The following is a 143,056-nucleotide window of genomic DNA, read 5'->3' as shown; positions in this document are numbered from 1 at the left end:
CCCATGCCCGTTAAGCCTTTTTATTCAAGTGCAAACATCCAGAAGCACAAAAAAAAAGTAAAAAAAAAAAGTTGTAAGGCTTGAAGACAGAGTACCAAGTCCTGAGATAGCAGGACATCTAAGGAAACTGTATTTTTATTGAGTGAGCTGAGAGAATAGGCCACTCAAGTAGCAAATGAGAACATTAAAGGAAATTTTGTTGGACTCACCCATTAGTTACAGCTCAGAAGTTTTATGACGCACACTTCTCAACAAAGCCCTCACCTATAAGTTGTCAGGAAGATGGCCCTGAGCGGCTCGGACCTGTGCCATGGCCTTGTCCTTCCCGGGCTGAGCCTCACACAGGGCGAGGTCCTGAGCCTGCACCACCACTGGAGCTGGGGCGCGAGCGCGGCTCTCTCATCCTTTGCAAATCGAAGGCCTCGAGTGCGATCTGAGCGCAGCTGTTTCACCACCCTCCTGCCTTTGCAGAGAAATCAGGAAGGTTTGGTTTTACCCCAGAAAGGAACAGAAACCTGATTTCTGTTCTTCAAGAAGGTGTCCCCCTCTGGGCACCGCTCCTCATTGAAAGGGAGATTGGTGTGGGCAAGCCAGCCCTGGGACCGCCCCGTCCCCACCTCCCTGGATAAAAGAGCCGATCCTTCTCAAACATTTAATGGTTTTCTAAAAATACAACTACAGGAGAGACCATGCTTTTTGTAAGGGAGGCCTGTGCACTTGGGCTGAGATTTCAGAGTGAAAGGTGCAGGAATGCTGCGTCCTAACCCAAGGTGGACCTTGCATGGGAATTTCAGCACGTTGCTTTCTCTCTTCGTGCAGTACTTGTGCAGGATGCCCAGGATCCTTGAAAGGTGCTAAAATCAGCTGTTTATGTTCAAGACCCATTTTTTTTTCCAAAGTTATCCCTTAGATTTTTATTGAGAAATTAATGACAAGTGGGCATGCATTTTTAATTTAGAGTGTCACGGAACAAAAGGAAAAATGACAAAGAAAGGGGGTTTGAGGGGAAGAGCAGGAAAATGAAGCTGTTCACCTATTACAGCAAAAGAAAATGGGCCTTCCCGTGAATCCAGAAAGCAGCACGGGCTGAATTTCAGCCATGAGCAGGTTATTGCCAACATGCCCCTGTGAGCACCTAGATGCTGTTGACAAAGGCCAGGTGACTCAGTGTGCAGGTAGGGCTGGGCTCGAAACCTTCATTACTAGGGAAATTTGTACCCTTCGCTCATTATTTCTGTTTTGTTTGCTTGGTTTTTGAGTTTACCTAGAGCAGATTGGAAAGCTCTTTAATTTAGTAATTAAAAATCAATCTTGAAATATCTTAAGCTGACTTGATGGGCCTTTTGTTTACCAATCTGCTCAAGCAAATTAAGCGAGGTCCTGTACGTCTCTTACCCCTTCCTCTGCAGTATATTGCCATGGTCAAAGGCAGGGGCTGGGCCAGATGAACCCGTGATCTGCTCTAGGCTAGAAATGCCTCTGCCTCTAGATAACAAAGCATGTATTCATTCTATATTACAGCAATTCTTTTTATTGTCAGACTTTGATTTTGCCAGGATAAATATTTCTTTCCTGGTAAACCCGCCAAGACCCGGAGGCACGCACGCTTTTATGTTTTTGCGTGTGTGCAATCTGCAGTGAAGTATGTCTGTATAATATATGTGGGTAATATCGTGCTACTGTGGTGAAAGTGGAAATGATAGGACGAGTAAGCCAGCCAAAATGCCACTTCTCACCCATTTTCAGTACAAGCCTTCCTCTCTCAGGTTGGTAGGACTTTATCTATTGTCATCAGGGTGAATGAGGCACAGAGAAACCATTCCCAAAATACCCCACTAATCACTTTGAGATAAAGCTGAGTAGAGTAACCAAGCTTTTCAACCAACATGAAAAGACCAGAAGCTAAATTTGAGACAAAAGCAAAAGTTTAACAAGTTACATTGATCAAAGTGTTTTCAAAGGAACATTCAATTATATCCTGCAACACCTAAATGGAGGAGTTGTTCTCTTATTTATTTATTCTGTGATAAAAAGGGTTATTAGGTCTTGTTATCTCTCTTCGCTTTAAGGCATTCTGCTGAAAGCCTCAGCAAAAAAAAAACCTGCTTTGTGAGCAGCAGTGACAAGTGAAAAAGAAAGATTAAAATTAGTAAAGGATAAAAAAAGAGTGTGTATTTTACAGTCAGAATCTCCTGGTGTAAGCATTGATGCATTCAAATGAAGAGAACAGATCTTGATTACGACGCAACTCTGCTGTGCTGCTCCAAGTGCCTGGCTGTGATCTTTCTACAGACAACTGAAAAGGTTTCAGAGCTTAGAATTTGGAAGCAAACCATGCAAAAAGAGCTTACTGCTCCAGGATTCATCACAGGCATCGGCTGAAAAATGAGAAGGCTGCGCATGCTGGAAGAAAATTGGCAGGGGGAAACCAGGAATCGTAGACTTGGGAAGCTGAGACTTTGCTTGCAGGGGAAGATGCTGTATCCAGATGCCAGGTTACGGTTTAAGGTTTCTGAGCATTTGTGGTGAGAAGGTTCTCAAGTTTTACAGCCCTTGCTCATAGTCCTTTTTCCTGCCTCCAACCATATCTTTTTTCCTTGGACTCATCTTATTAATCACTTTTTTTTTTTTTTAAACTCTTAGAGCCTGATGCAAAGCCCAGCAAAATCAATGGAAAATTTTGTGTTGACTTAGCTGATCTGTGGTTTAGGCCTCAGCAAGCTTTTAGTCTTTGAGCTAGACGATGCTGTTTATACTTGCATATTTTGCTAGCATAAATGTGAAAGAAACAGCTTCCTTAAATTGATGGGGGAATTTGAAATTTGTTCTGAAATTAGTCCCCTTTGAAAAGAAAAAAAATAATCCTATTATTCCAAACCAGATAGTTTGCATTGTGTTTTGCAGACCCAAGTCTTCTCACACACCAGAATTATATCAGTGCTCTGCAACACCAGCACGTGTAGCACCCGTGGTGTTTCCAGCCTGTGGTTTTCCCTCCTGCTGGCTGCAACCCAGCATGGCTGTGGGTGCTGCGCCCCTACCGCCACCAGCAGTGGTGCTCTGGGTTAGCAGAACCTCTCCTGCTGTGTCTTGTACTATCAAAGGTGAAACATCCCACGGGGTATGAACACTGGCTTGCTCTTATTTACGAAGATAGAAGAGGGTGGCAGATTCCTTGTGCCCAAGCGTTCCTCCAGAGCCCAAACTGCGTTTTATGGAGCAGGAGAGCATCCCCATGCTGCACCATCCTCTCCTGCGAGGATGCTGTGCCACGGAGGGGGACACGCAAGTGGGGCTGTACCTACATGGGCTGTTGTTCAGGCTGGGGTTTCAAACAGATGGCAACTCCTGGCCCAAGAGCAGCCCCATTCCTGTGACTTGCTCTGGGCTCATCTCTCCGCAGGATGTGGCCGGTGGAAGCGTCACCCTTCGGGCGGGCAGGGGTTCGGTGTCATCCACACCAGCTGGGGAGAAGGAAAGGGGCACAGTGGTTGTGTAACGGGGAAAAAGTGCTGCTCTCTGCAGTGATAGTTACACCTGATTTAGCTCCTGAAAGAAGAATGAGAGGCCACGAAGACATTAAACCTCTTATCATCCTGATGGAGAGAAATTGGAAAAAAAAAAAAAAAAAAAAACCACGGTTATTTGGCAGCAAATGGGTTTATTAACTTCTAAAATGGTGTGTGTTTGAATGCGATAGCGAAAGTAGCATTCGTCAGAGTGTTCGCTGCATCAAAAGACAAATTAATCCTTTGAAGAAACATAGCTTTTAAACATCTCCCATGTTCGACAGGAGTCAAGCTGAGCCGCACAGCTGGGAACTGCACCCTGCATCGCAGGAGGACCTGTGGGTGATGTGGGTTTGGGTATGGCTGCTCTCTTTCTGCTGGCTAAACCTTGCCCCTGATGCATGAGCTGCTTTTAGGCTGCTTTCCCTCCCAGCTCTACCTTAACTCTTCCTACACCACGGTGCCCGCAGGGCTCACGGGGCAGAGTCTCGCTGAGATGGCACGAGGGATTTTGGTGGCCTCCTCCCTCCGTCCCCATCACCCCCAGCGCCGTCCCATCGTGGCCCAAGCCCACCCGGCTTCACAAGTCTGCAGCCCTCTCCCATCCACCACAAATATCACTGTCGATACCTTGGCGATTTTGTAAATATTCTTGGAAAAACTTCAGCGAGCTGAGTGTTGCAAAAGGATCTCTGTTTCCTCTGCTAATAATGCTCCACGAGAGGAATATAATTTTCTGTCATGGAAACCGGTGCTCTGGTTTTCAGCGTTTTTAGCCAGGATGGCTCTGGTTTTTCAATCTGCCACTTCCTGAGAGATGTCGTCTCCCCTCCAGAGCTCTCCGCTGGAAGGAAGCCTCCGAGTCACGCCGGCATTACACCCTGCTCCGCGCTAACGATGAGATACGCGAGCGGCGTCTCTCCAGATGGGAAAGTAACATCCCGCACCGTGTTAACCAGGGATATGCAGAAACAGGAGAATTTGCTACCTCTTTCTCTTGCCTCCTGGATTGCACGTAGGTACTTAAGGCATCTTTCTATGCACCTATTGAACTCCTCAAATATCTCAACATCTGCACAGAACGATAACAGATAACGCTAAAATCTCAGCACCCCAAATTGCATCCTGGCAGGTAAGCCAGGCACAAAGGTGTGAGACACTGCGGTATTTCTACGGCATATTGGATTTGCTGTAATTCCTGATTGTTCCATTTCCCCCTTTTTTTTTGTGCCTGTTTTTCCTATTCTACAGTTCATATAGATGGGTTTTAAGACACTTGAGGCAAACTCTGACTGTGTTGTCTCGATCCATATAGATAGCTTTCTATATTGATTCTGTATTGGTGAAAATAAAGGTACCGAATATTTTGTTAGCTCTGAGCCTGAGTGTTCCAGCTTCTGGCTTTCCCTGGAAGCATGTGCTGCTCCTGTGTGTTGGTGCAACCTCTTGGACACTGGGACCTGGAGCATGGCAGGCATCCCTCAGTGCTCCTGTAACACAGATGAATACACCCAGTGGAAGCAAACGATCCTTGAGCATGTCGCTCTCCCTAATATTTCACCCGAGGAATCAGATATTAGCAATTCCGTGGTGGAACACCAAAAATCCATCCAAAGGAGCGCTGCTGTTCTTCTGAAGTTGCAGTTGGTGTGTGGCTGGTGAACGAGGGGGGGGAGGCACCTCCTGGTGACATCCCGAGCCCCTACACAGGGGTGGCCGTGCTGTGCAGAAGGGATGGAGGCGCTGCAGATGGGTGAGCACCAGCCCCAAGTGGGCACTTTGCTGCTGCAGGCAGGCAAGCCCCTACCCCCAGATGGAGCTAGGAAAATTCAGACAACCCCAGAGCTTGAAAGAGGAAATGCTTTCAGGCGATGGAGCAGGTGGAGTCAACAATTTCACGTTTGACAGCCCTTCTTCAGCACTATCTGATATGTGTCTGTAATTAACACCGGGGTTTCTGGTGCTGAATAAGCAGCTGTTTCTCTGAAGGGCCAGCAGTGAGGGTAGGGACGCTTCTGTTTTGCTTCTTTGGCCACAGCTCTAACTGCTTGGTGGGATGGGAATGCCCCTTGTCCCGCGGCTGGGTTGGGGGACAGGCAGTGGCTGCTATTCCCATTTCACAGACGTGCAGACAGGAGGCGCAGAACAGGGGGAGGCAGAATTACATCCCAGTCCCGTGAATCCCAGGCTTTAATCTGCAGCAGACAGCTTTGCATGGATAACAGGATAATACCACCTTTTTAGAATAACTTTATCAGTTCTCTTCAGATAAGATTGCCAACATGTTAAATCAGTTTTCCTCCTTCCTGGGGGGGGGGGGGGAGGGAGGCAGGGGGGCGATGACAACAAATGAGGGCAAACCCGAAGCATGTCCCCCTCCCCAGCATCCCAGCTACTCCGCGTGGGGATGTCACAGGCACAAAACCCTGGAGCTGGTGTCTGCAGTGGGGAAGCCTAGCAGGACAGGAGGATACCACGATGATGTTTCCCCCCTGGGGAACATGCAGGCACACACAGCATGCATTTCTGCAGGCACTGGCAGAAGTGCCTGGATTCTGGGGTTTGAAGTATTTCTTCCCCCGCTGCCTAGGGAAGGGAAGCAAAGAGCCTTTGAAGAGGCTCTGAAACCCCAGCAGGGATTGCTGGGGACATTGGCTTTCAGACACATTCCTGTTTAGTTTGCAGACCCCGATCCCCAGGCCCCGTCCCAGCAGGGAAGGGGCACTCAGAGCAGCGCTGGCTGCGGTAGTGACGCATGCAAAGGGCTCCCGGGGAAACACACGAGCGTTTTTTCATCTGAAGATATTTTAAAAGCACGAGAGAGATGGCCCGGGTGGGAAATACATCCTAACAGATGTGTAATATCATTAAAGCTGACTCTAATATAATCTAAGCCTCAGTTTGGTGTATTAATGCTTTGTTTATCTTTAAGCACAGATGGATATTTTTATTAGCATTACTTTGTTGATGCAGCTTCTAGAAAGGTTAGTCCGGAGGGCAGATGTCTGTGTTACGAGGGAGCGCTCATGCTGGGACGACTAATCAGAAAGGTGCAGCTTTTCCATGAAATTTCAATTAGGAAATTAAACCTTGTAAGCACAGGCAGCCAGGATCTGCTGTTTAGTCCACGTGGCCAATTCAGACGAGTTGGAAAATTTCTTGGTCCCCAAACCCATCCAGTGGCTGAGTGTCTCAGCTGTCCCTGCACCCTCCTGGGATTAATTCCATCCTGGCCATGTCCGTGGCCATGGTGAGAGGGGGCTGATGGTGAAACAGGATGCTACAGGTGCTGCTGAGCCAGGGATGCTGCTAGCAGGACGGGCATCACGTCTCATGGCCAACTTCCCTGTTAGGATCTCTGATTTTAAGGGTAAGTGTGGCTCCGTGGATGAGCATGGTGGGGTGGGACTGAGGCTGGGACAGCAAGGGGACCATGGGGCTTGGTTGAATATTTGCAGTGGAAAATGTGAGTTGAACTACTCTTAATGCAGGGCAAACTGTTTTTTGCATCCAGTTTTCTCTCCTTGTAGCAGACTTCAAAATAAAATGTGCTGAAGACATTCTTATTAAATCCAGACCCAGATTTCTGGCTTGTGAGAGAGTCCAGACCCATTACAGTCGATTGGAGGTTGCTCATTAAATTAGACCCTGGAGCAGGAGCCAGTACCAGTTTCCTCACATTTCACAGTTCCTGTCTGAGAGGATAACACCTGCTTGGGTCAGGGCACCTGCGGGATGCCCCGAGCCTGGGGACCCAGGGACCCGTGCGGGTGCCACCTGGTGCCTGGTGCAGGGGTGATGGAGGAGGACAGGGCTGAGCCCTGTGGCTCCCATCGCATCCTCCTCCTCTGAGACCCCAGCAGAGGGAAGAAACCTGAGCCCCCACTGCATCATTCCATCAGCTGGAAGGGAAAGACAGACGTCTCCCCATTGCCAAAAGGTTTCCCAGATTTTCCATTTTCTCTTTTGCTGAACCAGGGGGAAGAACAGCGCGGCCTCGAGGAAAGCTCCAAGGGGAGCTTCTGTTTTCTTTAACCTGCTGAAAGGGTCTTGGTATTTTCCCCATCTGAGGTGCTGCTTTAGCTCAAGAGGTATCGGAGCAGCCCCTGTAGAAGAGATGACTCCCCCAGTGTGGCTGCATCACAGACTACCCAGTTCTGCAGCCAGGACAGGCGCTCGCCTCTCCCCATTCCTGCCCCGAGTTCATGCCTTGGTTCCCACTCCAGGGAGCAGCTTGTTCCTAGGAGAACATAATAATCATGGGACTGCAGCTGTGAGGTCCATCATCCACAGATCTTAGGGGAGGAAGGGATAAAAGTGTCTGTTTTCCAGGGATTTCAACTTCTCCAGGCCTCCTTCCCCGCGGCTCGGCCTGTCGGTCACTGGACTCCTCTGCTCCTATTCCAAAGAGGCAAAATTTCAGGGGAAGCAGCTGCTCGGGCCCCAGGGCTGGTGAATTTCTGCCACAGTGCCGTGCTGGGCAGGGCAGGGGCAGAACAGAAGCGAGAGGCAAAGAAGTGCCCTGGCACCTGCAGGGCTGGAGGCCAGAGCAGAAAGCTCTGTCCATCTCTTGCAGCGATGCTGTCACGGCCCCGCGGACAGCCGGTGCCTCACTTTGGGGACTGCACCCTTCTGGTCTGCCAGAGGGCACCGCACATCTCCCACTGCCACACGGCATCGGCGACAGAGCTCAAAGGGAACAGGACTCTCCATTTAGTCACTTTGTTTCTGAGTTAAAGTTAATTGAAAATGCCTCTTGAAGATAAGGCTTGCTCGAGCAAGATTCTTGATTTGTGTCCTGCCAGAAGGTTATTGCCTGGCTAAAAAAAAAAAAAAAAGGGGGGGGGGAAATAAACAGCAGAAATCGGAGGTTTTGAAGAAGGCCTGGGGCCCTGCAGCACACCCTGTGCTGCTGCTCCGGCTGGTCCACGTGGACAGTCTGGATCCGGAGGAAGCATGACGAGGAGTTCTAGGTCTATCACTCTCCTGCAATCTTTTACTCCAACCTCTTGCATTTAAGCAGTCTATTAGGAGCACAGAGATTGCTTTTTGGGAATCACCCCCCAGAAGGCAGAAGCAGACTCATTTTTTTCAATATCTCATTATACTGGGCATGTTCCCTCATAATCTTTCCTATCTTTGTATGATCTTTACAAGTAGATTTATCACCTTTCTTTAATAGTATTTTTTTTCTTTTTCTTTCGTAGCTACCTCAAACCAGGCTGGCTTGGTGTCTAAAGTCCCAGATTTCTGCCCTTCCCAAAAGCCTCTGAAAAATCTGGTGGTTAAGTGGAGGCAGCTGTTTGGGTTATTTTCTTTCACCCGTGTGAATGTTCGCTGCATCATAATCCCCTTTACAGAAAAAAACAGAGCAATCACAAACACATACAGAAGCTACAAATCCCAGAGAAGTTTAGAAGCACATTTCTGCTCTCTTATTATAACTTTCACTCTCTTCACTGTTTGTGCCTAAATACGGCTGATTTTGAATGAATGGTCCAAAGTCAGTGGCAGAAGTCCCTGCTTGGAGTAACACGGAGAATCTGGCTCTCCCGTCCTGCCCTTCGGGGCTGGATGTGAACCACATTTAAGCAAAGCAGGGCGGCTCACCCAGCCCCGCAGGCAGCCCCGGTCTGCAGCTCCAGGGAGGGCTGAATGCCTCATTCATCTCAGTCCTAACTCTGAAGCCTATAGATGATGTTTTAAGGAAGAATTTTACAGGTAATCAGCCTCAGTTCAATACACAGCCAAGTGAAAATCAGGATTTGTTGACAGATGCAGGGGAACATCTCGGAGTGCTGAATGCACCAAGGACTCCACCTTTACATGGTAGCCCCAGAGCAAAACTGATTTTCCTGCCTGCACAGAGTATTGCTTCCATAAGAAGGTGCATCCTTCCATTTGGAGACAAAAAAACATTTATTTTGTACGTTCCTCTGCTTCTCCTTCCACTATTTTCATCCTGAGCATGGGCGACCTCCACCATGTCAGCAGGTGAGGCAGTTTCCGTGAAGGCACAGCAATACGTTTCCTCCCCCCCGCACCGCGCTCCTGCCATTAACAGGTGGTGAATGAAGCTGGCTTCACTCATATGTTTTGCATCAATTTGCATCATCTACTACAAAGCTATTACAAATGAATCTGTCAAGCCTAGCTGGCACCTCTCAGGATAAATGATGCGGATCGGGAGCCTGTGCCCACTGCGCCATCCACCAGCGCCTTCAGCCTGAGGAATGTCTCCTCAAACATCTGTTGGAGCTCGAGGAGAGATGGCAGAAGGGGGAAGGGAAAATCCCCACTAATGGATGTTCTTGGAGTTTTTGGGAGCTCGGTAGGAGAGAGGAAGTGGGGCAGGGGAAATCAATGAGAGAGAGAGGGAATATTTTGCCCGGCAGTCGCTCATCACTCGAGCCAGGTGATTATTAATTATCCCCACACATTGACACAATTTGCTAGTTTTCAGGGTAGGTGGATCCTGTGCTTAGTCATCCTGCCATTTTTAAAGACGAATGAAGAATTACCCGGGGTGTAGAGCCAGGAGTGAGAAAGATAAATAACACCGAGGAGCTGATCGCTGCCCGTCTGTCATAAAATTTCATTAGTTCTGACAGCTTGTACAACATAAGCAATGAATGAATGCTAACTACACTTCCTCTCCGTCTGCTTCCATATTTCACTCGTATTGCTTAGCTCGGAGAAAGAGCTGGCCAGAGAAACCCTGAGGATGGAGGGAGCTGCTGGACCATTCACGGGATCAGGATGCTCCTTGGAGCAGGACCACTGTGGGGCTTAGGTTTATTGGAGAGCCTTTGCCAAGAGCATTTTTCACTGGGCACAGCTGGGAAGGACAGACGTGGATCTGTGCGGGTGTCCAAGAGGATGGTGTTCCCTGCAGTGCTGCTGAGAGCAAGGGGGCTGAGACGACTTCATCTCTTCAAAGGCAGCTCTTTTGCTGGAGTAACACTTTCTTCAGTTGGAAAATAGCGGGAAAATAAAGTCAGAATCCCCACCGTACCAGGCTTCATGGTGGTGTGTTTCTGTCTCCTTGATCCATGCAAGAGCAGCTGTTGTGAAGCCCTGACCTGTGTCACCTATGTTTCAGCTGGAAACTCCCAACGTTGACCTCAAGACTTTGCTGAAATATCCGTCAGCCTCTGCTCTGGGCTATCAGAACTGTTCATTTTTGGGTGTGTAGGCAGCTGAGACAAGTTAGGGTTCTCCCACCTACAGCCATACCCTAGAGCCACTGCTGCCCTTTTCATCTTTAAGTCCTAGGTAATGAAAATAAATATCTCGAGGTCTATAATAATGACATGGAATGGGATGTTTTGATCATATTAATTGCTCAGGCTGTTGCAATACAGGATCACAAATCAATGTTTCCCCAGTGGCTGGCTCAGCCTCCCTGCGCACGTTTAAACAGATGTGACCTTGATGAGGAATGATACTGGGGGCTCGAGGCAGGCTTGCAAGACAGATGAATGTGCTCTGGCAGATTTAGGAGGAGTTATTCCTCGGTGTAGAAAAGTCCATCTTCTTTCACCTAAATGCTCCTCCAAAAGTGACTTTTCCTGTGTACAAAGCACGAGCAGTCTGCAAAGCTAGTGACAATGTCAGGAGGTCTTTGAGGAAAAATGTTTCCATGAGGCTAGAGCACAGGGGCAGCAAAGTGAGAACAGAGGTGTGATTCATTCAGAACAAGGTGTCCTCGTTCATTTATAGCTCTCCACGTAAAGGATATCCTGCTCAGACAATGTGGGCACTTTCTTTTAATCTGTCCTCGCATCACAAGAGATCTTGGGTTTCTTCCTGTGCAACTGAGACTCTTTCATTTAGTGTCACCTTCCGTCGTGCCAGGAAAACCCACAGCAGCCGGTGGGGTTGAAAGGGATGTCTGTAAACACGTGTTTACTGAAACTGCTGGTAAACCAGCCTCTGAGTCATCATCTCCTCAGGCTGTATGTTTCAGTTCTTCCTCGTCTCAGGCAATAACATCAGGCTCTCCCTAGTTCCTGATAAAATTAGGGATTAAATGCTCAAATACTGTGTGTATGCGTGAGGGAGGGCAAGATGGAGATAGGAGGTCTGCTTGGGGCATGGAAGAAAATGCTTTACCTCTTTAACCTTCTGAAAAGAAACAGCTGAAGTAAGTTAGTAAATACTAATAATAGGCCTAAGGATGATGAACTTGTTGGCTTATTTAAAACCTTTAATTAGCATTAATGCTGCTTGGGACCTATCTGGTCCCAAAGGTCTGGAGAGAGCCTTGTTGACTTAGGAAGGGCCAAGTGCTGAACAGGATGTGTTCTGCTGCATCCACCCTGCAGTCCCTGCCTCTGGGAGCCTGTTGCAGCTGCATCTTACGATGCCAGAGCCCATCTTCTGGATTCAAACCTGGGATGACTTTGGTGTATCCTCCTCAAGGTCAGTACTGATGTGGTCTCATAAACATTAAGGGTTCGTTATGATCGGCTGGTCTCATATTCCTAGCCTCTAGGACTTGCCTGGACTTATTCCTGTTTGAACCACAGCATGGAAGAGCATCCCATCCTGACCTCAAAACTTCTAGCAATGGAAAAATCTACCGTAATTTTTGCAACTACCAGAATTTTTGTAAGTTCTTCCAAAGATTAATTAGGGTCACTACTAGGAGGGGAGAAAAAGGAGAGGAGGAAAAAAAAAAAAGCACATCTACATTTGTTTAGCTTCAGCTTTCAGGCCACCTGGGGAGAGCAGCTATAAATGCCTTAGGGTGATTGTGGTTGAGTAGATTTTCCTCCATTACCAGGATGGAGAGGTTGAAATGGATCATATTGGTCAGGTAACCCTCACTTGAGAGGTCCGATTAACTTGATGGATGGGGTTATAAAAGGTGAAGCCTCTGCAGGAGGAGGTAGCCCTACTGGGGAGGGAAGTGAGGATTTCCTGGCTTGTGGGACTCGACACCTCCTTGGTTAGAGGGCGGCTGAAGTGCAACTGTCATGAAGGAAGGGGTGAGAATTATCTGTCCCAGTGAAGGGGTGTAGGAAGTCTTGTGCTGTGAGTTAGGAGGGAGAGAAGTGGAGGGGATGGGGATGGGATTCTACAAATGGGACAGACCTTCTCAGGGTGGTTGCATGGTGAATGTGCTTGAGTCCTGCCTGCCAAGGTGGAGTAACAGAGGCAAGAGCAGAAAGAGGACTTCTTGTGCTTCATCTTTAGTGCAAAATAGCCCCAGGTCCTATGAAAATGCAAGCTTGGGTTCTTCCTGAGATGGCTGCATCCAGGTTTTTCACAGCTGCAGGGAAGGTCTTCCTAACTACATCTGTAATTTGTTGATGTCTTGCCACTGTAAGAAGCTGCATCCCTCTAAATCCTTGTTTTCCTATCTTTACCGTATTTTCTCTGGCTGATGTTAATTTACCTTGACTTGAAATCTGGGCAGTCCGTTCCCTTGATCTTGCGGAAGACTTCTCCATGTGCTGATTCCACCGTGCCATCATTAGGTACGGCATGACTTCTGCAGCAAGTAGCTCAGCAAGAGTGAGATCAAGGTAGCGGATTAGGCAGGGTAATTTCATGAATTCACCATTTTTGTCTTTAAACTGAAAATATCCCCAATCAACAACTTTTCTGCTTGTGAAGGATACTTAGTCTCTAAAAGGCTGCAAGTTCATCAAGCAGGGGTGCTTGCTGCTAGTGGCACAGTCCTTCCTTACTATCACTGTGCCTTGGATTTGTGAAAGTTTAATTATCAAAGCAATCATTTGTCCAGTGTTGAAAAGCTGCGAGGAAGGAAAGAAAAGTCAATATGTTTGACCTCACTTCTGGGACAGAAACTCCTGGGAGCCATTACAAGTCAACTGTGGAAGAATCAACACACTGATTTTAATGGATGAGTCTGAAACAAATTCTTTCCAAGAGCCAACATTCTTCTGTTCTCCAGCTCGCACCCGAATGAGCAGAGAACTGAGGTTGTCTTCTACAGCAAAAGTCCTCTGCCTCCTCGTGTGTCTGAGGACGGAGCAAGAGGATAAGTGGAAAATAATTTATCTGACCTTAAGGGAAATGAAGTTTGTCAGGATTTCCTCACAGTTGCAAAACCAGCAGTGATATATTCAAACGTGGCCAGATGTGACACGCTCATTTTTCTCACTTAGGTCCTGGTTCTGGAAAACATCTTGGGAAAGCACTTCAGTATGTGCTGACGCTTAGACCTGGGTGTGAACCCCATGCAGGCCAGTGAAACTCAAGCACGTGCTTACAGATAAGCATGAATGCACTCAAGTGCTGTCCTGATTAGGGCATATGCTTAAGTGGCTCCTTGAGTTGGAGCCTCTGGCTTTGAACAGGCACTCCTATTCTTCACATGTTATGCAGAAGGAACTAACCAAATACTAGCTTGTTTTCTATAGCACTGACCAGAACCACCTCAAGCGCCAGGGCAGCAGACATAAGCAGGAAAATTGACTCTGATCATCCCTGGGGTCATTTAACTAAAACACACATTTCAGTCGAGCCAAGTGTTCGCCAGCGCTTTTCAACTCCCCTGGTGTCAAAACAATTAGCAGATCACAGCAGCAGCAATTTGCTGCTGCTCCAATAAAAGCATCTGGCCAGCACATGAATGGCCAGCAGAATCCCCAATATGAATTGATACCGTTCAAACTAGTACACGGTAAGAGGCACATAAACCTACTTTTAATAGGTTACCTCAGATTTAATCAACAAGTTTGCTTTTTTTGTTGTTTGTTTGTTCTCTCTCTAATAGCAAGAATACCTCCCATTAGGATATATAATAAATACCTCCCCCTTCCCACCTTGGCCACTCCAGTACACAGAATGCGATACTGCAGAAAACTTTTGTCTTCAGGCCACTGGATGAAATTGTAGCTGTCTGTTTGGGAATATGCAAGTGTATGATGACCAGCCTTTACAAGGTACAGGGAAACAGAGTCAGCCTGTGTGGATCAAAATTTGGGGACTCGTTTATGCATCTGACATTCTGATACAAAAAACAGAAAAACCAGCGGTTTGGTCATGTGTGTATCCCAGAGCAGCTGTGGCACTGCCCAGGCTGTTGCTGTCCTGCAAATATCATTCCTTCCTATCGGAAAGAAATAGGCTGCTTACATCTACTTACACCAGTGCAAAGTGCATTTCTTTTGATGCTCCAATAATTTACAAACAGGGACGGAGTGAGCCCCCACGCACACACCTTGTGTTAGCTGCTGGTGGCTTCAGTTTGTTGTTCCCATCTCCAAAGGGGACGGAGGCTGCAAATATCCTCCAGCATCTCCTGCCAAGCAGTCTGTGAGAGAGGCCAAGCAGACAGCAGATCTTCTGAAATATATTCTAAAAAGCTGAGCTGCAAATACTTACCCAGCAAGAATAGGACACAGATAGATTGTCAGATGATTATAAAGGTCCCATTCAGGCAGAAATGGATCTCATTAATCAAATGCATTTTTCACATAGCTTCGGACCTGGCTGGAAATATTCCTTCTCATTTTCTTATATGGCATTTATTAACACAGCTATTAGCTATGTTAATGCAACCTCAGTGGTATTTTCATTGACTCCTAACAGACACTTCTTGTGTATACCACACAGCAAATGTGACCAGAAGGAATCTGACGCAACCAACCCTTCCTTTGCAATAAACATGGGATCCAAAACAAACCTTTGGTGCTCCCAGCATTGCTGCCCAAGGAACCAGGCATCCTGCAAATAAATACTGAATTGCAAATCTGTGGTAAGTTGCGAATAAATCTGCCTCACCTGAAGTGGAAGAGAAAGCGGAGTTCAAGGCTGCTGCTGAATTGGTGGCCAAATGCCAACACCATTCACTTCAGGGCGGTATAAAACGGTTCAGCTGACAGGCTGACCCACTAGGCCAGCAAAATAAGGCCAATAACTTTCTCCTCTAAGCCCTGCAGCAGCCCTGGTCCCTGCTGAGTGGCATCAACGTGCCCCCACTGGCCAGGCACTCGTGCAGGACCCCAGCCCCGCTCCCAAAATGCTCTCACTTAGCGATGCTGATGGTCGGTGGTATTTCCACACCTCTTTTCTGCATAGCTCCTAGAGCTTACTCATTTGCAGTCTGTGGGCTTCCTTGCTTGCCTTTCCATTTACATATTTTGCTTCACTCAAATGCTTTTCAGTCTGCGTTGGTGTTTTTTTTGCTTTCTCTTCTTCCTGTGCGTGCAGCAGCACACCTTGCCTAGCCCCGCAGCAACAGCGTGCCCATTAGCTGCAGCTCGCAAACAGCAAATGAACTAGGTCATAAAACGTGCACAGGGAGGAAATTCATTACAACATCGCATGCCAAAACATTTCAGATCCAGTGTTGTGGGGCTTTTTTGTTTGTTTTCGCTTTGTTTTCAAAGCCACGCGTACAAGCACTGGAGTGCCATCTTAGCATGTAATTGCTTTTTTCCCCTCTGCTGTCCTTGTGGCAGAACATCTGTTGTCTCATCACTTGCTGTCCTCCCATTGCCTTGGTGCCTCTCAAGAGGTGCCTGCATGATGCTGGTGTAGTGGTTCTGCTCTCTGCCTTTCGATGTTCCCCAGGGTTTGTCGCCCTTTGTCACTGGGTTGCCTCTCTCTGTCCCATTTCAGCACCTCTAAGCTTCATCGCTTTGTTTGACCCTCCCATCTTATCAGTGCTTGAGAGATCAAGGGTCCTCTCTAGACCTCACACCTCCAAATGCAAGATGTTTGCCTTATTTCCTTTTCCAACTTGTCCGTTTAACCAAGCAGGGAAGGACTCGTGCCAGCACATATGGGAGGCACGACCTTTGGGAGGAGAATTCCTTTTCCTATGTCAGAGATCAGGAAAATTGAGGTGCAGAGAACTTATTTGCCCCACAGCAGCCACGAGATGCCTGTGGCGATCAGAAACAGGACCAGGATCCCCGGTTCTCATTTCCTCACCCCAAATCATCCTTCCATCCAGCAGTGCCGGTGTGAGCTCCAGCACTACGTTATCCTGGCAGCAGGATCTCGGTCTGGTTCTTCGTTGAGTTTTTCAATGGGTTTTCACTTTCCCCTTGGATATGGTTTGCATGAAGCCTGCTGCTGCCTTGCTCAGACAGTCAGCTCCTTCAGTGCCTCTCCCTCAAAATTCCCTAAAATGCTTCAGCACAAAGCAGAGGGGGCAGACGGGACCTAGCCTTGACATTTGGGGGAGCGGGTGGCCCCAGGTGAGGGAGAGTGGCACCGCAGCGCTCCCGCAGCTCTGTGGTGGCATGTCTATGCTGTCCCCAGCAAGGCAGGCACGAGGACAGCCGGGTGTCCCCATCGCCTGCTGGGCTGATTTTGTCACCTCTCGAATGCTCTCTGTGATTTGACACTCTCCCTCCCCACTGCTCCTGCTCTTAAAGCTGGAGGTTTTGGTGTTTGCTTTCTGCAGGCACTGGGTCAGATTTATCCCTAACAGGAGGTGACTGTTCCCGGGCTGTCCTCAGGGCTCCCTCTGTACCCTGCTTGTCCCCCGGGCTTCATGGTGCTGCCTTCCAAAAGTGCAAATTTTTCGTGCTGGGTCCGTCTGGGGTCTGTCTCGCCCATCCTGTCTGGCACTGGAGGCTTCAGAGCTGTAAGAACCCCCAAATCTGCATTTATAGGCTCGGTACCCCCTGTTGGTGGGTGCCAAGCGCACCTTTGGTGGCTGTATCCCACTACAGTGCCGTGTCTGCCCCGCAGGTCGCGCAGGAACCAGTGCAGTTTTAAATTCTAGTCCCTGGGTGCTGAGGATGCCGAGGTTCTCTTTGAAAAGATTTACTGCTAATCTCTCCGGTGTCTGTGACAAAGGAAAGTTCCTCAGCATTACCTCAAATGTTAAAATATTAATGAGGAGAGGGTTTGGTAGCTGGCAAAGGCTGCCTTCGCTAGCACTGGAGATGGACTTAATGATCTCTGTGCCTTTGCTACTGCGAAATGAACATCTTACACAGGAGAGATTAGACAGACCTGACACCTCTAATAAAATATGGCCTGTATTTCTACAGATGTATTTAAAGTCATTTAAACCCTTTAATGTTTTATGAAATAGCAAAGCTTGGTGTGAATCTATTTAGAATAGTCTTTAAGCGCTGCAGTAGGTTTTATTTCGCCCCAGCTCCCGTTTGTAAGGTGCTCGCTGTATCATGTTTATATATGTATAATTTTTTTTCCACTCAGATGACTTTCTGAAATGAATAAAATGCTCATAAAAGGTGCATGGTTGATGGCACTACAGACTATAGCCAAGAGTTTTGAAACAGGCTGCCTATGCAAATCTTAAATCACTTTAGGGGCTGAAAGGAGCCGCCTGACTTTCCCCTGGCCCAGCTCAGCAAGCGCTGCCTGCTCTCAGCATGAATCGGGACCACTGCTGGTGCCTCGGGGAGCCGGGGACCTTGGATGGACATCAGTGCTTTGGTTGGCCTCCCGTGGCTTGGGGTGAGGACACAGCTAGTGTTATTTAAACAGAAACCTACAAAAGCTGTGTGGCTTCAACTGTGTCCCCAGAGCTCAAACAGTTCTGCTTAGGGAAGGAAGGTCGGGAGCCCTGCCGTGGGGGATCTCCCGTTTCCCTCCAGCAAATTAGGAAGCAGCTGAGGAGGCTGTGGGTGACCAAATGCAGCTCCCACAGCTGCCAGGGCACTTTGGGGCCTCTCCTCCCACACAAGGGCTCCAACAAGACGACCATTAACGCATGCTCAGGCGAGCTCCATCCATCCCATCAGTGGGACCTGTTCCACCTATTACCAAATATGTTTCTAGTTGCGAGGCAAGGCCAAGAGGATGGGGCTGACCCCATAGCCTGCTAGGTAGGGAATATGTTACAGCATGGTGCAGACCTCTGGGGCTCACAATAGCTGAGCTGGGACTGCCCACGCCCCCAGCGAGCAGCCTGAACCCTTGGGATGTTGCAAAACCACCCTCTGTTTCCCACAGTCCTTTGAAGCTAGATTTGCATTTCATTTACTTTTGTTCCAGTGCCCCAAAAGAGCCATTTTTTTTTTCCTAGAAGGAGCTGGCCAGGGCATCTCACAGCCACGCATCCTTGGTGGATTGGCTCAGAAGAGAAGCTCTGAACTTGGGCTTTGGTTACATCCAGCCAAGAGCTGGGCTGAGAGCAGGAGCCATGCCTGCCTGCAGCCCCCCGGGCACGGGGAGCACCCGGCTCTGCTGCTAGAAAGAAGTGATGGCCCCCTGGGAAATGTGCATGCAAATGTCCCAAACTTTTGGTCCTTTCCCCAGAAAGCACACGTGGTGTCTGATCTGCAAATACCGGTGACTTTAATAAGAGCAGCAGCTCCTGCCATTAATGCCCCTCTTGTTTTTACATTTTGTTGCAACATCTTAGGATAAAAATACATATATTTGCAGCTGAGCTTACAGAAAGCTGCTTTATGTAGGCACAGCCCCTTTGCTGGCCGTGGTCTTTTGGCCAAGCAGGGTACAGTCAGTGTCTTGTAAGCGTCAGGGGAGCGGGTTAGCAGCTTTCCCCATAAAACCAGCTCAAAGCCTTTCCCTGTTGCTGCGCATTTAATTTCCCCATTCAGAAGCTGGTGAGAGCAAAGGCAACTTGCATATGGAAACTTTTAATTAAACTACTAATATAGAGTCGAGTCGTTTCTGGTGGAGGTTTAAGTAGTCTGTGGGAGAAGTGCTGAGTTGTGGGAGAGGAAGGCAGCGTTTGTCTCCAGCCCTGGAATTTGCCCATTCATCAAGCAGTCGTCCCAGGAGTTGAAGCTGATCCAATTGCGTGTCAACAACATTGGCCATGCCTCATTAGAAATCAGTTGTAAAAAGTTTTTTAAAAGAGCATTAATTCATCTAGCTTCTTTTCCCTCCCCCCACCCCCCCCCTTTGCTTTGGATTTTCATCACCCTTAGTGAGAATTTTAGGGGAAATTGTTTCTGAATGGCTGTTTTCCAGGGCAGACAATTTCTTTTTTCTCTGCCTCTGGTAGAAATGAAGGCCATTATTTTTAAAAATGAGTATCCAAAGTCAGGCTCCCAAACTCACAGCCTGATTTGCAAGCTGAGCAACAAAGGGACATCCAAAGAGCTCGGCCAGTCCGAGTGCATCGCTGTGAGCTCCACGTCCCCAATTGTTATAGCTCCAGCTCAGCCTTGACGATGCAATAAACCATCAAGAATTGGCTCCATCTAGATTTCCTGCACTTTTTTTCATGGCACTGACATTACTGCAGATAGAGTGTGTTGGGTTACCCTGCGGTAACCCTTGTCAGTGCTGAAACTCCGTCGACCTCAGCAAAAGGGTCTATGCTATGGAGATCAGACCCAGCCCCAATTCAGTGTTGGTTTCTACCCCATTTGGTTGCTCACGTTCACCCAGGGGAAATGAATGCTCCTGGTACATGAGGAGGGCAGGGAACTGCGCGCTCCCCTTGCCACGCCTGGAGATGCCAGCGAGCGACTTGCCTTTCCCAGCACTTTTTGAGGCTTCTTTATTTATATTTCTTCCCCGTTGGGATGAAGTGAAAGCTTTCCCAGCGCATTGTATGGAAGCAGCTTTGCGTTGCAACCCTGTGCTCAAAGCCAAGCTGGAGTGCCCGCTCCTTGTGGGGTCTCTGGGCTGGGATGTGGGGAAGCTGTCCTCCTCCCACCCTGCTCCAGCTGGGGAGAGTTGGGACCGGCCCTATTCCAGCAGCAACGTTTTCCAGCCCATTCCTCTCCCCACAAAAACACCACCGTAAAGAAACCTCTTTCACAAAGACATGTAAGAAGCCAAATGTCACCAACAACCTCCTGCCTCCCAGTCGTGGCTGGGGGGGCACGCGGGGGGACGTGCTGTGTAGGACCGCAAGTGCTGCCGAGGCACTTCCTGCAGCTGCAGGTACTGACCATTATGTACTGTTCTGTGTTCCTGTTTAGATTCAGAAACCCGATGGCATTATTTTCTGAAATGAATAGTTGCTGCGCCTTAAAGAAAATATTTAAGTTTCTATAGCAAGCGTGTGCTCCCAGCACACCCAGCCCACCTGGCCACACACCCACATGTTTGAACCCATTTTTACCCACTTAAGAAACAACCTCCTGTTCCGTCTGGAGCAGGTATTAATATTCTCTGGCTCTGGCCTACAGCTTATCTTGTACAGCAAAGAGGAATTCAGCCACTGTCCGTTTGCTGCTGGGATTTCTGTGTGAGCCGTGGGACACCTTGTCCTAACTGAAAGTCACTGAGCAGGGAGGCAGTTTGGTTCAGAAAGGACGAAATAATTCAGCAGGATGGGGAATGGATCCGAAAGAGAAATCTAAAAGTTAAGCAAACCGAAACCTTTCTTGCATTTGGGAAATCCTTGCCACGCTGGCACAGGCAGTCCCTCTCCCTGCGGGTGCTGGTGGGGAACATGCGAGCAGTGGGGGCCCTGCAGCTGGTGGCTGCTGCCCGGGACCAAGCTGAGGGCGCTGGGGCACCGATGGGATGAGAAATGATGCGGGTGCCCCGTGGCACCTGCACCTCCCCGCGCCACCCACCTGGGCAGGATTAACGGAGCTGGGCTCGGCGTGGGAGCTTAACCATTAGAGGTGATTGCGAACTCCCCCGCAAATCTCTGCACGCTTTACTTCCCCTGGTATAATGGGAGAAAGATATTTCCCTCCTGACTCATCTGCAGAGCGCAGGCTCTGGGGCAGGGGCTGCCTCCTGCTGTGCCTATGTGCCACCGCTGCCAGAACTGGGCCGTGATGGGGTCCTCGAGGACTGAGCTAAATTGCAGTAATGCTAATTAATACTAAATGAACGCAACTGTTACAACACTGTAATACAGGTGTAAAAGAAGCTTTTAGATCTCAAACCAAGGAGTCTGGTGAACACGGTGTGCTAGGAAGGGCGATTTTTCCAACTGGAGGAGCGAGTGGTGGGGCAGAGAAAGTAGGACAGAGCAGAGCTGATGCCAGGGAGCCTGACCCCACGGGAAGGGGCTGCACCGTTTGGTACCGGAGCGCTCCAGGCCTTGAATGTGTTTTTACATGGAAAGAGGAAAATGCAGCGCGTGAGGAGCAGCAAACAAAGCAGAAGGGAGGCGCTGGGATGGCCGGACACAGCCGGAGCTTTGTGGCAGGGAGGGGAGCGGGCACAGGACCACGCGTGTGGCTGGCGGGGAGCTGGGGAGGGCAGCGGGTGAGAGACTGCTCCCACGGGCACCGGCCGGCTTTTAGGAATATATCATGGGGACACAAAAGACAAGGGAGAAAGGAGCTCCATCGATAAAAAACGGGGAAGATTAAATTAATGGTGGCTCTGAGATGGCTGAGCTGCTGAGCTTCCTTTTTAAAAAACAGTTGTTAGCAAGAAAAAAAAGGGGCAGAGGCACGGTGCGGGCGATTCGTTAGGAGTTCCCCTTGCAGAGCCTGCGAGTGGTGGCACTGCACGATGTCCCCAGCTGTCCCAGGGAGCTCTCAGCAGAGCACTCACATTGTCTCTTTAATAGGAAAAAACCTCCAAGCCATTGAACAAACCCTGAGAGCTGAGCAGCCTCCAAACCAGAGACCCGTGTGGTTGGGTCACCAGGTTTTGTCCATGCTGTGTCCCCCTGGAGCCGCTGGTGGAGAGGTTGGGGCTGTCGCACACGGTCCCCGTGTGGCACGCAGCAGCCACGGCCAAGTCTGGGGGAGCCCAGGGGACAGGGCGATGGGTGCCAGGTCAGCAGCACAGTGTGCATGAAGGGAGCTTGTAACTGAGCGAGCTTACACCCATGGACTTTGCAGAGGAGAAAAATGTAAACAGAGGTGACCTTTGGCGCTACTGCATGGGGAAATAATCAGTTCCTATTACAGTTATTCAATATAGAACCAAACTCTGCATGCCTGGTTGACTAGTTTTATTCATAGTGTCTAGAATAGAGAAACAATTCCAAGTGTATGTAAAGGACGGGGGTGAAGAAATGAAAAGAAAGCTGAGTTTTAACTCCTTGGATTAAAAATCAGAGAGGTCTTTCTGCATCCCCCAGCTGACTCGGGGTCCTTTCCTGATGCCCTCGTGTGCATGCCTTGCACCAGGCTTGTGCAGCAGGGCGAAGCTGTGTCCGTGCTCTCCAGCAGAGAAACGGACTGGTTTGCTCTTGCAATTTGTTTCTCCTTGGAGACCGTTGGGGGCCCAAATCTCTCCTCTGTTCTCACAAAGCAGCTTCTGTTCCCTCATTTCAGAGGCGACGGGCTGCCCTGCTTCTAATTGGGATAAGCATCATGTCAGTTTCTCGGGGATACAGGTATCTCAGACTAGATGTCATCTAAGAATACCTGTAATTAACAGCTCTTCTCTCAACAAACCCCATCTCTCTGGGGCTCACGGGCATGTTAGTGCAAGCAGCACATCTTGCACCAGCCTCATGCTCCCTCTCCAGCCCAACGCCAGCCCACGTAGCTGGCACCGGTGCCTTAACGAGACAAACTGCTGGTTATTGCAGGTCCAGCACTGGCTCTCCACCGAGCCCAAAACCAGGGCAATTACCCACCTGGAGGGATCATGAGATGGAGGCAGCTTCCTTCCATCACCAGGGTCTTGTCCCATGTCCCCTCCTTCAGGCTCCAGATGCGTGCTCCCCTGGGAGCACCCACTGCCAGGAGGGACCTGCACCCGCACCCAGGCTCCTGCACCAGTGCTGGAGATAATTCTTGTGGGTACTCCTTCCTTCGTGCCCTTGCTCCCGGTGTGCACAGTGGTGACAGGAGCGCTTCCCTCCCTCCCTTGGCTTTATCTCCTCGATTTTAGTTACCTATAGACTGGGCCGTGCCTTATGCTGTATTTCTATAGCACCTAGTGCCAGCCGATCTTGATCTCTGCTGGCATACATATGGAGTTTAATTCAAATAATATGGAGTGAGAATAGAAAAAAAGAAAAGGAAAAAAAAAAGAAAAAGAAGCCCTGGCCAAATTCAGAACATCCCCCCTTGGTACAGCCCACATACGTGAAACTTTGATTTGCAGAGCACTTCATGAGTATTAAATTCTATTTTAAAACACTGTCATGAAATCGAGTGAAATAAGTTGAGAGTTTTTTATTTGGGGAGGGGAAAAGTTTGTGATAAAAAGCTGAATTTATACTGTAGTTCTGAGAAGAACATTTACGAGGATTTTTAAAACTCCGAAAGCTTCCTTAATGCTGTAGTAATGAAGGTCCCCTAAGGGATTTAAACTATGCAGTAGCCAAATTCAGGTCAGATAAAGTTGCTGTTAATGATGCAACCCCTTCAAGTTTCCCCATGTAAAAATATAAATATAAAAAAAATCAGGCTTAAACTCCACTCATTTTTGCAGCAATAAGAAAGAATCGGTTTGGGAATACCAAAGATGGACTGTTTGGACTGCCCGGAAAATTACAAAGGTCTCCTGAAGGTGAATATGTGACCAAAAGGACCCGGGCTACCACCACATATAAATAAGTCATGTTGGCTGTTTTGAAAACAAACGCTGCCTTGACAAACGAATGTAAGGCTGGTTAAGAAGTGAGACTGGCCGGGCCGATTTAACTCAGTCCCCACATTTGCTGTAGGCAAGTGAAAAGTACAGATCTTCCTCTGTGAAACCCTGCGGGGTTGCTCCAGCTGCCCCCTGGGTGACAGCACCCTCCGAGGGGGGTCCAGCCCCTCTCCAAGCTCTGTCGGGGCAGCCCTCTGATTCCTCTGATTCCTGATCTCTCTCTGATTCCTCGGCCCTAAGCCCAGGCACTTACATATGGGCAAATGGTCTAGTGGACAGGGCACGGAGGTTTCTTCATGGTGTTTTGGGTGTATCAGAGCAAGCCTGTCCCCTCTCTGTGCTTCATTCCCCTCCCTGCATGCCGGTGTTGATGCCACTGATCTTCCAAAGGCCGTGAAAGGCCTGGGCTGATTCAGAAGCTGCTCTTCCCATTACACAGTTGCCGATCTCTCCGTCCAGGGACAGCATCCTGTTGCGGTCATACCCAAACGTGGGGTTGGTTTCAGCAGGCTTGTCTCATTCCGGTTACACTTGACACTAAACCTGTTTGCATCCAAGCTGCATTTTCCCCAAATAATTTGGAAACCTGCCTAACAAACCTCTGAATCCTCTTTTGTTTCCTCCTTTTCTTAATCCCTTTTTGCTTTTACATGTATGCAGGGCATTTTTTACCTTCAGTAGCTCCATGCCCTGCTGCCCTCCTCATCCCAAACACCGTGTTTTGTGTTTGCTACAGCATAGCAAAGGACTGGGACAAGGACTGGATGCTCAGTGTGCCTTATCATGGCACAAAACGTGGCTCTTAACACCTAGAAGAATCTTTAATTTAGGGACTGGTGGAGCAGCCGGGGCCAAACGTCAGCCTCTATCAGTGAATCAAAGCATTCAGCTGCATTTGCTGTCTTACGTTTCTTTCCACTAGATCGGGCCAAGCAAAGCCACTGCTAATCGGCTGAGAGAACTGCAAATGTTTTGAAATACAGCGGATTAGGGAAAGTCCGTGATTTGGGCAGACATGAATTATTGTGTGTAGATATAAATAAATATTGTTCCCGGCTCAGCCTCTGGCTCTTGTCCAACATGCCACAAATTCATCAAAAAAAAAAAAAAGAATGGGTTAGTGTGTTAACAAGTGCCTGACAGACTACGAAAACTGCCCAGGGAGTGCGCGCGCTGTACTTGACCAGCTACCCTGGGTTGCCAAAATTAACCCTTGGAATATGTCAGCGCTGTGCAGAGCCAGCCTACGGAAAATAAGGCTGAGCGCGATGTGTGCTCAGGCTTGTCACTTGGCAGAGCACGGGAAATGGAAGGTGGGTGTGAGTTATGCATAGCTTTTTTCAATAGCTGTGTGATAGCTGCCAGAGTGAAATAAAGAGCCTTGGGTGGAGGAGAGTCCTCGCCCTGCTGGGAACAGCCCACCTTGTTATCTGCAGAGCAGCAGGGACAGGTCTGTGATAGCTAAAACTTGACTTCTTAAAACAGTGCTCTGAATTACTGGGGATCTCAGAATGGCTTATCTGTAGGCTGCCTCTTTCATCTCTTGCTATTTTTAATAGCCCATTATGAATCATTTTGATATGTTCATAAATGTTATCCCTTCTGTGAGTTCTTTGCTATGGTTGTCAACTGCTGAGGCTAATATGAGCATGGTTAGTTGGTCTGGGATGTGAGAGCTTCACAAAAAATGACTGCTTGGCTGCATGATTTATAACAACTCTGACTCTCTAAACGTCTCCTTCATAAATAAGGAGGCTGTAAATTCTGCTTTTCTGTAATCAAGACATCCTCTTGCTCTCATTTCCTTTGTTTCATCAAGTTCAGGAGGCTGCTCTGGCCCCTGGTCTTGTGGAGCCTGTGGAGTTTGCAGTCAACAGGACACCCACAGTATTTCTCTGCAAAAGAGTTTTGCTGTGTTTTAGATGCATTTTGTGATGTAAAGATTAACTGGAAACACGAGTGAGGTTATCATTTCTTTTGGCCACCTGGCATCCCAGGCTGCAAGATGCTGGGGGAGGCTGCAGGTCACTGCTGGGGGCAGCAGAGCCCAGGGGTCTCTCCCACACCTCCCTTCCCCAGTTCTTACTGGGGGCTCAGAAACTAAATTGATCCACACACTAATGAAGAAAAACGTGAACCATTGGTTTCTTCACAGTGAGGGAAGCACTGGAGGTTCTCACCCTCCTCCTAGGAGGGACTTGTCTGGCTTCTCACCCAGGAGAGGGAGGGAAGGCAGGTTGACCTCCTGCCTGCAAGGAATCGCTGCTGCCCTGGGGCTGTGGCTTGTCCAGCAGTGCTGGAAGAGAAGAGCCAACGAGGGCTATGGCTCGGTGATGTCCCACTCCTGGAGGGCAGCGCCGGCTGCCACGCCGTGCTCAGACTGTGCCGGGTCCACTGGTGCAGCCCTGACCCAAAGGGAGAAGCAGCAAAGCCTGAATCACCAGGGTGCTTCTTGCAGCACCACAGGTTATCCTGAGGGCTCGATCCACGCAATAACGAGGCTGAACTTCGCTTGACTGCTTCCGCTTCCATGTGAGAAGATGGCGTGACGAGCCTGGCTGCGTGCCACACAGGGCAGGGCAAGCATCAGCGACATGGAGGGGACCGAGCCCTCGCCTGCTGCACGCCCTCCGGCTGGCAGCTCCGTCTCACGCCCTTTTAAGAAATAAATGGCATCTGTAGCCAGGATTATGTTATTTCTACCAGGATCTGCTGTCACTGCACCCGCAATTCTTTGAGGCGAGGATGAGGTGGGCAGAAAAGCAGGCAGAAGCGCTGCCAGTCAGACATCCCATCTAACAGGAAGCTTTCGGCAAGAGCAAGGCTGCTCCTGGAGCCACCAGGTCATGAGACAAAGCAATGTCCTTTTGGCAAGGAAAGTGGGCATTAAAGCTCTCCCTAACCTGACTTTGGGTGTTCTCAGAAACTATAAAAAGAATAATTTATGAAATCCCCGGATCAATTATATAATAGCAGCGCCGTGCATAATTGCAGGGCTCCAGAGTGCTGTTACCCTTGCGAGTCAGTCATTTGCACTTACGTGTTTGGTGCTGCTATGACAGCAGAAGGCATTTCTGCTGAATCCAACAAACTCTGCTGTAGAACAACTGTCCAAACAAACTAGCGTTAGGTGGCTTGCGATGCCTCTTACATAAAGGCTTGAAATAGTGCAGGGCGGAGGGAAGTCACGCAGAACGGGAAATTTGCTGGAAAGCTGTGAAGGCTGTGAGACGAACGAGGCGAGCTGCTGAGCCGGCTGTGCTGCTGTTACGGGCGTTCGAGCTGTGGGTCCCACAGGACAGGACGTGTGCCACGCACCCACCGAAACCCCCTGTGGGTAGGGATGAGGTGTCCAGTGGGGCTTCATTCCCACCGAGGAGATCCCTGCTCACCCCAGCGGTGCGGCGACACTTCATTAGGGATGCGCGAGCGCTAGCACTGGGTCTGATTCAGCTCCTGTGTAAGTCAATGATGGCATGTATCGATTGATTTCAGTAACAGCCAGTTCGGGGCTTACGTTTCAAGACGAAGCATACAGACGCGCAGAAATACGAGCGGTTCAGAGTCCAGCTGAATTATTTAAAAGTCCAGAATCCACATCGACATATAATTATAAAACATAATTTGTAAATATCCTGGCATGGTTTTGCTGCCTTCTCCCGTACTGGGTCGGGCAGTAGTTCAGGCAGTGCAAATTGTCTGTCCCCGACCTGGGAACGGCAGATGCCTGAAGGACCTACACCAGTTGGTTCAGAGGACAAGGTGCCTGAGGACAATCACTGCTGGGTGAGGGGGAGCCGGCCACACAGGCTCCTGCACGTGTAGGGCCAGGGTTCACAGCCACTGGCATGCTGCAGAACGTTTCTCAGCGCTCGTCTCGTGGTGGCCATCTCCATGCCCGACCATCCAAGCACAAGCATCCCTGCCCACCTGGCTGGGGTGGCAACAAACACGGAGCAAAACTGCATCCATCACATAGGGTGTGCACTGAGATGTCAGACAAAATCCATTTGCTCCCTCTTCGTTTTATGCTGGAGAAAGAATAGGAAAAATAACCAGAAGAAGCTATGAAGATTTTAGTGAAGTAGCAGCCCATCAAGCTAGGCAAGGTGAGAGGTGAAGCAGAAGAAACCATAGGTAGAGACACTACATCGGTGGAAGCAGAAGAGAAAGAGACATGTCCTGCTTGGGTTCACCAACGGGTAAGCAGGGAGGTGCCTGGTTAATGGGGCTGGTGGAGCCAGCCAGTCCAAAATCTTCATTCGAGGATGCAAAAGCATCCAAATGAGGATAGTAGAGCATAAAAATTGCCTCCAGGAGCTGGAGCCCACATTGTTTGATCTGAGGACTGTTTAAGCACCTTTTGGAATGAGGAGGAAGCTGAAGCTCCATTTCCTGGAGCCTGGCTCATGGGGCATCACCACGCTCAGGTAGCCCCAGCAGAGGGACTGGAGGCAGGCGCTCACAGGTGGGTGCTGCTGTCGTGTCCCTGAAGGCGAGTGCTGCGGGGGGAGCGCTGCCTACCTGGGCAAAATGCTGCCGAGGGAGAAAAATGAGTCAGAAGAGGAGTCCTGCAAAGTGGAGGGGTTTAAGCCAAGCCGAAGCAGGACCTGGGTAGGGCAGTGGGCTGATGGGGTAGCAAAGCATGACCTGGGGTGAGAAGAAAAGAGCGATGGGCAGAGGGAGGAGAGGCAGGAATCCAAAAGGTCTCAGAGCCTGCACCAGTGAGCGACGGCATCGCCTGGGGTCCCGCGGCCGGGACCTCCTGCACGGGAGGCGGAATGGGTTAATTGTGGGTCAGCAAAACCCAGCTTTGCATCTGGTGCTGAGAAGCTGTGAGCATGCTCTGGTGGGCTTTGTGCGGCTAATGGCCATGTCTGCGGAGGAGACACACGCTGCAGCCTGCTGCACGCCTCGCCTGGCTGCCGGGCTGGAGAGGGCTTCCACAAAACGGTTAATGTGTGTGCACCAAGCACTTCCTGAGCATTTGCTGAGTATAAGAGATCAGTTATGCAAGCTGTTTCTTCAGTTTTAATCTGATTTCCTCCCTCTGCTCTTAATAAATCTTATTTTTATTAGATCTTTTGAGTCCTAGGCAGCTTGGGAATTTCACATAGATTTTCCAGGAAAAGAAAGACCTCTGAAAGGAGGTATGAAAAAAAAAAAAGCAGCAGGGTCTAGAGATATTCAGGCAGCAATTCTCAGCTGAAAGAGCACAGGACACAGGTTCTTTTCTTCAGAGGGTTATTTTCTGGGCAAAGGGTTGCTGGAAAAATCTATTGTTGATGCTGGCTGAGAACTTTAAGGGGCATTGCTGCCTGTCAGGAACAGCAATGTCTGGGTGAGTTAGGAGGGGCTGGCTGATGGAACGGGAGGTCGTGGGGGGCTGTGTAGCTCCTTTGTGAACGGTAGCTTGTTTCTGCTGCCGGACGGCAGGTAACCAGTGACAGAACATGAGGGAAAGGCACAAAGTTGTGCCAGGAGAGGTTCAGACTAAGCGTTAGGAAAAATTTATTTACTGCGAGGGTGGTCAGACACCGGAACAGGAATCAGGAAAGGCTGTTGATGCCCTGTGTCCATCAGTGTTCAGGAGACGTTTGGATACTGCCCTCGGTAATATGCTTTAACCTTTGGTTAGCCCTGAAGTGACCAGACAGTGGGACTTGATGATCTTTGAAGGTCCCTTCCAGCTGAACTATTTTATGTTCTCAGATCTCGCCATGCTTTAGGGATGATTCCCTCGGCACGGTTCATCCCCACGCAGCTTGCTGCTTACTTCCCATTGCCTACAGGTTTGCACCAGGCTTGACATCAACTCCGAACTGGATCAGAGCCGAGCTTACACCAGATGCCTGGCGAAGCTCTACCTAAGGAAAGGCTGGAAGTCCTTTAACTGAAGGAAGCAATTACAGCTCAGAGTCCGTTGCAGGTGGTGAGCAAGCCATACAGGCTTGCCAAAAACGGCATACCACAGGGTCAGCACGAGGCCACCTTTGACAGCTGGGAAGAGGCAGCAGTTTTGAGCTTCTGCTGATTTCCTACGGCATGTTTGAACTCTGCTTTGGGAAAGAAACCAGTCTGGCACACCCCTTCGGAAAGGCTACTGAGCCCTGATCTACCAGGACTACTCTTTCATTTGCTCTTGGAAGCTTCGGCTACTCCAGAGCACTGGGACTGGGGTGGAGGGAGGGGTTAGGGTTTTTGATTTATTATATTTTTTAACCCGCTACACACCACTTAGAGTTACTTGCTGAGCACGAGGCTTTAATAGCAAGGAATAGGTATGTTTCAGGCTCTCGGCTGAAACCAGTACGTTTTGCTTCTGGTGGAGAGGTTTCTTCATTCAGGCCCAAAACACATCTATGCATCAATGTAAAGCTTGTGCACCACAAATGCTTATTTATGGAAAATCACAAATCTATCCCATTATGGGTGACACAATGAACTACTTAAATGGCCATCAGCGTCACGGGGAGTCTCTCAGCCAGTGAGTTTGGGACCAGCTCTGACTAAAGGAGATCTCAGCAGGGAGAATATAGTTATATAATCTTGTGCCCTTCGCTTTGGACACCATTCCTTCTGCTACATACCACAGCTGGGCCACAACAAAGCAAATACAGTGGGGCTTAAGCTAAAGGGGGTAGAACTGCACAAAGCTACAGCTTCCCACATGTTGTATTACTGAACTCCACAACAGTCATAGCTCTGAAATGATCTGTAAAGGTTACCACAATAACAGCAGGATGCCATCTTATTTATTTTACACTTGGCTTTTAAAGTTCCCTATCTGAAAGTACATCGAGTCTCTGTGGAGCTCTAACATCAATGCTGCATTCTATGAAGCAAGGAAAATATAATATTTTTACAGTCGGTCTTTAAATCATTTTCTGACAACAAATCAATCTTACAAGAAGCCTTGTTGGTGTTATGAGTAAGAGAAGGAGAGATTTTGAGATTAAAGTATAATAATAGTATGCTGTCTCCATGAATTTGCCCTTTCGTGTATCAGACTATTGCATTATGCTGCTGAGATCTAATTAAGCCCCACCAATCAGATTTATGATAGTGCTAATAGGAAAAAGGATCGTATAATGCTGTTAATATGTGCTCTGTAATTAACATTAATGGGAGTCGCGTGGTTAAACACCCCTTGCATCACCCTGAAAACGGACCTCTAGGTGTGGTGTTTATTTTATAACCGCGGAGAAGTAGCAATAGATACGGAGCAATTGCCCATCTTAGCAATTCGCAGAGATAACTCAGGAATCACTGCGCCCGAGCAGTGCTTGGCCTTGGAGACTAGAGACAGGCAGGGTGCTGCTCCTGCAGCCTGCAGGTAGTCCTGCCACACTGCTGCCCGGGGGCGAGACGGCGGGACCCGAGCGAGCAAGGTGCTGAGTGCTCCCTGGAAGTGCCACGTGTGCTTTTTAATGATTTGTTACGGTGCTTGGTGCTTGCTGGAGCGTTCAGTACTTCGTGGAGGCAGATTCTGCAGAATCAGCACTCTGCAGACCCAAAGCCTTGCTAACAAGACCCAAAGCCTGTGCAGCCATTTTAGGCTGAAATGTAACTCCGACATTTGGATACTTGTGTTCACTAAAAATCCCTTTTTCTTTTTTCTTTTCTTTTCTTTTCTTTTCTTTTCTTTTCTTTTCTTTTCTTTTCTTTTCTTTTCTTTTCTTTTTTCTTTTCTTTGCTTTTCTTTTTTCTTTTCTTTTCTTTTCAAGGAGTAGCTTTAGTGGTTAAACCCAAATGGGTATGTGACATTCCGTGTTCCTTAAATCATCATTATTGTTTCATAAGGAGGCATTTCTCTGCCTTGAGGCCCATGGATAACATTCTCCTTAATTAGAAAAGTAGTGTTTTACCCCCTCTCTACAGGGGTGCAATTTATTGCCCAAGTGAAAGGCAATGAAAATCACCAAACCTTAAATCTCAGCCCTGACATGGAACCTTTGGCTACCTCAACCTTTTTCTCTGTGACCCGAAGTGCCCTAAAACCAACCAGCCATTCCAGCCCTCTATGTAGCCATTGTGTGTTTGCTACGTGATGTTTATTTTGTTTTTGCAGGTGTAAATTTAACTTGAGATCGAATCTGTGGTAGTTACAAAAACTGGAGATGCAAACAGGAACTGCAAAGTGATATATGCTGAGTGATGAGAACTCAGAGTAAAACAGGTTATTAATTGTAAGAAATGTGAAGTCCTAATTTCTCCCCAGCTCCCCAAGTAGAAGCAGAGTGGAAATAAATGCTTCAAAGTAGGATATTCTTGGTGAATTAAAGTGAGTGTTTTCATTTTATCTTCCTAATAATGATTTAAGATGACTTTTGCATGAATTTAAGCACTATAAAGAAATGAAAGCCCGGGAGGAAGATGGGTCTGAGGCAGATTTCCATGTTAAAATATTGAGAATGATTTTCTAAAGCATTTAAGTGACTTATAGCCTACATCTCCTGAACTTAAACTCTTAAGAGAAAACATTTTAAAGGTGCCTGGGGGTGCAATTACGCTTTACAGCTTGAGCAGTCCTAACCATTCCCCTGCCTTTCTGGTCGGAGCACAGCAGAGGCCCCCTCCTCCGTGCCTCGTACCAGCTTTCAGCCTATCCGACCCTGCACCGGATGGGTTCAAACAGTTAACCCAGCAAAATAAGTACATTTTCCCTTCAGGTTATCAAGTTGAATCTGCTTGGAGATGGATCCAGCGAGCACCAGCACTGGTGCAAGGGAGGATGAGCCTTCAGTGAGGACCTCTCTGGGCAGCATCCATCTTCTAAATCCGACCTCCTGCAGCGTGTAACTGAAACCAAGTGGTTTAGAAAACTAATTCCAATGTGAAATTAGAATTTAGAAAACTAATTCCAAAAGTGACTTTGGCAGGTGAACACAAGTGTTTTTGTTGTTTGTTTTTAACCAAGCCTTGAGATCTGTAATACTCAGGTAGTTTGGGGAATGAGACTCCCTGTCCTCACCGACCTGGCTGCCTCATTTACCTTTTTTCTTATCCCTCACTCGGCTGTTTCACAAGCATTTTGTGACCCCACCCCCCGCGAACTCCACGGCACCCTCCTCCTGTAACAGCCACTGCGCTAAGCCCGCGATTTTTAATAAAAACGCTGCGATCCAGAAAAAAAAGAAAATTTTAATAACCAGCGCCAGAAACAAGAGTATTGGGTACCCCTGCAAGGGTCTGAGCTGCTTCTCGGCAGCCGCGCGGTAGAAACCTGCAGTCCCCGCGTCCCCTCTGTCCCCTCCCGTCCCCGGGGCCGGGCTCCCCTCAGCCGCCGGCGGAAGCGCCGACCCGGATGGCGTCCCGAGGTCGGGCCGCGCAAGATGGCGGCGCCCAGGCGCTGAGGGGAGAGGGCGGCGGGAGCAGAGCAGCGCCATGAGCGCCGCCCGCCGCTGCAGCCCGCCCCGGGCGCTGGCAGGTACCGCGGGCCGGGCCGGGCCGGGCCGTCGCTGGAACAGCCCTGGGGGCAGCGGGGCCCGTCGGTTTTGTCGGGGCGCTGGGTGGGGAGCGCACGCCGGGTGTACCCGGGCATGGCCGGCTCCTGTGAGGGGTGTCCCCGCGGGGCGTGCTGGGGCTGAGGGTGCCCTTCAGGGTCGTGTAGTGTTGTGGGGTCGTTGGTTTGTAGCGGTGTTTTCTTCTTAAAATAAAATAAAGGAGCATAGATGTCATATCAGGCACGGGTGGCCTTGGTGTGATCTTGCAGCCCTGTGGCAGCTGCTTCCTTTAAGCGCTGCTTATGCTGTGTGGCCGAGATGCTCTTACTTGATAAAGCTGTGGGCTCGTGGAGGAGGAAGACAAGCTTAAAAAAGCATGTTTGTAGGGAGCTGGGAAATTAGGAGGAAAAACTCCAAACCATTAGAGCAACCTGCACTTTCGGTTTATTCAATAGGACTCCACAAATGTGTCTCCCCCCGTCCAGGTTCCCATTTGTGGTGGTGTCATGTCCCAGCAGACAACAGACGTTGTAGGCTGAATTACAGGTGAATCCGGGGGCAGAGCTGGAACCTAATGTTCTCCTTTTTTCTTTAAATAGGTTTATTTATTTGGCACTTGAAGAAAACAGGAATACGGCAAGTACCATGCCAGTTTGTGCATCTGTGCCGAGTAGCCAATGACAGATTGATCACGTTTCAGTACTTTAACTTTCTCAAACGAATGGTAAGTCAAGGAATGCGGTTATCCCATGTTTCTCATTCCTTAATTAACTTTGCCTCGTGGCGAGTCAAATTGGAGATTGGTTGAAAAAACAAAATTTCCTATCCGGCAAGCTCAGGCAAGTCCAAGCATCTCCTTTTGTGCGTTGCATCAGAGTTAAGCACATGGGATCTGAAACAGTTGAGGTTGGAGGAAGGCCGCTGCAGCACAGATAATGCCTTGTGCCGCGGCGTGTCCTCTTCCAGACAGAGCTTTCCGTGCCTTTGAAGTGGAGTGCTCATCTCCTGCTGGGAAACATGAAACTAAATTACTTTTGCATTTATTATTCATTAAAGTGCTAGTACGAAAATCACTCATATCTTATAAAGATGCAAAAAGTTGAGTTTCTGTTTTTAGAGATTGGAGTTGTTATGGACCTATGCGTACCTGTTTGTTTATGGTTGAATTAATCACTTATAAATTAAGTGATATTGCCTGGTAGTTTTGAAGATGAATTAAGTAAAGTTTGCTGTCAAAACTACAAGGGAAGTTATATTTTGTTCAGAAACAGTTCTTCAAGGTTAAGTAAATGCCATTGAGGCAATTGCGAAATGGAAAACTGGCTTCGTTGTATGTTGTCCAACTTCAGAAACTTTGTGCATGAAATAAGTGTTTGAAAGAAGACTAACTCAGTCGTGTCGCTATAGGAAGTAAACCTGATAAGAAGAATAATGCAGCAATAATTTTGGCATTAATAACAACGTAAAATGGATGAAAACATCTTAGCTAATCATCTTAAAATTTGTCATTCTATTTAGTATGTAACACAGTACAACAAAGACCTCAGCCAACGAGCAAAACCTAAGTCAGATTCAGTTGCATCTCCTTTTCGTGAGAGTCAACAATTGGATCAAGAAAAGAAAGTTATACACAAGATTATACCAATTTCACCTGTTCATCAACCTTTGTCTAAGACATCAAACAGAAATGAGCTGGGAGAAATGAAGTTAGCTGCAGAAATTGGAGGCTCAGCCACACCGCTTAGAGCAGAATCCAAAGAAGAAAGACAATGGAAAGAAATGAAGCTACGGCTGGATGATTTGCCAGGAATTTTGGCACGTTTGTCCAAAATTAAGCTTACAGGTATTACTGGTTGTTTTTTCACTTCTGTGTATTCTGTTTGATATTAGAGTTCTCTAACATGCTAATGGTACAGATAGGCTTTTGTGTGATAATTCCCACTTCAGTGACACAAAGTACCAGGGTCAATTCCATCAAACGTGTGCTGGAAAAAAATAGTTTTATAAAAGTTATTTCTTCGCCTATTAAATTTGTTTAGAATCATCATTGCTTGCACCATATTGTCAGTTAGCTTTTGGGGATCATAAGCAAGAGTTTGTACAAAAAAAATACTTTGAGGTAAAACTGGAATAGGAAGAGATTTTATAAACCTTGTATTAAGTTAAAACCTTTTTGCTTAAGTTTACCAACGTTCTATCTCATTTACCTTTCATTTTAATACTACTTCTTTTCAAATTCATATTAAGAGCACCAACAAAAGATAATCAGAATAATTTCAAAATTTATGAAGGAGAAGTTTTAGGTATGACCAATTAAAGTTTCTGAAATGAGGTATAGTTTCCTTTTGTAGTTGTTAACAGAGTTAACATAACAACTAGAAATTGCTTCTTTGCCAAGCAGTAGGGTTAAGTATGCTTTATGTCTAAGGAAGCTGTAATGATCTGACCGAAGACTTAGATTTTGTCGGTATCAGGGCCAAGAACAGAAGTACAATTATTTGAAGTCCCTACTGTGGTGCTCTCTCCAGTGGGTGAATTTTTCTGGTTTAAAAAAAAAATCAGTAATAAAACTGTTATTCTATGCTATAACAACTTGTTATAATAAAAATCCCGAATTCAGTTTGTTTTCTGAAACTTTTGTCTTGCAGTATATATGTTTTCCCTCTTTGTTTTCCATGGAAAAATTGTACTGGCCACATGCAATGTACAATGGTCATTTAATTTTTTCTTAAATAAACAGGCCTTCTAGTTCTCAGTGTTGGTGAGACATCTCATGTTTTGGACTTGCAAAACCGATCTTGTCTGTATGTCCAAATGTTCCTCCTTGTTATTTAAAAAAACCTCAAGATGTATTTATTTTGTGCTGGTCAAGAGTTGAGTTAGTAGACTTGATGGATGAAAAATCATGTGTTTTTGATACTTTAGTGATTCCCTTTTATTTGTTAGCCCTGATAATTTCAAATTTAGGCATATAAAACTCTTACTGGCACCTTTATCAGTTATCAGAATTATTGCACTCCCAGGTTTGCAACAGCTTTGTGACACATACAACCTAAATTATTGCCTCTTCTCTTTGTGTGGAGCTGATCTGGTTTTCCTCCTCATGCTGTTAAGTTTTTAGCAGTATTTTGTTTCTCTAGTGCTCACTACAGGTAATGTTTAAGTGCTATATGAACAATTAACTCTTTTGGCATATTTTCAACTAGGTGATTTTATTTAAGTGGCTCTTTAATGTGAGCTTGAAGCCTATGCTGGTTATTGAAATAGAATTAAATTAAAAAAACTCAATAGATCCAGAAATAAAAAGTTAAAGTTCTGTGATTAAGTGATCAGTTTAAATGGGGTGAGGGGGAAGAGAAAGGTGGAGAAAGGGAGAGAATCAGCTCTTGTTTTAAACACTTTAAATGTGTTAAATTTGCTGATAGTCCTTAAGGGTAAGCTCAGTACCGCATCTGACCATTATTGTTGCTTCTCAAAACAGGAGTTTGAAGAACTTCACCAAGACGGAAGAGTATCTCTTTCGGGGGAAAATAATTTTGTGTGTTATTTTCTTCGTGTGGCCTCACTGTTGGTGCCAAAATTCTGAACGGCTTCTAGTAGCTCTTGTTGAAATGGAAAAAACAACATTGCAGGCAAGAAAGTACCACTCTGTTTTTAAAGCATAATGTTACCTGAAAGCTGTAGAAGGCAAAGGTTACGGAATTTCATTTGGTTCAAGACTGGCTGTTTTGTACAAGTGTGCGTTTTCAGATGTGCTGTTCTTGAGACAAGGTGATAAACTTTGCATCTGTTGAGAAGGCGTAGAGATATAGAAAAAAGTGAATCCCTCTTCTTGGTGCAGTCTTTGTGTATTTGGCAGGGAGATTGTATTGAAATGAGAAAATATAAAAGCACGAGTTGGATTTTGGATGAAGAGAGGTTTGCAGGAGGGAGCTCTGTTGCTGGTCTTTTTGGTCAAAGGACAGTGTAGGAGGCGAGCAGGAAAAGTACTCGGTGCGGCATGCAGAGCAAGGAAGTAGATTGAGCTCTTTTTCCAAGCTGTGCGATCATGTGGAAAAATACAAATTCTGTAAAGAGTATGGTGGTGTAGTTCTTTGATTTATTTATTTATTTTACTAAAGAAAAAATAGATTCTCTGAGGTCACTTTTACTCTACAAATGACACGCAACTCAATTCCTTCCACCCATGAAGTTCTGATAGATCTCATATCCTATGTGTTTATTTTGGCAGGCTCTTTATTTATACTTTTTAGGGTATAAAATAACAAAAAAACAAACTGTGCATTATGCTGAAATGAGACTTCCTTATGCCCTCTTCTCTTCCCGCTGCTGAAGTAAAGAGATGTTTGTTTGTGTTCTGAACTGCAATTCACCTTTGAAAGGAAATGAGTTTAGCTATTACCATACCCTCCTGCTTCATGTAAACTATAGCTCTTAGGAGTCTGCCATGAGAAACTCTGCCTTTCCAACAGAAGAGGAAAAAAAGAACTGTTTATATTCTTTTGCCATAAAAAGTGATTAGGGAATTTTTAATTACTTGTTGCATAATCCACCTTTTCGGGTTCGATTTCCGTCCTTTCCTTTCTCTGTTGGCTGCTGCCTGAACAGCTGCATCGTACCATCCTGGCACTTGGAAAGCTAATGCATCTGCCTGAAAAGTCTTCAGAATTATAAATGTCATTGTCTTCAACTTTATCCCAAAGTTCATGTGTAGTTGAAAATAGGAAAAGGAATTGTGAGGTATGGTGATAGGAGGAAATCCTAGTAATTTATAATGCATACACATCGTTAAGAATATCAGGCGGTCTCATCTTCTTAAACTTCATGCTTTTGCCAGTGATCACAGATGAAAACTAAGATGAGCTGTGTGGAAAAACACAGGAAAGAAATGCCAGGTTTTGGTTTGGGGGAAGCGCAGCGAAGGCACAGTGTGCAAAGTGCTGGGTGTTCTCCTTAGCGACTTTGCTACGGTTTGTGAACATAAAGTCATTGCTGCTCCTGCACTAAAGGATGCCTTGTGCATACCTTGTGGTGACAGTGACCAGCCAGAGGCACAGCACGTTACGTAGCACACGTCTGGCAAGTGGATGTGTAAACATGAGTAAGGTGTAAACTTAATTGCTAATTTCTGAACTGCTGTAGTTTTCCTAATCTAAATTGCAAGCTCACTGAGGAAGGGACGGTGTCTTTAGCTTTTCTCTCTCTGCTGTGCCTGTAAGAGTTGAATCCCGACTCTTGTTTCTCCTTCTGGCTACTGTAATACAAACCTTCAGTTTCTTGAAGAAAGGCACATTAATGTCCACATGTTGTGGGCATTTCCCTGTCTTTCCTTTGCCCTGTATTTTAGTATACTACAGTGAACATTTTCAGTTGTCTTCATAAACACATTAATTTGCATCTAATGATTCTTGTTTATACACGGTTGTTCATTTGATTGCTGTTTACCCAGAGATCCTGTGCCAAGTTGCAGTCTTTCACCCAAAATCTTTATATTCTTTCACATCATCTCATTGCAAAGCACTTGTAACTTCCAAATCTTTGAAGCCGCTTTAGCTTTGGTAGTATTTTTCCAAAATACAGGTCAACAGTTAATCTGCTAAAGCATGATGAATATTCTTTTCTGTTCTGATTACTGAAGCCCTGTTTCAGATCTCATTGGAGAGACTTCTCTGCTGGGTGACTTGCTTTGGTTCCGTGTGTGCAGCATCCACAGAATCGCAGGGACCTCAAGGTGACGCTTCAGAAGGTCATCTAATCTGTTTTTCCCCCAGGCAGGACCAACCTTAGGTATATCATCCCTGACTTCATGGTGCTCTGTTTGTTCTAAAAACCATCCAAGGGCAGAGAATATACAGCTTCCCTGTGCAGCCTGCTGCAGTGTGTTACTGTCCTCTCTGCTGAAAAGCTTCATGGTGGATATAACAAAAAACCCCGTTGCTTCGATTTGAGTGTATTGCTGTTTCTCTAAGCACTACGAAATCTGGAAACTTTCTCCAAAGTTTGTTTTTCTGTGTATCTCTCATTTGGATGTGAGACATTGTTTGGTTATATCTAGCTCTCAGAGAGTTCAGCCCAGAATCCTGTTAATGTTATGTTAAGAATAGTCGGGAGTAAATTCTCTCTGCTCTTGTTGTGATCAGCCTTCGGAGAGAGCTAAAATAGGCCAGCCTGGGGTGTTTATACCTCAGTAAAGCTGGAGTCATTTGTCATCTTTAATAGAGTCATTCCAGGATTTACCATGGTCAGATCAGAATCAAACCTATTTTTTTTTAATGCTTTTTCCTCGCCAAAGTGTTGTGCAGGTTACAGGCTGAATCCCAGGACTGGTGGAATCAGTTCTCTGAGGAGGCCCATGCATTTATTTGACGTTTGTTTTTAAGGTAAAGATTCGTGTGTCGTTCTGCTGCTATCTGATCATTAGTAGCTTCTTCCACAGGAAGAAAGATTTTGACATTCTCCAGTCAGATGCCAAAATTCTTTTAAAAAGAGGATTGGAAGAAAAGAGGATTGTCCTCTTTTTTTTTTTAAATATGCTGTGAATCTTGGCGTAGAGAAAAATGTTTCATAAATTGTGTCAGGGGAGGTTCTGACTTGACCTAAGGGAAAAGCGGTTTTGCAATGAGGACAGTCAAACTTCGGAGCAGGTTGTACAGAGATGATGTGAAATTTCTGTCCCTGGAGATGTAAAAGCCCCAAGGGACCCGGCCTGAATTCAGCACTGACCTTCGTTTCAGCAAGGGGTTGGACTAGGCGATCGCCTGAAATCCTTTCCAAGTCGGAACTGCTCTCTGATGTGGCTAGACAATGTCAGACAGCATCCTAGGAGCAGAGACTGCATGCTGCAAAAATACGTATAGCTTCTACATCACGGATGTACTGAGCTACATTTAAATTTTGAAAAATGGACAAATAATATTTATGAGCATTTTCAGGTTTGGAGACTAAAAATAGGGCATTTTTTCTTATGCACACTTTTAAGAAAATAATCCCATTTTCTTTACTAGAAAAAAACAACCCAAGTTCATCAGATGTATTGCTTACGTCTGAATTTGTCTGTGCGCTGGTGATCATCTAGCGCAGACGTATTGAAGTGGAAATGAGAAGCGTGAGACATTTGCTACTGGCTTGCAGTGTGATCGTTAACACCCTGCCTCATCCCTGCATCCATTGCGAAATGAAGATGATGGTTATCCAGCTTTGCATAATGACTCTGAGTGTTGCTGAACTGCTAAGTAATGTGGCATCAATCACTAAATAAGGTGCTTGTGTGTGCATGGGCAAAAATCTGCTAACAGCTGCTCTAGTGAAAAAAAAAATCCATTTGCTTGGAGTTCCAGTACATTTCCACTTCAACTGAGAGCAGAATTTATTCTTTTAAATTGTGGCTTTAATATAGCCAGAAACTTTGACGAAGATTTATCAGTGTTCCTTGTATAGATTGTTACTAGTCTACACGCATTCTCCAGTCCTAAATATATTTTATAGGTCTGTCAAAGTAGTTCTCATTTTGTGGTTATTAAATCAGTAACTATTATCCTATCAAAGAGACAAAGCTTCATAGTGATAGTTTGCTAGCAATTTGTTTTCCATGCTACAAAGAAAACTAATGAAAGAAAAACAAACTATTATTACAGTTTATTTTTTGCAAAGCATTTTAAAATTCTTCAACAGTAGAAGAGATTATTGCTGTTTGCTCTGTTTGTGTTACTGCACTTGAATTTTATATGAGATTATATGAAGACTTGCTTCAAATTACTGTCCCAAATTTAAATTTGCTTCAGGAGTTTGGCCGTATTCAGTATGCAGGTTAGAATCTACAACAAAACCGAGATGCACCTACCCCAGAAAAATCTAAGTTTACGAAGAAAACCTTTGTCAGACCCACAGCACCAATGTTGAGGCTGTATTTGTCTTTCCAGAAAGCAAAGAGTGAAAACTCAGGAAGAGAAGTTCCATCAGCTCTTGGAAAACCAGTTTCCTTTAAAGGAGTACAAAAACACTTGTAATAAAACGGTAAAATAGCTTCTTAAATTAAAATAGGAATACAATTGCTTTTGTTCTTCCATATGTACTGATACATAATCAGTACGGGAACAGAAAGGAAATCTAAAGCTGAAGTGGTTTGCTTTGGGTTTCTTCCCCTCGACTTTGGCTTGGCTACTTTCTAATAGGAGCTAAACAAAATATAGTGTGGTGATTCGCACGGTACAAATACAAAGATTTATAAAGGCAGATTACAATGAAGCCAAACAGGAATGCAAAGCATACTATGCACTGTAGTCCTTTCGAACGTGTTCTTGTGCTGGAAATAACATTATTCACTTTTTTTTTCCCCCCACCAGTGCATTAGCGTTTTATTTTTCATTGATGTTGAAATTGTAGACAAATGTCCCTTCTTAATTTCTGTTAAAGCTAAAGATGTTTAAAAGACAAAATTAGGTTTAGGTTGAGATCATAAGTTTAAATCCTGGCTTCTTTTTGAAGATAATGCCGGCTCTCATCAACAAATCTTGAAAGGATCAGTTCCATTTTTCTATAAGGTGAAGTGAATTTGACCCCAAAAGCACTAAACTAACAGGGATTAAAAAACAAACAATCTGTGACCTCATTCCCTTGATGTGATTTCAATTATATATACTTTTCCTCCATGAAAAAAAGTAGAAGAGTAAATTATTGCTTCCCCAGGAAAAGCAAATAAACTTCCCAATCCAAAGGGAACGTTTTCCTATTTACTCTTAACATGTCGCATTTGAATTGCAGGGTGATGAGACAAGCAGGGAAAACCTTGTGTTGAGAGCTCTGCCAAGCAACCCAAAATACCTGTTTCAATTGGATAAGTAAGAGGATGTACTATGGCCTTTTTTTAACGAGATCCTGCTAAGTCACTCTGAAATGACGGGCTGAAATTAATCCAGAGAAATCAATGGGGACTTTAATTAGTGCTGTAGCTATGCTGTATTAGGATTTCTTTGAGGTCAGTGTGATGGTAAGGTTACATAGACTGTTTGCCAATCTGCTCCACCTTTCTTCTTCAGTTAATGAGTTGGTGTTTTCCCATAATAAATTGGCGTAAAGTGCTCTCTAAGATAAGTTTTAATTAAACTCTTGTCTAGAAGTGGAAGGGTGATTTATTATGCCAAAAGATGAATGTAATAATTCTTAGAAATGCAAACACCACTGCTTCACCACCTTTTGGGTGTATTTTTAACTCTATCAGCTGTAAACCAGGGAATTTCATATTTTCTTGAAATTATAATCTTGACATTATTTCTTGATTATTCTCTATGAAGAAGGATCCAAGTTTGAAACCAGGATGCTCTGTCCCTGAGTTCTGAATAGCTGGGGTCCAGTCTTTTCGCAGTGATCAGTACTTGCATGTCTGCAGGTAAGGGTAAGGCTCCGTGCAGGTTCGAGGTGTTCTGGAAGCAGCTGAAGGAGCCAGGTGCTGTCATGAGAGGTGAAGCTGTGGGCTTAGCGTGGTACAAACCTTGTGCTCTCGGAGACTTGAGTCCCAGCCATCCGTGCAGCACCCCGTGAATCCACAACGAGGCTAAATAAGTTACGTTTATGACAATGTGAAATACGTTATTATAATAATATTCATCAGCCAACAGATTTAATACTTAGCGGAAAGTTTCGCTGAGCAGCATGTCATCTTCACTGTCTTTTTATGATTAAATCCTAAGGTCCTTATGTAGGCACAGCTCTTGAAACGAGTGCTTTGCATGTACGTCCTTGCTGACAGGTCTCTGCCGTGACATTTACTTCTTCCATCTCCAGTAACACTACCCAGCAGATAATCCAGATATATCAGCAAAGGTCATTTATTTGTCACTTAACTTTAGACTCATAGGAGGCTTTGTAGGAATCAGGAAGATGAGAACATTTTGATTCTTTGATGCATACTTTTAATTTGAGATCTGGAACATGTAATTACGCACAAGACATTTTTAAATTATTTAATAACTATTAATTTTCAATTGTCAGTTTCAAGGTCATGAGCAAGAAACTCAGTAAGTCCCGACTTTTATAGTATAAGAAATTTTTATTTTATAGTATTTCTTGCCAAATGCGAGTTTCATGTAACCTATTATTTGGGTAATTGCAGTATTAGGATTGAGACTAGGGTAACTTTCTTTTTAAGCATGTGATTAGCAGTACTATACTAAAGTTATAATTTTGGATGACAAAACTGAAATGGATTTTTGTTAAAGACTTCCAAATTTGATTGGATTAAGTGTTGCGAGGTCCATGTCGTGATGTGATTGTACCTTCTGCCTGAAGTGGGCATGTCAAATGGAAACAGTGCAAGCAGATGCTTTTACAGTGAAGTTACTGGCTTCACCAGGTGTAGTCTGCGTAGCCTTGTTTTTTTCATTTTTTTTATTTTTGTTTGTTTTGTTTTTTTGCCCTGCTGAAGTTTCTGCTATATTTTGATAGAATTTCTCTCTCTCGGTTCAGGATTTTTCCCAACTGTTTTTCTTCCATGGTAGACTTTGCAGTGGCGTGTGGGTTACAGGGGGGAAAAAAAGTATCTCAGGCACCTGTTGTATGAGGCAGCTTGATCCTGTAGCAATCCATAGAATAGAGAATGCAGTGCCATAAGTTTTATTCTCACCTCTTCTGCCTAAGTTCTGTTGCTTCTGGGTGTCTCATCCCTGGCAGTTGTCCTTTCCATCTTTGCCTTCGTTATGCAGTTAGCGTTGCTTGTACTCTGTTCTTGGGGCTACTTTGATCCAAAAACCAGTAAAAAGTTAATCTGTGCTGTAGTTCTTACAGGGTTTTAAAACCTTAACTCTAGCGATACGTATGAAGGAGATGGTTTCTTGCTGGTTCCTTGACCTGTGCTCTTGTGTTGCAGCTCTGGTTGTGTGCACGGCGTCCGCTGGGTTTGCCATGGCCCCGGTCCCTTTTGACCTGACTTGTTTCCTGCTCGCCTCGCTGGGAACGGGACTGGCTTCCTGCGCTGCCAACTCCATCAATCAGGTCAGTGCCACGGCTCTGCTGCGAGCTGCTGATGTCCTGCCGTCGGAAACGCTGCCAGGAGCGAGCGAGCGGCAGGGCGTGCGGTGCCTGCAGCCTCAGCGCGAGCTCTGGGCCGCTAAAACCGACGCCATGGAAGGACCGTGTCTGTGAATTAGAGTCTCTGGGCACAGTGTGTTTGTTCAGAATTGAGCTGATGAGGTTTTAAGCCTCCCAATAATAATGTTTGTCTTGATAATACCGAGCATGGATCACTGAAAATGACACAGGAAGAACTGTGTAATTGGAGTACCAGAAGAGCCAGCAGGGCTCCAGCCTTACGGGCCTGGCTCTTCGGGCGCTTTATTGCCTGACCTTGTCGGGTCTGTCTGAGGAGACGCTCGGAGCAGTTTTCTAAATGAGTGGGGCGTCGGGGGGGTTAGTGCGTCTGGAATCAGGATATCTCCCGTGCATTTGTTAAACACACTGGAAATCTCAGCCGTGGGGTAGCTGTGTCTCATGCTCCAAAAGTTGTAGGTGGCTGAACTTGAGCTTCCCTGCATGTGTGAGAGTTTCTGCAGGGCTTGATGCTGATCTCTCAGCTCTCCTGCAATCAATCCAGCTGTGAAGCAAAGTTGCTCTTAGGCTCTTCTTAAGTCCCAAAGGAGAGACAAACTAGTGAGCAGGTAACATGCAGGGTGGAATGGACTTACAAAGCGTGGTAGCCACAGTCACTTTAAGCTGTAAATACGAGCTGAAACAAGTGGCAGTGCCTTTGATAGCACTTTGTGGTTTCAGCAGTCATCTGGGCAGTGGGGGCCTGAGTCCTAGGACACTGCTGATGGAGCAGGTCATGGAGCTTTGCTGTGATCTGCATCCTGGAGACACCTTGACTGGGTCAGGCTCTCTGTGCTTAAGCCTCTTAACAGCTCAGTTGCCAGCACCTGATGTGTTCTTTGGGATTGCACCCATAAGCACACCTTGTTCAGGCTCATGTGAGCGCAGGTGGTGCTGCTTGTTTTCACTGAGCTTGGACTTGGGCTCAGCAGCTAACTTGGTGTCTGTTTTCTTTGTAAAATAGAAGGAATGCTGCATTTTTGTGAATTCCATGGAAATATTTAGGTGAAAACACTTAGCCTTGAAAAAAAAAGTATACATTTGCACGTATTTTTCTACAAAAGAAGGTCTGGATAAAGAAGCTGTTGTAACTGGAGGAGGAGCTTTGTAACTGGAGGAGCACCAAAAGGTGGAGCTTTCTTGGCTTTGATATAATTTCAGAGAGATGCTTTTTCCTCTCTATCTACTGTTTTTTTTAATATTTAAGAATTTGTTTCATGACCTGTCAATGCTTTTAAGTATTTACTGTCATATTTGCCTTCCCTTTTGACATGGGTACTACTAGACTCAAAAGAGAATTAATTATTCAGAGAGAGTTATTATTTTTTATTTTATTTATTATTTTTATTTTTTATTTTTTATTATTTTTTATTAATTATTCAGAGATTCAGAGAGTTCAGAGACTCTTGTGTAACGTGTCTGTTTTGAGATTCTGATATACCTTCCTGGAGGTGATATTCATGCACAAATAACTGGTTTTCTTTGTCTTCAGCTTCTATGCGTTGCGTGATGTTGTGTTTTGTCTCAAAAGCACGTGCCTTTTCAACTCCTGGGAGCTGCTTTTTAAAGTGGTGTTTTTTAAACTCTTGAGACACTCGGTAGTACCAGGAATCCTGCACCATAATTTGGAGTTTGGTGCTTTTGAGGCTTGCTGAGAAGGGAAAGGAAAGTTAAGAGTGCAGTAACCTTGTGTTTGGGTTCATAGTGCACGATTGATTTATTCGCTGCTATCTCACCATAGGAACAGCTGTTACTGTGCCCTTAAAGAGAGGCTTACTGCAGCGTCTTGAAGTGTAAAACTCTTTTGCACAAGCAGGGCTGAGTGCTTTAAATTTGCACTCTCATTCTTCGTTAGTTTGTTACTCGCCTGTATAGGCAGACCTTCAAGGCAACTATTCTTATTAAGGAAAATAAAGCAGAGTTGGTAACAAAGCAGAAGAAAACAGCTGTGGTTTATGACCTTGTTTATCAATAGACCCTTTCAGTCGATGATTATCCGTTTTCCGATGTTGCTATTGGTGCTGTTTGTGTCTGAATTGGCTGGGAATTTAATTTTCAATAAATACTGTAAGCTCGGTATCTGTCTTGACCTTTGGGAAGGAGCACATTTGACTTGGAACTTCCTTTTATTGCTACTTTGCTCTGTCCATTGCTCCCAGCGCACATCCTCTTCCCTGGCAGCTCATGACTCATGTTTCCCTTGGTTCTCCTTGCTGGCCCTCAAGGACCTTTTTATATGATAACCGTCTTTCCGCTTCCCATATTGCTATAAATCTGTGCATCTTTAAGGGCAACTCGTCTTTCCCACCCCTCATTTCCCTGACAAATCTGCGTTCGCAATTTACAGCCCTCAAATATACCGTGGGAAGGTAAGGCGTTGATCGTGTCAGATTCCTCCCCGTGATTTAGGACAGGATGTGAAGAACTTGATCCTGTGAAAATGTAATAGAGATTCTGTAATATTCCAGAAGTGTGGTTACAAACTTCTAAACGTTCAAATTCTGTGGCTTCTTTTGTTTTTTCCATCTCTCGACCACATCACAACGATCCGGAGGGAGCTGGGGCCGGGTCAGCGCTGTCAACATGGGGTGAAGTCGGCTGGCTTGCTCCAAACTGCTGCACGGAGTAAGGCAGAGGGACCACGAAGCCATACTTTGCCGCTTTAGGAAATTGGTCTAAAATTGGTCTAAAATTGGTCTAAAATAATCTTTTAGTTATCACTTGCCCTGTTCTGGACAGATTGGAGAGCTGGGCGATCACCAACCACATGAAGTTTAACAAAAGCAAGTAAGTGCCGGGTCCTGCACCTGGGACGGGGCAACCCTGGCTGTACGTACAGACTGGGCGACGAGACGCTGGGGGGCAGCCCCGCAGAGAGGGATCTGGGGGTTGTGGTCGACAGCAAGTTGAATATGAGCCAGCAGTGTGCCCTGGCAGCCAGGAGGGCCAACTGTATCCTGGGGTGCATCGAGCACGGCATCGCTAGTCGGTCGAGGGGAGTGATTGTCCCGCTCTACTCTGCGCTGGTGCGGCCTCACCTCGAGTACTGCGTGCAGTTCTGGGCACCGCAGTACAAGAAGGACATTAAACTGTTGGAGAGCGTCCAGAGGATGGCGACGAAGATGGTGAAGGGCCTAGAGGGTAAGACGTATGAGGAGCGGCTGAGGTCACTTGGCCTGTTCAGCCTGGAGAAGAGGAGGCTGAGGGGGGACCTCATCGCAGTCTACAACTTCCTCGCGAGAGGGAGTCGAGAGGCAGGGGACCTATTCTCTGTTATCACCAGTGACAGGACCCGTGGGAACGGTGTGAAGCTGAGGCGGGGGAAGTTTAGGCTGGACATCAGGAAGAGGTTCTTCAGCGAGAGGGTGGTCACGCACTGGAACAGGCTCCCCAGTGAAGCAGTCACTGCACCAAGCCTGTCTGAATTTAAGAAGCAATTGGACTGCGCTCTTAGTCACGTGGTCTAAACTTTTGGGCAGACCTGTGTGGTGTCAGGAGTTGGACTTGATGATCCTTATGGGTCCCTTCCAACTCGGGATATTCTATGATTCTATGATTCTTTTGATTTCAGATTGCTGTGATACTTGAAACTTCTCTTTTTTCCTAACCACAAGAGCTAGCGTGTTACAACAATTTACCAGAGTGGAGCTTCTCACTCCACCTTCACTGTCCTTAAGCAATAATAAAAAAGGATGGGAGTTAGCAGCACTGTGTTTTTCCATTGTTTATAGAAATGCAGTTTGGATATTTATCAACCAAAAGCATGTATTTACAAACATGTCCCCTTCACAACCATAAATTCTAGCTGTGCTTTTTGGTGGTAAGTAGAAATAATATATTTTTATGACAATTCTCTGAAACTGGGTAATGATTTTTAAGAGACTATTTTATTTATATATATATTTTTGACAAATGACAGTGAAAAAGTTGTTTGAAAATATCCTGAAAAATACAGATAAAGATTACCTGACTTGGGCTTGCATTAGCAGGTAATGTGCAGTAAAGTCATTCCAGAAATGTTTGTGTCCAAATTGCAAGAGTAATTGCAGTAATTCATGTTAGACAGCATTTTGGTAGAAATAGGCCTGTAGAAAAATGTATGAATTCTGGTGATCCATATAAATATTGAAGGATCCTTGGGTGTTTCTATAGAATCAGTGTCGAGTGTTGAGAATCAAGCGTCGTGCTGTGGCCTGTGCGAGAGTTAATTCCTGCTGGAAGGTGCCAGGAGAAGATCGTGTTTTGTTTCTCTTGTCCTCTACCAGCAGTTTTGTCTCTGCCTCACTCCTTTGTATCACAATACTTCAGAGTTGTACTTCTCACCTCATCTAGCATTTTAGTGGCGTGCTAATCCAGTGGTCCCTCGTTCTCTTCCACATCATGCAACACCGCGTTACATCCTTCAGCCCTTCAGTATTGTACTACAACATGTCACCACTTTTCAGTCCCACCTGCTAAAACCGCTTTCCTTTTTTTCTTCTTTTTTCTTTTTCCAGCATTGAAGTAACTTAAAATTATTTTGGACAGGTGTTTTCGATTGGCGTTCTTTCTTTTCAAAAGAATAAGTATTTTACAATGGTTTTAATTTTAAAAAATAAAATAAAATACTAATGTATTTACCAAGGAATAGATTGAGGCACATTTTCACTGTAACACTGCTAAGTCAGCCAAATGCACCAGAAAATCTCATTATAAGAGATCAGTCTTACTAATTGCAGCTACGGTAAGGAAAATGGAAATCTGTTTTGGGGTTTAATCTAGTAAATGCTGCATGTTAATTGTGAATTAACCAAATAATTATTCCTAGCATATCACTTATTTTTCAAATGTCTACTTTCCTGACTCTTCCAGCATCGTTCACTGGTCTGGGTACAAAGGAAGGTATTTCACTTTAGCGGTGCTCCAGCGAAGTGACAACAAAGAATAATCAAAACATTGGTTTTCTGATAGCCTGGTGAAGACCTATCTCCTAACATATTTGTTTGCATGTTATGATCAAGCTGTCGTGCTAATGGAGTGGGAAAAAAATAATTTTAACTTAGCTGATAATCTTCTGCTGTTTGCTAGTTCTGTTTTTTGATGATTTTTGAAAGCTGACTCAAGTTTCAAGGAGTAGAGCCTTACATTTATATTATGGAGAAAACATGTCATTTTTGAGACTTCTAAGATACTAGCCTCTGATTTATGGGAAAGGAGATAAAACATGAAGAGATGTTTACAACACAATACATGGCATTAAAATGTTAAAAGAATCATGTGCACGTTTTATATGTCAAGTACATTCTTCTGTAACTGCAGCACGGTTAAAAAGTGGGAGAGAGCTATAAAGATGAAAGCAGGATGTTTAAAATGGTTTGAATTTAGTAACTGAGAGCAAAAACGATGTGGTTGGATTTGACTGATAGCACCTTGAAAAGGAAGCAGACTGGACTGAGTATCTTAGCAAAGGTTGGAGAGCCAGAAATGAGAACCGTAGTAAGTGTGTTAATCAGAATGAGGGAACAAATCTGAGGACAGCTCACATCCCTGTCCCTTCGGGGTCTGATCTGATGGCTGCGTTCACGTTTTAACAACAGCCTCTCTTGGCAGCAGGGATCCCTTAGAAGTGCGGCTTTAATGGGCAGGAAGGATGGGCTCGGTGCTAAAATAATGGAGTGAAATGCAGGATCTGAGTTCAGTTGCCAGCTTGTGGACCCTGCGTGTGATCTTTTGTATTAACACAAACCGTGATGGTCGTTTGGATACTACAGTGATGGATCCCAGACCAAAATCAGAATAGAGCTGCCTTTCCTCCCATTTGTAATCCGCTCCCACCTCTGCGTTGTCAGAGGGATAGTTGTGGTTTTCACCTTTGATGTTATTTTGCTATTCTGTAACGACTTGATTGACCGGTATTCAAAAAGCAGCCTAACAAATGCTAAAAAATTAATTAGCCTACTCAGATAAGTGACTATTGCACTGTCTTCCAGAGAAAGTCGACTGCAGTGAGCAGATACAGTATTTTTTATTACAGATGCTTATTGTACTGGTTAAGGCTTCCACTGGCACTGGAAATACTCTTGTTTTATCTTGCTTCATAGACTTTTTGCAAATTTCTTTAAGTTTCGTGAGGGAATATGAGCAGGAGGTCCTGCTAGCCTTCTGGAGTACCAATGATTAAGGTGTTCAGGCACCTACAGCGCGGTCGCTCTGGGAGGCTCGCAAGTCCAGCAGTGGTTTGAAGTCTTGCTCATGTCTCCGTTGCCTGCAGATGATGCCGTGGTTTGCTGGAGTGATGGTCTGAAGTCAACATTCTTATGATTGTTTTTGTAAAAATGGGCTATTGAACGGTACTTGGAGTTCAGGAAAGAAAACGGGCAAAAACAGGTGAACAGTTCGTACCAGGATGGCCAGACAACAACATAATCAGCAGGAGCTGCACTAATGGACTTGCAGTCCAGGGCTCAGACAGAGACTTGATGCCTGTTGTCTGTTTGTAGTTTTCTGCTTAACATCTCATAATTGGATGAAAGGAGTAGGAAAAAGTAAGTTTGAGGGTGGCTTTTTTTTTTTTTTTTAATTTTGAAGAAAATGTTATGAAGGAATGCATGGAGTCCAACACCTTGTTCCTCTCTCAAGATCTATGGGCTGTAACTGTTTTAGCTTGCTTGGCCAGTTAAAAGTGTAATTCATTTTTAAAGGCAAGAAAAAAGCCCATGAGGAATCAGTTATCCCAAACATGTGCACCCTGGGGAGGAGGAAGGCGGTGGGAGATGTGCTGCCAGCTTCCAGGACGGAGAGGAGTCTTCTGCTTATCAACTTCACATTTTGTTTCAGGGCTGTCAAGCGGTAACAGTCATAACTTTATGTGAATTAGACTCAGTGTCTGATTTTTTTTTTTCTAAGTATTAACTCAGCCCTTCTTTCCCTGGCCCCATGAAACAGCTTTTGTGAGTGAGCAGGCACCTGGGAGGTTTGTATGTGGCAGGCTCTTGCTGGCACTGGGCTTTTTCACTTGCATCTTCATTTGTTTATGAAAGCTTTGTAAATACTCTAGGTATACTGTGATGAGATGCTCTGCAAAACTTCTTGCTTCAAAGTTTTCCCATCTGAGAGATGTTTATGGCAAGATTTTTGACCGTTGAAGTTAAAATGTTTCACTTTAGACTAGACATTGAGTAAACTATTTGCTTTCAGTGCCTGGAAGAAATGATTTCAAGTGATGTGACGTTAGTTGTTGTATTCCTTTCAGAGCTGTTGTGGTTTCTGAACAGCTCTACAGAGAAATCTCTTAAAAGGATTGAAGCGATGGAAAAAAATAGAGCAAGGGTTAAAGTAATGCACAGAAAACGATGGTTAGTGATAGATGCTTGGATTACTGAAGCAAAGAGAAATTGCAGAAGTCTCGCAGTCCCCCAGACCTCTTTCTCTTTATTTCCCCACAAAGAAATCGAACGCTAAAGAGAGAGCAGCAGTCGTTCTTTTTATAGTCCCAAACCAAGGCTGTTTTTTTGGCGTTGTCTCCTCATGCCTAAACTTTTCTTACCAAATACGTGTCTGAGGGCATGTAGTGAGAACTTTGATTTATAATGCCACCAGCATTATTCACATGCTCTCATTCAGACCCAACTTAGTGGAGATGACCTCTACTAGATCATTCAGCCCACCTCCGCTCCATGCAGGAGATTTTTCCCAAGTCATCTCTCCAATGTTCTGTCTTGTCCACTTTTTTAAGTGCTCTGAATACTTATATTTTGCTTCTTCCTCTAGCAGATTATTACACTGTCATTTTTTGAATAAGAGAACTTGTTCTCAATGAAAAAAAAAAAAAAAAAGAAAAAAAGAAAAAAAAGGATTTGTTCCACACAGCGCATTTGAAACATCAGATAGTCAAGTGACCAGTTTAAAGTAATTTAGAAGGACCCTAAGATGACTTTCTGAGGCTTTGAGTTCTCAAATCAAAGCGTTTCACGCCCAGGTATTAGCACCTCTCCTTTCCTGCGCGCATCCTGACTGAGCCCGCTTGCAGGCGCTCCCCGTTCCCGGCTCGGAGTGGGGAGCGAGTCAATCAGCCCGCACCCCTTGCTCGGTGGAGATTAACACCTGATGCATCTCTGTCTCTCTCTGAAGTTTCCTTTGTTTTGACTGAGCAGATTGCCTGCAGCAGGCGGCCTTGCCTTTCATCTGCCCCCCCCAGCGATCAAAAGATTGTCAGGAGTGGTTTATTAAAACCTGGTGTCTGACTGCAGCGCGGGACGGTCCGTGTTGGAGGCAGCCTGCGATGTAATTTACAGTGTACAATAAATACAAGAGAAGTGCAACACTGGAAGTCTATCTTGCGCTCCAAAGCGTGCTGATATATGCTGCTTTGATATTTTAACTGCTGGGCAGCCTTCATTAGTGGTCATCGAGGATCGTAACTTACGGCTCCGTCAGATGATCGGTAATTGCAACAGTTAGATCAAGTTAGCGCGCAGGAATCCTTGATATCGAGTGGGAATGGCTCGGCTCGTGAAGATGTATTTCATGAGCAGGGAAAATGATGAGCGCTAATGAGAACCAACCTCTGAAGGAACGATAAATTTTAAATGCAGAGATTATCTTTCCGAAGCATAAATTATTTGACCTACAACTGAAACTTGATAAAGGATCTTGGAAAAATGTTATAAATTAATGCATACCATTGTTGGAAGAAATTCTCTCTCCTCGTATGCATATTGCGTGACTATTGCGCATGAAGAGGCTTTGAAAGAAACTGGATGGCTTCCCATGGCCCTGGCGAGAGGGGACACTTAGACCCCTGTAGCAAAGCATAATCTTCAACAAAGGCAATGAAAATAAATAAAACAACATCGTTTTTTACTACTTTGCCTCCCACTGTGGCATTCATGCATTAGCATAAAGCTTCGGATTTTAGCAAAGTTTAGATGAAAATGTTTTATTTGGGTTCTTTTCCTTGTGTTACATTTCATATATTAAAAAAAAAGAAAAGAAAAAAACAAACAAAGCATAAGGAGTGGGTATGAAGCTGTTTTTAATGCCATGTCCCTTTTTTTCCAGATTGCTGTGCTTCCGGATTTGATAAAGAGAGCGCAGAATAAGTAGGAACGCAAAATAAGTTCGTCCCACTGCTAGTTATTTAGTTAACATGTAAGTGCTGGGTGCTCACCTTTTCTCCCTGTTCACATTCACCGGTGAGCAGCTCATGCCCGAGACAAGCATGGGGCAGTGGGCAGGTGAATGAATTAAGAAGATGTGGTTGAGGGGACGTTGGGCTCTTCCACGCCACCAGGACACACGTGGGGAAGCTACCCTGCCCTTTTTGTTTTCCTTCTCTCCATCTGAAGCAGCTCTTCCGTACGGATACTTTTTGGTGATGTGTGCAGTCTGAGAGTGGCTCTAAAGACAAATCCTGTCCTTAGTCTGAAACACCAGCCTGACAGACGGGAACGTCTGGGTGGTTTCTGCAGGCACCGCTTAACTTCGGCGCATGAATGAACCCTCGAGGTAGCCCGCATCTTGGTGCTTCGGGAGGCTTTGTCTCGTTAGCGCCATACAGAAATGTTCCCTGATAATCCTGGAGGCAAGTGAGGTAGGGGGAAAGAAATAATTTACTAAATGATTAATTGTCAGGAGTACTTCAGTGGTGTGGGGTTCCCTTTAGATCCAGTGCCAGATTTCCCCTGGAAACCCTGATCACAGGCAGAACAAAGGAATTTCAAAGGACCAAAATGATGGAATGTGGAGAGAGAAGTAGACAAAAGGGGAAATGTAGTACTTAATAAGATTTATCTGGCTTTTTGATCCATAGCGGTATTATTGCCTTTCTAAGCTTAAAAAAGGAAAAGTGGAAATAATTAGTCAATATTATTTGTCCGTATTTAAAGAGGTTTTGACATTTTCCAAATCGATAAGAGTTTCTTTAGTAATGCAAATATTAAATTCTAACCCGATCAGATAATTACTGAAGTGTCGTCATCTTTTTGTGACGTAAACTGTGTTCTTTTCTTTTTGCCTTGAGTCAGGCTGCTGACAACGGTGGCAATCCAGTACGGTGTGTGCTGCGCTCCACAAAAAACTCCGAGCACACCGTGAAGTTTGACTCGCAAGGGTTAAGGAAAAGTGTTTCCTGGTTCCCTGATGCAGCCTCCCAGTACTGTTTCTTTAGGGAATAGCTCATTGAAACACAAACCCAGAGCATTCTAACGGTCCCTTTCCTATTGAATGATCCTTGGGTTTTCCCTTTCAGTTTCTGTTGTTGAGAAATATTATGTAAATGCCAGGAATTCAGATTCTTCTGTGTCTTCATAGCGTTGGATTTGATTTATGTGCAGTAAAACACTAAAAGTCCCCTCTCTTTAATTCTGCATGACTGCTGCTGCTGTTTGTACCAAGGCTTACTCTGCTTTGTCCACGTTACACCAGGCGTTTTGCAAAGGCCACTAGCAGAACGCTGCCTGGTAGCATTGGCAAAGGCACATAGGGCTGGAGCAAGCACTTGTAACATTCTTGTTTAGATGGGTTGCAAGATGTTAAGTTACATTATCTTAACATTGCTCTTGACTCATTTTTTTCCCAAAGCTGCGAGATTTTGCAGTAAAGCCTTTCCAAAGCTCGGTAGTGGTTTGGGGGCAGGTGGGTGTCCCAGGGAATCTTCTTTTCATGGGGATATGGGGAAGCTCAGAGTAACCGTTTCTGTTTCAGTAGGGGTCTGGTGTAAACACACACAGGTGTAGTGCATGCTTGGGTGAATATCTCTGTAACCAATGCGATAACTAGTATTAGAAAGACTGGTGATAAAGTTGCATGAAGTGCTTAATTATTTCCCCTCTTCTTTCCTTGGTCACGTTGATCCTTTTTTTTTGTTGCATTTATAGGGAATTTAACTGTCCTGGTAGTTTGGCACAGGTACCGCAGTGACATAATTCTTTTGATTTTTCCTTCACGCTCCGTCAGTACTTTGTCGGAAAAGCACTTCTGGGATTGGCAGGGTAGCAGGTCGCTGAGAACATGATCATGGTCTCTCTGACATAAGTGAGGCACCGATAGATGGATTTGGTTCCATTTTTGAAAACTCCCCGTCATGTGTAATAGCAGTCATCTGCTGGGGTGTCACTACTTCGGCACTTACAGTTTTGAAGGCACCGAAGCAGAGTCTGCGGGTCAGGGTGGATGCGACTTACAGAGGATCCCTTCATTCATATCTTTACTTCTCAATTTCTTGGTGTTAGCACAGAATTGTATTTATTTATTTTATTGCAACGGTGTCTTGAGAGTTAAGTGGTGTTGGAGGTTAAGATAAGGCTGTGTGTCCCGCAGAGTTCGCAGTCTGGGAAGCTACAGAGCAGGAAAGTTTGTGTGTGTGCCTTTACGAAACCAAACCCATTTCTCTGAGTCACCTCCTTCAGCTTTTCAGGGGAGCACGGAGGGAAGGCTGAAAGGAGGTCTGTAGGAATCAAGGAAGGTAGCTGTCGTCATAGGAGTTGTAATCTTGAATGAAAACAAGCCGAATTCAGCGTGTCAAACTCAGGGTCTATCCATCTTCTTTCTGCACGTGACTTCGCTGGACCTTGGAAGGGGTGAAGGAAGTACTGAGATTTGTCAAAGCTCATGTTTGTCGAGCAGGCTGTTCACTAGTGTCAACCCAGAGTTTACCAAAACCCAAGGCATGTCGCATCCTAAAAGAAACAGGAGAGTTGTTGAGAGTTGATTTATGCTGATTAAAATTCTTACTCCTGAAATGCTTTCTAGTTTTTCCCAATATTTCTACTCACAGGTTGGATTGGATATCGCTCTAGGCACTCGCAAGGTACGTTGCCTGGTTCTTGGAAGCGTGCCTGCTCTGTTCAGGAGGTTTCCAGTCTGTCATCCGCCTGATTTATGGTGGGATGAGCAAACGTGGCATGTGCCATAGCGATGCTGCCAGCTCCTGGGGCGTTCGTCAGTTATCCTGAAAGATCTTTTCCGCCCACAATTGCTGATAGTTGGATTTTTGTTTCTCTTGAAATTTGTTGTGCTTTAAGTAGGTGGGTGTCTGACATGCTTCTTGGGAAGGTGCCGGATCCGGATTGCTCCCTGGTGCCCGCAACTCCACGGGGAAATGGGCAGCCCCACTGCACCACAAACGCCAGCAGTACCCCCAGTGGGATTATAACGTTGGTATGAATAGAAAGCTGTAGTAAATTCTTTAAAACATTTTTATTTGTAGTGTCGAATAGCCATTTACCACTAAGTGACTTTTTAAGAGGATTCTAAGCGTAAGCTGTTTAATGAAGGAGTAAACCACAGCCCTGGGCAGTAATCCATTTCTTCTGGGTTTTATGACATCTGTATGGAAACCAAAGGAGAGGTTAGTTTTCAATACCAAAATCATTAGGTGCATCATTCAGATTAAAAAGCACGAGGCATGTTGAAAGTATCATTAAACTTGGACAAGAAATAAAATGGGACATGTGCATGGAAATATAAAAGTTGTAGCAGCTTAATAGTACAAGCTTTGACTTTAAACCAAACACGTTTGCAAATCTCTGAGCTTTGGTATTCTCAGGTCACTGTAAAGGCTAACTCTGTCAGGATCTGTATAGATTATGTAAATTTTTGAAGTAAAACAGACTTCTAGAAGATGAAAATCTGTCCCTGTAATCCTCCTTTTAAGACTTGTTTCTTATTACGGTCGAGATTTATGTTGATGCTCGTAACGGAGACATGACAGTCCGTTTTAACTTCAGAGAGCATCATAAAGGTGATGGCATTTGAAAGCAAGCTGAGTAGATGCAGCTTCAAACTCATTTTTATGTTCTGAAATTAGATGCTTTTAAAAATAATAATCTTTTACAGGATGCGTTAAGACTTAGCATGTCTTGTGTTTATTAAAGAGCAGTAAAACCAAAATATTATCTTTGAAGGGCATCCTTTATAAAAATGTTTGTCTGAAATGGTCTTAGACAGAGAGGCAACCGAACTGGTAACAGGAAATAAAGCTGGGATGAAGTTAAGGTCTCTGCCCTGGTTAACTTGCTGCTTGTGCCACTTACAGCTCGATTCCTGATGCGTTTCTGTCATCGTCTTCGGAAGCTTCCCGGCGTCGGAAGCACGCGGGGCAGAGGACAGCCTGCCTAATCCTGCCTGTCTCAGCTCAGGGTCGGTGGAGTTTTTCTCACTCCGAGGAATGTTCCTGCTAGCTTGTGGATAAGTAGCGGAGTGGTGTCTGGAAGGAACAAATGCAGAATATCGTCTGGCGGAGCTTCAGCCAGAATGGGGGAATTTTAAACTCAGCCTGTGCGTTGGGCTCGCATTCTTTGTCCTTGATTAAAGTCTGCAGAGCGAGGACCACTCCTGGTGGAAATCATTCGTGCCTCCTCTGGAAGACGATGGTTGTCTTTAACTCCCTCCTGATTCAGGTGTTTCTAAAGTTTCTTTTGAAGTGGGGCCAAGAGGTGATGCAGATGCTTATAAGCAGGGCAGCTTTTGTACGAAGAGTTTAAATATTTTATTAGAAGTACTGCTGGAGTTAGAGAAAAGGATAACCTATAAAACACAAACTTTCTTCAAGTCATCCTGCAGCTGTAGTTCTGTAGCTCTGGTGCTAACTAGAAACTACTCAGCCTGGACTCTGAGAGCTGTCTTTGTGCCAGCATTGTGTAAGAATAAATCAATGGTATTAATACGATGCCATAATTGATTTCTGAATAGGATCAAGTAGGCGGCAGTGAGGCAGAGAGTGGTGAAGGTGTGTAAAAGCACAAGTGGCAGGGAGGAGGAGATTAGGAAACACTTATTTACTGCCTCTTGAAAGAATGTCATCTTTTAGCAAAAAGCTGGTTAAAAAGAACAAAAGGAGCCTGTTCTTCACCCAGCGTGCAGTTGAACTGCAGGACTCCTTGCTGCAGGAGGTTTGGATGGTAAAGGCTTTGGTGCTGGTGCTCATTTCTTTCGCATCTTTGGGATTTGCTGCGTTTATTTTCTAGCTTCATTTTCATTACAAATTGAGCAATATTGAGACATACAGCTGGGCATGAGGTTTTAAACAAAGCTTCCACTGAAACTTAAAGAAGTTGCACAGTAAATTGCTTTCTTACCCCAAACCCCACTCTTTGGTTTCAGTTGACCTCGAAAAGCTGCTTTGCTTCTGCTGCTGTTATTGCTAACCTTTTGTGCTTGGAGATGTAATCTTTTGTTTTAAGTCTGGATTTCATTGCGAGTGCTTGGGTGGTTTTTTGCCTCTTGTGGTACAGGTTGTACGTCTGCCGCTTTTGTGGTTAAAAAGCAAAGGTAAGGTTGATTTTAAGTATTTGTCCCAAAGAGAGGATAAAGGAAACAGCAGTGTTCTTAACTGCTTTGGAATGAAACGTATTTATCACAAATAGCTCTTTGCACTGCTAGGGAACGTGAAGAAGTAGTGCTTGGGGATGCTCCTGCAAGATCTGCCCTGTTTCACTGGGATCTGGAGCAGAACTAAGAGTAGAAATGGTTGGATACATCTCAAAGTAGGGTTTCTCCCTCTTCTCTGTTTAATTTTCTGATACTGATGAGACTATCAGATTTAAACCCTGCTTCAGGCAGTCACAGCAGAAGTTTCCCCCTTGCTGTCTCACCCCTGTTTCCAAGAAGGCTCCCCCATAGGGGCCACAATTGCAGAATATTTCCGAGCCATTCTCTGCACGGATCGGTGTCTGCTTGTCCTGGTGCTTCGCTGGAGCCACCTGTGATTGTCACCGCCTGTAACTTCCAAAGAAACCCTCAAATCAGTTACCCACGACCTAGCCACTGTATACTTCTGCTGGCTTCAGATTTGCATCTCCAAAGCAGAAGATACATTTTCTTCTGTGTTTCCTGAGCGGCTTCATCTTTATAAATGCCCGCTAGTTGTGTGTGACTGTACTTCTGTGTGCGACAGTCGTCGTATTTCAGAGAGTGCCATTAATTGTGATAATGTAGCGTACAGCTCGTCTTTGTGAAATTCAAGTCTTTTTAACATCACCACCTTCAAAGACAATAAAAATTCCAGACTGCATTTATCTATTCCCATGTGAGGAGTTACTGCAGTGTATATTGTATCATTCCATGTGAAATTCTTCTGCTTAATAGTCTCATTTATACACAGTTGTCTGAGGTCAGTTTTCCATTTTGCAGTTGTCAAACAGCTGTCAAATTAAGAGACCAGATCCCAAAGTTCATTTACATTTTATGCCATTCTTTGGGTGTCTGTTTCATATCTTAATATAACTAATGATTTATCTACATATCTTAGTTTTCTTTCTGCACTTGTTTTTCACAGATGTTCACATCCTCCTGCTCTTCAAGAGCCATCCTTAAAATAAAACTTCTGTAACTTGTTGGGTTTTTTTGTTTGAGCTTTTCATTATACAGCTACAGGAAGACAGTAGTGTATCTCCAGTGCAGGCAATGTAAATGCAAACCGTTTGAATTCTGCCTCGTATCCTTATTTGAATACTGAACTGAAAAACAAACCAGCAAAAAACATGTTGCTAGAAATTACAAAAGAGAAAATCTCAATTTCATTCATTTATCGTTGGTTGGGTTTAATAATTGGCCTAGCTATTGATTTCACCCTTAAACTTTTTTTTTTCTTTTTGTTCTTCAGTGGAAAACTGAAATTAGAAAGCGCTTTGTTCAGAAAGCATCTTTGTAGTAAAATGTATTCATTTTTCATCCTGCAGAATATCAAAGGCTATCATATTAGCAAGAACACAGAGAATAAACTGAATGCTATTTGTGGTTTTGTAGCATGATGATGCTTACGTAGCTGAGTTCCAAGTGTAAATTTATATGGTGAGGAGTTAGGGGTTGTTTTTTTTATTTTTTTCCCCAGTGGTATAATGATCAAAGGAATATCTCTGTACATGCCATTGATGTCTTACTACAAAGTACTTAAATAGCCCGAGGTAACCATCTACTTTATAAAGATTCCTTAAAGACAGGTAAGACCCTTGGGTGTTAAATGTATACTTTTGAGTTAGGTGAATTTTCAGGGAAGGAAGGCGAGAGAGATACTGTTACAGGCCTCGCAGTTCTCTGTAATGCTGAGCTTTAAAAGGCCCTTTAAAAAGTAGCCTTAAATTATGGTCACTGGGGGAAGTTTGTCTAGGGTAGGCTGTGCCAGAAAACGTTTCTGTGCCATTTCAACGTCATTCACTAACCAGTTCAAGAAGTGTAACTTAATTAACCCTTTCCAGGTTTCAGAGGAAAAAATGCTGGTTTATACACATGTATTCGTATCCTCTTGTATGTTGGGGAAAGGCAGAGTTTAAGGACTGTCGATGCTCCTTTGTGCAAGTGGCCTGAAGACCATACGGTTTGCTACGGACAGGGAAACAATATCCTTACTATTTGCTGCATTTCATAGGCATTTCATAGGCAATTATTAGTCTTTTCAGTTGATGGGATCCGCATTGGGATTGTAATAAAACACAAGTCAATGTGAAATTGGATGCAGACTAGGAGAGCAGATAAAACCAAGCGAAAATTAATGACAGATGTAAAAGTTATTGGTAATAACGTAGTCATCTTTTTACAATCTTTTTCCAAACTATATTTTTATTTCAGCAGATGTCATCTGAAATCTTCAGAGTAAATCATCTCTTTGATTTTGATTATCATCTTGAATACTGAGAATAGCTTAATTGTGATGGGTTCTGACTTATTTATGAATCCGTTTCTACGTTTGAGGGCAGACGAACTCATGCAGCACATAGATCCCAGACAGCTGAGCTGTTCAGAATGGATTGGGACGGCAGGGTGCAGAGCGCGCCCCTCTGTTTCCATAAGTCTGTTTTTATGGCTTGAGATGTCACTAGCATTAACTCCGGGGTCTGCAGCACGGAGGATCTGTCATCATCCCAGGTGGGCAATGGGATGCCGTGGGGCTGCTTTGTTCCACGTTCCCAAAGGAAAAAATGGGAAGGAGCAGCTCAAGTACAGCTTCTGAGTGCTTGCTCGGAGATGTGGAAAAGTGGCACTTCTACAGGCAATGGATAAAAAGCCTTCCCCACCTGTGTTAAAACAAGAGCAAGCTTTACTTTCGTAGTTCTCTTTCACAATGGCCATCCTGGGTCGGGCTGCGGGCTGCGTGACACAAGGCTTCTCTCTACAACAGGACTCATCAATGCCCTCTCGGTCTCAGGCCCATCAGGTCACAGTGCCTACTTGTTCATCTTTTCCTGGCCCTGTAGGTAATGGGGAGGAGGGAGCCCGGCATGGGATGCTCCTGCCCTGTGGAGCAGTGCTGGGCAGCCCCATGAGCTCCACGGTACCTGCAGGGGCTGTGGGATCTCCTGGAGGAGATGCTAGTCCCTGCTCCCAGCTCTTCCTGGTTTTGTGTTTTTGAGTTTTGCCTTCTCCTTTTCATTGTCCCTTCAGCCTGCCATTTTGTCTCTTTTTGCCCAGTTTCAACTGAAACTGTGAAAAATGCTGGAATAGGCAGCATGCTATGGCAAAGGCATATATTTAAATGCTGCAAGACAAGCCCCTTCCTTTTATTTGTTTTGAATCTGATCGTTTCATTTGCTAATCTCCATTTTTAGCACTGGGAGAGACAAGACTGGACATTTTCCTGTTGCTTTTCCATGCCACTTGTCACTTCATAGACACCTCTCATATTCTCCCTTGCTTGCCCTTCTCCAGGCTGAAGAAAGCTGCTTCGTCTTGGTACCCCTGTGTGGAAGCTGCTCTGTGCCTTTGTCTGCTTTTGTGCTTTTTTGCCGGGTTTGTGAGCTTCTCCTTGAGAAGGATGACCCAAACTGCATCTTCTGTTGAGAGTATAGGCAGGGATTTACACAGTGGCAGTGTATGTGTAGGGCAGCATCAACAGGCAGGTGCACGTGTATGCACACACACACACATTCTGGTAGTGAGTAGAACTGGGAACAGTAAATCCGATTAATCAGCTCCTTAATGTAATTAAAATGAGTTGAGAGCTCTTGGGACAGTAATCAATCACAGCAATCAACTATCTCTGGTGCAGTGTCTCTAGCTTTTGTTTTCTTTTCTTTTAAAAATAATTTCTGCGTAGTGGCTGACTTCCATAGACCTGTCTCCTACTGCCCAGTGGGGTCATTTCGCAGGGCGAACAGCTCGGAGCTCTCTGCAACCACCGCTGCCTCCTTTTCATGCTACGAAAAAGAAGTGGCATCTTTTGAAAGGGACACCACAGGTGTGTCATCCAGGACAGGCTTGCTGTATTGTGTATTTTAAAGTCAGGTGGGAGTTAAGCACATAGCTATCCTACATTCTTGGTGTAGGAACATCAGAAGAGGTCTGATTTGCAGGGGTTACACGTGCAGTTTGTGCTGAGCTTACACCTGGCTGATGAGAGGTGTGAGCCCAGGTCTCCCGAAGATTCAGATGGCTTCATGCAGCCGAACCCTAACAAGAGTTGCTCCAAGCTTTTGCTGTTCAAATCACTCAAGCGTTCGTTTGGACACACAGTTCGGAACGTAGTTTTTGAACTTAAGATGAATGTGGACAGAATGAGGCTCTGAAGTCTTCAGAGTGGGGATCTCAACGTTAACCCACCATGTACGGGCTCACCCGAGTGACGCTCAGGCAGTCCTCTGCTTTGGAGTCCTTTCAAAATGGGCTCAGTGTATCTGAACAGAAAGATGCTTTCTGCTGCTGAAATCAGACTGCATCCCAAATCATCGTACTGTTTTCCTTTCTAATTAGTCCCCATCCTAGTGTGTTGATTATTTTGGGGGAGGACCCTCATATAGGCTGGATCCAAATATTTCTGTACCGTGCCGTCTTTCTCGCCAGCAAGCTTGCTTTTCTCATTAGCCTCAGAAGAGAAAGTAACTCCTCCCTGCCCAGCTCAGCCCAACAGTTGCATCTGTTTCAGATCTGGAGGCTCACTGTTGTGCTCAAAAGCTTATCTTTTTTTTTTTTTTTCCCCAAACTATATCGTTTGCTCCAATAAAATGTGTTCTGTCTCCCAGCTAATCTTGTCTGCTCTTCTGCTAACCGAAAGGAAAAGAAAATTTTAGAAATGCAACACAGCTACCTTCTTCCATGTAGATGTACCCACAAGGCATAGTTTAGCTGCTTTATATTCACAACCCCCCTTTGTCTCTCTGTTTTATCAAAATGGACCCAAAACAGATCCAAAACTGAAGCTGAATCTCCCCAGTACCAGGCTACCGTTGTGAACCAAACGAGCAGCCTGTTTCTGGAGGCGAAAACACATACACGGTGGTGACCAGCTGAAGGCTGTCAGAGCAAAAATAATTAATGCATTAAAAAGTTTATACAGGTCGGATAGACTGGCTTTATTTGTTATGGTTATTTACTGAAATTAAAGCTGTTAACAGGGCTGGAACGTTTTCTCCCATGATTCTTAATGTTTGGCCCTGGAAAACCTGAAAATACATAATGCAAACTAGATGCTGATAAATTATTTTTGCACAGATCATAAAACTAAGAGTACAATTTGTATAAAAAGGTATAAATTAGAGTATTCAAACGTTATTTTTATGGCATATTAGGTGGAATTATTTTAATGTAAATGGTTTATTTCAAGGGAACTGTGAAATTGATGAATAAATCTACTCTGTTCCAGTGCTAAGCACGTGAAACGTAATCTGCTTGAGCCTTACATCGCCAGGCCAGCGTCCTTGTGTTTGCAGCGGGATGTAGGTGCTACTAATGTGTGTAACAGGTGCATGTAATTTAACTGCAGAACTAGTCAAAATACCTTTAATCAGTTAATATTAAGTCAAACCATATGGGTCCACGGCTACTTTTCTCATGCGATCCCGTCAGCCGCTTTCGGTGCCTTTGTGATCAGGCTCCCGCAGCACCCAGCAGCGGGATGTGGAAAATGCCCAGTTGCTGAATTTTAATCTTCCTGCTCCGAAGTAACAGCTGCAGGTAGTGGAAGTGCCTGATGGCCCGTTTCTGCTTTTTTGCTTAATGCGTGGGTCAGTTTGGGAGGCTGCAGGGTTGTGTGCTTGCCTCCCTGCCCCAAAGAGCAGAGACACAGAAAGCACGTTTATGGGACTGAGGAGCCCTTAATGATGCTTCAGCATCAGCCTGGTCTAGAAACACAGTCGAGGCTTGAATGTGGAGAGAACAGGGTGCTCGGCTGGTTGGTAGCTTTCAGCACCGCGTCTTCTGTGATATTTTAAAACAGATGCAGTGAAAACGAAGCGTAAATATCACGGAGAGATGGCCATGCTTACTGTACGGTGCTTTCCTGCTTTGGCTGATCCAAAAGTATTTGGATATGTATAGCTGCTTGAAAGCAACTTCTCTGCTGTCCAAGGCGTGAAAATGTTTTTATTCACATAAATTGCAAGTTCCTTTCTTGTTCTGGAATATTAGTTCTACCAGAGAGTACTGGGACGGATCTGCTGATGGACTGGAGTAGCACAAGCGTTGCGGGATTGAGCAGCCCTACCGTCGCCAGCTGAGCAGTGAGTATTTTCTGCTTGACTTCATGTAGTTCGTCGATTTCTACTTAGCTTGCTGGCAAGCTTTTCGTTCTTCAGACACTGCGTTCAGTGTATGCGTGCCCTGCTAGCTGGTGCTGCGGGGGGAGAGCTGTTTCGTGGGGTTTCTTGCTGGGTGGTCCTCGCGTCGCCGCAAGCAACGTGCGTGCAGCGCATCTTGTTAGCGCGGGGCTGCAGATTTATCTCGGTGTGCCAGCCAAGGGCCCTTGTAAGGATCCTACCGACAATTAATAAAACTAACTTTTGGAGCTGTCCCTTTCTAGCGTTGTATTAAACCGATTCCGAACGTCAGGTTTTCCCTTTGAAGTTTAATTTCAAGTTCATCGGCTGTGCTAGTGGCCTACATTTCCGCGGATCGCAGCTTCAAAAATCAGGTGATAAATTTACTCTGGAGACATTGGTAGGATTTGTTTTTTAAAGCTAACCTTAATTAACATCTGGCTTCGTCTTCAGAGTCTTTTCGGCAATCAATTGCTAGTAAATGCAGGAGAATAAAATGCCCCTTTGACAGATACTTTAAATAGCCATGGTAGCAAGTATACCATTAAATCCCAAAATACTGTCAAAGTAATTTTCAAGGCAAATTTTGTGTATTTTTTTTAACCTGTTACTTAAAGTAAATATTTTCGAGTCATTCATTGAATGGCTTACTCTTTTTTTTTTCTTTCCTACTAATACAGTACGAAAAACAAATGTTGACTGCTGTTATTAAAATATTTTTAAGAGTTCTAACTTGGGAAGTTAAGAGAAAATATATTAGAGAAACTTGAGAGCTAAGCAAAGTGGAACAGACCCCTAACCATAAAATATTTTTGGTAAAAATTGCATTACAGGAAAATTTTGTTGCTGGTAATACTAAAGGAAAAAAAAAAAAACAACACAGGGCTGTGCGAGTAGAAGGCATGCGCAGCGGTACTGGCATTTCTTTTATGCCACTTGTGAAAGGATTTCACATCTATTCTCTGCCCTCCGAGAAGCCTTCAGATGGGATGTTCTGGGATGGCAGCAGACAGCTGCTCGGCGCCCAGCTCTGGGAGCACCCGGCCGCCCTGAAGCTGGGCACGCAGCACCGCCGATCGCCTGCACCATGGGCTCTGGACCGCAGGTGAATGCAGAATTGGTGCTTCGTCGCCGCACTGCCGGGCTCGGTGCTCCTCCTGCTCTGGGCATCTCTGGACACATCGTGTGTTATTTTAAGCAACTTCAGGTGGATGGGTTTGGCTAGCTCGTCTCCGTTTTAAACCTTGCTCCAAAGTTTATTTTATGCCGATGCGTCTTCTGGTCACGTAGCGTGGTGAATGGGTGAACGCCGCTCGCTTCAGTTTAAAAAAACACAAACTCAGAGTAACGCCTGAATTTCAGCCTCTTTGGAAATCCTGGTTGTCTTCAGAATTAGTTTATTGTAAAATTCCCTCCTACATATCAATGTGTGGCAAACCACACTGAGTTTATACCCACCTTAGTGACAAATGGGATCAAAAGTGAATCCTGGCTTCAGCCCACATCGCCACCGTAGCTTTCACAGCGTACAAAATGCTTACTGGAGATGTGTGCTGCAGTCTGGCACTTTGAATTTTTTTTTTACGTTCCTGCGAAAACATTGTTTCTCCAGGTTAGCCATGTGTCAACCTCAAAAATGTTAGTTTTATGGGCAGTGTTGCCCTCATAAAACAAAAATGAATGGATAACACTTTAAAGAAGCATGCGTAGGAAAAGGAGTTTGAAATAACATTCTGTTCTGACTTTCTTGACTAATTTAAACTACTGTTATATTTTTGGCTAAAGGTTAATGTGCCTTTAATTGCCCTTTTAATCGTACATCTGTGTTTGGTTGGTGGGGGTACAGCATGCCCCCAGCGCTCGCATTTTTTCCTGGGGATCTCAGGGGATTCTCTGTACTTTTCTGAAGTGTGCTATCCGAGCTAATTGCCTCCATGCCTTGAACAGTTGGGTTTTAATTGTCCCACCGCTTTCTGCCAGCAAATCAACATTGTTTTTCAAATGCTATCATATAAATTTGCCTGAAAAGGTACATTCTAGCGTCGGTTGTTTGGTGTTTTGAACAGCAGAGTGGCTTTTATGCTCTTATGAGTGATTTGGAGAGGGGGAACAAAACAAAAAACTACTTTGATTAGCAAAAATAAAGGTTTTAGTAAAAAAGTTAAACCATAGATTTAATTATTTCATGTAAGGGTTCTTAGAAAATGATTAATTTCTTGATGCTTAAGGTTTAACCGCATGGGACAGTGTTAGTTCGTTGTTGCTTTTTCTTTAGCCAAACTCCGCTCAGACAGAAATCAACAGCAGATTTTCCACCGTCTTTAACAGGAATGGGATTTATCCTACAGAGCTAAATATGAATATTGTTACGTACTGCCAGAAAATAGGAGGGCAGCGAACCTCAGCAGAAGACATTTCCTAGGGAAAGCATATTTAATTCATCCACCCACTGCCATCACTGCTAACATGGGAATGGCTTTGATTTCATAATTGGAGTAATCAAGAGTGCTGGGAGACGGTCAACTTAATTTGATTTTTTTTTCTTTTCTTTAAAATCTGTGAATACTGGTGTGCTTGGTGCGTAGCCAATTTTGGTTTCCCCTTGAGAGGCACGTAGCCCTGGTTTCTGTTCGATGGTGTAGGTCTTTGCCGTTTGCAGGGGACAGAGCAGTGCTGGAAGAGAAGGGAGCCGCGCTGGCAGGGAGTCTCGGTAACTTTATAATGCCTGAAATAACTTCTAACTGACTTCATGCTATTTATCTGTTACGGAGTAATAATCTCTCTGTAACATAATTAAAACATGAATTAAATCACTGTCTGCCCAAGAAGATGGAAAACTTGAGGAAGCGGTGTGGTAATAGCCAGAAACAGACCTTTTAGTTGAAAAATAGTAGTTTGCGTGTATTTTTATGCCTAGCAAAGCTCAAGCTCCTTCTTGTTTTGAAGGCCTGGCCAGCCCTGCTTTATCTCACCAATTTCCTATTTGTTTTACGCGTATGCTCTGTATTTATTATCTGAATAATGACACATTTATTTTTGAGAACACAGGGGCCTGAAAAGTAAACAGCTTTCCTTAACGTGATAAATGACCGATAATAGTCAGAAAGATGCAAATGAGAGACCCGCTCGGAAAACCTTCACGTCCGTCCTTCCCGGCAGCGTGGACGTCTGTCTGTCTGTGTGTCTGGGTGTGTGTATTTATGCACACGCTGAAAAATTCCTGCTGCATGCCGGCGTGCAACGGGAGCACGGCTCCAGCCTGCAGATGCTTTCTGTCCGCGTCGCTGAGCGCCTGACAGCCGCTGGAAGGCCCGGCGCAGGTTGGTTTATTACCAAGCCACTACTGTGTAGTGTCTGATTTTCCTGCAGTGCCAAAACAGCCTCCAGGAAGCCACATGAAAGTTCGCTTCTCCTTCCCACGAGTGTTCTTAATTTATTCCAAAGTTGCGTTTCTAATAGCGGTCTAAGACTTCAGCGCCGTGTGTGGTTTTTAAATTATGGCAGCAAACCGCAAAGACAAAAAGCCCACAGCCCAGCTTTTGCAGTTCCTGCATGTAAATCTGCCTGGCTTCCCTCCGTTCTGCCATGGAGAACTTTAAAAGGATCCTGTCAGAAGAACTCAGGATCAAAATCTCGGGCGTGGAGTGTGGCAGAGTGAGAGGTGATTTCTCGAGTAGTTGGGGAACCTCGGTTAAGCACAGTGCTGCGGGAGGCTGGGCTTTGCCTTGCATTGCCCCTGCACGGATCCTGCGCTCGCTTGTTGGGCTCCTGGTGCTGAGCAGCCCCAGCCCTGCTGGTTTCCAACCCTGAGAGCTGCCCCAGAGCAAAACCCCATGCGGCAGAAGGCAGCATTTGTGACCACGGGGTCCCTCTTAGAGCTAAACAAACACCAAACCCACCCCTCTCGCTGCCCGGAACTGTCTGCTCTGTATTTTTCTTCCCCCAAAATACATTTTTTAAATGAATGATATGTTTAAATATTGCTTTTCTGCAATTAGCAGTTGCTGCTTTAGGGCAAGCCTACTTTGTTATCACTTATGCATTGTCCCGTACTGCTGGCAGCCCTCCAGGTGCCGGACCAAGCAGCCTGCCTCAATGTCCAGCTAGAAGAAGCAGGAGCTACCTGAGCAGAGCAACCTGGCGCGTAACACGGATGCAGCCAGCTCATCTGAAGGTCTTTAAGCACAAAATTCCCTTTCACTACTATGCCCTGCAGGTGCCCGCCTTGCCTTGAGCCTTTGGGCACTCGGGGGCGCGATGTGATGGCCCCGGCGGGTGCAGGAGCCTGGGGACCAGAGGGTGGCACGCGGTTGGGGCGAGCACCTCCGCTGGTGCTCGGGGTCAGATTTTGATTCAGGGTAACGGGGTTACTGCGTGACGCCTCCGGAGTCATATTTTAGACTGTGCTGGCGTGTATTGCTGGCAATTTTTTTTTGTTTGAAATTATTTTTTCTGCTTTTAATTTATAGAAGTGCCCATCCTCACATATGGTAACATTTTCTCATTTTCCTGAAGTTTTGACTGTTATATTAAACAGGATATTATGTATTACGTACTAGTCTGTACTTTTCATAAGAGCCAGCTATTTAGGTAGGATTTCTGCACTGACTTTGGCTGTGCTTTGAATGGTTAGCTTTGAACAATGTTAGCATGTGGTTTTGAGTCTGCTGGGAGGGACAAAAGCTGCAAAACCTTAAAAAATAGGTAGCTGCCTACAGAGTGAATTAACAACATCGATTATCAGTTTCAGGAGAGAAAGATCTGTGCTCTGCCTCTTTTATAAAGTTGACTTTCCTTGGAGAGAGGTAGGATTTTAATGCATAAAAGATGCACCTAAATATTTATCATGTAGGCTCCTGTTTTGCTTCTGCTGGCTGCTCACTGGGATCGTGCTTAATTTTAGATGGCAGCTAGGTTTCCCATTCATGTTTCTTTACAACTGTAGTGTAAGATTAAAGGCCGCCTTGTTTATATCCTTATTAAGCTCTTTTCTCATACCTGTCTATTTTATTAAATCCTTATGAGTTTTAATTTACAAATATTTAGGTATTCAGCCATTTAATCACAGACGAGGAGAGGAGGAACTCTGCAAATGTTTTAAAGGGGATTTTAAGTGTGTGTGTGTGCATGCACGTGCGTATGCTGGCATATTTGGGGTTTGAAGCCCCTATGTGAGCTGCATGAGACCGAGTCTGGAGCCGAGGTCTTTGTGGGGCCGGGCAGGGGAACAATTCCCTGCCCCATCGGCCGGTCCTGACTCCACCACGGGGTGCCCAAGTGGGCCCTGCCCAGCTGGTTCACAAACTGGGGATGCTGAACGGTTTTACTGCTCTTTTCCGTGTTTCCCAACAGCCCTGAGGTTTCGTGAGTGTGGTTCAACGCAGATCTGGAGTGGCTAAGGGTGCTCTTGAAACAAATCCTACTGAGTGCTCTGCAGCTCCAAGCAGCTATTACTATGGTTTGGTTTCTTCCCCCTGTTTTCTCTGCTTTCACACCTTGGCTCGCTGACTCTGGGCTGAGCCCTCTGGCCAGCTAATGCACAGTTTGGTGGCAGGAAAATTCCCAAAACGGTTTGTGGAGTCTGAAAGCAGAGAGGGAAGAGATGAATCCTGCGGAGAGCCACGCAGATGCTGTGTGCTCCTGCCTGCCTGCCTGCCAGGGCTGTGGTGCAGGAACCTCTTTGTCTGTCTCGGTGTGATTCCTCCTGAGAAAATGAAGCTGTTTCGGGGAAAATGTTGCCAAGAGGCTGGACAGGGAACACTGAAGTTAATGTTCAGTTAGCTTGTTTTAAGAATGAGTTTGCTTCATATTCTAAAAAACTTTGAAGACTGAGCTCACACTTCCTTGGCAAGCTTGCAAGACTATTGCTCATCATGGGGCTTTCTTTTCCCTTGATGATTTTTTTCCCCTCTCATTTGGAAAGCATTGTTTATTAAGGATGAAATTTCATTTGAGCTGACAAATGTTCCTAAGAATTAAATATAAAAAAAAAAAGGGAGGGGGGGGGAATATCTGTTACTTCTTTAAAGAGGGTGACACGGATACATTTTTAATAAATGTAAAAGGTGCATCCTGGAACTTATAAAGCTGTGTTCAGACTTTGGGTTTTGACATCTTTAAAATAAACAGAAATCACATTTAATCAACCTCCCCTATATTCTGTATAAGCATGTGTTTGGATAACGGATTTTGTTCTTCAGTAGCTGTTGGCTAGGAGGTGCAGCCTGCTCTGCAGTCTCTTGATAAAGTTATTAAGAATTAATTAATTAACCTAAAGGGTGCTGTTTCGGAAGGAGCTATCACAGTCCTGCTGCGGTGAAGATCTGCAGATCTTGTGCTTGCTTTTGTCCAAGCAGGCAGGTTGGGGTGAGCGACGCGTTCGGAGTCCGGCTTTCAGCTCCCTGCCCTGAACCGGGGCACCCGGCCTCGGTGCCTCCGCCAGCCCGACGGGCTGCAGGTCGCCTGCACGGCATCTCCCTGAGCAGTGTGTGCGTGGCAGTGCCCGAGACGAGCTTTTCCAAGACAAGAGAGGTACAGAAGTGTTTTTTAGTGCTGTCTGCCGATGGAGGCAAAAAGCTGTCTCCAGATTTGCGTTTGGAGCACAGCGCTGCAGGAAGCCCAGGTTTGTTCCACACGCACCCCCGACCTTCACGCCCAGGTTTGTGGCACGCGTGTGGCTGCCGGGTGGCTTCTAAGCCCCGCAGCCAGGACGCAGCAAAGAGCAGCACCGAAAATCGCAGCCCTCAATGTGAAGCAGTGGGACGTCTGTTCGTGGTGACAGCTCGCTCTGAGGGCTGCCCGGACAGCGCAGAAAATTTGGATCACGGCGTCACAGTTTGCCATCCAAAATGTTTCCTTCACATCCACATAATGTGCCTCAGTGCTTGAACCTCCGTGCAATTTCAGATCGGAGTATTTTAATCGCAGCCGATCTGCTGTTGTCCTCCAGATGCTCTCCGTTGAGGCTGGCGTTGTCTCTCGGCGGTAACAAGGGTTTTCTATCATCGCCCTTCCTGGAGGAATTCATTGATAACATTAAATGGAGGCATTTGAGTAATTCAGCTATTCAAAAATATTTTTTAATCACTGAGATCTCACGTTTTACCATCAATCCTCTTATCCTTGCTTTCTGCTGGATTGATGTAGCTGTTACTTTGGGACTGGAATCTGAGGACTTATCTTCGGAGTAGACAAGTGATTGATTTGAGGCATTAGACATTCGGTGAGCCGTTATAAACATTTGCCTTTTCCTCCTCCTATTTTGAAGTGACCTAAAGCCTTTGCAAACAGGTTAGTTGCCTCAAAAGTTCCCAAAACATCTTTATATTTTCTTTGACATAATATTTTTAAAGGGGGCTGGCTGGGGGGTTTGCTGTGTGGAGCGATCTTTTCTCTTCACCATATGCGCACAACTCATTATTCTCGCAGGAGAACTACATGTGCATTGAGGAAAAAAATAGGTCCCATGTGTCAGAGCTGTCAGGAATTTTTTCTTCCACTACATTGCTTTGCTTTCTTTCTACCTACAGCAACTTTGCAGTTTTTGCACCTTGTTATCCTCTGCCTGTCAAATGTCACATTTTCTAATTCCTTATTCTCAGAACTGCAGCGATGCCGCGAAGGTTTCGGGCAGATTTCTCAGCAGTGTTGTGTATTCCTCCAAAAAAACTGCTCTGCAACACAGGATTTCAGCTTTAATAGTAGGGAGAGGAGAAATTGGTAATGTAAGCAAATATGATGTTATTTTTACGGTTTGGTCTCCGATTCTGAGATTGTACACCTTTCTGATGTCTGCCTGACGTCTCCTGGGTACAGCAGAGGTTCGCTTCCCTCTCTCCTTTGTTTAAAAATGTGACACACAAAAATCTAAGCTATAAATAAAAATCATCTTTCCTAGAATGTTTTAAAAGCTATTTGAAACATTAATATAAATAAAAACCAAGCTGGTGTTTATTCAGCATCTTTGCCCCCATAAGAACATTAGGGCTCTTTCCAGATAGTAATGTATTTATGTAGGCGAGCGAGAGATAACTTGGGGAAAAAATATTTGGATTATTCGAGATCTAGATTCAGTAGGAAAAATGAAGCTTGACAGAAGAGAAATGCATCCTTGTGAGTGGAGGTTCAGTAAGTGCATTTGGTGATGCCCAGTGCTTTTAATGTTTTTTAAATAAATGTGAATTAGCGTAAGGGAAAGTTTTCCCTCAGTTGTCAATTTTCTACATTTTGCTTAAAACTTTAGTTAATCTGGCTGACACAACTGCTCATATTTTTCAACTTCTGGCTTTGTTTGCTTTTCTTTTTCTTCCTTTGCTTTCCCTAGCTTTTATTTGGGAAAACATATATAATGGGGATGATTTAAAAAATAGCAACTCTAATTGTGGGCATCGATCGGGTTAGTTCACTAACGTTGCTCACTAGTACGCTTCCCACTCTGCTTTTCACAAAGGCTGTCCTCGTTAGGCCAAACAGCGCAGTTACTTTTAAAGTGCCTTTTGTCCATCTTTGCTGATGTGGTTGCAGATTTTTGGGAAGCAGGCGGGGGCCGCGTCAGCGCCGCTCCCTTCAGCTGCGGCTGTGACTCCCGCGGGGAGGTGAAACCACCGTGCTCCCAGTTAAATCCACCGCGTGGCTCATGCAAGAATTGTTCTCAATTAGGAGACACCAGGGGAAAAAAAAAAAAAAAAAACACCTTGGCAGTGTTACCCACATTGTTTGGACTCTCAGATTTTTGGGGATGGGCCGTAAGTTGTTATTTACTACAAGTGTGTTGTGTTTTGAGTACTGCACCAGTGGGACTTGCAAATCCCTTACAAACTGTGGCTATAATGTCACTGGGGAGGGTGGCAAACGTCCTGCATTTTGGGGAGTGATCACCATGTAGCAGCATCCCGCGCATCGCCGGGGATGGTGCCCTTCTTACTAAGAAATCTGTACTAATAAATTGTTGCTAGATGAATGGCATCCATTAATTCCGGAATTTCCGTGAGTAACTGATGTCAGAGCAGCTTTGCATTGTGTAAGCAGTCACTGTTAGTGGACACGGTGAAGTTCCTTTGGCAGCGAGCAGAGTAAGTGGCACAAAGTGTTTTCTAGACACCAAGATGAAGGAAATTGAGCGAACAGCCAAATCAATAACGTTTCTGGACCTTAATCACTGCCTGGAAGGGTGAGGGGTCACCCCTCTGTAACAGCACTAATTGATGCAGCCAGGGCTGCGTTAACATTTTGCAAGCGAGCTGGATTTAAAGCGAAGTAAATCTAACCGGAGGCTTTATGGAAAGGAAGCGATTTCGTAGAAATAATTCGGTTCTTTAATTATTTGGGTTGGTGCTCGGCGTGTTACGGCTGCGTGTCGAATGCCCCGTGCCTGCCGGCCACTGCCTGCCGAGGGGCTCCCGGAGCCTGGGGACGGCTTCGCTGCCACTGAGCCCGCACGGACCTGCAGGATCCGGCCCCTGGGGACTTGCCATCGTTGGGCCCCTCCGACGTTTCCGACCAGTTTTGGTGGTTTTTCTCTGGAAATTAAATACGTGTGCAACACCCAAATGCACACATGTGGATATACGTGACGTTTCCTCTAGGAAATGCTCAATGGAGAAGCCTCTCCAGCAGGTGGCACGCTGCCTGAGGTGGGCAGAGGGGTGTTGTAGGATCGTGGTGGCAGGCAGAGGTTGCCTAATTGCTTTCATTCACTGGCCGCAAACAAGCGCAGCGATAAACGGGTCGGCGGGCACGGGGCAGGGCTGCCAGAGCAGCTGTACCCGTGGTGGGATCTAACGAGGCCACCGGGTTTTACGTCTCCCTAACGCAGAGCCCGTTTCTGCAAGTGGGGTTTTATGACCCACAGTTTGTTCTGACATTTTATAAACACCTAGAAACCTCGGTTTGATACCCAAAACTTGTATGAGAAACTAGATAATAAAAGCACAGCTTAATCCAGCGGCCTGGTCTGGCCCATAGGGAATAGTCTCAGTTAGTTTTCTCTAACAGAATACTTTCGAGTTATAGTTTACAGATCTCAGAGCAAAACCGCCAGTGGGGTTGCTGAGCAGTGCTCTTCCCTTTGTCTCTTTTTCCAATGCACCCCTTTCTATCAAGGCAGGGCTTAAGAAATTCTGGGGGAAAGCATAGATTACACCCACTTGGTGCTTACGTCACGGATATAAAGGTTCCTCTGTGTTTGCCTCCATCACGGGTATTTTTAAAACTTGTAGTATGGTCTTGTGCTAACATATCCTGAAAAAAATAAATGCAATTCAACCCAGAAAAATTACCGAACTGCAAGCACACTTCTTTGTTGGGAGGAAAATCGCCCCAGCTGTCTCTTTGTCTCTTTTAGACAGTGATTAAAAACTGGGAGCAAAGTTTAATTGTAAGATTTGGGTCCCTATAATTTATAAAGCCTCTTTAGATCAGCGTTAGAGTTTTTGTTTCCTGCAGCTGAATCATCTATCATGTAGCTCCAGATTAGTTAAATCAATATCTGAAATCCTATAGTGCAGTGTAATTTAATTAGAATTGTAAATAATTTGATCTAAATTATAATTCATTATCAGTGCATTAAAGTATATGCATATATGAAAAAAAATAATAATTAAGCCTACTTGTAAATGCTGGAGATGTTTTAAGTAAACCAAACCCTTCCTGTTTAGAAAGAGCCCTGGGAATTCAATTAGCTAACGGGATAATTTTGTTCTGTATCTTCTCTGTCAGCAACTCGCAGCATTTTTCAAAAAAAAATGTGAAAATCTACTGTTCCTGTTAACAACTGCCACTTAATGTTTCACATGTTCTGCTGTGTTATAAATTATTTATTATATCTGTATATTTTTATTTCACTGTAATGATTGTATGTAGAGGACTGTGCTGGGAAGGCGCTACGTGGAGCAGAGTTGGGGGGTGTTTTCTAGGTTTTTAATGTATTGTAGTGCGTAAATCCCAACCCAGAGGAGTCCGTAGTGATCTTTTAATTGACTCTTGTTAACTTTGAATGATGTTACAGAAGACAAAAACACTGCTCGTGTTTTGTTCCACATTTTCCATTGGCGATCCGTGGCTGTTTCCCAGTTTGTTAAAGGAAGGAGTTTAAGGAGGAAGCCGCTGTTGTATTCAGATATTTATTGCAGTGATCGGGTCTGTCGTTGGGGTGTTCCACGTGTAACCTAATTGCTTTTTAGTTGGAAACCGAGGTTTAAAATTAAAAAGGTTCCTATAAATGAAAAATTTCATTCATCCTTTTCCCTCGGCTCATAAAACTATTTAAGAAACCACAAAGAGTTGGCCAAGAACTCCCACATGATAAAATTAATTGTGAGATTAGAGAATTTATCCAAATCTACATGTTGATTTTTAATACGAGTAAATTAAATCCATCTTTCTGTATTTACAAAGCCCAGTCTCTTTCCCCACTGCAGCCATTGCTGTAAATCACTTTCAGCCCGTCTGGCCAGCACCTGATTGCACATGCTATCACCGCTAAGGTTTCAGCACTGTTCTTTATTATTTAATGATTGAAATGCTTTTTCTTTTTCTTTTTTTACCTGCTCCCAAGAGCCAAAAGATTTATAATCCTGTGGGGGCCCGTGGAGCTGCGATATTTCCTTTCACAGCCTCTCCTGCTCCGATTGCGAAAGGTACGCGCAGGGTGACCCCGATATTTCCTCCTCCTACACTTTCCTTTTCCTGAAGCCATCAGATAACCGCGTGTTTGTTCTTCTGCGCTCTTGCCCGGCGCTCTGCAGCTCCGGCTCCTCAACTGACCCGCTTCTCTCTCAGTTTTCACATGCTTCTTGTTCTGGGGAATGCCGGCGGGGATTTGGTTTAGACAGCGTGCTCCCTCTTTATCCGAAAATCTTTGTTTCCTGTGCCTTGTGCTTTTGGAAAAAAACACGTAGGAGAGAGCTGGCTTGCGGTATCCTTAAAATCTTTCTCAAATAAAAAGAAATGGCCAGGAAATAGTCCTAACAAATGAGATTTCTGATTATGCTGCACGCGATATTGGAAATCTATGAAGTTTTCGTCATTGCAATTGAAAAGTGGGAGTCTGGTGAGCACATTAATAGCTGTATTTTATTATTGTCTCTAAACACGTACAGCGCTTTGCATTAAGTGATCGTCCCCATTTGGGTCAAATAATCGAGCTTTTCCCTACGTAGAGTTCTAGAGATAATATTCCAGAAGTGTTTTCTGCAGTAGAATTCCGTTATCTAGCTTCTGGTCACAATCATCAAGTATTTTAGCAATCCTTTGAAGATTCACGTTGCCTGAGATCATGCGCTCTTTGCATTTTATAAAGTCTTCCAAAATGATAGAGAGTAAAAAATGAAGAAAATGGAAAAAAAAAAAATATATGAAGGAGAGTAACGTGAACTTTGATGTTCAACTTTGAGGTTACCTCTGGGAATGAAGTGTCATCTCTTGGAAACCTTTTGAGACCAATAACACTACGCAGACTTGAATATCTTAGATGAAGCATTTTAGGAAAATATGTGCAAAAGAAATCCTTGTTTCAACTGAACAATCGATGAGGCTGTCCTTAAAATATCTTTAAATATAATCTAAGTGTTTAAATACAAAAATACATTACCCTTAAACTGATTTCACTTGTGTGCACCCTAGTGTGTTTAAGATGATGTGTAGTACTTTATTTCAGAATATAGGATATCTTTTGTATGTGCTACTACTAACTAAAAAAATCGAAGTCATTTCTGATGAGTTTTCATGAAGGAATGAGTTGTGAGCAATAAGTGTGTATTCCATCAGGTTTTTCTTCCTACATCATAAAAACAGACCAAAAAAGCATTGTCCAGAGTCACACGTATTTGATCCTATTTTACTATTCTTTTTGGTTTAATTTTTGATCTTGTGAGCAGCAGTACACGTAATCGCCATTTTTTTTTATTATTTTGACATCCCAAAAATTCTGCCTATGCTCCTGCATCTCCAGGAGCAGCTCTGGCTCCTGCTCTGACACCGATCCAGCCAAATCCCCGCTCTGGCAGCCTTTTTGGTGGATACTGCCTACACCAATATAGATTTGAAAAACTGGAACTCAAAATGTTGGTTTTGGTGATTGGACGACATAAAAGCGTAACTCACTACAGAATATCCTTACTTTGTTACACGAGCGCACAGACCTTAATGTGTTTGTTCCTGTGCATTTTTTTCATGCTGTTTATGTAAGTGTTAGCCCAAACTCAATTTCCTCATAGCTTTTATGGATTTAATTACATTTGGGACTTAATTTGGTTTAAAAAACCCCGGTTTCCACACTTGGGGGAAGTGAGTAAAATCGATTTTTCGCAGTTTGTGCAGCCTTGCCCATGCTGCAGCGGGCACAGGCCGGGCCGACCCCGCGCATCCCCTCCCGCCCGCACTCCTCGTACAGCAGCGTGCAACCAGATACGCCACGGGGTGCGCCTCTGTGGGAGCAGCGTTGCACTTATGTACGAGCATGACTTGAAATACGGTTTGAAGGAAATATCTGGGATCTTGGATGTAAAAAACGGTGCCTTCATTTCTCAGCTCTGTGTGTTTTACTTTGGGAATGGCAGGCAGAAGGCTGCGGCAGCCTGCTTGAGGCTGCCAGGGTGGGTTTAAGTAAAAGCCAAATGCGAGTGCAGCACCCGCACCCCACAGAAGCTGAAGTCCGTTTTTCGTTGTTTTAAGGTTTTTTCTTTCCAATCCACTGTGAGTACCAGAAAAGCTTTGGGTCAGTGCACTGAATCGCTGAGATCCTGAATGAATGGTAAAGGCCAGGGCTCAGGGGACATCCAGCATCTTGGACTGTTCAAGTTGTTTTAGATGTTGGTTTTCAAGCTGTAAACCGTCTTCTGCTCTGTTGGCATTTTTTTTTCGGTCCTTGTTTTTTTGTTTTTTTTTTTTTAATTATTGTTTTATATTTTGCTTTGTTGCTATTTTCATGCAGGTTACCTCAAAAACATGGGTGGCTTATTTTAGGGCACTGACTGAGCTCCATCTTGTCCCAGCGCTGCCCAGCTCAGGCTGGGGACCGACGGTTGCCTCCACCCTGCTCCCTGTGGGCAGAACCCCGGGCATTTTTTGGAGCCACAGCTGCCTGCCCTCCCCTGTGTGCCCCTCGTGCCCTTCCCCTGCCTGCCCTTCCCCTGCCTGCCCTGCCCTGCCCTTCCCCTGCCCTGCCTGCCCGCAGCCCAGTCCAGCAGCCTTCTGCAAAGAGGCAGTGTACAAACAAGTCTTTCAAAACCCTGAAGCCATTCTGTGATAACCACATCAGAGAATTTCACAGCGTTGGTTTTTCATTTTCTTTTCTTTTTTGCCCCCTCCTCCTTTCTGAGCAGCAGGCAGCAAGTGGTACGCAGGCCAACTGGGATACTGGGAAAATAGTCAGCATCCTATCCATTATGCATGGCAAGTGTCCTTCATGCTGCGGGACACATCAGCGAGTTCAGACCTTTCAGCAGCTCCTCCTGTGGTCCCACTCCTGCCCGTCCGTCACACAGGCTGCCAAGGTTGCCCCATCTCTCTTTCATTTGATATGGGCTGGGAATGACAGGCAGGGAGCGAGGGCGATCGCAGCCGCCAGCGGAGCGGCCGCAGGCGGCGGGGACTCGGAGGACAGCTGCTGAAAGCTGTCAGGCTCTCGCCAGGCCATCCCCTGCATGAAGATCTTCCATCGTGGTCATTTGCCATGGCTGGAGACTTTTCCAAATCCACCACATGCTTTTCCAGAAGCCCCGAACAGGAGTCGCTGGTCTTGGGGATGAAAAGCATGGCAGAGATTTTCCTTTCTGTGCGCTCAGCATTCAAAGGCATCTCTGTTTCGTTTCCTCCCCTCGCGCCGTGCTACTGTTCCAAGTCTTTTTCGTGTTTCTCTTGCTCTTGCATTTTTCTTTTTTTGCTTTTTTTTAAATCACGTCATCCCTTGTGTTCCAGAAAGTATCCCAGTCCTGCAGGCAGCCACGCTCCCTCTCTTTCCCCTTCTCCTAGCCCGATGCCCCCAAAACCCTTTTATCTGAGTGCAATTTCAAGTGAGCCATAAAAACTGCCCCGGCACTGTCCACGCATCCTGGGGCCATCCATGCCCAGCTGACACCCCGCTGGGGCAAAGCCCTCTCCTCCCTTTTTGTAACAGGTAAGGCAGGGTAATGCCACGAATCTTGAGAACTCTGTCAAAAAAAATAGAGAAACAAAAAAAAAATGCAATTTGTATTGACGTTGTATTAGATTCTATTAAATATATATATATATTTATATAAATGTATTTTTAATGCTGAAATCCGAAGCAATAGTAGCAGCTTGCTTCTGTGCAATTTCCTTCCAAATTTACGGTGTGGCCACAGAGTTTTGGATCGCCTTTGGAAAAGCAAACCCGCCCAAAGCACGTGGCACTGTGTGGGGCTCTGGTACCGGGGCATACCGAGAGACCGGCAGAGACGGCGGCGTGCTCAGCCTCATGGCAAAGCACCCTGCGCGGGGGTGTCCTGCCACGAGGCGTTTGTGCGTTGCCACGAGGAGTGCGTTCATTGCCACGAGGCGTTTGTGCATCAAACTGCCTTCATCCTGCCTCCCCTCTGCCCGCTGGAAAGGAAGCTCCTATGCGTGGTCCTATTTTTAATGGGAACGTTCATAAAGAAATCAGCCTCCGGGGAGGCTGGGGAGGAGGTTCCGTCTGTGGTTGGGGATGAGACGGAGTTTCGTGAGGCCAGGATTGGGTTATGTGCTGCCTGCTTGTGTTCCCGCACGCCACCCGGGAACGCGCCCAAGTCCCCGCTCTGTCAGCCTCCAAGGGGGCTCGTTTTGCGGGTGGAAATCCCAATTTAAAGCGTTCCCAGTGCGCGGCCGTGCGCTTTTGCCAGCAACCGGGCACTTCAGAGAGTGTTTTTCTTCCCTGCGTGCCCCGCAGAGGTAACGCATTTGCCGATGGTGAACCCAACAGGTGCCCGGGCGCTGGGTCCGGCGGGCAGCTGGCTGCCTGCCCGCAGGCTCACAGTGCCTATATTGTGTCTGTGGCTCTTGGTGCGCCTCCGTGGCCGTGCGAGGGCTGGGATAGCCCAGTTGAAATACATACTTAAACTCCCGGGGGATTAAGTGTGTTTCCTTTGCTTTACAGTTCAGAATTTTACAGTTTCTTTGTTTGGGGGTTCTCAGATTGCTTAATGATTTTTTTCCCGTTTTGCCCAGATGCGTGGAATAGCAGTATTTGAACCTTACTAGGTTTGCCAATTTTATTACTTGACATATGGTATATCCTTTTATTTTTGTCTAGCATATCATTCTTTTGCTGAGAAATCCCTTGGTACGTGTTTTTTTTTCCCTTATTCTTCGTTTGTGAGGTTCGTAGCTCTTCTGTCTTCTGAAATTCAGCTTTTCTGTAGTGATTCAAGGAGACAAAATGTCAGATGTTTTGCTTCTCTCTGAAAAGTGTTGTTTGAGCTGCCACTTACTGGAAGCATTGTGATAGATTAGTGTTAAAATAACCCCTTTTCCCAGCTCCCCGATAGCCTGTGACTTTCTGGTGTGGCAGAAGCAGCACACGAGGGCACGTTGGGTGGTGTGTTGGGGTCTGCCACTGCTGCCAGCCCGGCGTTGTGCCCAGCCCCTGGAGGATCTCCCTGGTTTCTTCCACTCCGAACAGTTCCAAAAAGCTCCTGTCCGCACGGCGAGGTCAGAAACGGGGCTCCCCAGCAAGTTTGATCTCCCGTGATGCGGAGATGCATCCATTGCCCTGAGCGTTATATATGCCTTTTAAATCTCTTTAAGAGTACATAATATTCCTTTATCCGAAGCCTGCGGGTGTGTGGCTCATCCTTGCATGTTCAGGATGTATTTATAGTGACCAACATTTGCAAAGAATGCGAGCAGAGATTGTTTTCCTGGTAGGCTTGGGAGCGGATTCTTTTGCGGTTTGCATCTATATAACTCAATTAAATGGCATTAGGATAGATTTACATCAGCTGAGTTCTCAGCCCGGAGTCCAAATATAATTCTTAATAATGATGGTTTTACAAGTGATTTTTCTTTATAACGTTTTATTAGTGTTTTCTTCTGAGTGGTTTCTTAAGCTTTTCTTGCTTTGTAGTACAGTCTGCCTGTAAGAGAGTTCAGAAGAAGAATATTTAGCTTGTGAGTGACTCAGAGAGTCTCAGAATAATTTGTAGTCTCCTGAAACTATCCCTGATGTACCGTTTGCATGATAAGTCTTGTACGAGCTTCCCATCTCAATTGTAAAGACGCAAATCGCCTGAATTCTATAATTTGTTTCCCACGCAATGGGGAAAACATGGCTTTCTACTGGCAGATACTCTGCTAATGTTTGTGTCTGGGTCTGGAAAATAGGAATTGCTGTGCGGTGCTAATTGCAGTTAATAATAATAATAATAGCAACCTCTCAGGTAATCTTCTCTATAATGAGGGATAAAAATAATTTCCTTAAAGCGTTGCTAGTGCTCATGACGGAACGTTTCATGGTTGTTGTGCCTGCGTGCGCCTTGAGAAGAAGGCCGGGGTTCGGAGGAGCAGCTCGCGCAGGCGGCGGTCCCGCACCCGGCCGGGGCGCTCAGCACAACGCGTCTATCTTCAGGTCGTGTAGAGAACGGGGAGAGGCACCCGGCTGAGTTTTGCCATGAGAATCTATGATACCCAAAGCACCAACACACATATGTTTTACCCACGGGAAGCAGAGCCGCGTGCTGGCCCTGTGGATGGGCTTGGGGTGGTCGGGTGGGTCCTGGTCCACCAGCGGCCTCCTGGCAGCCCCTGGGGAGGTTTCGGCTTTGCCTGGCTCCCCAGAGCCCCGCAGGCAGCGACCCTGCTGGTGCTCAGCCCTGGGTGCCCCAGCAAGCCAGCAGGGTTGGGAGCCGATGCTCAAACCATCACTGGTTCTCCAGCATGATTAATTCCTAATATTTCACCACCGGTAGGTTTCTAAGCTTTCAGCTGCTTTACCTGGGTTGGGCTGTCCTGTCGGGTGCACCTACAGGGGTCTGCTGGCTTCCCTGCGGTTATTTCCACAGATCAGCGTTGGTTTCCCACCAAGCTTTCCTCTCGCATGGCCCTTCACTAACAGCTGTGAACGCGTGCCTGGTTTGCTTACAAGTGCTCAGGACGAGATGAGCCACAAAGACAAGAAGTGGAGAGAACCAGATAATCTGTTTTTGGTTTATTTTTAAATAAATGTTTCAAGCGTTTGGGTTCTGGAGGCAGAGATCTTGGAGCCAAAGTGTCCTTTATAATAAAACAGGCCTTCCACGAGGGCACAGCACCGGGGCAGCGTAACGGTGTGACTGTGAAATGTGAGGTTTGTGATGGCAATAAGTGAGGACCAGAGGCAGCCATTGCCCTGGCTGGAGCGAGACACTCCAAAGTCTCCTCATGAGCTCCTCTCAAAGTGTTCCAGCCAGACAGGAGCTTTGCATGGCCGCCACAAAGGCACCACAGCCCTCGAGCATGCGCGGGTCGGGCTGGGTGCGGGACGTGGCCCCCATTAGCACCGTCAGAGACCTCCCCACGCTGCTGCCACCTTCCTCCGCTCCCACCCGCCCGTGTGTCCGAGCCAAGCCCATGAGGGGGTCTGCACCTATGGTCCGAGCCATTCAAAATTCAGCGAGCATCATGCGGGATCTGATTTTGCTGTGATAATAAGGTAAAAGCTTTTTCCCCACGCACTCCGTGGTCAGCGTGCTGTTCGGGAGCCCTCCCACCTCGCCCCAGGACTCGCTGCAAGTGGAGAGGGGTTTCCCTGGTAAGTTCTGGGGGCAGCACCCCCGCTCCCTGCTGGCTGGTGCACCAGCCTGTTTTTTTAATTGATTGGGGAAAATTAAAAAAAAAACAACACACAGTTATTAGCACTTAGATTCTAAAATCAGAAGTGATTCTGTTAAATATAGTTACACGTCTTATGCCGTTACATGTGTAATTAGAAGTGCTGGTGGCTGCGTTTGGTGGGGTTCTCGTTTGGCGTGCAGTTGTCTGGATTTTGGCTTTTTTTGTGTGCGTAAGATGAAACCTGCAGAAGCAGTGCTAGGAGACATCCAGTTCCTGTCTGGGTGCTGTTTGGGGTGTGTGGCTGGTCTCTGATAACCGTGGTGGTGTATTAATAACAGGGCTTGGGGCTCCTTTCCCTGCGACACGTCTGGAAGAATTGGTTTCCTCTGCCCAGCACCGCCTTAGAGAAGAGTTTTTTCCTAGCACTGATGTTTATTCCAGTTTTTACATATTTCTTTATGAGGACAGTTAGTCCTGACTGTCAATTTCTCTAGTTTATGGAAACTCCTGAAAAATACCCAAGAAGATACATCTTTTGTCCCCCATTCCATGTTTATGGGGGCGGGGGGGACAGGCTGTGGGACCAGAGTAATTCTAACCCACGCTGGCCCCACCAGGGCCGGTTTTACGGCGTACATTGCAAATTGCCAGGAGAATTTATGTCTCCCTGAATCCCCCTTCTCTTCTCATTTTCAGTACATTTCACACCCGTCGCAGTCTCCCCAAAGATTGCTCAGCAGCGGACGTTTATGGGAGCAGTCACAAAAGGCACGGCAAAGTTGCAGATTCCTGGAAATGCCTTGAGACTCGCTGTGATTCAGTGCCGTCAGCAGCTCTCCTGTTTACACACACAGCCACATCCTACACCTACGTGTGTGTGTGTGCATTTACACTAGGGTCTCTCCGACCGATGACAAGCCAGTCACAAAACCTGAGAACTCGACAGCTCCGTGAAACTTTCCGACCTGGGGGACATGAGGATTTTTCCAGTCTTGAGCAGGATCCTTGAGAGGCACTGAATTTAGATTACGAGGTGATTCCTGTCCTAAATGAGTTACGGGTTTAAATAGGCAAGTGTGGGAATGAAAAGGGGAACGTGGAAACATTGAGTGACTTCTTCAGGATCGCTCTGTGGGCTGTTAATACCTGACCTAGGTTAATAGCCAGTTTTTTGCTTTCTCATTCGGAATATTATCTGCTCTGGGATCAAGCCTGAAGGCTTCTCAGGCAGAGAGAACTGAAAAAGGAAAAGAAAAAAACAAAACAACTAATTTGCTTAATCAGAGCATGACTGAGCAGTAGTGTGAAAAAGGCAAAGGCGATCCTGCATTTCCACAGAGATAAGGAGCTACTAATGCCATTAGCAGACAGTCATCTGGAAAACCGTGTACCGGCCTGGTCTCCTGTGTGCAAGAAAAAATGATTCGAAGGGGAACGGGTGCTGAAAAGGCCCCGCTGGGGTGTGGGTCTGGAAGAGCTCGGCTGCGTAGCCGGGCAGAATGACGCTGATGGGGAGGCGATGGCTCTGCAAATACACCGGGGGATGCCAGGGAGGAAAGGACATGGTCAAACTGGAGAATCGTGTTGGCAGAAAAACCAAATGGGCGTAAATTAGATGGAGGTTTCCAACCATCGTAAACCTCTAGCAATTAATAAAATGGGAATCCCTTTCATATGGCATGGATGCCTTCATGTCAGAGACAACTCGGCCCCAGCAGCTTCGTTCAGCGAGGGGACTTTGTTCGGCATGGGGCTGAGTGATTTGTTCAGGACATGCACCCAGCTCCTTAAAACAAAGCACCGCTATAAAGCCCGGCCTGTCTTCGTGTGTTTTGATGAAAATACCGAGAAAGTATGAACGTTATTTATCAGATTTCTTTCTGGCTGTTTATTTCCCTAGTAAATGCTCATTCCATTTGGAAATCAGTTTTTTAAAACCTTTTTTTCTCTCTCCTGGTGAAGGCCCTGTCTGAATTGACATTGCGATATATTTGCATGGTGCAGAACAACGGCTTCTCAAACCATCAAAAATCTGTCACCTCTCTTCATCCCGAGGAGTCGATGGCTGTGTCTGGACTGAGTCTGGTGCCTTTACAAAAGAATAATAAACGGAGAGCTTGGAGAATCTACCCCTGAGGCCCGTTCTTGTGCTCGGGCTCCTGTTGCAGGCTCTGCTGCTCATCCAAATTAACCCAATTGCTAAATTCGAGGAACCTCGGTCTGCGGCAGCCGTGAGAGTGGAAATCCTGCTCGAAGGTGGCCCCTTGCCTCCTTTCACAGGCTCGCTGCTCGGAGCGCTCTGAGTGATTGATGGTGCCACCTAATTTTAAATTGCGATTGAAGCCTATTAGTCTGCGATCACTAATCAGAGTAAAAGTTGTTTTTTGTTGGCTTTTATTACTCATTCCACTTTGTTCATATTAGTTACAGGCATAATGTGATTGGTATTCTGCTTTGCCAATACGCGGTGCTGCCGGGCCCTTCCCGAGGGACGCTCTTCTCTGGAATTGAGATTTCTCTTTGCAGCTTGACAGGTCGCTGTTACAGCTACGGACTGATTTTTAATACTTTAGATTTCTCGATGCAAAAACTTTTTTTTTTATTATTTTCATAGGTGAAGGTGACATAAATGTTAGTGCCTCCTGTTACTTGATATTTAATTATGAAAGCATCCGCTGGAAAAACAGTATGAGTCTGGTGTAATCAGCACGGAAGCAGACCCGCTAATCTTTTCATTTGGTCTAGACTTCAAGGATGCTTTGTGTGGGTCTGGCTGTGCCGTGATAATCTAAGACCTTCTGGACTGGAAGTTTCGGGAGTCTTTATGAAGGGAAAAACTCCTACATAAACCCCTTCGGTTTGCGTATTCCTCTTTCGGCTGATAAATGCCTGTTTGATTAGTTCATGGAAAAGGTATTTGGATGAACCTGACCGTGGAGGCAGCTCGGCTCTCTGGTAAGGCCTTGATGTCTGCGAGGGCGGCAAGCCCCCGTGTGCTCCCAGCCAAAACACGGAGCTGGTGGGGCTTCTCTTGGTGCTTTGAACTCCGATAGTTCGGGTTAAGCATCGCTTCCATTTGCCCTGTTACTTTGGAAAAGGTATTTTTTAATTAGTTACATTCTTAAAGAGATCCCTGTTCCCTGGCGTAAGTTCAGAAATGAAGAACACATTTCCTTCTGCTTTTCTCCTCCTCTTTATTGTTAAATTGCAATAATCCTCATTATCTATTTTTAAACAGTTGAAAGATTATAAATAAATGCTGAAATAATTGCTAGCGGCCTGTTTTCTCAGACCTATCCCCATATGTATTTTTTGTGCTCTTTTAGTCTGTAACAGGGTTTCTGTTGGTACCGACTTTAATTAAGGAGCGGGTGGGAGGGTGGCAGCAGGGAGAGGGAGGGAATTCCCTTCACCTGGAAGATGCTTTGGGAAAGTCATTCTGGGACAAAACAAAGAAATCCTGTCTCTCAACAGTGGCCAAAAATGAATGCCTGAGGAGGAGCATGAGCCTAAATGAGGTCTTGGATTTTTGATGAGGTTTTTTGTTCTCTGCATGGAGAAAAAAAAAATTATCTGCCCTGGAAAGACTCCAGTACTGCCTAAACACAGTCACCGTTCCATCTGGAGTGGTGCTGGGACGCGCTGGTGCACATCTCCCATCGGGAAATGGGGATGACTTGCTGCTCGGGCGGACGGAGCAGCCTCGCAGCAACTTGTCCTCGCTGGGGCCAAGCCGGCTGAGCTCTGGCCCCGTGCTCGCCCTGGCAGGCTGAGTCTGAGGTCCCCTGTGATACCCGCGGCCACCTCGCAGACAGGCAGCCAGGGGATTAAGAAAATGGAAACAGAGGGGGTGAGGCGCAAGGACGCAAATAGAAGCCCTGGCTGGGGCGTTTCTGCAGATCTTGCTGTGTGTGGTGGCTGATGGGCTGCTGAAAACCGTGCAAGAAAGGAGTTTGGGAAGTGAGCAGCTGAGAGGGAAGTGCAGGGCTGCTCTGGTGTCATAGCTGCTTGGACTTGCTCTGCTAGTGCCCTTTGGTACCAGCACTCAGTGGTGACAGCACTGCCAGTGTTCAGGTAGTTTCAGAAAAGGCGAGAATACTTGTAGTAAACATCGCCAGTCTCCCAGATGCATTTTCCTTTTTTCTTCCCCCAAAATAATGTCTTTTCTAAAATGAAGTTTATACTTCTTATTTGCAGAAAGGCAACGCAAGAGGATTTATAGCAACATAAAACAGAGGTGTTTTTTTCCCACCTTCATCATAGTTTACACTACTAAGGAGGAGAAACAGCTCTTTTAAATATGTCTGTAGTAAATTCCTTTACATTTTGTGAAGCAATGCTCCCTTTCCTTTGTGTGAGAGGCTGCGGTTGCTGAGAAAGGAGCAGTGCTGGCCAGCAGACTGCTCGACCAGGAGGAGATTTTTCCTCGCTTTGACTGCAGCGCTCTGGACTGAGATGAGAAGCACCCTAAGGAAAGGCTCGGGGCTTGACCAGTTTTCCTCTGACTTCCCACTGTTTGCAGGCCATGGTGCCTCTTCTCTTTTAGCTTATCAGATCTTGGTGCCAGATTATCTCTCTGCCAGCTTTTAGAAGCTGGGCTTAGTTGTCAGCAGCTTGTCTGCTAATAGGCACAACTGTTCTCCATCAAGGCTGCATGAGCAAAGCATCTGGAAATGTGGAAATTCAGAGGAAATATCACTGGTTAAACCCAACAGAGAAAACCCGTGCAGATTTGGAGAATGAACTGCCAAACTATAAATATTTATATAGTGAATGCATATGCTTGTGTGGAAATGAAGTGCTTGTAAGCCATATGAGCAATCCTCCAAACCTGTTTTGTGTATGTTTTAGTGGAGAAAATAGATCTTAAACCTTTATTTGTACGGGTGGATGTTTAGACAGAAATTGCCAAGGTGCATAAAGGAGTTTGATGCCCAGCTGCGTTTCCCTGCAACAAGACACTTGCATTCAGAGTTTCTTTTATCTGATTGCTGTTATTTTGTTCTTTTTTTTTTTTTCTTGCTGGAAGCACAATTTGATATATTTTGCACTTATGTCATTTCTGCAGTCATGAACAGATGATTGCTTTGCAAAACCAGATTTTTTTCTGATTTTTATATAGTGGAACTGAGAGTTATACCTGAACTTTCCACCGCTCAGTTTAAACAAGTGCTAAAGTGCAGATCTAAGCAAAAAATGCTATTTACTAAATAGCACAATTCTGCAGATTATTTTCACGACGTGTTTAAATGACTTGTAAAATGTAATTAGATTGCATTCGAATTTTAATACTCCTATTACATGGATTAAATAAGTAGGTGGGCTGAGCGTAAGCTTCTGCAGCACAGCTCTTGGGAAGATGCCTGTGCCCGGCCATTCTGAATTTTCAATGGCTGTTTTCATATCTGCCCTTTTGTGTTCAGTGCAACATGCAGACATTGTAACCATGTGCTTTCTCAGTTTTATTTCATGCTTCCTCTATAAATCTTAGTTCATAAGAAGCATTACTAAATGTTGCAATTCATTTCACCACTTCATATTTAATGATTATCATGTAAGTGCATCTTGGGACTTGTCTACACAGGAACTGCAGTGTAATTAAATCGAGGTATACATTTAAGGACTTGCCTACCTAGGGAAATTCATTTGAATTTTAGTGGGATGTGAATTTTAAAGCATTTTGTTTCCTCAGGAATGTTTTTTACGGTTACTTTTACTTAGAATGACTAAGAACTTTTTGTTGCAAACTTGTTTTTGAATGGTGAAGTTGGTGTGTCACAAATACATATACTTTCTTCACTGAAGAATTTTGAACCTGGTCCAAAAGTAGATCTTTCAACAGATATATATATTTTTTTATCATAGAAATACTACAGTGTCCATTTTCATTCCAGTTTGTAGTGATTTTATTTTATTGTATTTTAAATTCTGAGCGTTTCCATGAGGGACTATTTTGATTTTACAGTTCTCTCTTGAAAAGACCTGATAAGTTTCTATTTTTTAATTTTTACGCTTGCACACAGGTACTGTGGGGTGGATGGCATCATAAACTACCCTGGGCTCTGAGACAAGCAAATTAAAGTTTTTGGTTTATCTTATTCTTGCCAGCAATGGAAGCCTGCTCGAATCAGCAGAACCTTGGTGCTGGACTTCTGATCATTTGTCTTCTCCCACACATATTCCTGCTTTCGTGAATAAAGACATTGAGGTTTTGGTCCCCCATCGGACACTGTGGTGCACTTCATTGTTACAGAAAGATGCCTCATGCTTGTGGGTTTAGTTCTGTGGAAAATAAAACCAGTGCCAGACATGTCCACAAAGCAGAGCCTGGCTTTAACCCCTCGTACGGAGACCCCCAGTCAGCCAGCCCTCCTGTTGAATCCTCATGGCGCGCTGGCACCTTGCCTCATGCACGGCTCAGCTCGGTCCAGGCTTCCTGCCCCGCGAGCCTGCGCAGGCCGCAGAGGGTCCCCACCCCTGGGTGCCGGCACCCAGGGAAAGCGGGACCACCGAGGGGCAGGGCTGCTTTCCTTTTTCCATAGGCACTCAGGAAACGTCATATCGGACTAACACTTAGCAAACACACGTGACATTTGAGGCACCTGGCAGACAGATCTGCCAAGAGTGGCATTTGCATGTCAATATTAAAAAGACACTGCAAGTTCAGGGCTGGTTTGAGGCGATATCCACAGCGTGGGCTGCAGGAGTCTGGATGAGGCCTTCTCTCACTTGGGCAGGCCACGAGCTCCCCTCTGGCAGCCATTTTGTAGGAGCACTGTGCGGGTTGTGCAGCCCCAGGGGATGGCAGAGGCCTCATGCCAGTTCCAGAGGGTGCTGCACAGGTGCGGGCCTGCTGCTGGAGAGGGGCACTGGGCAGCAAGGAGCCACGCTTGGGTCAAAAGGGACAAAGAATGTCCCAGGTTTTGCATAGAAACTGGTTTATTCCCCCCCATTGATGCCATTACACTCATTATTGTTCTCTCGTATTAAGTGTCGCCTACTGAAATAGAGAGAATCCCACTATCTCAGCTGTATCTTTGACCCCCTTTTGCCAAAATTCTCCTGTTGCCAGAAGCCAGGAGTAGAACTATTGTTGTTTAAGCTCCTTAAGCATTTGAAAGGATTGCTGTCGTAAAATAAATAAATTTTGGAAAGCGAATAGGTCATTATACCTTCAAAATGGGGGGAAGTAATGCTAATTTGGTGTCTTAATTGGTTTCCAAGCTTAAATTAATAGTGTGTGGAATCCCTCTTAGTAACATGACTCAGAACTATTTATTTTTCAACTCCTCTTTTAACTCTAGCTGAGATTGATGGGCGTGTTATCTTAGCGTTGGGGAGATGCAAGCAGTACTGGAATGACAAACATTTCTTGACAGCTTTAGAAAGATGGATGATGTGATGCCCCTGCAACAGGTTTGGGTGTTTGTGCTTTCTGATGGGTCCTTGGAAGCCTGTTGCTTCACTTTCTTCTTGATGAAGGGGAAGAAAAGGTGAGGCCTGTTTATTAGTCCAGGATGTCTTTGTAACTTGAATTCTTGGTGTGGAGGTTTGTCATCCAGCTCTTAACAGAAGAGCATAATGATGGCCACCCTCATTTAAAGGTCCCAGTTTGTTCGTGATGCTTTATAAAAAGAAAAAAAAAAAAGTACTAGGTTTTACCTGCAAAGCTGGAGCTAATTGGTTAAATATATATTGTATATGGGTTATTTTATTGTACTTACTTACCATATTTGGCAGGTCTACATGTTCTACATGGTATTTTGAAGATAGAGTCCTTACCAAAACTTATTTACTATGGGAAAAATCCTTAGGCTTGAACAGAAATTTTTCATATAGTTTGGTGAGCAACTCTTCTGTGTCTTTTGATCAGCAGAGCTGTGATGGCTTCACAGAGGAGAGAATGCCTTTAAACTGCCCCATGTGTAGCCTGCCACGTTGCGTGTATACCTTGCTTTTCTGGGTAGGCTTTCACAGACCTCTTCCATGCAGTCTGATGACCCTTGGTTGAATCCTGCTGTTCATGAAAGTATATCATCTATCTTTAGCTGTAGGCTTTTTGTAAGTTTTGCATTTTACTGAGTTCTTCAGCAGAGATACAGCTTTCCTTTGTGGTCTGTCAAATCAGTAAGAAAAAAATATGTATTATGAGGATATTGAGAGCTCTCAGTTAATTTCTGTTCACATGGGAGACAGGGTGGTTTGTTTTTTTGCAATTTGCTTTATTGCCAAGCTATTTTAAAAAATAAAACCAGCATCATACAAATGAAGTTAGTGTTGCACTCATCAAGGTGCCTTTGATGCTGCCTTTCAACATTTACAGCTCTGCAGAACAGAAGAAAGTAGATGCCTTTTGGAAGCAAGTTCTCTTGCCGGTTAAATGTAACTCATGAAATCCCCTGCAGATATTTCTTGCTCTTTTTTTTCAGACATCTGAACAACAGAAAAAATTGTTTTATTTATTTATTTACTTTTGGTTGAAGGATATACTTGAAATTATCTCCAGTAGACTCAGTAGATTCCCTAAATATGCCATATGTAAGACTGTGATTTAAAACTCTTCCTGCTATCAACTCTTCAGTACTTTAAAGCAATAAATCTTGAGGAATGATTTTATTAATATTAAGAAGTCTGAGCTGCTGTAAGTCCAGCAGATCAGTCTTGCAACAGTTGGGCAAAGTTATCATTCTGTTTTTCTGAGGCATGTTAGTAAATGTTAATGCCGTTTTACACCCTTGTTCACACTTAGAATCTTGTTCCCAGATTTTGTTCCTTGTTTTTTGGTGTGGGATTTTAATTTAATTTTATTTTTTTTTACTGTTGGCGAGCTTTCGAGGTATTTTTTCCTAAAGGAGCTGAAGGCTCTTCTTTTGCCAAATACAGACAAACCAAAGCAAATTATTTTTTCTCATGTGCCAGTGACTTCAAGTAAAAAAAAAAAAATTTAATTTTATATTTCCAAAACTAAAAGGTGTTTTGGGTAAGTAAGCCATGTGTATGCAAATAAATGCATAACCTTGCTATGGCCAAAAGTAGGCAAACCTGCTGCAGTGCTACTTTTGTCTGTATTGTAAGAAAAAAAAGCAATGCTAACAGGCCGTGCCAGACACAAGTAGTTAAAATGAACACATTTACATATGATATAAGAGAGCAGTTTATGGATTAATATTCAGGTGCCTGGCAGGAAGCACATTGTGGTGGATTAGTATTCTTACCATCGGAGTGACAAATTATAAAAAGCTGATTAAAATGACCTGGATCCTGGACACACGGGTAGGAGCCAGGGGATGTGTGGAAGTGATTTAAATCTCACCTTTACACTTCCTTGCTCTAATCTCCTGGGCAAGAACAGAGCAGCAGCAAGGCTGCTTTATTTTATAGCGCTCTGTAGTAGCCACGAGGGACTGAAAGCAGCTGATACTGATATTGTGGAGGGCTGTCTAGTTACCTGCCCCTTTTACAACTGCCCTGGCTGAAGCTGGGAGCTCAGGATCCCTGTGTAGTGGGTTACTAAAGAGAAACAAAGGCTTTGTGTCTTGGTCAGGCGTTAGGTAAGCTGCTGCCTCTGTTTGCTCTCAGTTGTCATCTGGAGGAGACTTGTGCCTTCCAGTTGACTCTGGGGCTCCTGCTTGACTTAACAGTTGCACTGGGGAGCAGAAATACTTCCCCAAGAGTTCCTGAGTAACAATTTTATTCCACCACAGGAATTTGTCTAAGCCATCTTCAGTATCGGATTTTATCTGCAGTATTGCTCAAAGCAGCTGCACTGTGTCCAGAGAACCTGGCCTCATGTATTTTAGGACATATAGTAACTTAAACCAGATACTGACCTTGTCCAATTCCTATCTTCAGCAAAGAGATTGTTATTTGAAGTTTTGTTTGTTTTTTAAATTATACATTGCACTTATGGCATGCTGGCATCGTGACAAATATGATTTAATGCAAAGGAATCTCTTTGGGAGCATGGCACTGCAAAGTGATTGAATGCATTTTGGTAGGCACAAAGGTGGTGCTTTTCTTCAGCTCTAATAGTTGTTCCTGAGATGTGTAGGAATTAAATAGTTCTCAAAGAATGGAAAGTATGTGTCTCTGCATCAGGCATCCACTTCTAATTCATCATTTACAAACTTACACAAATCCTGCATGAATAGCTAGCTGATTGTGGGTGACCACAGTCCAGTTGTTGAATTTTGTATGTGTAGGTTAAGTTTTCCCTTATTATTGCAGGGAAACACAATGGATGGAGTTGAACGTTGCTTTATTGCCTTATCCCAAGAGTCTGCACAGAGAGAGCAGTTCAGTCCCTGGAGGCAAGAGCCACTGCTGTGTGGCTGCTTCTGCGCAGGTGCCCGCACTCGGGGATCCCCGATGGAGCCGAGTCACAGTTTCAGCCCCAGCCTCTCCTGTGTTCTCACCCAGGGTGACCTGATCCGGTGAAATAGATGAAAAAATGATCCAGGGGAAAAAATCAACTGGGAAATTTGTTACTTTTGGCCAGATGAGGTCATTTGGTGAGCTGGCACAAGGGAAGAGCACGAGGTGTTCATCTAACCAGGGAGCTCAGACCTGTGAAACACATTTATAGCACTTTCCTTTGCAAGGTGTAAAGGAGGAGCACAGTGGTGACCAAGTCCGTGCTTAAAAGGAAGGAAGGGATGGGAAAGCACTCGGTGCAGCCCGTGCTGCACTAGGAAATAGCTTCTTTCATTTCAAGGAGGCTGAAGATGGTGATGGGCAAGTGACCGTGCAGCCCCCTCCCGCAAGCGGGGCTGGGGCGAGGCTTGAAGCAGGGAGCGTTTGTTTGCGGACACGTTCGTTGTGTGCTAAATAAAAAGAACTTGTTGGTGGTAAATATTTAATATTATTAGAAGCCTTTGGCAGCGGGCCAGAAACCAGTCTTTCTTCCCAGGAAGGTTATTTCTCCTGGGCGGATCGCAGCAGGTGAGCGTCTGGCTGCGGTACCCAGCTCGCCTTGCCCCTGAGGCTGTGGCCAACCTCCGCCCGGCCTCCCGAACACGCTGTTTCGGTGGCCCATGCTGTCAGCAGTTCTCAGGATTGAGTAGCTTTTAAAATAAGTTTATGGTTTTATTTTTGTTACTGTTTTTTTTTGTCATTAGAAAATCTTCTAAGCAAAATGTGATTTTAGTGGGAAGAGCTGGGCTCCTCAGTGGTTCCCCAGGAGCACCAAAACAGGAGATTCTTTTTTTTTAAATCCCATTCTCAAGTCTTGAACTTCTTGTGCATTGAGAACAATGAGATGGAACAAGCTTCATTTTTTTATGCATTGATGCTAGTAAATTTGATTCAAAGATGGAGTAGATAAATGACATTTGGTGCAAACACCCCATGACAAGTTATTCATACAACTGAAGACCACGTGTAGTTTCAGTTATCTTCTGCTTCATCAGTGCCTTGCTTGGGCACGCCGTGTGTGCCCAGGGCCTTGTGCTCCATCCTTGTTCCCTTAGCCCAGGTGGAGCCCCAAGCACATCCCACCTGCAGTGGCAGCAGCCCCTTGAGCCACACTTCAGCAGCCACGGGCTTCGTGCTTTAGGACGCGTCTGTCATCACCACGGGACCTGCAGACAGAGCAGCAGTAATGAGGCATGCTGGTGTTTGGGCCGTGTCCCTTTGTCCCTCCTGAGTGTTATCACAGTTCCATGCTTTTCAAGCTCTTTGTAGCAGTATTTGTGGTATCACCAGAGGAAATCGCTTGGCAAAAGCGTTGACGAAGAGGCCGGCAAGCCGCAAGACTCTAATGAGTGCTTGTGTTGTTGGTCAGACCCACTAATGGGGTTTGGATGAGCTGACAACAAACAGAGAGCAGGCACACCTCTCTGCTGGCGCTGCCTTGTTTCAAGAAGCCAGGTGAAGGACGGCATGGAGGTTTCGGAGGTTTCGGCTGCCCGAGTACTCGCTGTCTCTCTTCTGGAAGCAGTTTGGGTGGGGATTCGTTTGGTTTCGGAGCAGAGTGGCTGGGGTGGTGGGAGCAGAAGGATGTCACTGCATCAGAAGGCACCTGGGGGGCAGCAAAACAAGTCCCCGGCGTGCCACAGAGCCTGGGGACACTTCCCAGTAAGGGTACCTGGTGTTTAAGTACAACAGAACATAAAAGGTGTCTTGGGCTGGGGGGCAGTGGATGTCTGAGCATCCTTACAAAGTCATGCACCTGGAAGTGGCCAGGGAGGTAGCAGCATGTCATCTCTTGAGCACCTAAAAGGCCAGCCTGCGTGGCATGTCGTTAACCTTACGAGCCAAATAAGTGCTAATTGAAGTCTGTAGGTCTTTGCGTCCTCAGTCCTGAAAATACGCTTCTGAAGTGACAGATCTCAACATTTTCTTTGCAGTTACCTCCTGTCCTCTTCCCTGTACGCAGCAATGGGCTTCTAAACACTGGCTAGCATGAGGAATGCGTCTTTAAAAAAAAAGTCAAACTGTGGCAGCTGCTTTACCTAGCAGCCTTTCTTGGGTTCGCTGGGAAATGACAGTTTGGGGGTTAGCTGCCCTTCTCTGTCTGTTGGTAACATTGTTCAGGCTTGCATCAATCTCATTTTTAATTAGAATCCTCTTTGAAACTGAAAATATTAAAGCAGATCTATAGCTAGACTGGAAACTGCAGAGCCAGAGGGTTTTCAGATACTGCTTTAAAAAAAGAGAAAAAGAAAAAAAAAAAAGTCATTTCTAATCCTTAAAATATTTGCCTTGCTTTATTTTCATATCTTGAAGACAAACAGGTGCTGTGTGCCCTTTATGATTCTCAAATATACAATCTCCAAGCCAGCAATCTCTAAAGCCTTCTCTTGTTTGTACAATTAGGGTGGGATTTTCAGAATCACTCAGTATTGGTCTGTCTGTACTCTCATTGAAGTCAAACTGCCACTGACTTCAGTGAGAATAGTGTTAGACCAGTACATGAGTGCTTTTGAAAATCCTTCCCTTCGCTTTTTTTTTTTAAAAACCATCTGTGTACAATTGAATAAAAAGACCTTTGTAATATACTTTAATTATTCTTTGTTGTTTTCATATAAAAGTGATCGAAAGGAAACCAGAAGAAAACCTATAGTAATCATCTTGACTTTGATGTTATTTACCATAAATTATATGTTAGGTTTTTCTTTTCCTTTTATGTAATTATATGTTACTTTATCACAATATAAGATAAATCACTGAAAACATGCAGAGTAGAAATAACCAGATACTATGGAGGGGAAGAGACCTCAAAGGAGGAGCTGGAACCTTGGGAGTCTGATGCATTCCCAGCACTTATTGTAGCAACAGTTCCCTGAGCACGTGAGAAATGCAGCAGACCTTACAGGAAAGGGCTGGTGCTCAACCTGCTGAATTTGGAGGCGGCATGGCTGGCAGAGGATCAGCTCCCTTGACGTCCCCCTCGCAGGAGAGCTCCGGGTGCTGTCCAGGTGCCCGGCCTCGGCTCTTCTGCCACACGCTCCACCTGGTTCTGCTCTACCCATGCCTCCCTGATCCCAGTACCTTTTTAGTTTCCAGTGTGTGTTTCAATGGCATTTCTGGTTAGCTATTTGCTCTTTGGTGATACCAAGCAACCCCAAAGAGGATCCGAGCTTACTCTAGCCCAGGGAAGTCACAGGACGCAAGAAGCCTCCCATGCAGCAAGACGAGTGCACACCGGACGTGCAGCCCAGTGTCAGCCCAGCTTCAGACATTTGGTGACACGGAGAGTCTCGTTGTACTCATCATTATTTGCACTGTGTTACAAATGTTGGCTTGGGTCTGGAGCAAGAGATGCTAGCCGAGGAGAGGCTTTGCTGCCACCCATCTGCATGGCTCGGTCTCACCCCACGGTGCAGTGCAGGGTGCCGGGGGGGTTGGGGACCGTAGCACTGCGGAGCTGGAGGTGCAGGTCCTTTGGCAACAGCCCCACATTGTCCGGCCCTCATCTGTGCCACCAACTCACATGAACTGCCCTTGGATCCTCTTGCGGGCTTGGGAGAGAAAGAAATCCACCCCGAGGGCAGCGCAGCTCCTGAAGCGCCCGCGGGCTGTTCAGCTTTTCTTTTCTGTGTTAAATACACAGGGAGCCATGGGCAAAACATGCCTCGCCTCGGCGCCTTAGTTAAGTCTCCAACGTTAAGTAGGATGACTCGAAGCCCACCTGCTCGCACTGAAACTTGATCTGCCGTGTTTTAATTGCAATTTATCTGTAAGTTGCTTGCACTAGGTTCATGCTGTAGGTCTGGGGTGAGGCGCTGGGAACGGCACGTAATTTTGTCTCCTTAGGATCAGGCTGAAGTTCCTGTGCTCCTTGTGAGCACAGAGCCTTACGTAGGAGCTTATCTGGGGCTGTCCCGGTGGGCGAGAGGACCGTGGCTGGGGTGGGAGGCCGGGGTGACACCTCAGCAGTGGGGCTGCTGCCCGGGAGTTTGTTGGAACCTGCTCGGGCACAGGGTTGGTTTCTCAGCAGGAAGGTCTCTGGGTCGCCTCCAATTAAATTGTCTTTTAATAGCAGGGATACGCTGCGTCTTTGGACCCGTGGGATTATCAGTTCTGATGTAAATATGTGTTTAGCATTAGAGCAAAATGTTATGTCAATACACGGCAGAGCTGTGCCCACCTCAGCGGTGCTGTTTCCACCACGTGTCCCAGATTAGAGCAGGCCCTGGACGGGGGCCAGGCTGGGCCTGGCTGCGCTCTAAATCCGGCGAGGTGTATGAACAAGGTCTCCTAGCCTCCGCGTGGGCGAGCCGTTTGAGAAACTGCATGACATGTTGTTCCTCTTAACGTGCTCTATTTACGTTTGCGTGTTAACAGGAATCAAGGTATTGAATTGTCATAATTCAGCAGCTGAAATCGTTCCCGCAGGGACGCCCGCAGAGGCAAACGGCTCGTGCTCAGGGCTTTCCATCCCCTCAAGCGGGCCTGATTAACCGCGAGCAGTCAGGCCGCTCTGCCTGAGAGCTCAATAGGTGCTGTCTGGCTGTAACTACAAATCAGCTCCTCGGTGGTGATACTGAAAGAGCGAGCGGGCGTCCCGTGCAGGTAGAGGGTAGGTGCCGCGCTGTGTGCCTCTGGGGGTGATGTGTGAGGCCTGGCTTCGCCTGGACGCCGGCGTTAACGCGAGGCCCTCAGCCAGCGCCAGCCATCGGCTGCCCCGCGCCCAGCGCTTGGCTGCTAGGCCAGGAGGTGTCTTAAAGAAACGAAGCAATCCGTAACGTTTCTCTTAGAAACAAAGAGGAAACCAATATGAAGCAGCTCAGGAAAGCGAAAACACGACTGTGAATAACTGTAAGCAGTAATGTGACAGCTAATCTAAGATTTGTTACGTGTTTAAGATATAATTACTGTATATTAACTAGATGGGATCTACACAAAGAGTCTGATGAGTCTGCCAGAGAAATAAACCACAAAGTACTAGCTGGCCTGATTTATTTTTTTCTGACATTGTGTTTTAAATGTTCGTGCGTACTGATTAAAATTTAGGTTAGGGTCTTGAAAGCCATTGCCAAGTTTTGTCACTTGGGGATTTTAGATGCTGTAGATTTAACCCTCTGTCTGTCCTTTTGGTGGCTAGCCTCCCAAATACCTGGGGGAGAAAATATTCTGCCTTGTCTGGCTGGACTGATGCATTCCTGAAGAAATAGTCTCATGAGAGCTTCTGAAATATTTATTTATCCAGGATTCATCTCCCTGAATTTACTGTTTGCTAAAGCAGGCAGTACTGTGTTGGCCTGGCCTGAGATAGTATGTTTGAGTTCACTCTCTCATTCGTATGGAATGATATTTGAGATGCACATTTTTTTCATTTTTCTAGAATATCAGGGGGAAATAATTTCAAGTGGAAGGAGAATTTTGTTGAACATCTGGGAACAAAATGTAAAAAGTTTGACAAATGGCATCTTGCTGACATGTAATTGCAACTTGCTCAGTGAAAGAATCTGGGGTATTGCAAATAAAAGGATTTTTCTTAACTCTAGTTCAATCAGATATGTAATTTCTTGCATGCAGTTGACAGTAATAGATTATTCAGATTGTCACTTCGACTTAGAAAAGCAAAGAAGACCTAAGGCAGGCAGTAATCTTTCAGGAGCAGCCATGTCACACAGTAGAGCAGAGACTGGCATTTTTGGGCTACTTAACTTACCAGAGAAGTTTCTTGTTCAAAATAAGTTATGTTCGGGGGTTAACTGCTGTGTCAAATATATGGAAATATTTCATACACTGATTATGGTATTGTCAGGTTATACCGATTGCCTAATTCCAATTTTCTCAACAGTGTTGAGCATCCAACTGTTCTTCATTTCAGCCCTGTTACATTTGAAAAGCATGGAGTTTAAAACGTACACATTATTTTGGTTTTACCCATCGCACACTGAGTACCTTTAGCCGAGAGTATTTAACAGCCAGAATCTCCTCAGGAGCACGAGTTTAAACTAGACGAAAGCTGGGAAGTCAGACTTTGCAAATACCAGTAAAGGGAAGACCAGGCCTTTAAGACAAACCCAAACTGCACATAGCCCAAAATATTTTCAGGAGAAGAGAAAGAGAAGACTTCAGCTCTATAGAATTTTCCCTTGTATTGCTCTACCAGTCGGATGTCAAATGACATTTTTTCTTCATTTAACATAATTGTCTCTGAAATGTAACAGTGAAACAACCCATTAGCAAAATGCTGAGCTGTCAGAAGCAATCACTGGTCTCACGTCCAAGCAGAGTGCTTTCTCTTCCCGGAACGTACTTGTTGCCGCTGTGTACAGAGGCTCTTTGTGTGACACCCAGCGCTGCCACCCCGGCCTCACACCAGCACCCAGTCCGTCTGCACCCAGTGGTGTGTGGTGCACACCCTCGGGACCTCTTGGTGCTCCTGGAGCAGCATCTCCAGACTCATCACAGAGGACGAGGCTTAGAAAACAGCCCTCTTCCTCCGTGAAGTCCCGTCCTCCTCCAGGTGAGTGGCCCCTGGCTGGGGAGGTCGCTTTGTAAGGGCACCCAGCAAGTGCAGGATTCCTCCTGTGCTGGCCCTGGCAGCTTTCAGACCCGTCGCGGACACGCTGAGGACGTGAGCGTGCAGCAGAGCCTTCAGCAGCAGTCGCTTAATGCGCCATGGCCAGCCGCCAGAGGGGGACGAGGCCACCGCTTTTCCGGGGGGCTGGCAGAGTAGCGTCCGGGGGTGCCCCGCTGCTGCTCAGCCCTTGTCTCCTCTTCCCTCAGCTTCGTTCTTTCCCAAATTTGGGCGGTTTCATCAGCATCACAAAATGTGGAGGTGATGCCTACTGCCAAACTTTCTGTTTTTAGAGTGTATTGTTGGCAAGTCTTGTTTAAACAGAAAAAAATGTAGCACGTGGGCTTGAGCACGTCTGTGCTCTCTCACTCATACACAGGCAGGATTTCTTCCAACCATTGATCTTGGGAATGGCCAAAACTGCCAGGAAGGTGATTCTGCCTGGGCCTTTCACTATTAAAAACTTCACCACAAAGGGAGATTGCTGTGGGCAGGATGATCCATGGGTGTCTGCTCCCCGCTGTGCTTGCAGTACTTAGGAGCAACAGCAGAGGTTCCCAAATTGTTATGCAGTAATTACTTGAAAGCAATCAGTGGGAAAGGTGGGTGCTGTCCTCTCGGCATGCTGGTGCGGGAAGTTTCCCTGATGGGCTCCACTCTGGTCCCTGCTGCCCTCGTGGAGTGTTCGGCATGTGGAAGAGGCTGTGTGGATAAATGTATGAAATTTGTTGAATTTTGCAATGTACAGATTTAAAAAATCCACGAATATTTAGGGTTTTTTTGCACAGATTTCGATGAACATTTCCACTTTGCACTGGGGAATGCATCCCCATTAAGTGCGAGCAATGTGGCACTGTCAGAACGAGGATGTTTGCTAATTTTGTCTTTTGTTGTGTAAAAGGATGCATCAGCTTGATGAAATAGATCTTATCATGTAGTCATCTTAAATCTGTCTGCAGTTTGACTGCTCAACATATTGTCAGTCTGATTGTTTGAAATTATGATTTGTTATGCTACTTGTCCTACGTATTCGCTATAACTGAGATCCTATCCCAAAACCTCAGACATAACGTCAGTAGAAAATATTCTTTCTATAAATGCACATTACTCTGCCTCTAAATAAGTTTTGGTGAATCTCTAACTATGGTGGTTGGGGTTTTTCTGTTTGTTTTTGTTTTTTCATTTTTACTATTGTTTTGTGCATGTAAAGTGGAACAGCTTTATGCTTGCTGCATGGAAAACTGCACTCAGCTTTTCCAGTAACATTCTTTAAAAAGCGGCTCGTACAAAAGCCTGCAGGAATTCGTAGCGTGATGATAGTGCTGCCTGAATTTTCCCATAGGCAGTGTTTAAAGTCAGATTGGGTTGTGACATTAAATAACACCATATGGTGTGTTCATTCCCTGCTGCTAGAACTAGATGCTCAGTGCAGTTTCAGTAGCATTTTACAAGAGTTGATTGATTTTTGGGTGGGTTATAGGTTCTCAGAAGTTAGATCTTGAAAAAAATTTATGGCATTTGTCTTTAAAATACCAGAAGCACAACATTTGTAAGGACTGTTTGTATTAATATAAAACCGGGGGCAGAGGTATATGTGCATGGATGTCTATATATAATTGTTGTGTATAAAAGCTGCGTCAAAGCTGTCAAGAACAGAGCTTGGAATCAGGCTCTACTTCAAATGATTAACTTTTGGGGACTTGTGCAAACTATTTTTGTCCTCCAGGTGATTTTCTTTCTAAGGGGATGCCAAAAGTATTAATGCAAACTTATCAAAGTTCAGTAAAAGGAGATTGCCATTTCAGTTGTATTTCTGAACCTTCAAAACTAGAGATGAAAGCACCTGCAGATGCAGCCGGCACATTCCACGCATGGCATGATTTCCGGCATCCTTTCATTTTGGTTCTTCCTTTTTTTTTTTTTCTTACAGTTCTTTGAGGTTCCGTTTGACTCGAATATGAACAGGACAAAAAACAGACCACTGGTGCGAGGACAGATCAGGTAAGGCTGAGCACACCTGCTCCAGCTAATGAGAAATGGTCTTACGTTGCTTTTATCTGTCTCCAAGCGTCTCTCTTTCTTCAGGTGAGGAAAAATAGCAATTTACAGACAAAAGTCTAAGAAAGAAATGCATCTCTCTGTTCTTTGATATTTTTTCATGTTTATAACTTTCATGTGAGGAGTTTGGGTAATCAGCTGTCCCCTAAAATACCGAAATCCTCAAGAAAGCAAAATTTCCATGCCTTTGTGGATTTCTGCATGTGTGACAGGACTACATGCGCAGCATGGCAGCACACCATTATGTTCCCTTGAAGGTTTGCATTAGTTTGTAACAACAAATCTTCAAAATCTCCCATCTTGGAACGAGCACAAGATTGTGTCTTATTTTTAGCATTCACATTTATCTGTTGGATCACATGCATTCGTTTGAATCTCCTGGGAGAGGTATTTGGAAGTCATTTCCTGAACAGTTCTAGAAACTGTCCTATAGAGGTGCTGCTAAAAATTGCCTATGTGGAAAATCTTTTTGTTTTAGTGTTTTTGTAAGGCACCATGTTGTTTTTGCCTTTTCTATGTGTTTAGCATAAAGCTGAAATGAAAACCCAAAATGGCAGCATCTTAAGAAAGTCTTGTAAAAGTTGGTCGTCCTTTAGGTTCTTGTCATCTATCTTGAAATCCTAAAAGAGTCCTGTATTAGCACAGGGATTCCCTTAAAAAAGTCCATCAGTCACTGTGTTTTCTGGATTATATACCAGTTCAGTTTCTCAAAGGCCGTTTTCCAGCTAAAAAAGCAAAGTGAAAAAGAACATCAACAAAAACTGTAACTTATTTGCAAACTAAAACTGAAGGCCCAATTCATAAATGATTCAACAAACAATTTTAGTATTGCATTTCCATGATTTGTGCCAAGGATTATTTATAACAAAATTCTGTTTTCCCTTAGGCTTCTGCGAACAGTTGGTCCTATTTATTTCTGTGTTTTATCCATCACCTTTGGAGGACTGAAAAAAATGTGATGGATGAAATTACAAGAAAATTGAGACAAAATAGTGAAGTGAACCTTGAGGGTAAATTTGCTCGCATTGTAAATAGTTAGAGCGCTTCAATAAACTTGTTCTGATTTGTTCTCAAAGATGGTGCTAATTACAGATTCCTGAGTTGAGTTAATTTTATTTAAAAATGTATTTTAGGGACCACTGCAGTAAGGACATGTGTTGTGCATGCAGTAAGCCCGCATGAGTTGTGCAGCTCAGGGGCTCTGCGCTTCTGCTCTCCTTGTATGTGGACCTTCAGCAACAGAAGCACTGGCTTGCTCCCTTCCAGCCAGCTAGGAAGAAAGATGATAAGGAAAGCTCTCTCCCTCTTTCCCTCTTTCTTTCTTATATAGTTGACTTGCACTGCTTCCAGTGATTCTGCTAGGAAACTTTCTGACAACTTTTGGTTTAGAGGAAACAATTAGTTTTAGAAGTTCCCAGTGTCCTTAAATGAACCAACTGCATCCCAGGTTGGCAAAACCATCTTAACGTATTTTCTTACTCTTTTCTCCCGTTTCATATTTGCTTTCACCACAAAATGGCAATGTTGGGGACTTCATGTAATCACTCATCAATCTATCTACCTGACTGTCAACAGCTAATTTAAAGTTCTTTAAAGTGTCACTTACCTTGAATAATGCTGACCTAATTCCCTGTAGACTTTTGAACACACAGACCATGACTGGGGTTATTTCTTCTGCGGTGTGCCAGAGGAGAATAATCCAGTGCAAGTGATCTAACCTTGTTGTTTTTTGCCACATATTCCCTGGTGTTCTTTGAACTCGTTTGTTCTGGCTGATTAAATAAAACCCTTAAATGTTTATGCTGTAATAAGTCAAAAACAGACTGGACAGGGCTGGATAAATTGTAGGTAAACTGGTATCTCAGCTCTGGGAAAGAATCCAGAGAGCTTGGGGTACATGCAGAGTTCTTGTCCAAAATGTGTCTGACAGTTGAGTTTTGACGTTTTCTTCTCTTTAGCTGCTTCATATCCTGAGATGTTGGGTGCTTTTTAAACTATTTTGTGTTATAACATCTGTGATATCTAGTGCATCATTTTACAATCCACCTTCTTTGTCACTGCTCATAAACATAACATGATTTCCTTAGTTTTTCATTCTTCCTTTCCTTTTGATTTATTCACCCTAGTTAGTTTGCATAGGTCTTGTTAGAGAACCAGGACAGTATGGGTAGCAGGATGATACCAGTTTTTGTACGGTCCAGTTGAGCTTGAGACCCCTTTTGAAGAGAGGGGAGTTACTCACACTGCACCTCCTTGGAAGGGCTTTCAGTGGTGGCTTCGATGCGAACTTCTGCCCACCAAGAAACTGCGCAGAAATCAGGGACTTCGTTCATAGAGGCTGTTGCATCACAATTGCAACAACTCTTGTCACAATCGATGACAGTTCTTAGATGCTTGGGACCTGGGCCAGAATCACACTGGTACGCCCCAGTGAGAGGTCCTGCGTCTCCCTGACTCCTCCAGGCCCTGGGTGAGCGCACGTTTTTCTTGCCAATAGGCTAACTTACGGGGTTGGCTCCTCAGAAATGTTAGGCTCTAGTAGGGAAATTACTCCCGTGTGTTTTGCTTTGTGGCCTCCATTTGCAGCTTCAGCAAAGTTTAGGTAGGTTTAGTTAGGTTTAAGAAAAGCTGTCCATTTAACTGACCTGACTTGTGAAGTTTCTCCTCATCCCCCATTTATGACTTTAAAAGAGGGGAGATTAAGATTAGATATAAGGAAGAAATTCTTCACTCAGAAGGTAAGGCATTTGGGTGCTGTGGATGCCCCACCCCTGGAAGTGTTTACAGCCTGTATATTTCTGTGATTCTGTCCTTTCTGTCTGAAGCCTTTGCTTTGAGAAAACAAAACAAAACAAACTGTCTAGGCAATGCTTTTGTGTGTTCATTTTACCTGCGTTCATGTTCACAGGGTTTGAGGTCCCCACAACTGAGCCTTTTGTTCAAATCGCTGCAATTTGCGTTGGCATCAGTGTACCTGAGTAGCTTTCAAGGAAACAGGGCTGCGCTGTGAGGTGTCTGTGTCACCAGAGCCTCTGAGGTTCAAGTGAGGACAGAGAGTGTCTGTTCGCTCTTAAAAGGTGTTTACACGAGGCAGCTTTAGCCCGACCATCACAGCAGGCAGCAGCGCCCTGTGAGCCAGGAGCCAGTTCTGCAAAAATCTCTAGCAAGATGCAATTCGGGAAAGTAATTGTCTTCCATCCTTTGTGAAGTCCTCCACATATTGTATCATCAACTTCATGGCTGAAAGAGTTACCTAGAGGCTCAGTATGCCCCTGCTGTAAAATCCTCTGGCTCTGACACCAGGCAAACCGTACAGGCAATGACAGCGAAGGACTCTGCAGAGCTGGGGTCTCCTGTACATAGGAAAAGAGTCCATATAGCTTTTTGCCTGCCCCAAACCCGCTGCTGATGCCCCCAGGGAACCTTCTGACGCTCTTGCTAGATTTGTGACAAACAGCACCTGATGGTTCATTGACTGCTTGCTTTCTGACATCCTATTTAATTTGTAAGGCTCTGAAAAAATTCCCCTTTGAGCAATGAGACGTAACCATCCTTATTCTCTCTTCAGAGAGTAATCAGAGACATCCTGTTGCAAAAATAACAAGAGTAGACCCAAACACAGCATGCCACTAAACACCATCCGTCATTCCAGCCTGCCCACACGTCCTCCTCCCTCCTCTGACCCCTCGAGTCTTGTTTGGAAATACAAACAGCTTAAGATGTTCTTCATACTTCGGTTGCAGTGTTAAACTCATCAAGGCTATTTGTGTTTTGCATTACAACAACAGCTGATATTATTTTTCCTGCTATGAGTTGTTTTTATGTCATTGACGAGAAAAAATTTGGTGTGCTCATGCTTCCCGAGATTTGACTGAAATGGCAGCAGCTTTTCCTAGTTTCCTGTTGGGTGTGATTTATTCCCTCGCTTCTTAAAGTAATGGATTTAATTTTCCTGGAGATTAATTTAAATAAATCTCCAGTATTAGCTGCAGTAGCTGAGTGAGCTTAGCCTCTCGTGTGACAAGTGTCCTGCTCCATTATTTTGTACAAGTGACAGTTTTGATTGCCCTTCCACGTGGAGCTGCATACCCACTTGTTAAAAAGCGCCTGTTTTTATGAACTTACAGTGCTGCTGGATCTGCTGTGCTAAGCACTCATAAAAACTTAATAGTTGTACAAGAACAGTTTTCGTCTTAAAAACAGAAAAACAAAAAGTGGGTAATTTCCGCATCAGTCATCAAACAGCATGCTCTAAATAGCTGACTAATTCACGGCCGTGTAGACCCCCTTCAGTCCTGCCCCTGCAGTGTTTTGCAGCTCGCAGCTATTCTGGGGACCCAGTCCTACGGCCCTTGGTCGTAGCGGGCAGCATCGGAGGGTGGCAGAGGCTGGAGGGGACCTCGCAGAGCTGTGGTCCCATCTCCTGCTCCCAGCAGGGTCAGCTGGGAGGTCACACCAGGTTACTCCGGGTTTTATCCAGTCTCGTCTAAAAAACCTTCAACATGTGACTAATACGCTGTGGAATTTAACGGTGCTCTCCTTATGCAAAATATTTTCGCTCTCCTTTTCCGTGTGCAATTAAGAAGTTTTAAGTCTGTTCACTTGGCAGAAGGCACAACGCAGGTAATGCCTTGGATGCTTCAAAAGAAATAAGTCTTCGTTTTGTTTGGTAAATATTTTTTTCCTGGAATCCCATTAACCTCCTCGGTGTTCTGTGTATGGGCCTCCTGGTTCTTATGGCCACTTTTAATTATTGCCATAATTAATGGAGACGTTAATACTTTTCCTATTTGTTGATGTTTCTGAGTGCAGTGTTGACTTTGGTCAGTTTAAACTCTAAGACAAACTCTTGAAGAATCAGCCCAAAAAGAGCTCTGAAGGCAGGAATATTTCTGACTGATGGCTTGTGTTTATGAGCTGTAGTCCCAACTGCAAATACATAACTAGACGATTCGCTCTCTGATAGGAAGTTGCAGCATGTCAGACTTCCCTTATTTACTCAAAAATTCATTGAGACTCAGGTCTGGTTCTTTCTGGCAGCATGTAAAAGCTGCGTTTTCTACTCAGTTGCTTGTAGCAGGCCTGCTGCTGCTGTGCTGAGGAAGTGCACGTGCATTAAAAAAGAAAAAATCTCCTGTAATCACTGTTGATAACTCAGCGTAATTAGCTTGATTCTTTGCTTGCTAACACTAATGTAAATCAGGAACGTTTCTCCTGAAGTTGGTGGAGTTACATTGATGTAAGTGAGAGGAAATCCATGTCCTCAGCTTAGGGCTGAGACCCGCATTAAGCATTTAGCCAGCCCTGGGTTTTAAGCCAGCAGTTTAAAATCTCCCCAAGGGTTTCGGTACAACTTTGGTTCCATTTAAAGATCAGCCTCTACTTAGCTGATTGGTCTGCTCCCTTGGGTGGTCATTTCAGACAGGTTTCATTGTATTTAAGTTAAAACAAATAAAACAAAAACTCCATAAATCTACAGTTCAAGAATAATCATTTTTAAGACATCAGATGCTCGTTCCCTGCAGGGAAACATTCCAATATTTTGTTTAGAAAATACCTCATTTTAAAGGGGCTGCCCTGAGATCTTTCTGAATGATAAAAATGTTTCTTTTTTCAGTGGGAGGCTTTCCTCTTGTTTAAACAGGGCACAATTCAAAGCAGACACCACCAGAGCAGCCTTTTCAAGCATTTTTTATCCCGCTTGTATTCAACCTTTATTATTTGAAAACAAGTAAATGCATTCCAGCCCCACCACCACCCTCCTGGCTGCCTTTTTTTTTCACCCTGTTTTCTAGAAGCTGTCATTGACTGTATTTGGTAAACAAGAAATTAGAAAGGCAGCTTTATATTTTTGACATGTACAAGTACTTGTAAAAATGTAGTCGCCGTGTTTTGAGCAGCAGGGTATTTTTTTTTTCTGGCATGGCCACGTCATGAAGAAGTGGGGGGAGAAACCTTGAGGCTAAAACATAGTTTAATGAGAATAAAACCCACATCAAAGGATGGACTAATGGAATGATATAATGCTTATTGTGTCACTTTCCCAAAGGGGATATGGATGACAGTACTTATATTTCAATTATCTATTCACTGCCTGCATAGGATGTTGATTAAATGGTTCTAAGGTATTAGGGTCTTTTTGTAGAATTCACAGAAAAGTGGTGATTCTGCACATTATCCTTAGATCAAAATGTGTATTAGCAGAAAATTACATAGCTCTAACTACATCTATATTTTGTTTCTTAAGGCACTAAAAAGGGCTGTTCTAATAACTAACATTACATTCAGATTCATTTCAGTTGAAGCGAAGGCATCGCTCGCGCTCCAGCTCGCGCCTTCAGCAGACCCCTCCTGCCCCACCGTGATTCTGCAGCCGCTCAATGGAGACATTCCTTTGTAGGCAGCTCTGTTTGTTGGATATAAATCCTGCGGAAACACTTGACCCCTCACGCCTTGCTGCTTTTCAGTTCAACTGAGTTCAGCTTTACCGCCAAATTATTTATCAGAATCCTTAATTGCACATGGGGCAGTTGATAAATCGGCGTACATTGTGCATCGCCTCACGTTAGGAAACATCCCAGATGCTCATGTATAAACCAGGAGTCACGGTGCATTTGGCTAAATAGCTGCTCCATCTGCTCGTGGGGAACACTGCAGAGAAGTGATACGGGCTCCTAATGGAGTTGTCTTATCCTCTCATGTCAGCTCCTCGCCGGGGGGTAGAGCCCCGTTAGCTGGAGGCAGCCGAACTATTGTATACTAATCCTTCAGTGTTGTGCCTGCTGTGGATGGGCCTTTTGGACGTTGGCTTTAGCCCTTGATTTTTATTCCTTTAACTGACTTGTGGTGAGTAGTTTTCTTCAAAGGTGATGTTAAAGAGAGTTTTTTCTCTGATGTTGCACAAACAAGCAAAAATGTAGTTTCAAGCCCAGGATCCTATCTCCAAGTCGCGCACAGTTTTCTCCTCGTGGCTGTCAAACATTTCAGGTTCATGTTTGTAAATTTTGGCTTAATGCAGTCAAAATCCCCCCACTTTGTTCCCTGTATTAGTATTGAACCTTATCTGGTTTAACCACAACAGCATCATTATTCACCGCGTGCCAAGTGTTGTAGGAGATGTCACTGCTCAACAAGTCCATTACAGAGCTGCCTCTGATTAGAAGCTGCTATGCCCTGAGATCTGTTTACAGTAAGTCATGTTAGAAGTGCATTTCTTTCTGTGAAGGACAGAGTTTATCATGTCTTATGCAAGTTATAATTTATGTTATCAACTTCGCAAGGCAGATATACGAAAGGTTTTTCTTATACTTTAATTAGCTTCGCTAACACGGGCGCTTGCTCTTCAGTCTTTATGTCTAGAAAAGCAGCATTCCTGAGGTTAAGATGTGATATGTTTGACCTCTTTGATATGTTTTATTTGATTTTTTCTGCTAGGGTCCTAGAATCACAGGAATATTATATTATAAATCACGCTGAAAAGGAGTGTGAGCCACAGTGACTTGTATTGCTGCCGGCGTGTGACAATATTCTGTTATATTCGTGCACTTTGAGGGTATATGAGGTTTTTTTGTTTATTCTTCTGAACGTTTGTAAAATATAACTCCAGATGCTAACCATAGTAGACAACACACCGAAATAATAATGCAGGAATCCCAGAACACAACCAGTCTCATCCTCTTCTAGTCTGGGAAAGCAGCAGCTTTGCCGTGGTGCCTGCTGCGTGCCGGGTGTGGCAGCGCTCATTGCCAAGATGGTGTTTGTGGGCTGCCCTGCTCTAGGGTCAGTTTGCTTTTAGAGATGAGATTCTGGTTTTAATTCATTTTCCCAAAAGCATTGCGCGTTCAATTTTGCTGTAGGAAAGAGGAGAAAGGAAGGATCCGAGGGTTTGGTTCTTGGTGGCCAGCCCTGGAACTGAGTCACGCTGCCCATCCGTAATTTGTGCCCAATGTCCCTGCGTTCTTGGAGAGTCGGTTCGTGCTCCTTTTCCTGGGCTCCTGGCAAATAGCAATGTAAGCCCTGGTTCCAGTACTCTCACAGTGAGGTACCCACGTCTTTTTCTGAGGGACCACAAAGGTATTTTTTGTTACTGTCTTTTACATTCTCGGTACCATTGATCCTAGCAGAATTGATAGCCACTGATCCTAACCGGCATAGGTTAAAAATGGGACGGTGACAACTTCAGCAGTTGTCAGTGACAACTTCTGGCAGTTGCCAGTCTAACCATACCTAGATTATAACTAGCAAAGAGAGGGTAGCTTGGAAGGGTAAACACCGGTTTTGTTTTTGAACAAAGGAATTACTGACTTAGAAGAAGTTCTCCATGGTAGCAGTGGCCACCAGAATGTGTAGTGCTCGTGTCTCGGGTGGTACACGGCAAGTACTTAAGAGCGTGCTATAGTGTCTTAAAATGATCAATGAACATTGAATGCGTGCTTACAGTGTTGGAGAGGGAACTGCAGACAGACAGGCAGGATCTCGCCTAACCTGCACTTGGACAGGCTCATCTGCTCAGGTGCTCTTCCAAATAATGGTGTCTACAGCCTGGGTCCTCGTGCTGCAGACCACTGCTTCTTGTCCTGCTGTCTCTGGATGCAGTGAATAACTTACTTCCTTTACTTTCATTGCTCCCAGGAATGTATTTAGAGTTTGTGATCCTCTACTTCACAAACAAGAATGGCTGGGCTAACTTTTCACATTTTTTTTTGAAGACTAATTTGATAAATCCTCTAAAACTTCAGTTTTCCCTATCTCAACGAGACTGAGAACGGGCCTGAGACTTCTTTACTCGCTGCTTTCTAAGCGTTGGCTGAAGGCTCAGCAGAAGCATGTGTTAGGTTTAATCACTCTAAATCACAGAAAAATGTTTCTGGAGAGAACATATTATCCATTCTGTTTGTCAGCTGGCCTCCGGTTCTTACATGAAGAGAGAATTGAAATTTTGGAATAAAATGAATGGATCACTTAACTGCCATGTTGTAAGGTTAGGTTTGTTAGGTTAAAGAGGAGGATTTAGTTTAAATATTATGGGGCACATTTTTCAAATTTACTGTAGGTTTGTCTTGTAAGCACTTTAAAAAAATATTTACATTTTCATGACTGCGGGGAAGCTGTGAATATTATTAGTCACCCTTTCACTCCTACCTAACAAAGACATACAACAAGGGGCGCGCTAACGCTCGGCAGGGTTGCTCAGGGTTGTTATGATTAGCATTCTGGTGTGTATAGCGAATGTAATGAGAGCATAAACATTTTGTAAGTATGGGTCCTCTTCGTTTTTAATTTTTTTTACTTCGAGTGAAATGACAGGGCCCAACTGAAGTTTCTGCTTAATAACAAAGGGCAGCATAAAAAGTTTTATTTCACTTTGAATGTTAGCAAACATTGAATATTAGCTAACATGGTGTTAACAAACTGCAAGTGTCCCCAGGTTTGCTAGGCTGTCTCATCCCAGTGCTGTGTTTGCCTTGGTCCAAGTCCTCCTGCAGACACTTGAACCTGTGAGCAGCAAAAAAACAGATCCTGGCATCATTGGCATGGAGCTACGGCGGTAAAGTGAGAGCAGGATGTGCTTAGGAAAAAGCTCCATACCAGGTGTGGGACTCCAGTTTCTCTTTTTGCAATTGAGTTGAAAACTCTTTTACCTCGTCTCAGCATAAACGTAGCATCGTTGTGGAAACTTCCAGCAAAATCAATTGAGCCAATTTTGATTTATGCAAGTGTAAAAAAGAGAGATGTGTCCCTTTCAAGATGAAATGATTCTTTTAAATTAGCCCTGTTTGTTTATGATAGTTTTAAAGTCCCTGGCTCTGGCAAGGGAGACAGAACATCTGCAGCTCAGATTCTTGAGGAGCGAGGGAAGCTAATTGCCTCCAATTTGGTTAAAATACAGTGTCAATTACTCCTTTAAACAATAGCGATGCACGGCCCTGACAGGGAGGCTTGGGCTCCATGCATGGGTTGTTTCTTCATTGGGAGAGAAATGAATTGACACAGACACGGGATATTTTATCCTGGTTTGTATTTATTTACACTAAGTAGACTTCTGAATGAGTATATTGGATAGCAAAGCCAGAGCGTGGTCGGCAATTTAGTGCCAGAGCTCCAGAAAGCAGCTCCCTGACAGCATCCAGCCAGCTCTATGAGTTTACCCAGCACTGAGCTCTTTATATGCCAAATTCTCGCTGTGTTGCTTTCCTTGGGATCTTTAGGGATTGCTCAGGGTTGAATCCTGCCTGGTCGCCCTGCTCTCGGTCGGATGCCCAGCACAACGCCACCAGCTTGGTGCTGATGGGCCTGGCCTGACCCTGGGACAAAGGACGTGTCCTAGTGCCTCCAAAAGGGGCAGCTCCTTTCGAAGGGATTTGCATTTTAAAGAGGTGCATTGGAAATTCAGGGCTGTAAACTCTTTATCAGGAGAGGCAGTGCTGTAAGGGCAGGCTGAGCTCCTCATCTGAGAGTGCCTAAATGCTGCCCACTAACCCAGCTCCTTAGGAGCACTGTGCAGGTTTCCTACCTCCCGCGAGACAGCGAGACATCATTCCTCCGCAGCTCAGAGTTTGTGTTACAAGGCACTTGTAGAACTCTACATATATATATTTATATATATATATATATTATTTTACCTTATTTTATTGTTACATTTGGGGAAAAGTACAGTCCAATTTGAGGTTATCAACATCTTTGTCATAGTTATTACCAGAAACTGAATTACAAAAATCCGGTTACAAAAACTGGCCAGATACAAAACCAACAAAAACAAATTAGCAGGCAGAATTACGTTATCTTACGTTATCTGTTACGTTATCTTAAAATCTGGGGTAGTGTTATACCCAGGTAAAGGGAATTTGATATCCAATTCTTGTAGTGCTTGCAGAACCTGATTTGCCGCAGGAGCACATCCTCTGGGATGGGACACCAGGCCAAAGTTTGCTCACAGCTCAGACCAGAGGCTGAACCCCGTCAGAATGAAGATTCTGCTCTGTACCTGTGAAGACAACGTTAAGTAATTCGTTAAGGAAACAACAAAAAGAGGCTTACAAGGCTCCCACTTGTTTGTGCCTCCTAAAGGACATCTTGTCAGTCTTTGGTAGTAAATGACAGACAAGCCCATATTCTAGTGCTTGGAGCTAATGGGGAAAAAATGACTTCCCAATTAAAAGTTTCATATTTTAGTTTAAAAATCAATCATCCTCCAGCCCTTGTCATGAGCCACAACATCATCTCTTGCATGACTGAGAGAGAATAAATGGATGTGTATTAACAGCTTTCTCTATGTTTTTCTCTTAAGTAAGTTCAAGTTTATCTCTGATAGATACAGTTCAGTTTAATGTAATTTTGGCACTTTGCAAGTTACGCTTAATCAGCAGGTTTGGGGGCCTTTCATGATGTTCAGCCACAATGTACCCAGGGAAGATGGTATCACACAAGGGAGAGTGCAGGTTGCTTGCGTTTGGTAAAGCTGGCTGATGCTGAGTCGGATCTGTATGAAAGAGAGATGGGGTCTGGCAACACATGCATTCTGCCAGTGCTAAAGCTATTTTTCCTTTTAGTTGGAAAGAAATACTATTCCTTGAAACTAATCAAATCTGTAATTGAAAGCTGTAGTTGAGTATAAAAACATTTTGCTAGTCATGCTATAAGTGCTGTATGTAAAAAAGATGTGCTGTCTCAAGGCTGTGCTGACAAGGGGCCATCCTGCATCCCCGTGTAACCGCTCTGACTTAAAATCTCAGCCCAGAGTGTGAATGTTTTTCCTGTCGTTGCAGCCCAATCTATCTGGAGGACCCTTCTGGGCTTTAATACCTTTTGCAAAAAATTAGAATCGTTTTAGAAAAATCATCAGTGATGAAGCTACTGATCCAGACAATGTTGTTCCAGTTTCAGTTTCCATTAGCATTGTTGTTATTACTATATAACTTTTACAGCTGACAATGGTCATGAATATGGTTTTTATTACTAAATATATAAATATGCAGCCTGAAAGGATTTGTGTGGAAAGTTAAAATTCAATTTCACTGTTGGTAGATTGCCATCATTCAGTTGTCTGCCATGATTACTGATTGGGTTTGAATGATCTGTTCCTTACTTTGAGCTTAGAAACTGTCGGAGTGTTTTTTTTAGCCTCCCATCAAAATCGTTTCAGGGAAGCTACCGTTGCTATTGAGGGCAAAATGTGCCTTTTACAGCTTTCTGGCTCATTTTTTGCTGTCAGCTGACTGCGGCACTTGTGCCAGAAGACAACCCCACTGCCGGTTTCAGGCATCTGTCCATCTGGGGAAGCAGAGCTGGGAATTTTGCAAACACAGTCCAGATGTGTGCTGGAAGGAGATGGTCTTTCTTCCCCATTACCTAAGTCCTAGGAGCAGGAAGACTTCATACAGTCATATGTTGTTGCAGTGCGTAACATCCTCAGCTCCTCGTTGCCCTTCCAAGCGGGATGGGAATGCCAGGGTAACTGCCAGGCTCGATGGCCTTCCTTAATTTTCCTGCTGGATCTCAAAAGGTTTTAAAGTTTTAAAACTGCTGAGGGCTCAGCAGTTTTCGGGCGCTGATCCTTTAAAAAGAAAAAGAAAATCCCCTGCTGGTGCTCCTCCAGCTGCGGGAGGTGGCCGAGCCATAGCTCAGTACCGCCTGACAGTCGTGGTGATCCAGGCTCAGCTCCCACCCGGGGACTGGCTTTTGGCAACTCTTGGTGTTGTCTGGCCACAGGAGCCAAGAAGATGCCAAGAGGTGAGCACAACTAAATCAGCAGCTGCGGAGGGTGATGGTTTGTACTGGAGATTTCTGTGGACATCCTCCCCTCTTGAAACGAGCTTTCCTGGCTGCAGAAAGAATTGAAGAGAAGCGAATTCTGCTTTGGTTTGTGTCGCCTCTCGTCGCTGCTGGAAAAATGCAAAAATCTCAGTCTGCAGCTTTTGTCTGAGCTTGGAAATGGCTTCGGAAGCCTTAATAATTTCTTGCTGACCTGGAAAAAGTTAGAAAGAGAGGGCTTCCTCTGGCAGCCTCATACAGGCGGGTAGTCGGGGGACATTTTTAGTACCTACAGATTCCAGTAATAATAAGCAATTTATGATGATTATTCCCAAAATCTGATTTTAATTATGGCTTTGGAACAGTGTTCGTGCACTGGACTCGTATCTCAGACCGTGATGGCAAAATGGAGTTGCAGAGATGCAAATCACACTTGTGCTCTTGTTCTGCCAAAGAACTGCAGAGCTCCCAGTAGTTTCAACCCATCTGTGTGCTAGGCTGGTTCAGGCTCTTCCTCTTCTTATTACGACAAATTGTTTTGACACTATATGCAGATGAAATTTACGTCCATAGTGGCAATATTGAGATCAATCTGAGGCATCAATCTCACCTTGATCATCTCATTTACCTGTCACGAGGGGAGATGCTGAAGCCAGTGCTCAGGCAGCCCCGTTTCTGTGGGCAGCTGCAGCAAACAAGCAAGGGGAGAAGCGCAGTGGTGTTGCTGAGCCTGCATCTTGGAGGAAATGGGAAACCCATCCTGGGATGCAAAGGACGTGATCGCCTTCGGGAGGCAAAACCCGGCTGGGGGTGGCCGGGGAGCAGAGGTGCTGCCCCTGCCCCTGCCCCACCAAAGCCCAGCCTTTGCCCCCCACGCTTTGTTCTTCACCGTCCCCATCCCATAGATTTTAGCTCTGCATCCTGCATTTGGCAGAACGCATCCCTGGCCTTGTGGCTCGAGGAACTGTTGTCAATAATAATGTCTAATACAAAATACCAACCAGGAATTTAAATGTTTCAGTCCATTAAGGTACTCTATGCATGCTGCAGCAGAACAAAAGGGCGCCGTTGTTTTGTTGTTTGGGTGGGTTTTTTTCAGTTTGCCTTTTTAGAAGTGGTGATGTTTCCATAAAAGGTTTTTGACAGACAGGGAGAAGAGAGAATTTGTTTTATTATCTTCTGTATTGGGCTTTGAATCTAATTTTCAAATATAAGCACTTACGCTTCACCTGAAAAATATGCAGGCAATCTTAAATGGACACTTAGATTCAAGCTTAAGCTTTTATGCAAATATGTTTTGCTTGCCCAATTTCCCATTAACACAAGGTCACAAATTAAGTTTCTTATGTATTTACATAACATCTGAACATGAATTGCATACAACTGCTGATTGCTTGAATGCACCTATTCAGAATTCATAGGGGCTTTGTGCCTGTATTTGTATATGAGTGTCAGTATATTCACAGAGCTAGGTCGAAGTGTTAGATGCTGATACTGGAATTTTTCATATTTCTGAATATTGATATGTTTTAAGGGGAAATTTTGTGTAGTTTCTAGATATTTTTTTCCAAATACAATTTGCTTTTAAACTCCTTATCACCTTTTTTATACTGCTGGTTTTTTTAATTGTAGCTTTGTCTGTCCTTTTATAGTGATCTTCACAAGATGCCAAGGATAGCGTAGAAGAGCATGCATAGTAGTGAGGCTATTGATCTTTATAGACATTAAGCTTGCTAATGCTGCTGTGAAATAGGTAAAATACTACATTTATTTTATAGATGGGCAAATGCTTTAATTTGTTTTCCCCTTTCATTTTTTCCAAGTAATGCTGTGAGTCAATAAGTACTATTACCCATGGCTCTGGAGCCTATTAAATAAATATGCTGCATGCACACGTGCGAGATCATTATATATGTATAACCAACTCATCTGTAAGTGGCACCTAGATTCAAAGATGATGCCTTAGCACATGAATAAAAACAGGCTGCTATGTCCTGAAGTCACCGTCAGCTGTATGATGAGTGAGGGTTCGCATGGGTCCCTCGGGGTGGTGTGTGCGAGGGGTTCCTCTTGCCTGTGCCCCGCTCCCCACAGCAGCTCTGGGCTGTCCTTGAGCCATGCTCCTCTGCCTCTCCTCTTCCTTCTCCTCCTTCTCCTCTTCAAACTGAACAGGAATGAAATCTCATCAGATTTTCTTTGAATTCGTAAGGGTTTGATTGTTCACTGTTCAAGCTGAAGTTCTCTCCCAAGCTTCTAGCTGAACGTGCAAGTCTTTTAGAGGTATCCTTGGGCAGACTTTGACATACGCATTCTCAATAAAGGAGAAGAGAGGGATGAGGCACAACTACCAGTTTTTGGTTTTCCTGTAGGAGGTGTCCTATGTGGTGACATACTTGGGTATTTTAGCATTGAAATTTGAAGAGAACTCATTTGGCACTTGTAGTATTTTTCCAGAGCCTGATTTTAATCAGCCAAATAACTGAAACCAACTCCTCCCAAGAATTCATCATAAAACCTAGTTTCTTACTCAATATGTTTGCTTTCCCAGCTAGCTTCTTGGCCAATTTTCCAATGGAAGATTGCCCTTTTTTTTCCCATGGGAGTGATTCCCTCAGCCTAAGTGAACGCCCAAGTGAAATGAGGCTTATGCACCAGTGTCTGTCATCAGCCTGCACTTACTGTATGGATGGTTTCGGGATGAAGAAAACCAGCAGAGACCCCGCAGGCACTTTTGACCACCACATGAGAATTCCCAGGTGCTGGGCTCTCCGCTACCTGTGTTCCTGCAATGTGCACTGCGCTGCCTTATGGCACAAGGCTGTAGTGGGGGACACGTTGTGGACTGTAGGTGGTGGGTGAATCTGGTGACAGCTCAGCGTCGTGGCCTTTCTCCTGCTCCAGACTGGGATCCTGATCTCCTGAGAGACACAGGCACAGAAGGGAGCATGCATCAAATCGATGAGCACCACACCACATCCGTGAGATTTCACAGAGCTTACGTAGGCATGGAGGTACATCATGGTCCCTAGGAGACCATAAGCTATTAGAAATCAGAATACCCTTACACTGCTGAGATTGAAACCTGTGGTAAGTCTTTCCTTCCTAAAATCCTGCAAGTCACTGAAGCAGTAAAAACTGCATCAGTAACTGAAAGCTCTGTACCTTTTCCTCAAATATTGTCTCTTTCCCAATGAGGAGTTGCTTATACTTCTCCTAGACCTTATAAAGATGACATATTTCTGGGAGAGTGAGTTGAATTCTCCTCTGCCTCATATCTCACCAAGAAAGCAGGGTCCTAATTTCTGACTGCAGTGTCTTTGAAATGTGGAAGAGTTTTACGGGGCAGAAATAACAAAGCGGAATCATCAGATCACAGTCTGAGTTTCTGATCTCAGCTGGAGTTTCTGATGCAGGTCCTTGTCAGTCACACAATTACTCTTCTAGAAGAATTTTACAGTTCCTTGTTTTTTAAGGAAACACTGGAGAGAAGTAGAAAATGGGATACTTTCTAGATGTCTAAAGGTAATACACTCTGACTGCTTGTGAAGAACAGCCATCGCTGACTTGATGCCCTCCCCTGAGATCCGTGGGACTGTGTACAGACACATACAGACACGATCAAACTGCCTTTAGGAGCTTCCTTTTAAAGAAGCAAAAATGAAGAAACCAAGAAACAAAAATGTGTTTTCATCACACCTTTTCTGGAGGTCTCAATCACGTAACTTCACCCTTCCCTTTCTATAAAGATGCATTTTGTAGTGGGGTTTTTCTGATCCATTGGTCGGCTCCGACAGCAGTGGTGCCAGGGCTGGCCCTGCGGGGCTCCTGCAACAGGGAAGGCCGCGGTGACTGGATCCCCCATGGAGGGCCTGGCCTCCTCCTTCCCTCTCCCAAGGAGAGATGAAATGCTGGTGTCCGCTGCTCCGTCAGCGGCTCGTGGTGCCTGGCGCCCCTTTGATTTGGAGAGATGCAGATGGGTCTTCACTCGATTAACGAGAAAAGTGCTCGCTGCCTTAGGTCACGCTGTGTCCTCACTGAGGGCTGCGCGCCCCACAGGAGCAGACGTGGGCACTGGGCCTCGCAGGGTCAGGCTGGTCTTTTGTCGCCTCTGGAGCACATATTGTGCCAGCCTGGTGTTCATCTGTGTGCCTGACGGTATTTTAGTCAGGAATCAGTCAAGATAGATTTGTTTAACCGAACCCAGTCAGGCTTTCACTGTAGAGGGGGAACGTCTGGAAAGTATAGCACTGGTAGGCAGTGCTGAGGCAGCTTACTGTGCACATGGTGTTTTGCTGCCTTTCCCCAAAAGAGCACCGCTAGCTGTAAACCCAAAGGGCACAGCTCCATCTGGCTCCTTTCACAGGGCCTTCATGGAAACGTTCTCAGATTGGGTACATGGCTTTGTCGTTGGTCAGCACGGCGGGGCCCGGCCTCGATCCGGGCTGCCTTCGTGACCCCAAAGCTGCCCACAGAGTGTGAACGTGCTCTGTAACCTGAAATCCAGTGATGGATTTGAAAAGCTGGATAAAATGTTGGGATGTGTCGACTCAGGCAATTTAATTTAAATTGAAGGCAGATCTTTGGTGTGAGATTTGCTTGTTTTAGTTCTTGTGGTTATTTAGGATTTCCATACAGTATTGGTTTGATGAAGGTTTTAAAAATAAAAATTGGAACGGGAGGATTTTTTTGCTGATAAAACTCACATAAAATTCATCCCCACCAGCAAATTTTCCTTACGAGGGTCGGAGTAGTGCTTGCAACACGTATTTAAGGTTAAGGATTCAGCCAGAGGGCAGGGTAATGGTAGAATACAAAGGCTGCATAGTTTAAAATTAGACAAAACGTGTAAAGCTAAAGTTCACGCAGAGACATTGCTGCGAGCACGTGTGTTTTTTGCTGTTATATGTAGGACTAAGTGTGTATTTAGCTGCATGGGTTATTTAATGCGACACAGTTAATGGCATTTTCCTCAGGTCTCTCACACCACATTATTTCTCTTAGTGGCATTTGGTTCTCTTCCCGTTTTACCAAATGCCCTTGAACAAGCACAGGTGAAGATGTTCCACAGCAGCAAACATGTTGATAGGGGGCAAGGGAACAGAAATAAGGCTTCCTTCGGGTTGCATCATGGTGCTTGCTGCCCGCAAAGTGTGGGTTTGGTAGCTGAACAAAAAATCCTTGTTCATCGTATTTGGGTGTTTATTGTGGAACTTATGAGCAGAAGTTTACACAGCTCCAGCCACTTTCTTACAGATTTTAACAGGAATTTCCAGCCTTCGCTCAGCTCTTGTGCTGTAGAAATCAGCAGAAGTGATTAGCATCTTTATTGTTTGGTTCTTTCAGGCAAACCTAAAATATCTTCAGTTAATTCCAGTTACACTTAGCAGATGAGTTTTAATTTTGGTTTTGTTACCAGAATTGCTTTGGTGTGCTACCCTTGCTTAGCAGAGTGTGCAAGCTAAATGGGAGAATGGAATGAATGGAGAATTCAGCTGTTTTCTGAAAAGCCAAAAAATACTTTATTTCTGTTAGCATAATTTCAAAATGATTGAATGTACTCTTTTCCTCTTAAATGCTTCCTAATTTTTTGTCTAACCCTGTTGTATTTCATCCAAAAGATCCCTTGGAAAATTTCAATCAGTTAAAAATCTGGCAGGCTGCAACCGTGCTCATTCACTCTAAACACGGAGTGCCTTTTCCAGAGGTCAAAACATACTACTATTAGGATAGAAGAAAATGATCTGCTGGAAGCACCGATTCTACAGGCGGGCTATTGACCTGCGTAGCTTAAATTAATTTGGTCACAAGGATAAGAATCACCTATCGTTGCAAACCTATGGCAAGATTGCCTTGACTGTTTAGAAAGGCTTGCCTTGGGATGGGGGACAGATGTGAAAATTGGAGTTGGAAGAGTAATAAAAATCCCTAAAAAAGAACCCAAATCTGATCTTAGCTTTCTGGAGGAGTGGGAGGAAGAGCAAGGGGAGGGGGACACTAATAACTCTTTAAGACAGGCTCCTGTGCTAAGCGTGTGCCCCGGCTCTCCTCCCGCAGCCCCCTGCTCGCCGTGTGCTTCGCTGCCTCCTGCGGGGTGCCGGGGATCGCCCTGCTGACGCTGGGAGTCAACCCTCTCACCGGCGCCCTGGGAGCCTTCAACATCTTCCTGTACACGTGCTGCTACACACCCATGAAGAGGATGAGCATTGCCAACACGTGGGTGGGAGCTGTCGTCGGTGCCATTCCCCCCGTCATGGGCTGGACTGCAGCTACTGGTAGTCTTGATGCTGGTAAGTGCAAAATCCACGCTCGCGTCGAGGGGAAGCCGTTGTCAGTATTGTCTTTGGGATACCTAAATGTACCTACACGAAAGGCAGTAAGTAATGATTTTTACCAAGTCCCATTCTTGATGCTTGTTGGCCTGACTCTTATTCAAAAGTAGATCTGTTCCACTGTTTGCGGTGGAATATAAACTCGTGCAGCACAGTACCGGGAGGGCTGAAGAAGTAGACATGATGGCATCATTCTTGTTATGGGGGCATTTTAGGGGTAAGCATGAGCTGATAGGAGAATATGTCCTATAAAATGTGCGTTTAGGTCACATTGAAAAGAAAATCTAGAAGGAAAGTAGCGTCTTTGCAAGTGGGGTTTGCATGGAAGAAAACATGTAATTTTGGGATTAAAACCATACCCACTCAGATCTGACTTACAAGTCAGGAGCTTTCAGCAGGAAAATTCCCAGATGTGTTTACTACTCTCTTTCCCCAAGCCAGAAAATATCCTAGGAAGACTAATTTATTGGTATATTTTTTAATTGCCCACTTTTAGACTGTTAAGTTATAAATGTTCCTTTCCCCCCTCCTTGAAAAGCAAACAAAAAATTCTATTTTAGTAACTGTGAACCATTTTTACATCCCTCATAAAACACTGATCTCTTCAGCAGCTAAACTCTGACACAATTAGGGCTTGTTTTTCCTGCCAGCTAGAAACTAAAGAATCAAAGTGGTTATAGTTATATTCTGCATAGTTGTATTCTGAAGAAACTCATGAAGTTCAATTAGCAGGTCTGTTAAGAGTTTTTTAGCACACACTCGTCCCACAGCGTGGCATATTTAAGGTTTGAATAATACTTTCAACAAGAAGGCTTTTAACCAGAAGTTATCTGAATCTGTGCAAGATCCATAGCACGCCATTCTTCGTTTATGCTGCGTGCTTGCTATAAACGTCAGGCTGTACTGGCTTTGTGTACACATGTTCCGATACAGATCTAATCCAGAGCTAGGATGAAGGGGGTTGTTTGTTTTGATAGTTGTGTGTACTACTTCTGTACAAACATTTACGTCTCTGAAAATCATCTTTTTTTTTATATTTAGACATATAAATGATATGTATGTGCATGTGTAGTGTCTCACGTTAAGGAGTGCGTAACAAACATCGTTAGAAGCTCTGTATTTCTAAAAAGAGAATGAATTAAAAGCAAAATGAACGCATATTTTTAAGAACTATATCGTTCTGGCTGCTGTGGCGTAGACCCTGGATCTGAGGACGTTTAGGAATTCCTGTGTTGGTTTTGGCATCTCATTGCAGAGCTGATCCTGTAAGATGTCTCTCTTGTGCCCATGCTTCCCCTGCAAAGTCCAGCCGGGAGCGAAGAGCTGCAGCTCACCGGGAGGCGTTTCTTTAGAGCTAAACCGCTGCCATTAGAGCCCACCTCATTAAAGGAAACTGGCAGTGGTGTTTGCTATCTTTAATTATCTTTTATCATCAAGTTAGAACTTGCTCTTCAAGATCTATTTCAAGAGCTACCCTGTGCCTGTGCAGCAAGCAGCAGAGAGCACCATCCGTGTCCCATGCAAGCTTTTCCTATCTGTTGGCAGCTAATGGTGTGCACATGCTGTGCTGCAGAGGGGATAATCTCTGGCACTGATGCAGTCAGTGGAAGATGACAACTTTTTAAAGCAGACTTTGCCAGAACACGATGATCTGTGCTGGTGCGTAACCTGCTGTTGTATTGTTTGTTCTGGGTAGCTAAAACTTTCTGCAGTCATCTCTGTCCGTGTCAGCAGGGCCAGGCAGCTTGGTTAATAATGAAAGAAATTTTAAGCATTTTGCTACTACAAAATAAGAGTTCAGCGCCTGGAAGACTCCATCCCACCTGGAGCACAAATGTACATCCTCATGCACACACGTGTGACGTGCAGACCTGCATCCCTTCTCTCACCAGCCTACCCACAGTTGTTGAGCTCATTAATAATGTGTAATTAGCTTGGAGACTTAACCTAGTTTTAAGTAGAGGTGTGAAAATGCATTTGCACCTCGTTTAAAAAGAAAAAAAAAAAAAAAAGAAAAAGAAAGATTGATTATTCCACTGAATAAGAAAGAGGAATATGAAGGAAGGGAGTTAGAAAACTAACGAGAAGGAAGGTGCTCCCGGCTTAACTGGCCTTTTTTGAGTTTACATTTCATTATGGATTTTCTCTCCTTGTAATCTTCTCACAGCAGCCACATCGTTGTACATGGTGCTGGTTGTAGGGAAAACAGTATTTAAGTGTAGACCTTTCATTACTGTTTGAGGGGGGTAGCCAAGTGTTACACCACACCAGTTCGTAGCCTAGCACAGCCCCTCCTGCACCCTTCTCGATGTCCAGGGCTCGGTGGCGGTGCTGCGAGATGATCTTGCCATCTGATAGAGCTGAAGGCGATTCCTGGTTTCTGATTCCAGAGATGATAAGAAAATGTCTCAGATTTGAGCAGCCTGGTTTTCATTTGTCCTCATTTTATTTGTAACTCTCTTATTTCAAAGGTAATTCCTCGACAGATTCTTGCAGAAGAAACAAATACTGCATTTTTGCAGATAAAAATCTGAGACCTTCTATCTCCAATGATGCAAATAAGTACTTACATTTCTTACACTACTTATCTGCTGCAGATCTGGTGATTCCCAGTGATGCTTGCTTCCCTTTCTGTCCCTGATAGGTCTTTAATTATATGCTCTTAAGCCTGATTGAGCATCCTGCCCCCAACCCTGGATTTTGTGCCAACACAATTTAGGGAAAACCTCACATTTCAAAAGAGAAAGATAAGGTTATCTCTGGGAGGATGTGGAATTCTTTGTTGTGGGTTTGGGGGTTTTCTGTGTGTGTTTTTTTTTTTAATGGCAGCTGTTTGAAACTGATGAAAGATCGGGAATGTTAACATTTCCTCGCTGGGTGATCCGAGTGCAGGTGAGATGGTCAAAGGTGCGTGATAAATGTAATTTATCACATAGATATCACTACCACATATCTGCTGTATTTATGCAGAACTTAACTGCCAGCCTGTGATTTGCAGCAGCACGTTTGCTTCCTTGAAAGCAGACTTCATTGCTCCTTTGTGGTACTATTAATTTATGAAGATATTTGTTTTTCTAGTAAATCTAGACTCCCTCGAATTATTTCTTCTGATTTTTTGAAGGAAGGACTAGCAGGAATATAATGAAACGCACTTAAAGCCCTAAGTGAGAGCATAAAGACAGGAGAAAGAGGCAAAGCTCAGCAGAGCCCTGCTGCGTGCAAGGTCCGGGTTCTGCAGTGCTCCTGTGGGTGCCGTGCTGCTGTCGAGCCCGTGCGATTCTGTAGTGCAGATGTCTGTAGGAAGTATCAGCGCTATTTATCTTGGCATGCAAGGGGCATACGTATGTGTGCTTTAAATTACCCTCGTGTTGCTGTTCTTCCTCCCCAGCCTAACGCTGCTGCTTGCTTGTTAACAGTGCTTGTTGCCCATCTTAACTTGTTATTTTTAGTTAGCAGACGAATAAATCTGCGGTAAACATTTCCAAGTGCCACAGCCCGTGTTTTGTTCTCCACGTTTCACACTTCTTCCGCTCACCTCCCTGCGCTCGTACACTGGCAGCTCGGTCCCAGCCTGCGGTGTCGGTGTCGGTGCCTCGGAGCGGAGCAGTTCAGTGCCACGGCGTTGGTGTGAACCACCCAGTTGGATGGAAGTGACAGGCAGGGGTCCTCAACATAATGTGCTTATCAGTTAAAGGGATTTATTCTGAGTAGGTGGCAGTGGCACAGCAGATAACAGCCTTGACAGTATAGCAGACGTTACAGACCCGCGGTGGCCTGGAGCCATAGGTATTACTGCACCAAAGAGTGTTTATCTCAAGAGACTATTTAGTTTATCTCAGATGCTCTACTTCTGGTCTCGTTTTCCTGAAAGACATCTTGTACTGATTTTCATTCATTTTCAGAAATTTAAATAATTCCTGGGGGCTACGGAATTTATAGGCTGCGTATCAATTGTAATCATTTGGAGGCTGATTTTTAAATTGCCTTTACTTTGTAATTCAAATTATGTTGTATGGTAGACATTAATTATGTCAGGCAACATCTATTTACAAATGGGGATTTAATAATGGGCAGTTCTTATCAGCTAGTGACATTTGGCAGATGGATAGTTTCAGGAACAAAAAAATGAAAACAGGGCACGGGGGGGGGCTGTGGCCCAACCTGTCAGTGGCTGGGGTCTCCGATACCTTCCCTGATGTAGCACTTGGCTGCCAGGAGGAGGGAGAGCAAAGCAACAGCTTAATTGCATGCAAAATAAGCGTGGACATCTCGGTGTCCCATCCTTTCTAGCTGGGCACTGAGCTTTCCGAGCCCCTTGAGGTGGGAGCTGCCCTGCGGGAGGGGGCTCCAGCCACGAGCTCCCTCCAGCAACATCAGCTGCGCAGGGTTTCACTTCTCAGACGAAAGACAATGGGATCTGTGGTCTGTTCCAGGGGAAGCGGGGATATTCATGTTATCAGCATCTGAGAATTGGAAGCTGGGGGCCAGGAGTGTGCTTTGTGTGGGTAGAAACTGTAAAAACTGGGGTGGAGGGACAGTACTAGTAAGCAGCTGGTCTGAATTTAGGACAAAAGCTAGTGAGCTTTTTTTATTCTTTCCATCTTCAAAAGAGACGAGCAGCAGCTCCAGCGGTGGGGCACCTGGGGGAACTGTCCCCAGGAATTCACAGGCTGCACACCAGTACCCACATCCCTGCCCCGCGCGCAGTGGCACACAGCACCCCCAGGAGGTGCACAGGGGCCCCGGGTGCCACACAGCACCCCCAGGAGGTGCCTTGGGTGGCGCACAGCACCCCCAGGAGAAGGCACCAGCAGGGGTCTGCAGGAGAGGCTCCCACTTTGGAGCCCCAAAGGAGTCTGGAAGAGGCTGTCGATGAGGAGCCCCCGCGTGGCTGTGCAGGTTTGCCGTCCTCTGCTGAACCCGGTCCTTTGACAAACTTTGGCAAATGCTTCCTGAACGTATTTGCACAAATGAATGCTCTGGTAATTCCATCTTAACCAACAGGCTTGCATTTTTTGTGGTGTTATGTTGCTGGGGTAGCTGAGACGAGTTATGCAGGGCATTGTTTTACGCAACCGTGGCTGTATAATGAAAGGTGTTTCCCTGCGGGGCTGTCAGCAGCAATAACCTGTTGTGTGTTGCACAAAAACTGTGCGTGCCTGCATGTACCTGTATGCGATATCTTTACCTGAACGCAGTATCTGCACACAGCAGCTATCTTTCTCCCCATGGCGAGCACACCTGAGGACATCTGGTTTCCTCCTGCTAAAGCCAGTGGCCAGCAACGTTCCCTGGAGGTGAGAAACCCCACTGCCAACCTCATTTCCTATTCGTGGTGGACACCGAGGGTGCTCCTCTTGTTCTGCCAACAGACTGCGCACACCCCAGCACCCCTCCCCTTTATCTGCTCCCACAGAGAAGTCTTCTGCAGCCCAGAGACGGTCCTGCTCCGCAAGCCTTTTGTGCCACCCTTCAAAAGAAGCAGCCATAGAAACCCATGACCATGAATGAAGCTTTGTAGCGTTGCCGCGCTCTCCCCCGTGCCCCGCGTTTGGGGGACCGCACAGCCTTGAGGTGCACAATGACGGCCGAGCGCCGCAGCCCGCCCCATTGTCCGCACCGGAGGGACCTTGTGCGAGGCTTTGGAAGCGATACGTTTCCTTTTTTTTTCCTCAAGGCTGCTTAGCCACTCGCGTGTCATCTGGCGCAAGCAACAGCATGTGCTTTTGTTTCCCCGTGGAAGCAGAAGTGCCGGTTGTTGTCTTGCTCTGCTGCTGATGTAGGGAACGCCGCAGTGGTAAAGTACGGGGGAATTTGTCTCGGTTTGGTTAAGGTTTGTGAGCAGATAATTCCCAAATGCCTTTGTGGTTGAGAACGTTTCGTAATCACGAATTAAGATGTAAATTTTGTAGAGCTAATCCCATTTCTGCTCCCGAAGACAATGGTAAAAATTAAATAGTAGGTAAAATGTTTCCTCGGGGAGATTTTATCAGGGCAGTATCTTGAACACGTGTAATCTGAGGCCAATTGATTTACCCTAATAGTTATTTTCCATCACTGAAACAAGCTGAAGGAAAGATCCCAATTAGTGCGTGCTCCGAGTGCTGCACAAACAGAAGATGCTGCCTCCAGCTTTGTGAAGCAGCCTCCCTACAGCGGGACGGGACAGCGGTGCTATGGGTGCTGAGTGTTTGTCCCACCTCCCCCAGATAACGCTGGGGGTATTTGGTGTGTCGTTGTACCTGCAGTGGGCAGCACGGTTACGATGAGATTTCACAATCTTCCTTTACACGTGTAATTGCTGCATAGTTAGAAATCTCCGGGGAAGACTGCTGTGTTAGACCTGTTGTGAACGCGCTTGGAAGCCAGAAAATAAAAGCTTCGGGGATGTATCAAGTACGTTTCCTGCCGGTGTGACATCCTGTAAAAATCCTGCAGAACCACAGTGAAAACTTCGGACCGGTTATGTCAAATTTCCTGTAGAAAAGGTGAAAAATGCAGTCGGAGACAGCATGGTTGCTCCGAGCAGGTGGATACAGCTGGAGCAGTTCAAGGCTCGGAGCTCTAATCTACCTTGTCTGGCTTAAAGAGGAGCAATTTGTTCGACATCTCTTAGCTGAGGAGAGCCAGTTGTGTGCTATCAAGTAAAACGGTGTGTGGTTGTTTCCTGACTACAGTCCATTAAGAGGCGAAGCTTAGGCTACCAAAGCCTTCCCCTCCTGACAGGAGCCAAACTCGGAGCAGTTTCCTAGAGACAAAAGGCCGGTGCTTCCCTCTAATAAGGCAGGGAGCTACCGAGGTCTGGAAATAATTTGAAAATTCCTTCGCATTATTCAAGGCAGAAGAATTACTAAAATTGTGCTTTAAGCAAAACAGCATTCTTAGGTTGCCAAGGCAGTAAACACCAGCTTTGGGAAATGCAATAAGATTTCAACATCTGTTTTGGAGCTGATATTTTAACCATTCTGTGTTTATTTTAATGCCTGGTTGGCCAGTTCCCAGTCATACATACACAGCACCAAAGAAAAGACAGAAGGAGCGAGTCCATTCTTGAACTGATGCTACACATCGGCTCCTCCTTCTTTCTGTTTCTTTTTTTTTTCCTTTTTTTGTTGGTTTATTGTCCTGGTTAAGTATCTGGCTATTCGTCCTGCCTAGAGCTTGCAAGCGATAGCAGAGCTTTGCAGATCCCTGGGTGAGAACAGAAGGCACCGTGTGTGCCCTAAAGAGCAGCGAGAAGGATAAGAGGACAGAATAAGCTGCTCATCTGGGTGTTTTCAGGAACACGGTGTCGGCACAGCGGCGTCCCTGCAGATAACCTTGGGCACGTTTGCCCCAGCGTGTGCAGGCACAGCTGTGCTGGCAGGACTCCAGCCCGAGGCGCCGAGCTCGTGCCCGGGGCTCCAACCTCTGCCCCCCCTCTTGCTTCGGTCCTGTTCTGCCCTGGAACAACTCGCCTGCAGGAATTTTGCAGAGAATTTCAATCAGATCATCCCAAAGTCTTGTACCTTGTTATAAAGTGGAAAAACTGAACTAATTCAGCTGTGTGTGAAATCATCGTGCTGCTCCACGTGTCGGCTGTATGCTGCAGAAGGAGCCGTGACGGTGGGAGGCACTGCTTGCGAGCAGGAGCCCTGCTCAAATGAGGGCTTCAGAGAGCGGTGTCCTCGGCGTGGGGCAGTCGGCAGGAGCCAGAGGTTACTTCTGCCCTGCAGTGGTTGAGGAAAGAGGTTTGCAGTCCTCAGGTTGCTTTACGTGAAGGAAACTGTTCAGATCAATGCTTCCAGCAAGCTTTCTCTTGGCACTGTTGCTCAGCAGGGAATGTGCCCACCGTTTCTTCAGCAGACGTTTGGGTTTGAACAGACTCTGGGTCCTTCACAGGGCGTGAGGAGCTTGGGGGACTGCACTAGCGATTTGGGGGACTGCGCTAGGGATTTGGGGGACCACGCTAGGGACCGGAGCATCCCTGGCAATGCCGGGGCGGACAGAATCACAGAATCACAGAATCACCTAGGTTGGAAGAGACCTCCAAGATCACGGAGTCCAACCTCTGACCTAACACTAACAAGTCCTCCACTAAACCACATCACTAAGCTCTACATCTAAACATCTCTTAAAGACCTCCAGGGATGGTGACTCAACCACTTCCCTGGGCAGCCCATTCCAATGCCTAACAACCCTTTCGGTAAAGAAGTTCTTCCTAATATCCAACCTAAACCTCCCCTGGCGCAACTTTAGCCTATTCCCCTCGTCCTGTCACCAGGCACGTGGGAGAATAGACCAACCCCCACCTCGCTACAGCCTCCTTTAAGGTACCTGTAAAGTGCGATAAGGTTGCCCCTGAGCCTTCTCTTTTCCAGGCTGAACAATCCCAGCTCCCTCAGCTGCTCCTCGTAAGACTTGTTCTCCAGACCCCTCACCAGCAAGAAGCTGTTGCAGCGTGCTTGCCCTCCTGTCCCCGTGTCAGCCGGTGGCCAGGGCTCACACCCTGAGAACCATCTCCCATTTATTTCCCTGATCTCTGCTGTGCTCTTAGCAGAGAGCCAGGGACGGAGCAGGCGCAGGCACTCCCTAGCCTGGGATTCAGGACATCCTGCAGAGGAGGTCACCATGAAGTGCTTTAAAAGGAATAAAGCATGAAATTTTAATCAAAGTTTAGATGTACTGCAAGGCCTTCTTGACACCATGAAGAGCATAACTTCAGAGGTGGACGCTTCTTGTTCTTGTATTTTGAGAATTAGACTGTCACCTACTGCAGCTTGAAAGCCCAGCATCACTAGTTGCTCTTGGAAGTCACCTCACTGTTATTTCCAACTCTTACTCAAATTTGTTGAACCTTAAAATGTCTTGCCAAGCAGTTTCCCAATGTCTGTGGAATTTAGTCTCTTGTTTGTTTTAGGAAAGGTGCGATTTATAGAGCTTCAGTATTTTACTAGATAAAAATATATTTACAGAAAGAAATAACGATTTTCCACCTTCTTCAACTCCCGTTGACATTTTGGCTTTATCTTAGATATTAAAATAAAATAAAAATCTCAGCTTGTTCTTGTTTATTAAAAAGAAGATCTATTATTACTATTTAAGTACTTTTAAAAGAATTTAAGAAAAACAATAATAGCTTAACCTTAAAATTCATGATGAATGGTAAAATCTGTTCTTTAACTCTGCCCATGCTATGGGGACATACCTGGTTCTTTGCAAGACGGACTTGCCAGATGATTTTAGCTAGTACAAGCCAATTAAACAATGGGAACTCAAGTGAAAACACTTCATGGCTATTTTGCACCTAACAGTGAAAGAATACCGGGTCCTGTCTCCCTAAACAGACTTTGTTTGGTTTCGGAGATCAAACAGGACTCCTCTGCCAAGTAACCAGGGTTTATACGGGGCTGCTTGCAGCTCTCACACTCGGGGAAGCAAAGAGTCTGGAAGTGGTGATAAACGGGCTAAACTTGCAGCTATTCAAAATTCGGCCAAAAAGACAAAAGAGTTTGGGATATCCCTGAGGTCTTGCAGTGCATAACCACCGAGGGGGAGCTGGAGATCTTAGGAGTGTTTCATGCTGGCTGGTGTGTGCTCAGGAGTTTCATGTGCCACGGAGGAGCCAGGGGAGCTTGGGGATGTGAAGTCTGGATCCAAATCCTGAGCTCCACGTGTGTCTGCTGTGAACGGCCTCGCCTGGTCTTCACTTAATTATAAGCTCTGTGGAGAAAAAAGAGATTTGCCTTGATTAAACCGAGTTCCCAAACTGTTGGGAACTACTCGGAAGAAACAGTAGACTGCAGGATTTTGAACCAGCTAATTCTCCAGAGTCAGTCTCACTACAGTATTGCTTAAAAACATGACTGACCTAATTATGACATAGTTAACATGCATCTAGTAATTAGTGAGTATTACCATGTCTGCTCTGGGCTTGACAGGACTCCTGCTTGGGGCTTATTTGTTGCTGAATCGTCCTTCACCGTGTGCTGTGCTTTGCAAGTCATCGGTCTTAGGTGACACTTGGAAATCTCCGACAGCCTGGCAATCCCAGCCCGGGCAAAGGAAATTGCAGGATGTCCAAGGCACATGGGAAACTAACAAAAAGTTCGGGCCAGTTAAAATCTTCATAATGGGCTATTAAATTGTTTTACTGTTCAGCTTCTCTGTAAAATATCAATTATCTCAATGGTTGTAATGTAATCAAAGCAATTAAATTCCAAAGGCTTGCATGTAAAAACCAGAGCTTTGTAAATGGGAGCCCAGCCCCAAGTAGTTGAGTTGCTCTGTTTGTGTTTAAAAGTTTCTCCAGATGACTATTTTGTTAATGGTGTTACAGTTTGAGAACCGTAAAAGAGTTTTGTGTGCTTGAGGTTTAGGGTGTGTTTTGAGCTTGGCTGCAGACGGCGTTTGAAGAACCGAGCAAGGAAGGCGGCCTCGCAGCCCGTGCCGGGTGAAGGCGGGCTCGTCCGCGGCCGTGGGAAGTGGGGGCAGCCTCCGCCTGCGAAGCCTGGCCCTGGCTCCGTCCCCGCACGTTTCCTCTGCTGGTGGGTAACTGCAGCTTACCGTTCCCAGCGCTGTGCAAACCGACAGGCTGATGTCCCTGAAGCACCTCGGATGTGAGACTTGACAAGTATTCCCATCGTAGTTTTATCACGTTCAGGATCTTGCCTCTGGTGATATGTTTTACAAGAGCAGGAAAAAGCTAAAGAATGATATATTGCAGGAATATTTTCCCCGTGATTTCTCCTGGAGTAGGGTGAAACTGAGGTGCTCCTCGAGGAAGTTTTATTTCAGTTTATTTGAGTGGAGCCTACTCCGTTAGGTTTCAGTAGAACTGAACCAAATCCTGTCTTGTTAGGGTCAAGATTGCTGTTGTTGGCATTGGCCATGAAATTAATGGTGACTTTGGGGTGCACCATTTGAACCATCTTACGAAGTTCTGATTTAGAGGCGGCGCTAAGCATCTGTCCCCTGGGATTAAGGTTTTAGGAGGGTCAGATGGCAGGATCTGCAAATGTTTTTGGCCATAGGCCAGGAAATCACCTGTAATTCGTATCAGGCAGTGTTGTTCTGAAAGCTGCATGCTCACTACATCTTTATCTCCGTGCTTAAGGCAGTCAACTTTCAGAGGCATGCACTAACCTAGCGGAGCTGTTGGTTACTCATTTTTAAAAGGGATGAGCCAGGTCTTCTACACCACTACTGCGTCTTGTAGGCAACTGGAAACCTGCATGAGGTCTAACGGTGATGTTGGTAGTAGGGTGATGGTTGGACCAGATGATCTTGAAGGTCTTTTCCAACCTTAATGATTCTAGGATTCTGTTCCTTCACTTGTTAATGTTAAAAAAAAAAGAAAAACTTTTTCTTCCAAATCAAATTACTGTTATTATTATTTGCACAGCAACATCATCGCATGGTGTGCTGCTTAAGACAAGAGCTGGATGTGCCCAGCCCCAAGGAACATGCAGCCAAAACAGCCAGAGAGAGGACGAACCTCAGAGCAGTGCCATTTCTGTCGACTCATTAAGAAAATGATAGATTTGCAGCTCCAAGCCAGAAGTAGTTTCCGTAGAGGATGAACTCATGGAGGCAGGAAGATGCAAAGAAAGTGTTAATGCTGGAGCGGAGTGTTTGGGAGCTGGGGAAATGGGAGGAAAATCCAGGAATGCTCATAATGTGCAACAGCCTTGGGGGATTTTGGTGTCTTCAGACAAAACTTGTGATCAGAGTTCAGTCTGAGGGCCTCCTTGAAGCTCACTGAAATCAGCATAGGCTCCTTCTGCCTTGATAAGACCTGTATCGCGTCCTGGGGATAGCTGGAACAGTGCTGAAAATGCTGTGTGCTCATAGCTGCTTTTGAAATGTAAAAGTAGCTAGTCACTGTCAACTGTTACTTGCTCAGATTATTTGCACATTACCAGAACTGGTCTGGAGGCCGGTTCTCCATCTGCTGTCACCGTGTTAGCCACTTGTGCCAGTTCTGCTGCCCCGAGGTCCGTGGTCGAAGCACTGCCGTGCTGTGTGCAATCTCCTCCTGTCATGCAGCAGACAAACAGGCACTGGGGGTGCTGGCATTTGCCCGGTTCTCTGGAGGAAATGAGCTTCTCCTCCTCTTCTGCTCTCACCGAGCAGGGTCCCCATTTCTGGGCAGGAGCACAGCCGTGACGCAGCGCTCGGCCCCTTGGCTTCCTGTGGGTGCACCAACTTGGGAACATGAGTGGGAGCGAGAGGCTGTGAAGGAAACCAGTCTCTTGGTCTCTTGCCGCCCTTTGCTTCATCGACATTCTCAGGTAGAGAACGAATTGGTGCAGAGATGATCAGCGATGGTTCATTGGGAAGAAGCAGCTTGTTGAAATGATTTGCAGATTAAGTGTGCCAAAAACAGAAGAACCACCGTGCATGACCCTATGTAAGTGCTGTTAAAAGCAGAGCATGCCTCGTTCTGCAGAGCATGCCTTGTCTTCTGCAGGGAGCGTGGAGCAGGTTTGTAGCACTGACTTTTTGCAAACAAGCCCTGTATCTGCTGAGGTCTTCCTGCAGCACTTGGGGTGGCCCAGCTGGGCCCTCTAATGCGTGTTTTCCTTCTCTCTGTCCCACTGCAGGTGCGTTACTGCTGGGAGGAATCCTCTACTCCTGGCAGTTCCCACATTTCAACGCCCTGAGCTGGGGGCTGCGGGAAGATTACTCCCGAGGAGGTTACTGTATGATGTCCGTGACCCACCCGGGGCTGTGCAGGCGGGTGGCTCTGCGTCACTGCGTGGCCTTAATTGGACTCTCCACGGTGGCTCCCGTTCTCGACATCACCACGTGGACTTTCCCCATCATTTCACTCCCTATTAACCTCTACATCTCCTACCTCGGCTTTCGGTTCTACAGGGATGCAGACCGCAGCAGCTCCAGGAAGCTCTTCTTCTGCAGTCTGTGGCATTTGCCAATGCTGCTGCTCGTCATGTTGTCCTGCAAGAAGTCTTTGCTGGAGAAGGAAGAAAAAGGCGATCTGCACGGTGGAAATCACAGGAGGGCTATGGAAATCAGATTGCCTTAAATGTCAGTTATTTGTCATCCTCATGACACATCAGGTAGTGTATTTTAGTAGTTACAAGGGGGAAACCTGTGGGATTTGTTTGAAGAAGAATCATTTGTGCCTAGTGACCACTTCATGTGATAATTTTCTATTTTCTTCTTAAAAGGAATAGGCAGGAGAGCTTTGAGCATTCACGGGCCGCAGGCCCATTCATTCACTCACCACAGATTAAAATTTCGCCTGTGTCAGAAGCACACACTTTCGGATGGCCTTCCACGGCCTTTGTGAGTCTTGATCTCTCATCTCGTGGATGGGTCTTCACTTAGCAAGTCACAAGCGCACACTCACTGACCGCCAGCACTGGCAGCCTTGGCGAAGAAGTCAGGAAGCGACAAATGAATGATTTATCACCCCTGCCCCAAGCATCCTTTCCAAATTAAGCTTTAAGGCTCATGATGGGCAGGGTGAGCTTGTACTGTCTCAGTCTATGCCGTCCCTGCTCTGTTATTACACAGAAACCTTCAGTTTCTGAGCCTTTTTCCTATCAGTTACTTTTCCCAAGATTTTCCATGCACCCTAGGATATTTGTAGCTTTCACATAGCTTTCACAATGCTTTCACGATGCTAAACGAGTTAAGAAAACTGTCTTTCAGCACACTACACATCAGCATTTAAACAACCTCCAGATGAGCAGCTATTCTGTAGCATATACTTGAACACACTCTTAGCCATTTTTCTACTACATCCATCATGGTGAATTTCCAGCTCCCATGTGGTTTTACATCATTAAGGTTTGAGCCCTGTGTGCCAGATCTTCAGCTGGTAAAAACTGCCATTGCAAACTTTGAAAGGTGTAGGAGGAGGGGAGCAGATCTCAGAGTCTGGTAGTTGTAAGGCGTTTCTGTGCTGATGTGTCCTGTGCCAGCCCGTTCAGTCTCAGTGTCCTCGAAAGAGCTCTGGACTTGCATCAAGAATTTGAACTGTGTCTGGTAGCCCACCACGGTGGCTCAGAGAAAAGGTCTCGCTTGGGGTTTGTCATCAGTACGGAAACACATTTTATAGGAAAAAAAAAACGTTTAGGATTTTTGTCTAATATTGTACTGTTCAAATTGCTGATGCAGCCAGTGTCTCTCAAAAGAACGGTTGGGGATAGTCTTATTAGGAAAATGCATTGTCTTTGTTAAATGATGCGATGAAATGCGTTCCTAGTCACAGCGTAACGTGGTTGTGATGCCAGTCCGGGGCTGTGGCTTACCCTCAGCATACCTGGGGCTGGCTGTGAGCGGCTGGGATGCTTCCAAACACTCCGGCATCCCGTGTAGACAAAGGCCGTGCTCCAGTTTATTGTGGTAGTTAATGCCTGTTATGACTTGATGCGTTTCCATGCCAAGATTTCTTTCCCATGTGGGGAGGACTGGGCAGCACAGTTGTACCTCGACCCAGAGATGCAGCAATATCTGAAACGGGAGACAGTTCCCTAATCCGATCCCAAAGAAAGCCCTTCAAGAGACGTCACAAATCTGCCACCATGTGTGTATCAAGCTGCCGTAAAATCTTCCCTGGCGGCTTTAATGCTCCAAGCCCAACTTCTGGTCTCAGTTACACCGGTGTAAATCAGGAGTGACACCGGTAACCTCTGTGCTGCTGGCGGAGGTGCTCCGCAGGAGCAGAGCCACCTGTTTTACATGGCTCTTAACTAATCGGTTGCAAGATTTCCTGACTCTCTCAAGTGATTGCAGATGACAGGATTGAGTTCCCTGTTTCTGGGCATCTCCATCATTCTCAAGTTACTGGGGGGAACGCTTCGTGAAAGTATCTGGAAACTGTACAACTGTACAACTTCTTAATTTGTTTTAAAAGTGCATTCAGTCTTCTCTGCAATAAAGTGCATACTGTACAAAAAGAGAGGAGTGCTCGAAAGCTGTTTTTAAACAACTGATGTATAATTGCAACTCCGGTACTGTTTGGTTAATTGCAAAGGTATTTGATGATAGTTTTGTGGCATTTCTCCCTGCACCAGTATTCTTCTTGATCTTTGCAAGAGCGAGGATGGCTTGCAAAATACTGGGTTATTGTGCAAAAAGCACACTGCAAGTAGGTTGCATGTGAGTGGAAAGAGTTTGAGCAAAACCAAAGAATTTGGTGAACCTTTAGCTGGGAGAGGAACCTGAAAATAGCAGACGGCTCACAAAAACCGCAGGATTGGCTCCCAGAGGCAGAAAGCAGTGCTGAAACAGGAGGGTTGTGGTTTTCTCCTAAGTCATGATTGAGCCCGGCCTCAGGATGGCCTGCAAGTACGGGGTGCTGTCCTGACAGTCGATTTTGATTAAAGGACCTGAGGACACACCTGTGGTTCAGTTTTCAAGAGTGGACATCTTCATTTCTTGGGCCAGAATGTGTAACATTCACGGGTTTTCAGGCCAGACATGAGCTTTGTAATCATCGCTGAGCGTCTGCAAAATGCAGGTCACGAAATTGCACCACCATCTCCATGCCTGGTCAGTCTGGCCTGAAGAGAGAGCATCTTCCTAGAATGCGTGGATCTGGAATTTACAGGTAAGAAATACCATTTATTTATTTATTTATTGGTAGGAGAAAAAAATTGTCTTTTTTCAGCCAGGAGGTGTTCTGCGCCATGCTGTAAGATGGCCACGTATCAGGTATGGATGAAGACATTTAACCGCCTTCAGGAATTTTTGCTCTTGCTCATACTGTGAAAATGAAAAGTTTGCCAAACTGAAATCTCAGCTACGTACAGACAGCGCGGTAGACGTGTCAGATGTCCATTTCAGCATTTGGGGTGCCACTGTGGAAATGAGACAGGTACTAAAGCTGCCTGCCCGCATCCCAAGGTGTTTGTGATTGCTGTGACCCAGCATCCAGGATTAACACAGCTCTCCCTGCTCCAGCACTGCTGATGTTAGCACCTAAATGCTGCAAGGAAAGAGCAGGTGAGGGGCATGCCGGTGACTTGCTGTGATTGTAAGTGCCAGGGGCTAAAGTCGGGCTTCCTGCATCTCTGTCCCGGACCCTGCAAGCACTGGGTTGCTTTGCACAGCTCCGTAGATCCAAGGCGATGGTTTCTACACAGAACTGCAATGCTGTTCTGTTGTCCCATGTAGAGGACTTGAGTATGGGTTCTTTGGCATCCCGTTATCCTGGTTACTCGGGGTCTCCCTGTGGTTTGGCCCTCATGGGGCAGACCTGCTTGGTGTGGAAGTAAAGCAGCAGCGATGTGCTGTTTCCCTCCAGCCCCAGGCCCTGCTGGTGCTGAGGTGGTCCCTTGTGGGGGTTGCTGTTACGGCATTTTGCAAAGGAAATCCTCTGCTGGCAGCAGTGCACCTCCTGAAGCCTGTGCTGAGGCTGACGGAGGAATCTGGGCCAGTGACTGGAGAAGACGAAGCTTGTTTTAGTCTATGTGAACTTTAAACCTTTTGTGTGACTCCAAGTATGGTTTTGTGGATAAAACAGTAGCCCTAAGGCTCCGGGGATCTTCATTCTTTCCAGATTTCTGCTGAGGAAATGCAGTCCATCTGTAAAGTAGGAATGATAATATTTAGCCTGCTTGGACAAGGGAACAGCTCAATAGCCCACGTTTTGTCAGCCCCTTGCCCGTTGTTCTTCACGGCCCTTGGAGGAGAGCGCTGGCATTTGAGCGGCACTGTGGAGAGCTGCCTCTTGCGTCCCCCTGCGCTTCTGCTCCTTGCTCTGATCTTCAGCAGATCGCTTAACCTCGGTACAGCAGGTACGAGGATTGGGAAACCCAGCTCCGTGATCTCAGACTGCCCCGAGCTCCAGCACTCGCCAGGAGCCAGGGCTGCGGCACGAATCCACGCAGCGCCTGCGGCACCTCGGCGGGACAGGCGTCCCCGCAAGCGACCGGTCGGTGGGGGTCCCCGCTTTGTTGCAGCGTGAGTGAGGAAACCCAATCCCTGTGCACACAGCTCCCTCCCTTCTGCTTTCCCCACATGTTTTTCTCTCGCTTCCTGTATCAGTCTCCGATATAATCTGCCCCAGCAGAGTAGCACATTCACACTCCCCTGGCTCCAGCAGCGTTTCTCGCTCGGCCCGGCTGCGGCATTTCAAGGCTTACACAAAACACACACGGTCTTTTCAGCTCTGGCGGTCCCACGAGGACAGGATGGAAACAGAGGGATACTATTAGAAATCATTATGGTTACAGATAGAAAGCATGTTATCCAGGTTGCTCTCCAGAGGTGGTTAGATATCCCCCCTTAGAAATGCTGTCTACGGGAGGCTTTGCTTTTAAAACAGAAATAGCAGCGCTGTTTTCCTACCAAGCAGCCCGGTTGGTGGTGGTAACACTAGCAGCCCCGTGGCAGGCGTTTCTAGTCCTGGTATTTCTTAACCATGGGAAGAGCCGGCCCCGGCGGGGGCTCAGGGGACGCAGCGTGCCACCCGTGCTGCCGCGTGGCCGTGGCTCGGCCGGTCGCTGTGCGGTGCTGCTTTTCCTTCTCCCGGTCATTGCCTATGGGGAGCGTCCGTCTGCAGGGCAGGGCCGCTGCCCCGCAGCTGCGTCCCCATCGTGCCAAAGAGAAATCTGGTGATTTGGGGGCAGAGGTAACAACTGAGGTGGGAGGGCAGAAACTCCTCTGCGAGCGTCCATCAGACTTGCTGGATGCTTCCCACTGATATTCTTTGGGACCCTATGAAATAAAACAGTACCACGGGCTTTTAGGGCTGTGACACAGTTCAGCAAGCTTGGGAGCTGCCTTCCAAACTTTGTCAGCCCGGCGGGAAGTATTTCTCGGAAGCGAGGCGATCGCTGTGCCCTGCTGGAGCTCGCTTTGGCTGGGCTTGCAAGGAGCCCCGCGCCTCCGCACGGCCGCTGCCCGGCCCCGCGCGGTCACAGCGTCCCCGGCCCGAACAGCAGGAGGTGGTCGGAGCTCAGCGTGTGCAGCGCCCCAGACCACGTAGGTTGCCATCAGACACGCGTGTGTGTGACAGGGCTGGCTGGAGCATCTCCCGTTGGCTTTGCCTCGTTCGCTTTCCGCCACCTCTGGTGTTCTGCTGCCAGCATTAACTGTTTGTGCTGCAGATTTTCCAGCCGAGGTCAGTGCCCCGGGCTGGTTTTTAGTTTCCAGCGTTTCAAAAGGCACAATTTGACTGTTTCGCAGGACAAGGCTGGCAAAACAAGCTGTTTTCCCACAATGCGGAGATGTTTTTCCTTCTGCTCCTAACCAGCTCTGGCACCTCCAGGCCTTGGAACGAGAACTGACGCTTTGGCAGCGGGCTCTGCGGGCTCAGGTCGGTGCGTTCAACCGCTCTGTGACGATCCTGCGTGTTCCCTGAGCCTCCGCGAGTTTTTGTTTGCAAACGCTTGTTTGAGCACTGCTGCTGATGGCTCCAAAGGGATGCAGCCGGTGCTCTGAGCGCGGCAGGCACGGAGCCGGCTGGGGAGCTGGTGGGGAGCTGCTGCCGCGGTCCCTCTGCTTTAGTGAGGCCCGGGAGCTAAAAAGGGGTGCCCGGAGAGGGAGACACCTGCCTCTGCCCCCCGCGCTGCAGAAGCTTTATTTAATTTATGCCTTTAGTACCATTTCTCTAGGAGCCCTGCCTCATCCGTCACCACCGGAGGGGGTTCTCCCCCTCTGCAGCGCTGCATCCAGCCTGGGGGCCCCCAGCACAAGGACAGGGGGGTGCTGGAGCGGGGCCAGGGGAGGCCACGAGGATGCTCAGAGGCTGGAGCACCTCTCGGTGGAGGGCTGGGGCTGGGCAGGCTGGAACAGAGAAGGCACCGGGGAGACCTTGTAGCGGCTTTTCGGTACTTGAGCTTATAGAAAAGGTGGAGAGCAACGGGCAGATAGCAATAGGACACGAGGGGTTGGTTTGGAAGTATAAAAGGGAGATTTAGATTAGATGTTAGAAAGAAATTCTGTACTCAGAGGGCGGTGAGGCCCTGGCGCAGGCTGCCCGAGGAGCTGGGGGTGCCCCATCCCTGGCAGTGCCCAAGGCAATCCCTTCCAACCCAAACCATTCCATGATACCATGATCAAGTGAGGCGGAGTGCAATACCCGAAGGGTGTCTCGGTGGGTCTCAGAAGTGTGCAGCCCCAGAGACCACCAGGGCAGCTTGGGGAATCGTTTTGTCCCCCTGGTTTTGCTGCACTTCACGCAGTGCTGCCCAAGGCACGTGGCAAGGCCCGTCCTGGTCACCGCTCACTTTTTCACCACCGTCTACTGTAACTGGCTTTCCTTGGATATACATTTTTCGTGAATTATGTGCCACAAAATACACCGCTCGTACCAGGATAAACTGCAGGTGTAGCCAGACTGTCTTTTCCTTAAACAGAAACACAGACCTGAGGGAATTGCCCTGAGAGACTGAAAACAAAGTCTTTCTCCCAGCCTGCCCTACGGACCCTACAGAGCTGCCCATCGTCCTCCTCCAAAAAGGGGATGGGAAAAATGGGAGCCCCTGGGTCAGGGAAGAGATAGAGACCAGAGCATGGAGCCCGGGTGGGATGGACCCGACAGGAGCCGGGCAGGGGGGGCTCTGCCATGGGTCGTCCTCTGCCAGGGGGGACCTGGCTGCCGGGACGGAGCCCAGCACACGGCAGTGGGAGCTCATTCGGCAGGACGTGCCTGGCACAGGGACTCGGCTTTTGTTTTCTGAGCAATGAAAAAGATCAAGATTTGCGGTGCTAACAAAGGCTGGGAGATGTTTGGGATTTTTTGGCTGCGGAGAGAAGGCACTGTATCAAATTAAACTTGAAACGGGGATGCAAACGAGGTGATTAAGGCATTTCCGCCTTGCTTCCAGGGGAGCTGCTGGACGGCATCCAGACCGGGGAAAGGAACAGGCTGAGTTTATCAGCTTTGCTCCGAGGTTCGTACCGGAGCAGCCAAGGGCTCGCTGGTGGACGCGCCACCTGTCAGCAGCAACTCCCAGCCAGCGCAGGGGGAAACTGAGGCAAGCCGGGGGAAGCGAGATGCCCGGGACCACACGGTCACCCTGTGGCAGGGGGAGGAACTGAGATGTCTTCTCCCCTGTCTGAAGCTTGTTGCGTGTGCTTGGTTTGTAACTGAGCCGAGGGGTGGCAGGAGCTGGCGATATGTCAGGATTGATCGTGATCAGCCCTCCTGGCTTTAAAAGTGAGCGGTGGGAAGAGAAGTGCTTGCAGGTAGAAGTGCTTGCAGGAGATGCTCCTGTCTGGGGATGGGAAGGGGTCTGTTCTGTGTGCTGCCCGCTACGTCTGGTCCCCAGCGGTCACCGAGCATCTGCAGGGGCATTTGTGCTGCATCCCGCGGCTGCTGCTCGGGAGCTGCCTGGCTGTGCTCGCTGCACGGGCTGCTCCGTGAGGCCGTTTGCAGACCGCTGGGTGAGCTGGGGAGGCACCCGCTGGGCAAAGCCCAACTAACCCCACTGCTAAACCCGTGCCAAAGCCCAGCAGAGCTCAGCCTTGCTGGGTCTGTCCACAGGGCAGCACCAAAGAGACTCCATCCGAGCCCGCAGCTCAGAGCCAAGGAGCCTGCTCCAACGCCAGCAGCCCTTCACATGCTGTAATGGGGGCTGCAGGAAGGCCACGCTGGATGGACGGACGGACAGACGGACAGACGGACAGATGGAGAGGCAGCGGGCAGCCACTCGCTGGGATGCGCAGGCTGCGCCTCGCCTGGCCGCGGTGGCACTGAACTCCCTCTGTTGACTTATCCTGAAGTTGCACCCCATAGTCCAGTCGTGTCCCTGTCTCTGGTAATAAATAGCACTGTCGGTTAATGGCTTTAGCCCTTACTAAGCCACAGACCGGACTGATTATTGCTGCTTTTGTAGCCTGTACAGAGCTGGTTTTATTTCTAATTGCACCCTGCTGGTGTGCTCATAATGATTTTCCCTGCTGCATCCCATGCGGTCCAGTGCTACAAAGCCACATTTTCGTAGTAGCTGTTGTTGGTTTTAATCACTTGTTATTTGGATGATATATTAATAGCAGTATCTCTGCGAGGCTTTAAAGTGTTTTCTTTTTCAAAACATTTACAACAAAAGCTGAGCGTTAGCCCTAATAAAACGTGTGTTTCATTTGGCTCCCTTCTTCAGCGATGAATCCAATTAAGTGAGCCCTCGGCAGAGTTCATCCCACTGCATCCTGTCCTGCCACAGCCCCAAAATCCAATCATAAACGTCTGATTAAAAGGTGTTGGAGACTCCGGCAGGAACAGGGGTGCTTGACAGGCCCCACATGGCTGGAGGAGTGTGGATCTGTACTTGCCAGTGTGTCGGCAGGAGAAGCCCGTGATAGTCCCAAACTTACCTCGCAGATGTGCAGTTACACCTCGCCA

General features: G+C 45.7%; 1 protein-coding gene across 2 annotated transcripts; it reads left to right on the top strand.

Moving 5' to 3' along the window:
- Positions 1-33,194: 33,194 nt before the first annotated feature.
- On the top strand, positions 33,195-136,661 carry LOC118255613 (protoheme IX farnesyltransferase, mitochondrial). 2 transcript variants are annotated; one of them, XM_035561942.2, is made up of 8 exons: positions 33,195-33,354; positions 33,970-34,094; positions 34,889-35,213; positions 44,232-44,356; positions 102,546-102,616; positions 121,478-121,710; positions 134,337-134,813; positions 134,925-136,661. In XM_035561942.2, exons 1-7 carry the CDS (start codon positions 33,312-33,314, stop codon positions 134,777-134,779), a joined length of 1,365 nt encoding a protein of 454 aa, XP_035417835.1. In that variant the 5' UTR covers positions 33,195-33,311; the 3' UTR covers positions 134,780-134,813; positions 134,925-136,661. The 2 variants fall into 2 exon arrangements, with proteins under 2 accessions (XP_035417835.1, XP_035417833.1); XM_035561940.2 differs by having other exon boundaries at positions 33,196-33,354; positions 134,337-136,661.
- Positions 136,662-143,056: the final 6,395 nt, after the last annotated feature.

The sequence above is a fragment of the Cygnus atratus genome, chromosome 18, assembly GCF_013377495.2.
Source record: "Cygnus atratus isolate AKBS03 ecotype Queensland, Australia chromosome 18, CAtr_DNAZoo_HiC_assembly, whole genome shotgun sequence".
Lineage (NCBI taxonomy): Eukaryota > Metazoa > Chordata > Aves > Anseriformes > Anatidae > Cygnus > Cygnus atratus.
The sequence above is the reverse complement of the archived record's forward strand: the minus strand, read 5'-3'. Positions and strand labels throughout refer to the sequence as shown.

What these genes read in the sequence shown, in the direction of transcription:
- LOC118255613 (XM_035561942.2), top strand. Translation starts at nt 33,312, where the DNA reads ATGAGCGCCGCCCGCCGCTGCAGCCCGCCCCGGGCGCTGGCAG. An exon ending in CCCGCCCCGGGCGCTGGCAG is followed by an intron (nt 33,355 to 33,969) that starts GTACCGCGGGCC and finishes TTCTTTAAATAG; the next exon opens with GTTTATTTATTTGGCACTTG. An exon ending in TTAACTTTCTCAAACGAATG is followed by an intron (nt 34,095 to 34,888) that starts GTAAGTCAAGGA and finishes CATTCTATTTAG; the next exon opens with TATGTAACACAGTACAACAA.